Source organism: Sciurus vulgaris (assembly GCF_902686455.1).
Source record: "Sciurus vulgaris genome assembly, chromosome: 11".
Taxonomy (NCBI): Eukaryota; Metazoa; Chordata; class Mammalia; order Rodentia; family Sciuridae; genus Sciurus; species Sciurus vulgaris.
The window spans coordinates 117,724,372-117,868,550 of NC_136472.1; the positions used below are offsets into that span (position 1 = coordinate 117,724,372).

Sequence of the window (144,179 nt, forward strand, 5' to 3'; positions counted from 1 at the left end):
GCAGGATGACACTCCTCAACAATGCTGATATGAACTTTTATCTATGATTTGAGTGGTGGCTCCTAGTCTAGTCGTGTTCTGGTCTTTTCAATGAAGACCAGAGCGTGACTGGGCTGAAAATCACTACTTAAACCCCTGGACTTTTGGAGCAAACTGTCAGCAGCACCGTGACCAGAGGACTCCATGTTACTGTCTCTTGACTACCCCGACTGCTGTCCACACTATCACTGATTGCTGATCAATCCTTGTTACCAAGGTCAGATAACTGACCACCTCTCCCACAACGATGACTGCCATCCAGCCTCCGGCTTATCAGACACCCAAGGACATCCAAAGATATCCTAGAAGCTAAGAGAGGCTACAGCTGAGAAGAATCCCCTCGGTCTTGTCGACTAACTTCTTGGCTAAGAGACATCGCATTGAGTAAGTCCATGGGAATTGAACTCTAGGTGAACAAGGGAGTGACTCTTCAATGTATTTCTGACTTGCTATTATTAGGAATGTTGAGTATGCATTGCATGAATAAAATCCACTTGTTGGAACCAAACTTGATTCCTCTCTTGCTCACTGCTTCCGACAGGACTCAATAGTGTTTAGATGTCAGTTTTACTCAATTTGACCTGTAGAGCCATTAAAATACCAAATATAAGTCAGAGACTTTCCTTCTTTTAGAAATTGAGTTAACTCAATTTCTTTTCTTTTTTTTTATCTTTTTTTTTTTTTTTTAATTTTACCAGGATTGAACCCAGGGGTGTTTTTATTACTGAGCTACATCCTCAAACCTTTTTTATTTTGAGGCAGCATCTCATTAAGTTGCTGATACTAGCCTTGAATTTACAATCTTTCTGCCTCAGCCTTCCAAGTTGTTAGGATTATAGGCATGAGTCACCACACTCAGCAAGTTGATTTTTTTTTTGTATGAATGTGCATGCCAGGGATTGAACCCAGGGGCACTTAATCACTGAGCCACATCCGGGTCCTTTTTATTTTTTTATTTTGACACAGGGACTCACTAAGTTTCATAGAGCCTTGTTAAGTGGCCAAGGCTGGTTTTGAACTTGCAATTCTCCTGCCTCAGCCTCCCCAACTGCCAGGATTATATACACCACCATGCCTGGCTTTAATTTTTAAAATTTATGTAGAAGAGCAAAAGGTGGTGAACTGTTAAAATAATCATGAAAAAGAACAAAGTTAAGGGGTTCATACTACCTGATTTTAAGACTTGCTATAAAACTTACTAATTAACACTTACAAAGTGACTAATCAAACTTTGTTACCAAATCTGTTTCAGTTATCTATCACTGTATAGCAAACTATTCTAAAACAGTTGGGTAAAGCCAGTATTTGTAGCCACATTTTGCTCTTGAGACTGGGAGTTAACTGGCCAACTGAACAGTTCTCATTCTGGTCTCTCATGAAATGCTGTCAGCTGGTGGCTGGAACTGGACTCATCACTAAGGTTCTTAATTCATGTGTCTGGTGCCCAGGCTGGGACTCACTCATCAACTGGAGCTGGAACAGCTACTGTTCTGTAGGCATGTATCCCACAATGTGGTCTTTTCATATAGGGGTCTCAGGGGAACCAGACGCCCTTTGGGTTAGTCAAAGATTCCTAGGGTGAATATCCAGAGAACCATGTGAAAGGAATACTGCTTTCATAATCTGGACTTGAAAGTTCCCCAGAGTTATTTTCTCTACACATTCTCTCCATTAGAAGTTCATCCCCAAGCTCATATTCAAAGGAAGAGGAATTAGACTTTGTGCCTTGATAAGAGTAGTGTCAAAAGATTGCAGTGAAAATTCACACTGAGCCTAAAAATGGTATGGCACAAACCAGTAAGCATCTGGGAGGCTGATGGAAATGCCACCTGTGACTCTTCTTGAGCTTTTCTAAGGTTTCTAATGAGATTAATCAGCAATGGAAGGTGAGTGAGAAGACAAGAAAGCTGGTGGTGGGGAGGGACTCTTTCCATTTTATGCATAGCATAACATGTGCCTGTTCTCTTTCACTTGGTCCTTTGAAACATGCCGTTCTCACTGACGGTATGCCCTTCCTCTTTCCTCCGCCTTCCTCCTATACATTCTTCTGGATTGGCTTAGACATTAGCTTCTCTGGGAAACCCTTCTCATCCCAAGCCTAGCTGGGTCCAGGGCCCTTTTGTGGGTGCCATAGCTCTCTGTAACATGCCCTTCCTCAGTGTTCATTAGTGTCTCTTTGCTATCCATCCACTTGTTCATCCCTTTCTCCTTTCCTGGAGTTTAAGTTGCTTGAAGGCAAGAGGCAGTATTTTGTACTCCTTTGTGTCTGTAGCACCCTAGTGATGAATGACTAAGTAATTGGGTAGAGAGGGTGGAATATTCCTGAGCAATGACAGAACTCAAAGCTTCCACAAGGCAACTACAAGATGTCCCACTTTGTCCCAAGGTCTCCTGCATCACCTCCCTGCACAGGCTGACTAGAACTGGGAGAAGCTGGTGTGACAGAGTGATTAGCTAGTCCCTGAGTGTGAATAGCCACCACTGCAATCTGCTCTGCTGTGGCCTCCTCTCTAGTCTCCCCAAATCAGTCAACTCCTCTTCCCAGTTCCTCTCTGGGAGTAGATCGACCTGCTTCCCACTAAAACCTTAGACGCGATAATAGGAGGAAAAAAAAATAAAGGTCGAGAGTAGGACAATTGGTGGCAACGAGATGAACACAGATTAATGATGTGGACCTCGCCCTGGCCTCCCCAGCCTGGGCTGGGGAAGGTTCATGGTTGATACCCATTAAAGGACTTAATGAAATAATTATAATTCACACCCTAGAGCATCAAAGAATCAATACTGGGGAACTTTGAGCCACTCTGGGTGTGGTATCCCACTGGCTTCACAGTTCAGCACTGCAGGCAAAGCTGGTGGAAGCAAATGCAGTTGACACGGAAGTTGCATTAAAAGAGGGCAATAATAGATTAAAAGCTGCCGGGATCCTGGCGACTGGATGTCAATATCCTTTATTCCCTACCTTGCCCCAATTCTGCCCCCTCCGTGCACTATTAGCCCAAATCAATGGGCTGTCAATTGACATCACGAGCTACAGCATTAATGCGAGCTCACAAAGGAAGCCCAGCCCTATATTATCACTTCTCTCGCTTCCAAATTACCACATAATGCAGGCCACAGGCAGCTTGTGACATGTTAACACTATACACGATTTGTTGGGATTGGACTAAACATTTCATGGCTAAAGATTTCATCAGAGACTTGATGACAGAAATAAACTGTCATCCACGGGAAATCACTGGAAATAACAGAATTAAGCATTGTTTGGAAATCTGGAGGGACAATGAAGTGATGATGATGGATGGAAAGAATTGAGACCTACAGCTGGTGGCCTGCTGTGAGAGCAGCTTCAGGGAAAGGCGGCAATTAACAGGCCATTTTGTTGGGCCCACTAAAGAACAGGTATTCAAATTTTGTCTAGGAGTTGAATTATGCTCTCTCCCCACCTTAAGGAAAAAAAAAAAAAAAAAGTTGAAACCCTAAACCCAAGACCTCAGAGTGTGACCTTTATTTGGAAGTAGGGTCTTCACAGAGGTAATCAAGTTACATTGAAGTCATCAGGGTAGGCCCTTAATCCAATATGACTGGTGCACTTATAAAAGGGCAGATTGACAGAGAAGCTATGTGAACACACATGGTGAGAAGAGAGTGAGCCATGTGATTGGAGTGAGACCAGAAGCCAAGGACAGTTCAGTTCCTTCTCTAATACCTTGAGAAGCATGGTCCTGCCCTCATCTTAATTTCAGACTTCCATCTTCCAGAGCTGCAAGATAAAAAAATTTCTGTTGTTTTAAGCCATATGGTTTTTGCTTATTACAGCACCTTTAGGAAGCATCATTATTTAGAGCCAGGCACTGTGGTGCATCCTGTAACTTGTTATTGGGGAGCTGGGACAGGACCTCATTTGAGGTCAGCCTGGAAGCAATTTAATAGAAAATATAAAAGGATGGGAATGTAGTTCGGTGATAAAGTAGCCCAGTGTTTAATTCCCAGTACTGCCCCCCTCCAATATTTTTGTTACTAATGATAGTGGCTCCAATTTATTGAGCGTGTCTGATTCAGGCAAAATGAAATGCTCCACATACACTGGCTCATTTCATCCTCACAACAAACCAATAGTTGAGCATTTTAACCTCCTTTTCAGAGGCAAAGATACCAAACTTCAAAAACAATGTTTGCTTAAGGTCACACATCTTTTAAGTGGCAAACAGGTCTGTCTAGACAGAAATATGGGAAATAATCTTTAAACAAAAATACTTCTGATGAATATTTTCAAGTGGTTACTTACTTATAACTTGCTTTCTTTTCAGATCCCAGTGATTTTTTCAACCTTTGGGTGGGGAATCTATAGCCACATGGTTTGAGATTTCAGCATCTCAAATTGGAGATTAAAAACAAGAGCATAGCCACTTCAGTTCCTCACAAAGGAGGGATCTTGTCTTAAATGTCTATTGTTCCTTCTCATCCATCTTTCCAATTATCATAAACAGATACCTCTACCCCATCTCCCCAGTCCCTTGGGTGGGGTGGAGCCAACTTTGCAGTCAATTGCCCAACTCATGAATACGTTCTATTAGTTCCATACAATGAAGTTACTAAGAGGAATGAGTTTCTGATATGCATGACAACATGGGTGATCTTTGAAAACACACCAAAGTCAGTCACAAAAGACCACATGATTCTATTCATATGAAATGTCCAGAATGGACAGATCTTTCAAGGCAGAAAGTAGATTAATGATTGTCTAAGATTGGGGTGAGTGGTTTAGGGAGAAATGCAGATAATGGATATGGGAGTCTTGGTGTGACTAAATTGTTCTAAGGTGACTGTTGGACAATTCAGTTCTGTGAACAAACTAAAAATGTATGAGTAAACTGCACGTTAACTAACTGTATCTAAAAGTTGTTATATGAATTTTTAAAGAAGTAGTCCGAGGAGTGGAAGTTCAGGAGATAAGAGAAGCAACAGTGGGATCAGGAAAAGCCAGAACCTCTTCCCACTGAACTACCCTCAATACCCACAATGCTTCAAAGGCCTGTATTTTGTACCCATTCATCCTCACTGCCAAGTACCCAAGAAAACCTGTTATATCTCACCTCACTGCCAGCTGGGAATTCTTTGCATGGAACATGAATGTGGACCTTTTTTGTTGTTGTTTTGGTGGTGGTGCTAGGGATTGAACACAGGGCCTTGGGCTTACAAGCCAAGCACTCTACCAGCTGAGCTATATTCCCTGCCCAGCTGCATGTGGGTATTTGGAGCCAACTTCATTACTTCTTGTGCTTTTGGTTAGGAAATTTGTGAAATAGACTCTGACAAGGTTGCATCTTCCCCAGGTATCCTGGTTTTTATAATCAGTTGCTGCCATCTAGTGGACAGTGACTCCCTTACACCAATGTGAACACTCGCACAAGTTAAAATTCAAGTCTCACTAACTAATCACTCCATTCCACAATACAAAAGCCCACTTTATAATTTAGAGTCTGAATATTATAGGCGTTTGAGCAAAGAACTGCTTATAAGCACTCTCATCTTACTTCTCTACCTTAACTACACAAAGAGGATATTGCTCAGGCAAGAGAATCCATATTTGAGGTCAGCCTAGGCAATTTAGCAAGACCCTGCTTCAAAGGGCTGGGATTGTAGCTGTGGTCAAGTGCCCTTGGTTAAGCTGCACCTGCCCCCCACAAAGGCTAATAATTACTGAGAAAAACTTTGAGCTATAGTGGTTAACTTTATAACCAGTCTCTTAAAATCATAATCTTCCAGAAAACCAGAAGTTTTTGCCATCCTAGATTTATATACTTGCACCACCAGATCTAGTTTTCCTTCCAAGGTTGGGAAACATCAAAAGTGACATGTCAAGTCTAAATGGGAAGTGCCAATACTTCTAGTTACCTTCATCTTTGAGCTTTCCTCAAAACCCCTTCCCAAAGTCTTTTCCCATAGAAAACTATGGTTTGTTTCTATGTCACTATTATGCAGCATACTCTCTATCCCATTCATTGAGTTTCAATCTTACAACCCTAAATTTCTCAACTTTTAACAGCAAAATGTATCTGCAGATGTTAATAACTGAAGTACCCAGAAGGCCCCAGTGACCAGAATATGACCATTAAACACAAATTGCATGTATCAAAAATATAAATACTAAAAAAAAAACTGCACGTATCCTGGGGAACAGATGAGAAATCCTTACAAGACCTCCAAATGCTCTACCAGATCACCTGATGCCGGTCTATAAAAAACGGGTCGAGAGCTAGGGATAGAAGTTGGTTGACAGAGTGCTTGCCTAGCATGCACAAGGCCCTAGGTTAAATCCCCAGCACCAAAAAAAAAAACAAAAAAATGGTTGAAATGGACCAACTTCTGAATGCCTGAGCTATTTCTGTGCATTGGAGGTTACTAGAGTCAGTAACCCCAGTGACCAACTTGGGTAAGTCAACACTTTTAGAACAATGTTGAAAAAAACCTAACAAATGGCTGAGGGATTATACCATTCTTTTATGAAGGACCAAGATGGGAAGGAAACATTGTCCCAGGAAACATTCAGGCCCTAAAACTGTTACTTTATGAGATTCTTAACTTACAATGCTATAAATCCCTAATAAGCTCCCAAACCAAAATTAAATTTTCCATGAAGCTTAGCTATACAAACCAAGCTATACCTGTTGCAAGTGTCTGCGAAGTTATGCAGTCTTAAGCCTATGATCATGTATGTTACTGTAGTTGGGCTATCACAAACCAAGCTTAGCCCCATACAATAGCAACAACTGGGTTCAATCTCCCAGTATAACTATGCTGCAATTCTTTTGGGACTGAAGCAGTCACTAGGTGGCAATGTAGCACTAGAAAAAATCTAAACCACTTTACTTTTCCTTGCTCTACCTCTACGAAGGCACTGTGACATACACATGAATTCAGAACCTTTGGCTTTTGCTGTTTTGAAGTTTGAACTTCAGACTGATGTGGATGGATAACATGGCTAATAGACCCAGGTAGGTAATGTGCCCTACCCTCCTTGCTAAGTTTCTTCCACATGAACACTGTTTATTAGAGGTTTCTGCTCCTCTTGCCTGAAGCTCAGGTGCTAGCTAGGCTAGGGTCCAGATTGAAACTTCAATGGAGCTTTTTAAGATAAGCAATGAATTCAGTTATTGTTACCCAATGTCACAGGCAATTCTGCAAGGCTAGGCACTTCCTAGCCCTTATGACTCAGGTAGATGAATAAAAATTCCACCCATACAACACTGGTGTGACTTATGTGTCATCACTTGGGGGGGGGGGGGGAGAAAACTAAACACACTACTTGCAAGGCCTTACCAGCAGCTACTTGGAGACAACTATATGATGCCAATTTTAAATACAGTTTTATTTAAGACATTGCATTTTCCACTTACAATACAGTGTTTATAAAGTGCAATGTTATTTCCTTTCCCTGTGTACATGTTCCATATTCAAGTATTGAGAATGCCCAGTAATTTACTATAGCAGCAACCTTAAAACTGCCACAGAATTTGCTACAAATTTGGGCCCTTCCATTTTTTACTGTGGAACAATGCTACTTCTATTGTTGGGCTGGCTTAGTCAACCTCTTCAATGGTGGGCCCAGAGGAAGCACCACCAGAGGGAGGAGCTCCCCCACCAGGGAAGCCCCCAGGCATTCCTCCTGGCATGCCTCCTGCACTCTGGTACAGCTTGGTAATGATGGGATTGCAGACTTTCTCCAGCTCTTTCTGCTGATGTTCAAATTCTTCTTTCTCTGCGGTCTGAGGGGAGGAAAAAAATAATCACCAAGAGTTCTTCCAATAGTTTAGTTAACTAACACAACAATATACTCATGGAGCCTAGGGCTAGTCAGAATAAAACCCACCCAATACTAGGTCTTAACTATGAACTTAAGTCTTGGGTCACTCAGACATCCAAGGAAGGTAAACTGCCAACATGTAAAATTCTGGTGGAAACTGCGAATGTCTGGACCTTTCATCACTGTGACCATTACATTACACCAACCCAGTCTCTTCATTTCCTCCACTGATTAGCAGAAAAGTACCAACCTGATTCTTATCCAGCCAGTTGATGATTTCATTACATTTGTCAAGAATCTTCTGTTTGTCCTCATCATTAATCTTGCCTTGCAGCTTCTCATCTTCAACAGTTGCTTTCATGTTGAATGCATAGGACTCAAGTGAGTTCTTAGATGACACCTTATCCCTCTGCTTTTCGTCTTCAGCTTTGTACTTCTCAGCTTCCTGGACCATGCGCTCAATGTCTTCCTTGCTCAAACGACCTGTAAAGTTACATGATCTTGATCAGAGGTCCCTGTTACAGTCTACAACTTAAATTTTATGCTAGATGCCTACAGTGGGGACTTCAAATGGAACACAACCATTTGTATAGTCAAGACCAGACAGGAGAGGCTTATTCACCCAGACTAACCTTTGTCATTAGTGATGGTAATCTTGTTCTCTTTTCCTGTACTCTTGTCCACAGCAGAGACATTGAGGATGCCATTGGCATCAATATCAAAAGTGACTTCAATCTGAGGAACACCACGGGGTGCAGGAGGTATGCCTGTAAGTTCAAACTTGCCAAGCAGGTTGTTATCCTTGGTCATGGCACGCTCACCTTCATATACCTAGGGATAAAGAGTAACAAATTAGTCACTAATAAAAACTTAAGGTTTCTATGCTACGAAAGCTCAACTAGGAAAGACTTGTCGCTCAGACATCCAAGGAAGGAACTAGCCAACACAAAATTTCTGGTGGAAACTACGAATGGTTTTAGAATCCATCATCACAGCAGAAGACTTTCCCAGTTTTATGTAACTGCTCTAAGTGTAAAAAAAAGTGTACCTGAATGAGCACACCAGGCTGGTTGTCAGAGTAGGTTGTGAAGGTCTGTGTCTGCTTGGTAGGAATGGTGGTATTACGCTTGATGAGTACAGTCATGACTCCACCAGCAGTTTCAATACCAAGGGACAGAGGAGTGACATCCAAGAGCAGCAAATCTTGAACATTTTCAGATTTATCTCCAGATAAAATGGCTGCCTGGACAGCTAAATAAAAGAAAAGGTAAGAATTAAAAAAAAAAAAAAAAAAAACAAAACAAAAAACAAAGCAACTTGAATCACCTCACTAACCCATCTTATTCACTCAGACATCCAAGGAAGGAACTAGCCAACACAAAATTTCTGGTGGAAACTACGAATGGTTTTGGACTCCATCATCACAGCGAATCAGTTTGGGTCTCTAAAATGGTGCCTGTGGGTGAAAGTAGGGATTACCTGCACCGTAAGCAACAGCCTCATCAGGGTTGATGCTCTTATTCAGTTCTTTTCCATTGAAGAAGTCCTGCAGAAGCTTCTGAATCTTGGGGATACGAGTAGAACCACCCACCAGTACAATATCATGAATCTGTGACTTGTCTAGTTTGGCATCTCTAAGAGCTTTTTCCACAGGATCAAGGGTGCCACGGAACAGGTCAGCATTCAACTCTTCAAATCGAGCCCGGGTAATGGAGGTATAGAAGTCGATTCCTTCATAGAGAGAATCAATCTCAATACTGGCCTGAGTGCTGGAAGAGAGTGTACGCTTAGCTCTTTCACATGCAGTACGGAGACGTCGGACAGCTCTTTTGTTCTCACTGATGTCCTTCTTATGCTTGCGCTTGAACTCAGCGATAAAATGATTGACCATACGGTTGTCAAAGTCTTCTCCACCTAAGTGGGTGTCTCCAGCTGTGGATTTGACCTCAAAGATTCCATCCTCGATCGTGAGGATTGACACATCGAAAGTGCCACCTCCTAAATCAAAAATCAGCACGTTTCTTTCAGCTCCAACCTGCCATTAAAAAAATAAGCTTATATGTAAATTCCTCCTGACAGTCCACATTAACAAACCACCTTTACACTCAAATATACAAACCTTAAAAAAAAAAGATACAAACCTTTTTGTCTAAACCATAGGCAATAGCAGCGGCAGTTGGCTCATTGATTATCCTAAGCACATTGAGACCAGCAATGGTTCCGGCATCTTTGGTTGCCTGACGCTGAGAGTCATTGAAATATGCTGGCACTGTGACCACAGCATTGGTAACAGTCTAGTAATAAAGTAACAAAACCCAAATTAATGTAAAGTTACAGTACAGTTTATGTATTATTTTGACCCATAACCAAATTATTAAATCTAACATGCAAACTGAAGTTGGAAAGAAATCTTTCCCAGTTGACAGATGGTAAAAATTCCTGCTTAGCCAAAAATCTCACCTTCCCAAGGTAGGCCTCTGCAATTTCCTTCATTTTTGTCAGAACCATGGAAGACACCTCCTCCGGATAGAAACTTTTTGTCTCTCCCTTGTATTCTACTTGAACTTTGGGCCTGCCTGCATCATTCACCACCATAAAGGGCCAGTGCTTCATATCAGACTGGACAACTGCATCATCAAATCTACGTCCTATCAGACGTTTGGCATCTGTGGGAAAAACCACGCATTTTACAGCATTCCACATTCCAACAAAAACCCAGACCCAGACTAGGGGTGTACCTCTCAGAGTAGATCCTTAAGTGCAAAGGCCCAATTTCCAGCAACACACCAAAAAACCCATACTTTCTTGAATGCCAAATCTCAGCGGTAAATAGATCCACCTCCCATGTGAGAGGCAAAAATGCACCAGATTTACCCTAAAACTGAAGGATCACCTAACATCAAGTACACTGAATTCTAACTGAAGAAAAATATTTTCCTACTTCACAGGGCTCCGGGTCTCATTTAATAAACCCGAGTTCCTCAAAGGGCCTCCCTTCTTAAATTTGTCATTACATTTAAAATTAATGGCTTACCAAAAACTGTATTGGTGGGGTTCATTGCAACCTGATTTTTTGCAGCATCACCGATCAATCGTTCAGTGTCGGTGAAGGCGACATAGCTTGGGGTGGTTCGGTTCCCCTGATCATTGGCAATTATCTCCACTTTTCCATGTTGGAATACACCCACACAAGAGTAGGTGGTGCCAAGATCAATGCCGACTGCAGGTCCCTTAGACATGGTTCCTGGAAAGAAAATTAAACACGTGCTTTGAAAATCCAGTTAAGCATTTGAGCTATATAACCTCTTTAGACCCCCTAAGAATAGCTATGACAACTCAGATTATACTTAGCTCTGCTTTACCACGCGAGATCAGAGCAGTAATGCTGCAGAGTAGGTTGCTGTGCCAACCCTACCAAAGCCCGCCCTGCCTGAAGGAACCATCTGCCCCGAAGGTCTGCGACGTCGCTGAACACGTGGTCTCAGCCCCGAAAGGAAATCCGGCTGCCAAAATCCCCGACTCCTGGAGTTAGAATAGCCCTACTCTTCCCACTACCCTAAGAACCTCCATTCTGGGTGCTTGCCAAGGGCGGCTTAAAAAACGGAACAAGAGAAAAGCAAGGAGCCAAGGCCTAGACCTGGCTCCCGTTCCCGGCACCGACAGCGGATGCGGCGCCCCTCCCCCGCCACGCGGTCGTGTTTAGCCCCCGCGGCAAAAGGGGCGCCGCCCTGCTGCCCCCGCCCCGGGTTGGGGTGGCTCGACAGATTTACATCCGTTTCCCTAACCTGCTACCCGCGACTCAAGGATGCTGCCACCACTTCTGGAGAAAGAGCTGCCCCGCCCGATCGCTACTCGCCGCCCGCAAGCCCCAGGGAGCTGCCCTGGAGGGCCCTGGCAGCAAGCCTGCTCGGCCGGGGCTGCACGCTTCCCCGGTAACCCCCAAGGACTAACAGGGCAAAGGCCTTACCGTATGTGTAGGCCCGGAATCTACTTGCGAAGAAACCACGCAAACCTCAAAAGCTGCCACCGCGTTCAATGAGACCGGTTTCCGCCCGCCACCCTGTCTCTTATACCCTGTCTCAGAACCTTCCAGAAGGGGCCCGCCCCGACCGCTGCTCATCACAGTCGCCTCAGCCAATGAGGGCTTGGCTGCCTCTCTAAGCTCCAATGATGAACCCGTATTCGCTCCTCAGGCCTCGCCCCCACCCGCCCCCATCCCACCCCACCGCGCGATGACGCACCACCGCAGCGTTCTGGAACTTTCATGCTCGCCCCCGCTCTCCGAACGGCCCCGGGGAAAGGGAGGGTGGGGCCAAGAGAGCCCGCGCGCGGGAGTCTTCCGTCACTCCAGGCGGGGGAGGGGAACGTCCGCCGCGACGCATGCGCCCGCTACCAGCGCGGGAGGGAGGGGGCGGAAGGAGAAGGCGGAAGAGGGGCGGGGACACTTGGAACCAACCAATGGTGGCATAGCCAGCCTCGGTCTTCCCGCACGGAACAGGGTCAGGATGAACGCAGGGTCTGAAGGGAGGGGTCCGGGGTCGGGAGGCCGGGAAGAGAAGACGGAAGTGGAGCGAGGACAAAATGGCCGCGAAGGTTGTTGCTCCCCTCCCCCAACGAGTCCTCATTTCTCCTTCCCCATCCCCCACCGCGGTATTCTAGACGGTCTACTGGGCACCCGCACCCCGATTCCTTGCACCCACACTTCTAGCTGCCATGGCTTTGGGCTAGGGCGAATCCTGAGTGTCCGAGGCGGCCATTCGGCCTCAGGGCGCCTCTAGGGTAACTTGCTCAGGGACGCCTCCACTTGGGGTTAGGGCGCGCCGCCCGGCCTCCGCCGTATCTCGCCTCCGGTGCTGTTCCTCGGCACACCCAGGGCAGGATCCCGCGTCTGAGCGCGGAGCCCGGGCCCCTCCTCCCGCCAGAACACGTCGGGCTTCTGGGCTCAGGCCCTCCCCCACTGGCGCACGTTTCTCAGTTATTTATGAAATATTTTAAAGGTCGCGTATTTTTTCTTTGTAGGTGAGTTAGGCGTTAGCAATTCTAGGTTCCGGTAGCCCTGTGTCCTTGATTTAGATTTCCGGAGCTTTTTTATTTTCAGTAAGATGAGGTAATGTCTTCACTGCCTGGCTTTTATCAAAAATTAAACGACAGACCCCGCAGAGTCCTTGAAAACGTAACCGAGCCGCTGAACAATGCCTAGAATTTTAAGTTGTGCATGGAGGCCGGCATCGGGGCCTTCCCCTTCCAGGCTGCCTGAGTGCCTTGAGTGCTTTACATGTGTCCTTTCAGACAGGCAGGGCAGCTGGCATTTTTGTATCCTAGATAAATAAGCACAGATCAGTTACAGAATTTTTAAAGATTGTTCCGCAGAATTTTTAGTACTAAAAATTGGTCTGGAAGTTCTCCATACCAAGTGAGAAAGGCCATCTGAGGATTGAGGACATCTTGCCCTTGTCAAAGCCAGTAAAACCTAGGGACAGATTCAAACGTATGGAGGAAGAGCCTTCTCTTATTTGATTCTTCTTGTTTTTATCTTGACCATGGAGTCTGAGACTTAGCCTCACCCTACCTCCTCAGAAGTTAATTTTTTTTTTTTATAAAGCAGAGTGCTTTCTTTTGTTTTTAAGCATCAAAACGATTTTTGAGATATATTTTATTCATTATCATATTAGCAGAAAAATGAGACTCGGAAAATAACAGCTCAGAGATGTTATTTGTGGGGGAAAAAATCCTTCTGGTAAAGTCGAACCTGGGTGTTTTGTTGTTTATTTTGAGATGGCCTCATTGTGTAGCTTAGTCTCCTCTGGGCCCAAGTGAGCTGCCTCAGCCTATGGAATAGCTGGAACATAACAGGCTCTAAACCTAGCTTTTTTACTGCAGTGTAATTGCCCTTCTAGAAACATACTTGACTCCAGCTCCAGAAGGAAGATGTGTACTCTGGGCCATTCTTTTCAGTTTCTTTTGGTATCGCCACTTTTCTTACACTCGAGCCAGAAGTCTCAATTATGAACTATATCTATTAAAATTGTTGAACTAGTGGAAAATAGAAATGGGACCCAAATGCACTGGTTTGAGGGATCCCACCCAATACCAGTGTTTTTAAAAAACACGACAGGGCTGGGGGTATGCTTCAGCTTTAGAGTACTTGCCTTGCATTTGCAAGGACCAGGACTTGGACAAGATGATCTCTAGCACTGAAAAAAGCAGAACAAATAACCTGTTCCTAATCACTCAAAATTTGTTCTAGGACTTGACTATGTTCTTAGTAAATGGAATGATTAAAAGTTTATATTTCAAAAGCCCAGAATATGATGAGAGGCCTTTTTCACCCCTTCACAATGCACATGGTTTCAAATAGCATGGTTATTCAAGATCCAGAATTAAAGTTGGGTACGTGGGATTGCAGTGGTGGAGTTTGGAGTATAGGACTTGTGACTGTGGAATGGGATGATGAGTAACATTTTTTTTTTTATGTCTGTCACATTGCTAAACAATGTGGGTTGCATACATTACTTCATTTAATTTGCACCGCAAATCTTAAGAGGTGGCAGTTATAATCTCCATTTTGTAGATCAGGAGACTAAGGAGTTGGAAGGTTAAATGATTAAGCCAAGCCTCAAGGTCAGATTGTGGAAGCTGGAATTCAAACAGTCTGGCTATAGTGTCTGTCCTTTAAAATACCTCTGAAATACCAACCTTGGTAGAAAGGTGAAGTCCCATTAAAATGAAGGTTGGATTGTGTGACTTTTATAGTCTTATAATCCTTAATTGTATCAGACCATAGTTGGCTCCTGAAACTCCTTGTCAGTATTAAGTATGCATATTTGTTTTATTTCTTTTTTATGAGCAGTGTGGAATAGTAATCAGATCTGAATTTCAATTCAATCCATTTACTTGTGTAGAGGTAATTTCAGTCTATCTGCAAAACAGTGCTTTCAGAGTTATGAGGATTGAATGAAGTTATAACGTGAAATTTTTCTTATCCTTTGCCTGACAGTTCTCTCGCTTTTCCTCTGAAATTCTTAATTTTGTAAATATCAGAGAGACCAAAGTCTTTTATCAAATTCTCAAAGACAGCCTAGACCCATAAAATACTACAAATCTTTGCCCCAGTACCAAAACAAACAAACAAAAAAATAAAACAAGAACCTCTGCCTTGCCCAGTGCAGTGTTTCATGCTTGTAATCCCAGTGACTTGGGAAGCTGAAGCAGGAGGATCGCAAGTTAAAGGCCAGCCTCAGCAACTTAGCGAGACCCTACCTCAAAACATGAAAAGAGCTAGATTATATGGTTCAATGATAAAGTGTTCCTGGGTTCGATACCCAGTACCAAAAAACAAAACAAAAAAAACCCACAAACAAAAATTCCTCTCTTATGTCCCCTAATTTCCAAAACTAATCTGATAAGATTAGGAGAAATAGATTGACATGCTCAATTTATGTTATGGTTGTGGGTACAGATGGAATTGGGGATAGTTACTAGATGAGTCACCAACTTCTTCCCCAGTGTTCTTGAAGAGGAAGAAGGACCTAAAATGACCAGGCCACAGTAAGAAAGAACTAAGGCTTTAGAGGGTCATTGTTTTGCTGTGTCATTATTGGTAATCTTTGAAATAAAGGTATTGAAGAAACTTCATCAACTTTTTAGTACTGGAGATTAACCTGGGAGCAGTATACCACTGAGCTACATCTGCAGTCCATTTTATTTTTTTGATTTGAGTCAGGGTCCTGGTATATTATTGAGTCTGGCCTTGAACTTAAGATCCCACTGCCTCAGCAACCCAAATCGCTGGGATTATAGGTGTGTGTGTGCCACTGTTCCCGGCAACACTTTTAGATAGATTATTGAACTTGCCATAACTTCACTAACCAGTATGCAGATGTAAAGTTAATCAACCTAATGGTAGACTGACCTTTGCCTTTTTTTTCTTTCTAAAAGGCTTAATGTAATAATTAATCAGATAATTTCTATTAGAATTATGTAGTACCAGTGCTTTTAAATATCCACTTTTAAATATCATTTCACATAAAGGAATGATGAACCTTTTTGTTTGTTTGTTTTGGTATGGGGGATTCAATCCCAGGGTGCTTGACCACTTTATTTAAGACAGGGTCTCACTAAGTTGTTTAGGACCTCCCTAAAAGTTGTGAGACTTGTCTCAATCTTGCAATCCTCCTGCCTCAGTCTCCTGAGTTACTGGGATTACAGGTATACATCAATACACCACCATGCCTGGCAAGAATGAATTTAGATAGTAATCCTTGCTTCAAAACCTAGGATATTAAATATAATCCTTGTGCTAGGCCTGGTGGCACCTTCTTGTATTCCCCTGAGGCAGGAGGATCACAAGTTCAAGGCCAGCCTCTGGACTCAGCCAAGTCCTTTCTCAAAAAACCAAAAGACTGGGAATGTAGCTCAATGGTAGAGTACTTCTGGGTTTAATTCCCAATATTGCCAAAAAAACAAAAACCCTTCCTGGACCCAGTGACACGACTAAAAGATGCAGTGTGTGCCCAAAGAATTGAGTGTATTTGTAGCATTTCATCAAGGAAATTTGAAACCAGAATGACTAGAGCTGTTATTAATATTTTGACTTTCTGACTAGTCAGGTATAAATTACTGTTTTGGGAGCATGTAAGTAACCCTGATGTCATTTTCCATCATTTAGTCTTGTCTCCCTAACAAGATTATATGCCTTACAACACCTTCATGCCTTGTGTGGTGTTTTACTCATAGTAGAATCCTTGCCGTTGCTGTTATTGTTTTTTTGGTGGGGTAGTACTGAGGATTGCTGTACTACATTCCCAGACTATTTATTTATTTATTTATCTGTCTGAGATGGAGTCTCACTAAATTTCAGACTGTCCTTAAACTTGTGATCCTCCTGCCTCAGCCTCCTGAGTTGCTGGAATTACAGGCATGTGCCATAGTACCCAGCTGCTATTGCTATTTTATTACATGCTTATGTGCAGGGCAATATATAACCCTCACAACAACTATTTTAAGCAGGTCTTATTATTTCCATTTTTAAATAAAGGAATTGAGGCCCATATAGATAAAATAATGTTTCCTACCTAAACCTGAATTTTTCAAAATCAGATCTATTTTATTCCACAGTTTATACCTTTAACACGTAGGCTAGATTACTTTCTACTTCATTAATTTTTAAACCCCTTTTAAAACATCTTGTATAACCCCTGCACTGTGAAGAAGAGGAACTATATACATTATATTTTAGTTGTGCAGTTTATTTTTTTATTAATTGAAATCTTCAACAGAGCTGCTTATAAGAAGTAAAACTGAGTTTTCCTTTTTTACAACTTTTCCATCCAAGAATGGTGACAAAAATGAGACATGCAAAAACAAGAGGGCTGGAATGGAGATCAGTAGTAGAGTACTTGCCTAACATGAAAGGTCCTGGATTCAATCGCTGGCACAACAACAACAATAAAAGAAATGAAAAAAACAAGCAGGAACAGCTGGACATGGAATCCCCACTATTCAGGAGGCTAAGGCAGGAGGATCTCAAGTTAGCAAGAACCTGTCTCAAAATAAAAAATAAAAATTGCTGGGGATATAGCTCAGTGGTACAGCACCTCTGGGTTCAATCCTCAGTACTGGGAGAGAGGTGAGAAAAAAATCTGCCCTAAACAATTGTAAACACAATTGCTTTTAAGTGGGGGGGGTCCCATGGGCTGGGGATAAAGCTCCGTTGGTAGAGTGCTTGCCTTGCATGCACAAGGCTCTGGGTTCAAATATGGGGGTCCCTGTATTTAAACTCTAAATATTCAGTAAATTGACTTGTCTTTATTATCTTTGGAGAATCAACTCTACCTATTATTTTGTAGTCATAATGCAGCTTGTCTTTTTGCCTCTCAGGAGACCTGGCAAAATTCTTAACCTTGCTGTATTCAAGATACTGTGCTTAACATTAAACAAAGATTATTATGCACTATGTGATCTAAGACCATTATTACTTTTTCATATAAAAATCATAGACAATTATAAATAAAGTTGGAAATTTTGTCCTAATTTGCAGAAAACGACAATTTTATGAACAGTTTGAACTTACTGTGTGAATGAGCTATCTGTGTCCCATATACAGTGAAAAACATTAGGGCAAGAAAAAAAGCAAAGGGAAGAGAAAACCCATAGCTGAGAATAAAAGTTTGAGGATTTCAGGAATGAGAATGGTCATTAATCAGGATTTTGCAGTTCTGATGGAACATACTAACATAATGACTGGGTTTAAATCCTCTTCTCCTGACTTACCTCGCCAAGTCTTAGTTTTCTCATTTATAAGATGATAATACAAACATCTTCTCGTAGGGCTGAAGTGAGTTTGAAATTTGAGAAAAAATATATAATATACTTAGTACAGTGCCTGGCACATGATAATATCTTAGTACATAAGCAGGCATGGTAGTGCTCACCTGTAATCCCAGCAACTCAGGAAGCTGGGGCGGGAGGATCACAAGTTCAAGACCAGCCTCAACCATTTAGCAAGACCCTATCTAAAAATAAAAAGGGCTGAGGATGTAGCTCAGTGGTAAAGCACCCCTGGGTTCAATCTACAGTACCCCTCCATTTTTTTCAGTATGTGGTAATTACTATTATTCCTATTATTTTATTGATGAACCTCTGAGGTTTGTTTTCAGATTTTTGTGAACATCTTTGTATGTACTTCACTTTTCAGAAAATTTATTTGAATTTCTTAGTGTTGCTTCTCTGTTAATATGTTACCTTGGCACAAAACATTTGTTTAGCAGTGATGCAGTTTTGGTGCAGTGATGCACACCTGTAATCCTGGCAACTTGGGAGTCTGAGGGAGGAGGATTGTAAATTTGAGGCCAGCCTCAGTATTTTACAGAGAGACCCTGTCTCAAAAAAGGACTGGGAATATACAGTGGTAAAGCGCCTCTGAGTTTAATCCCCAATTTATAAAAATACTGTTTACTAAGTTTTGCTTGTTGATTTTTTTTTTTTTTTGGCAGTGCTGGGGATTGAACCCAGGGCCTTATGCTTGCGAGCCAAGCGCTCCACCAACTGAGCTATACCCCAGCCCAGTTGCTTGTTGATTTTGATAAAGTCCTGAAGGGCAGCAATTCTGGTATCTCTCGGTATCGTCTGCACTACTTATGCTTGGTGTCTTTTCTTGTGAGAAAAAGTACTTGATGTATTTGTGACCAAAATCAATAAATAATAGACCATATCCAGTCTGAGTTCTTCTGTTCTTCTCTTGGGAGCAAGCTGATAAACAAATTTCCAGTGCTGGTTATATGAGCTTCAGCCTTTCCTACAGTATCACCTTTACTTATTTATTTTTTAATTGCTGATACAGATGCAACTATAATAAATATTTTGTTTTATGATGCTCAGACATTCCCAATTACAAGGCAACTTAGAAGTTAAAATTGAAACAAACAGCTTAACACCAGAAAAGCAAAATTATATATGTCTTTTTGGAACAGTCATTCTGAAATGTTTTTATACAATGTAACAACAAAGACATCAACTTCATTATCTTACAAATTTAAGTTTGGTTTACATTTTTTATTGAAATAGTTATTCTCTAAACATCCGTATCATTCCATCTGCATTTTCTTTCTGCAAACATTTTTCTTCTACCATTTAGTTATTTTATCCTCTTTTTGTTTTCATATTTAAGAGTCAGGTTATTTGATTTGCAAAGTCAATGGAATATGGCTTGGAACCAGTAGTGGCTCTAACTTTGTCTCAAGCCTAGAGCCTATCTTATCTGAACCTAAATGCCTGACTCAAAGAGAAGTGCACTGTCATTGCTAAAACTTCAGCACCTTTTCTCTCAGATCTTTGATTCGCTAGAATCTCTCAACTCTTTGTATAATCTGTTTTGTGTATTCATTGTAGATTTCCATTGTGAATAAAGTTTTTAAAAAATGGATGTTCAGTGGTATTTTAGTTTTCTGATAACTACATATTTAAGTAATTTAAACCTTTTCATGCAAAGGGAATTGAAGCTTTAGGTTCAAAGGTAGTCAGTAATAAGAGCAAATTGCTAGTGATGACACAGCTGCAGCCTCCATAGTGTACTTGTTTGGCTCAGGTACTTAAGGAATGAGAATTCTCAGAATCACATAGTAAAAGAGATATGTTGCCAGGATACCACCCTTCCAGAAGAGGAAAAAAAAAAAAAAAAAAAAGGTAGTCAGAGTAAAGGGTTCTTTATATCTTACAATGAGATAAGAGTTAGTAGAAGAAGCATTCCAAATATGCCAGTTCTCTTAAACTTATAGCAGACATTCTTTATGTTTCTTTTTCAGAGTCATTTCTATCTTTTTTTTGAGGAAGACAAAACCCAGGTTAAAACTTTCTGCTTAGCATGTGTGAGACCCTAAATTAAATTCCCATCACTACCAAAAACAAAAACTTCACCTAAGGATCGACTCTTAGGTACTTTAGAAGGAAATGCATTTGTACTATTGGAGATCACTACATTCCTATTTTTATAGGAATGAAATACCAGAGAAGCCAGGTACAGTGGCCCACACCTATAATCCCAGCTATTGGGGAGGCTCAGGCAGGAACATCACAAGTTCAAGGCCAGCTGGGGCAACTTAGTGAAATCCTGTCTCAAAATAAAAATAATTTTAAAAAGGGAGTTGGGGATGTAGCTCAGTGGTAGATTGCCCCTGGATTCAATTTCTAATACTGCAAAAAATTAAAAATTAAAAAATAAATAAATAAAACTAGAGAAATGGGGCAAAACCCTAGATCATCTTGTCCTTAAGACGCATCTGACTCCTGTTTTAGAGCCAGTGCTTTTATCGCCATACTTGACATTACTTTTTCTTTCCTCTGGCCTGCTGCTCCAGCTCTGCCAATGGTGAGCAGTTGACATTTGTGTTAGGTTTCTCGAAGGTCTATTTCAGGATCAGTATTTTGGGACAGGTATCCTAGTAGTCAAAACTATTAAGAAGGCAATTTATTATATTGGAGGCTGCTGCTTTTTATTTCTCAGACACCTTTCTTCTTCCATGCACCAACTCTTTCAATGGCTTTCCTAGTGAATTTTTCTGCTAATTCTTTCCCAAATGCTGACAACTGAAATGTTAACAGGCACTAGTTATTCTCACCATCTTTTCCCTACATGTTAGTTCCCTTTCCTTCCAACACAGAGCTAGGCTTCCTTGGAAGCTGAAGCTGAGAATACTGAATTCCTCTCTGCTTCAGCCTCTCAGGAGGGAATGATTATGATGTACACTTGCAAAGTCATTAGGAAATGACAATCTGATCATTTTGATAATTAAGGCCTTAAATCATCAAAAGTCCCAGATCACATCCTTCTAAAATGAAAGAGGAAACTCCAAGTTTGTTGCAATACTAAACTTCCTTATATCACTCCCTGGCATATTAAGAGAAAACTGATCTAATCTCTCCCTCTAGACCAGTCAGTCTTGAAATTCTGGTTTCACATATTCTCCGAAGAAACTATTATAGCATGCATGTCAGGTGATCTTTCAACATCTTTAGATCTCATTTTCTCTAGAAGACTTTGCTAAGGACATTGTTAAATGAGATGCAGTGAATATTTGCTTCTTCCAGAGATACGCAGCAGGGTAGTCCTTAGAGTCATCTGATTTGAGGGGAAAACCCACAATTGCTCCCAGTATGTATTTCTGATATTTGTCAGCAATCCTCCGAACATCAAGATGGTAAGCTTTCCACAGGCCCTTTGTCACACATTTTGGACTCCTTTTTCAGTTCTTAGTTGAGGGTTCAGTGTGAAGAGGATGATTAGTAGTAGTAGATGAGGAGAAACTCAATCACTCTTTTCCATCTCCCACTACCTCTATTTCAACTCCTTCTGAAATTAATATCCAAACTTACGGCACATGAAGTCAAGTAGAACAGGAGAGACCTGTTTCCTTTTGGAGTTTCCTGGAAGCAGTTAGTATGGTCCATGGTGCAGATCAGTTTGATATAAGGCCGTGGGTTCTGTTTGACTATCTGAATAATCACAATAATCCAGTAGGTTTGCAGAAATGCATAGAAAATTCATGAACACCACCTCATTTCTTCTTGACAATGGCGAATTGAAGTACTGATACAAATTATACCAGGTGAGAGGTTTTAGGAGTGTTCACTTTTCCCCCAACCTTCTCACCACAGGTCCCGGTCAACCAATACAGATTTGCACTCCTGTTTCTCTCTGTCCCCCACTCTGGTCTAAAGGTCAGTAGGTGCCTTTTTGAAGATGATCAGCTTACATCCTTTTGCTCGTTTGGTGTTGTATAAGTAAAGTGCTCATCTGAATCTGTTCCATGTGATGTTCACTGTTACTTAAATGACCTCTTGTCTGATTTGAGTGGGCTGTGTGGCTGGTGACTGAACTCCAATGACTAGAAGAGTCCTAAGGTCCTGACTCCTAGGAAAGCGTGGGAGTCAAGTCCACTGTAATTCAGACAGTTTGGAAGGCTCTGCTCTGGCTGGGGATCATGCTGGGTGTGTCTTCTGCTTTGGTCAGGGTAGCATGATGAACTTTCTTTGGTTCAGAGCCTCTCACCTCTGGCCCTACTAGGCTGTATGCCTGGCTGGCCAGCCCAGGTTGGGGTGCTGCTTCAGTTGACAGCGTCCGCTGGCTGCGTGAGGCACTGTTTGCTGTGGATCTAGTGGAAGAAGAACCGGAGCGTGAGCTCCGAGAGCCTGAGGAAGAGGAACTAGGTTTCACAAGGCGAGCTTTGGGGGCTTCAGCATCTTCCCTGAAGAGAAAAAACAGCAAAGATAAACTTTAGTACTGGCATTGCTTCCACCATGGATATGTCCTAAGGTTTCCCCATAAGTTCCTCAAGTTTTAAACCTCAAATATCCCATCAGAAGACAGCCATTTAGGGAATGAAGCACTTCCTCATTTCTTAAGACTTAGTGCTTGGCAAAGGTTTGGTTTTTGGCCCAGAGATCCATCCTATTACACTGGGAGGATACATCTCATCATGAAAATGATTTATATAGCATTTGCTCTGATGTGGAGTTTGTGTATGTAAACCCTTTCATGGCCCATAGGTTGTACCCAGGCCTTTTCGTATGCCCTTTGTACACAGAAATGAATCAGAAGTAATGTAAAGTTGGACTTTCACATCTTTATTGAGGATAATTTCACAATAAAGTCCAGGTAAATCAGACCTGTCCTAGACTGCAACTTCCTTCCTACCAGAATAATCATTTTAACAAATTCACAGTTCAGAAGAAATAGGATATTTATGTTGATTAATTGCTATGGAATTGGCCCTAGAAACAAAGTGGTGGAAGTGGGGACTTGGGAGGCTTACCGAATTTCATTAGGTCTCTCTTCTTCCTCATATCTCTCTTTGTCTTTCCTTTTGATTAGCAGCCATACCAAGAGGAAAATCAGTAGGGCTCCAGCCACGATACCTGTCACTGCTCCTGCAACCATGCCGATGCTTTGTACATCTGTTTTCTCAGAAGCAGAAGCACAAGTGAAACCAAACATAAGCTAGGAAATACATGAACTAAAAGAAAGAAAGAAAGGGAAAAAAAGAGCCCTTGCTGGGTGCAGTGGCACACACCTGTCATTCTAACTATGCAGGAGGATTGCAAGTTTGAGGCCAGCTTGGTCAATTTAGCTAGACCCTGCCTCAACATAAATACAAAGGGCTGCAGATATAGTTCAGTGGTAGAGAACCCCTGGGTTCCACCCCTAGTACTGCAAAAACAAACAACAACAACAAAAAGCCCTGGACGTCGAGTGTGGTGGCACAAGCCTGTAATTCAGCAGCTTGGGAGGCTGAGCCAGCCTGAGCAATTCAGTGAGGCCCTAAATGACTCAGTCAGACCCTGTCTCTAAGTAAAATACAAAAAAGGGCTGAGGGATGTGGCTTAGTGGTTAAGGGCCCCTGGGCTCTATCCCTAGTACCAAAAACAACAACAAGAGCCCTGGTCAGAATGAATATTTCCAGGTCTTTATATCTTTCTTCTAGAGTAGTACCCCTATCATCCTCTTAAGTTACATGACTCTCCCTCTCGATACTTTTACAGTTGTAGATATTGAATCACAGACTTTACTAGCAAGTGGCCTAGATTTTATTGAATAAGTCTGTGTTGGTTCAGATGATAAAATGGGCTAGGATAGTTACTGTATTAGATTTGAATATTTCTCAACTTTAAAAGGAACATCATTTAGGCAATCCTCTGACTCTGCCAACTGTGCTTTCTCTAACTTCCCTCTTCTTGCAACAGTAAAATAAAAAAGAATATAGCTCACAACGTTGGACTCTGTGGGAATTACCAGTGGATCCTAGAAATTTAGAAATCAGGCGGGGTGCAGTGGTGCACGCCTGTAATCCCTGTGGCTTGGAAGGCTGAGACAAAGGAATCATGAGTTCAAAGCCAGCCTCAGCAATTTAGCAAGGCCCTAAGCAGTAAGAACTTGTCTCTATAAGTAAAATACAAAAAAATGTTGAGAATGTGGCTCAGTGGATAAGCACCCCTGGGTTTAATCCATGGTACCAAAAAAAAAATTTTAGAAATCAAAGTAAATGTGATTTGCATATTAGTAATTCACTCTTTCAACCATACACTAAATATTTATTAAGTGCCCACGAGGCAATTTTTTAAAAATATATATTTTTATTTGTAGATGGACACAATACTTTTATTTATTTATTTATTTATTTATTTATTTATTTATTTATTTATTTATTTATTTTATGTGGTGCTAAGGATTGAACCCAGTGCCTCACATGTACTGGGCAAGTGCTCTACCACTGAGCTACAACCGCAGTCACCCAGGCACAGTTTTAGGCATTTATTAAGTGTCAAACCAGACATAGTTTTAGGCATTTATGAAGATGGGAAAGAGTTTTGCTTTTTTTGAGTTTACATTCCAGATGGGGGAAAACATATAATAAGTACATAAAAGCAGTGTCAGACAATATACACATGTGTAAAAGTGGATGAGCGATTATTTAGAGAATAGAAGGACACCACTTGAGTTTGAGTGATTGGGACTCTGAAGAAGTAATATTTTGAGTTGAGATAAATATGACAGAAAAGGGCTGGGGATATAGCTCAGTTGATAGGGTGCTTGCCTAGCATGCACTAGGCCCTGGGTTGAATTACCAGCACCACCAAACAAACAAACAAACAAAAAAGGTAGGAAAGGCTGTCTCCTGAAGGTCTAGGACTAGAACATTCCAGGAAGAAGGAGTAGCAAGTATGATGAATGTGTCTGGGTTTGGGGTATAGTAAACAAGGGATAGTGTAGGAAGCTGAGGTCCAGAGATAGGATGGGACCAGCTCACACAGGGCTTTATAGGCCTTCAGAGCTGTGGATTTAGTAACATGATCCAAATTATATTTGAGAAAGCATACCATGGCTATTATAGGAAAAATGGATCATGGGGAAGAAAGAAGGGAAACAGTGACACAAATTAGCATGCTTATAATATGGCAGGCTGGAGATGATGGTGGGTTGAGTTACGGTGGGAGTCATGTACACAAAAGCAGGTAGATAAATATTGCCTTTATTTTATTTAATTTATTTATTTTTTTTGTGGTGCTGGGAATCGAACCCATGGCCTTATGCTTGCAAGGCAAGAACTTTACCGACTGAGCTATCTCCCCAGCCCTGCCTTTATTTTAGAAGTATAGTCATCAGAAAGTGCTGGTTATTCTTGTTCTATCTTTATTTCCTTTTTGTCCTATCTTTATAAGTTAAATGACTTCTTAATATAAAAATTGACTTTTTGAAAAAGTTGGACTTTAGATATCTTTTATTTAGCTTCTCAGAGGACTGGAATTTATTTTATCTGGGTGATATCAACTTAAGGAACGTTTCCCTGTTGCCACACCCCCAACACACATATAGTCTAGATGAATTTTCTGTTACTAGAAATTTAGGTTTCTTTCACATTGTCACAGTTTAAAATATATCATTATTTCCCATATGTATTTACACACTTATGGGATATCTCTAAGGAAGAAATTCACATAAGTATTGCTGGATATATAGAATGCACTTTTTTTTTAAATTTTTTTCTTTAGTTGTCAATGGACCTTTATTTTATTTATTTATATGTGGTGCTGAATCAAACCCAGTGCCTCACACATGCTAGGCAAACGCTTTACCACTGAGCCACAACTCCAGCCCCTAGAATGCACTTTTTGAAAAATATATATTTTTAGATGTTGATGGACCTTTATTTTATTCACTTACTTATATGTAGTGCTGAGAATCAAACCCAGTGCCTCACATATGCTAGGCAAGTGCTCTACCACTAAGCCACAACTCCAGCCCAACGCACTTTTCCATCTAAAGTAAAATAGATCATTAACTGTGGTACACTCTACAATGAAATACTATAAAATGATGAGAATTAGCATAGCTATGGAGCAACAACAATGATAGATCTCAAAAACGTGAGAAGCTGGACATAAATGGAATAATTCCATTTATTTAAACTTCAAAAACAGTAAAAGTATTCCTGCTAAAATACTTTTAGAATAAAGTATTAGTATAAGGATAAAGTTAGAAATCTGGATAATGGAGTGGTGCTAAGAGATTGTGATGGGTTCCTAATCATGATACTGGCTAAACAGGCATATTTACTTTTGAAAATCTCCCAAAATATACATTTAGGACTTATGTATTTGATATATTTTACTTTGCTCTATTTACTGTCTTAAAGTCCATAGATTAAACTAAATGGTGCTATTAGGTTATACTCTGATAAAAAATGTAGAAACTCCTATTTCTGCATAATCTTTCTTATAATTGGTACTACATTTTTTCACCTTTACCAATCCGTTGACTTAAAATAAAAAAGGGTAAGCTGGGCATGGTGTCACAGACCTGTAATCCCAGAAGCTGGGGAGGCTGAGACAGGATGATTGCAAGTTCCAGTTTGATAAGAATGAAACAACAGATAAGATTCATTTTTGGCACATGAGAAAACAGGTAAATATTCTTTTAAATTGGAGCAACTGAGGGCCTAAGGAAATTAATGAGACCCTGTCTCAAAAAATAAAAAGGGCTGGCAATGTAGTTCAGTGATAAAGTGCCCCTGGGTTCAATCCCAGGTCAAAAATAAATAATAAAATAATAAAATAAAAATTAAGTGTGGGGTTTTGGAGAGGTCCTCTAATTTTATCAACATAAAACACAATTCACAGTATTTCTTTTTTCTGTGAAGTGCCCTGATAAATCTGCAAAAAAAAAAAAAAAAAAATTTACCTGAAACTTGAAAATAGACACGATAAACATAGTGCTTGATAATGTACTTCTACGTAGAGAGGCAATTTGTAAACCTCTGTCCAGTAAAGATGGAAATAATTGCTGTTCCAAGTGACCCCAGAAATTAAAGCCTGTGATTTTTATAGAATATTAACCAGTCTGATGCCTAACACAGCAATCTTAACTTCTCTTTGTTAAATTGTCTTTATGTCTTCTTAAATACTCTTTGGACATTTTACTAGCTTCCTCATTAAGTAATGAAGTAAGTCTTTTTTCTGGGGGGGTAGGTACTGGGGTTTGAACCCAGAGGTGCTTTACTCAACCCTCTGAGCTCCATTCTCAGCCCTTTTTATTTTTTATTTTAAGACAGGTTTTCATTAAGTTGCTTAGGGCCTCACTAAGATGCTGAGGCTGGTCTTGAACTTATGATGCTCCTGCCTCAGCCTCCAGTACTGCTAGAAATACAGAAGTGCACCACTGAACCTAGCTGAAATAGTCTATTTTTCTTGTGCTGGGGATTGAACACAGGGACTCATGCATGCTAGACAGGTGCTCTACCATTCAGCTACATCCAAGCCTACGTGTCCTTAGAGGGCAGGTTAATTCACAAGTTGGCAAACATAGAGTCAGATACAATTGTTGAATGGTCCCTGCAATTGCCACATTTATTTTGGTAATTACCATATCCTTCTGGAAATAAAGACTTTCATCTTGACCCTAGTCTTACTCATTATTAAAATGTCCTACACTGAACCATAATGCAGAAATAAGACCAAAAAATAAAACAAAAACTCCCTTTGGATACTTACACTGTACGGTCACTCGCACTACACAGCTTTCCTTCCCAGCCTCATTGCCTGCTGTGCACTGGTAAAGCCCAGAAGAAGACATGGTGAGATTCTGCAGCAGAACTCTGCCAGGGTTGTTGTAGTCTATACAACAGAAAGAATGTCATTAGGCACCCCCCTAGTGACAGCATCTTTATTTCTTATTGACTAGGGCATCATTGACCTAAGATTCTTTAATACAGTTTGATAAGAATGAAACAATAGAAAAGGTTCATTTTTTTGGCACATGAGAAAATAGGTAAATATTCTTTTAAATTGTAGTATATCTGCAAAGTTACAGAAGATTGTGGATATATAAGGACTACTAAACAAGACAATTAGATATGGTGGATTTATGTAATGTTTTTTCCTTACTTCTTTTACCACTTTTATATGGCATTTGAAGAAAGATTTTCTGTCCTAGTTTATGGATTAAAAAATGGAAGTTCAAGAGGTTCCACAGTGTATTCAAGGTCATATAGCAAGCTGCTGACAAAGCAGATTTAGAATTCATGGCACAGTACTATCTTACTGATGCAGGAGATTGGTAGAAAGATGACTTACCAATTCTAGATTTGGGAGGCAAATGTTCATCTTCTCCCTCTTTCTCCCGGATTCGCTGCCAGTAATACACAATGGGCTTTGTGCCAGAGGATGACTCACATTGCAGAGTCAGGTCACTTCCTTCTGTCAGGTCTCCTTCCAACTCACACTTGGGCTTAGATGGTCTCACTGCCAAAAAAAAAAAAAAAAAAAAGTGCAATGATTCAAAGATTCTCTGAATACCACATTCAACGAATAAACTATGTCCAATTGAGTTGTTTCTTCAGCCATTCCTTATGGTTCACTTTTGAGTTGGGATTCAACTAGGCATGGTTTACATTAACCCTCTGAAGTCAACCCACCTTATCCACCCCCTGCCACACACACATACTTCGAGCTGCTACTAATGGTGTTGTAATTTTTAGGGGCTGCCTTAGAAACAACCACATCATTTCTCAAAGAAGAGAAATTGTTATTTATTGTAAATTTTAGGAAAGTTAAGTGTGATTTTATTGATACTGAAATAGAGATAGAAGATCATTAAATTGGAAGTAAATAAGTAGAACTTAGTAGATTTTGCTATCAAAAAGTTAAACTGGGTGCCATGGTAATCCCAGTAACTTGGGAGGCTGAGTCAAGAGGATTGTAAGTTCAAAGCCAGCCTCAGCAAATTGGTGAGACCCTGTCCCAAAATGAAAAATTAAAAAGGCCTGGGAATATAGGTCAGTAGTAAGATGTCCCTGGGTTCAATCCCTAGTATCAAAATAATAATAACAACAACAATAAATCTGAATTATCTCTGAGAGATTTATAATAATAATAATAATAACAACAATAAATTTGAATTATTTCTGAGAGATTTAAGACAAATATAAGGAAGCTGGACATGTAGCTCAGTGGTAGAGTGCCTGCAAGGCCCTGGGTTCAATCGCCACCACTACCAAAGTAAAATAAAATCCATATAAACACTAGAGGCTATTTTAATTTTGTAATGGGCTACCATAGAAAATGTGGCTAAAATACAGAACATAAATGCTTCTTTGCAGGAAACTGGACTAGGTGACCTCTAAATGTATAATAAAAAGTACTGAACACAAAGTTTTGTACCACCATGATGTATTTGCTTATCCTTCCCAGAGATCTTATTAGGATGTGGCATTTACCTTGGCATCTTGCCTTACCTAAGACTTTTAAGATGACGTGGCTCCACACATAACGCCCTGAATTCTTCACCTTGCAGGTATACCTGCCCTCATCACTGGGTTTTAGAGGCTCGATCTGCAGGGAGGCATCTCCTGCCAGGAAATTGGAAGCAAACGCCACTCGGCCCTTCTGTTCTTCAGTTAAGTTATTGTAGACATGACGACTGGAGTAAGTGATCACCTGTGGGACAGGCCAAAGCAGAGTCAAGCAGTGTGGCTTTCAGCCTTCCTCTCCTGCTGATGTCAAGCTGAAGAAAGGGAACATTCCCGATGATGGCCAAGCTTGGGGCTGATTCTAATGGTCCAAGAAAACTCAGTTCTGAATAACAGTACATTGCATCTTGTGTAGGCCTTTCTTCTTCCATGAATAATGTATCTGTAGCATTTAATTACAAGCTGGACATATGACTTACAAGGTACTAATTATTTCATGCTTAGAACCACTCCATTTTATGGGTTCAGATTTGTGTTACATACTGAGGTTCACACATCTAAGTCACAGAAAGAAGTGTACAGAACTATATACTCTCAGCATAGAATTTTTCTGGAAGGGTACACAACAAATGGTATCAATAGTTGACTCTGAGGAGAATTGAGGGGACAGAGAATTAGAACAAAGACTTCCCCTTGCCATGTAAACCTTTATCTGTGGTATTTTCTAACACTTGCATGTGATCTCTTCAAAGTAGACTACACTCTTTGTACTAAGAGCAACTTGGTGCCATCTAGTTTAGTTCTTACCACAGTTTTCCCAAGTAGTTATTTTTTTTTTTTTTACCAAATAGTTATTATTCCCGTTTCATAGACAGGTGGCTGAACCAGAATTTGAACACGGGTCTTTGAATGTCATCTTGTTCTTACATACTCCAGTTACCGCTCTCCTTCTTTCTTTTCCCTCTTGCATTTATTTAACTGCCCATTAACTAACTGTTCTTCCATAAGTTTAGAAATGGAGGAAAAAGAGTGAAACTGAAAAGGCAATCTATTTTATTCTTATAAAAGTTGAGAGTCTTGGTGAAGGGACTGGAGGTTAATGGTTATAATTCAAGTCTGATACGAAGGCCTTCATTGTTTGATTTTCTTTCCTTTTTTGACTTTAATGCAGTTTAGTAAGAACAGGTAGGAAAAAATATGTTTCTTCCTTTCATAAAATTCACATGAGCATCATGCCTTTACTTTCTCACTTAGGAGGAGCAAAGTTTTGATTTTTCCCACCAGGAAAAAAAAAAAAAAAATCTTGATTTTTTAGTAAATTGTTGTCTGCCTCTAGTTCTGTAACCATTCCCTGGGTTTTCTTAGTCTATCATTCCTGTTAGTCACAGAAACCATGCTAATTTAGTCCATCAAAGCCACATAACTTTAACTTTGTCCTCTCTGCCACTCAGCAATCCTATCCTTAAACTCATTTGACTTAACCGTCAGCAAACATGGAGATTCCTCCATGGGTCTGGAGGAAGTCACCCAGATGAGTAAAACCCTCTTCTTGTCTTCAAGTAATTTATAATCAAGCGGGCTTAACAAGGAGAGAGGTATAAACATAGAAAAAAGAAAAAACAAGAAATGATTTACTGGAAATAGTAGCAGGGAGAGTGGCCCTGAAAAATTGGTATTTGAATCAGGCTTTGGAAGACGAGCAGACTAAATAAGACAAGGGGCAGAAGGAGCTGGAGGGAGCATTCCAGATACATAGAATGGCACTAAAAAAAGACATACAAGCATATGGGAGCCTCCCGAGCACATTTCTGGCTGCAGCTGTCTAAATTGTTTCACTCTAAGCCTTTAACCCCTCCTCAATCATGTGATGCTCTGCAGTTCATCAGATGCTTTTCTGAAAAGATTTAAAGCCGTCCAATGAAGTGTCCATCCATTCTCTCTCCATTATTTCCAAACTCTTCAGGACCATCATCCATTTTGCCCTTAACCACCTGAGAAAAATGTTTTCTCCCTTCTCTGCATATCCTTTTTCCTCAGCAAATATTTACTGAGCTTGTGTGTCAGGCACTATGCCCAGCACTGAGAAAACAAACAGAAATGAGACATACATAGTTCCTACCCTGAAGAGCTCCCAATCCTGGGGGGAGAGGAAGGGTGGGGGAGAAGAGTGTAAAAATACTGAACAGTATAATTAATAATATACTTAAAACATTCTCTCAATATGTCCTCTCATTTCAGTATCACCACTATTGTGTCAATTCTCATATCCTTATCTCTACCCCAGCATATTTCTGAGCTCCAATTTCCTCTTCTTTGTCTTCGTCTTTGCCTTCCTCTTCTCCTACTTCATGAGGTCTTGCCCAGGCTGACCTCCAACCCTTGGCTCAGTCTCTGGAGTGGCTGGAATTACAGACCCACACCACCATCCCGGTCACAAACTCTATTTTCACATTTCTAGCTCCCTGGCTGCTGTGTATTTCTTTCCACTCCACTCTACCCTACATACTGCCGCCCAGTTAATCTTGTTACTGTAAAACACACATTAGCTCTCTTCTAGCTCAGAACCCTAACAGCTCCCCACCACGTCTGAATGATGACCAGACTCAGCTGAGCATCCTCAAAATGACCTCTGCATTTTGGTCCCAATCTCCTTTTATTCTACTTCACAGACCAGTGTGCAACAGACTACCTCATTTCCATTTCATCAACAGGAGTTGTGTTTTTGTGTGCTCACTGCATTTTTCCACTTAGATAAAAATCCTTTTTTTCCATCTCTCCACAAACCCTATTCAACTGAGTGTGGCAGCTCATGACTGTGATTCCAGCAACGCAGGAGGCTGAGGCAGAAGGATCACAAGTTTCTTGGCAATTTAGTGAAACCCTATCTCAAAAAATAAGAAGGACAGGGCTGGGATGTAGCTCAGGGGCAAAGCATCTACCTTGCATTCCCAAAGCCCTGGGTTCAACACCCAGTTCCAAAAGAGACAAAAGAAATACATAAATAAAAAGGACTGGAGGTGTATCTCGGTGGTAAAGTGCCCCTGGGTTCAAAGACCATTACTGAAAAAAAAACAAGAAACAAAACAAAACAAAACCCTCTTGGTTCTTTTTGTTTGTATTTCTCTTCATTTTTTAAGTTTTTATTAGAGCAGTTACAGTTATACATAGTAGCGGTGTTCATTTTAACAAAGTCATGCATACATGGAATTTTATTTACTCCATTCCACTCCACATTTTCCCTTTCCTTCCCTTGTCCCCCATTCATTCTTTTAAGTCCCAAACCAATGTTGACTTCTCATGACACCTTTCTTGATATGACACTCGGACTGAGAAGGGTCTTTTATCTTTGCTCTCACCTGTAACATTTTTTTCTTCTTTTTTTTTTGCAGTGCTGGGGATGGAACCCAGGGTCTCACACATGCTAGGCAAGCACTTTGCCACTGTGCTACGCCCCTCATCCATCATATTTCTCTGAGACCTTTTTTTGAACTGGGCCTTGAATCCAGGTCTTGTGCATCCAGTTTCTGCACCATTTTTGTTTGACAAGGAATTGTGGAGGACTTTTAAAACAACAAACAGGTTGCTGGATATATTTTTGATAATGCTTCTGGGTTATCCGATTTTATATACAGCTCTTGTTTTTGTCTTTGGTTAGAATGTTTTACAACTCTTCATTCAATAAGTACTTATTAAAAACATACACTTTGCTTGGCACTGTACTAGAGATGACAACAATACAAAAAAATGAGTAGTGTACGTGCTAAAGGACAACTTTTTTAAAAACAAGTAAAACCATGATTTTCGTATACACAGACAACAAACATATGTCAAAGATCTTACTAAACAGTGAGATGTTACAACCGGTTCAAATGAGAAATGGGACTAAAAGGGATTCATATTTTTTTTGGACAAAAATCATTTGCAAACAAAAAAAGTTTGTTTGTTTGTTTGGTAATGGGGATCGAACCCAGGGGCACTTAACCACTGAACCACCTTTCCAGCCCTTTTTAAAATTTTATTTGAAGAAAGGACCTTGCTAAGTTGCTTAGAGCCTCACTAAGTTGCTGAGGCTGGCTTTGAATTCCGGATCCTCTTGCCTCAGCCTCCTGAGTCACTGGGATTACAGGAGTATGCCACTATGCCTTGGTAAGCCTTTTGATTCTAAAAGGTGAATGCCCTGCCCCAAGTTGGATCTCAGAATTTGGATTATAACCCAAGATTTCTAGAGACGAGTCCCTTTCCTTTTTCCTGTCCCCTTGCCCCAAACATGCAGCTTTCCCTTCCCCCTTCTCTATAACTTGCAGCTCTTATTGAAAAGAATGCAGAAATTCAAGACGAAATAACTGTTTTGATGTTTTGTTTAAGGCTAAGTTTTTACTAAATGCATTTACTGTACTTTTCAGAATATTTCTTAGCATGAAATGACGTTCAGGAGGCACCAACCAAGCGTGTATGTGGAGTCGATTGCAATCTAGACCATCACCTTTGACCCCTATCCTCACATCTCCATGCCCTCACCTAGTTTTCAAACCTCATGTTTCTTGATTCTGAACAATGTCCTCTGGTGTGTCTTTGGCTTTGATCATTCAGTCTTCTGAAATTGTAACAGGGGTCCACTTCATGCTGTGAATATAGCCCTTGCTTCTCAGTCACTGGGGCTTATTTTAAAACTGACATTTCTTTTCCCCTTCCTCTTCTGCTTCTCCCCATACCTCACCACGGGCGAAGCAAGATTAACCTTCTTCTCATCCTAGGCAGAGTTATCTGTCCTTCAGCTCAAGGACCGCAGGAATGCAGGAATCCAGATTTTAGGACTGGCACCTGTGGTTCAAGAAATAGCTCTCTCTCTCAAGATTCCAAATGAATTTTGACTGCTGACAGGGCACAACTGGAGTGCAACCTTTGTAACCCCTCTTTAAAAGCCCACCGTTTCCCCTGACAGGTAAAATCACAGCCTCTGAGACGGGAGTTCATTGTGTGTTCTCCTTTATTAGCAAAGCAATAAAACTTCTTTTTCCTTTTTCTCAAATTCTTGTCCTTGTTATTGGATTGGCATTGAACAAGGACTGAATTTTCAGTATCGAAATGTCTCTATTTTTGCCTGAACAACACCTATACAATATTTTGTATGTGATCTCATGGGGTTCCCCAATTAGAATGGTGACTCTCTCCTTCAAGTGTCAGTGTATGGGACTAATCTTTACCACAGTGGTTAGCACATTCAAGTGGGCCTGGTTCTGTCTGCTTTTCTTCTTTCTCCCCCAAATTCTGTCCCAATATTTAATGAAGAAAAAGAGAGACAACATACAGGTAAGCATCTACCATTTTGGAAAACAGAAATTAAATTGTAAGATAATCATATAATTAATCATTATTTAATATGAGGATTTCACATATACTTCTGACATGGGTTGGGCCTCAGTTACAGCCTTGCAATTTTTGTTTGTTTTGTTTTCAACACACTTTGGATCCCAGATGCTTGTTTGCTTCTTGCTGTTCTCGATTTTATATATATTGTATTATGGGGGATTGAACCCAGGGGCACTTTACCATTGAGCTACAGTCCCAATCCTCTTTATTTTTTAACTTTGAGACAGGGTCTCCCAAAGAAGATCTCGCTAAATTGCTGAGGGTGACTTCAAACTTGCAGTCCTCCTGCCTCAGCCTTCAGAGTTGCTAGGATTACAGGTGTGTGCCACTGCACCTGGCTTTATTTTGTTTTTAAATTCTAAGAAAGATAGTGCTGAGACTAAGTTGTTCATTGCAGTGTGATGGAAAAGCAACATCAATTTAATTCTTTTGCAAGCAAGCAAAAAATAAATTAAATATATGAATTACAGCTGTTGTGGGGCTGTTTGTTTTATGACATTCCTGGAGGACAGGACAATTTGTTAGGCCTTGTATGGAACAGATGGATCAGCTGGACTTTCTGGCAGTTGCTCTGCTGTGCTGTGGCCTGTTTAGCAATTCTAAAACTGCTTTGAATGCAGATGAATGCAGGTCTCTCTCTGTTTTAGATTAGAATTTTTCTTGTTCAAAGCCAAAGGGAACAGGGAAAGAGTGAAGTATGCTAAGGTAGGTACGTAGATTGGAACATCTCTGTTCTAATTTCTCAATCTGAAAAATAGACAAGATTTCTATTGTGTGGTCTGTACTGACCTTGGGGGAGGTGGTCACTCTTATATTGGAAATTTAGTTGTGTTTCCATCCCTAGAACTAGTAAGAAAGCTCTGGAGTTCTAGTGGCCAAGATATCAAAGCTGCAATTCAAATGTTCCTGAAACTGCCTACCCACCCCCAGATGTTCCCTGCCTACTCTGAGCATCCTAGACAAAAGGGATGAAAACGTTTCTTTTCAGTTTGAAATGCAAAGCTAAACTTGGGATCTGCGTCATTGGTTAGGCCTACTTTAAGCATCACATGTATTCCAACCCTTCCTGTCTTTTCTTTCTCAGCCACCCTCACTCTATTCTCAACACCTTAGCAGTTATAAAGTTCTGGCAACTTCTTTACCCACTATTTATTATCCCCATCTTGGGATCCCAACTACCCATGACTTATGTGTAAGCTTTTATTGTATAGGATGAAATTTTTCAACTGATCTTGCTTTCAGTTGAGTTTCCTTTAAATTAGTATGTCAAACAGTGTCAGAGTAATCACCCTAAAATGCAGATATGTCCTTTATATTCTTAAAGTTCTTCAAGAACTCCATGACATTTTAGGAACAATGCTAAGTTCTCTGATATGTTAAACAAGATCTTCCATGTTCTGGCCTGCAGCCTCTGTGACCTCATACCTTACACTCCACCCATACTAGTTGCTTATGCTTTCCTAGAATTTTCCATCCTTTGTGTTTATGCTCTTGTGATTCCTTTAAGGTTTCATTACCTGCTATCAATCACTGTACAAAAATATTAAATGGGAAATTCCAGAAATAAGCAATTCATAAGTATTAAATTGTGTACCATTCTAAGATCTCTGCAGTCCTGTTCTGCCTTGCTTAGGATGTGAATTGTCCCTTTATCCAGCCTATCAACACTGTAGAGATTACCCACTTGTTAGTCACTTAGTAGCTATCTCTGATATCATACAGTTGTTGAGGTTTCTCAGTGCTTATATTCAAGTAGCCTTTATTTTACTTAATAATGACCCCAAAGCACAAGAGCAGCAATGCTAAAATTTGGATATGCAAAAAAGAAAACATAAAGTGCTTCCTTTAATTGAAAAGGTAAATGTTCTCAAGAAGGAAAAAAAAAATCACATGCTGAGATTACTAAAATCTTTGGTAAAAACACATTTTTTTATCTGTGAAATGGTGAAGATGGGAAAAGAAATTCATGCTAATTTTGCTGTAGCACCTCAAATTTCAAAACTTATGGCCACAGTGCTTAGTTAAGATGATAAAGGCATTAAGTTTGTGTCTGTATACATAGAATTCTGTGTATCTATGGTTTCAGCCATCCACTGGAGGTCTTGGAATGTATGTACTGCAGTTAAAGGGGGAAACTGTATTCATCTACAGACAATCCCCAATTTACACTGGTTTGATTTCATGATTTTTTGATAGCTTTAGTAGAAACTGTAGTTCAAAGTTTAAATTTTCATGCTTTGCTAGGCTATTGACATGTAGTATAATACTCCTGTGAGATGACAGGCAGCAGCAGCAAGCCATAGCTCTCAGTCAGCCACATGATCATGAGAGAAACAACTGAGACTCTACAGTGCATTATCTTACTAAGCAAGGACTCTGGTAGGTTAGCAGTATTAAGTGCATTTTTAACTTCCAATATCTTCAACTTACAATTGTGTGTATATAAGCCTATTATAAGTTAAGGAACATCTGTGGCACACTGTGACCGGAAGATTCATGTCATGATGATTGTCACTTAGTTTTGAAATTGACCCTTTATATATTTATATAAAGTGTATGTATTGGGGGAAATTCAATAGCTTTTTATTAAATTTGACTAAATTGATTTTATTTTTATTTTTAGTTTTTTAAAAAAATTATAGTTGTTGATGGACAGCATGCCTTTAAACAAAGGTGCCAAGGATCAAACCCAGTGCCTCACACATGCTAGGCAAGTGCTTTGCCACTGAGCTACAGCCCCAGCCCCTAAACTGATTTTTAATCTTTCTCAAGTTCCACTAATGCCAAACATTTTGCTTCACCGGGGTCTGTGCAGAATTAGTTCTGTCTAGAAAAATTTCCTACCTATATTCTACTTATTTTCCACATGACATATTTTGCTTTCAAATTATTTAAAAATAATATAGGTAGTGGTTAACAACCCAGACACTAATGTCAGAGCGCCCAATTTAAACATGCAAATAGGTGACCTTAGGCAATTTGCTCACTTTGTATTTGTGTTAGTATGTGTGTGTTCATGCGCACAAACATGATTCAGTTCCTTATTTGTTTTTGGTTTTTATTTTGTTCTTAGACTGGGGATTGAGCCCACTAAGATTTACCCAGTTCTTTTTTCTTTTATTTTGAGAGTTTTGCTAAATTGCTAAGTCTTGCTAAGTTGCTGAGGCTAACCTTGAACTTGTGATCCTTCTGCCTCAGCCTACCAATTTGTTGGGATTACAGGTATGTGTTCCTACCACCATCTCTGGCTCAGCTCCTTATTTGTAAAATGGGCCTGATAATCCTCGTCATGAGGATTAAATCAAAAAAGATAAAACATGCTAAACAGATTTGTATCTGGCATGTAGCTAATATCCCTCCTTCCTGCCCTCCTTTCTTTCATCCATTCTTCCATCCTCCCTCCCTTTGAAATAATAATAATTATTATTATTTGGTACTGGGAATTGAACCTAGAGGTACTTTACCACTGAGCTACATTCCCAGTCTTTTTTATTTTTTGAACACAGGGTCTTGCGAAGTTGGATATATAACCAAGCAAGTCTTTTTATTTTTTTATTTTGGCAAATGAAAAAAACCTAGGTGAAAGTTAGATGTGTAGAGTTGCTAAAGAGGAAACTATTCAGTGATTCTTGTTAAAGATGATAAGTCAGACTTCATTCAAGGGGAGGGGGAAATGGCAATAGGTATAGGGACCACTACAATGGGATCTTAGAATGGGGAGAAAGATTGGGCTCAACTCTGACTCCAAAATGGACAAGTGTGGTTTACCCAAGGGACAGGGTAGAGGTCAATGGATGGAAAAGTATTAAGAAGAAACATTAGGAATAAGGAAGTCTTTGACTCAACACTTAAAAGGATTATTGTTGAAGGCAGGCCAGGTGATAAGATGTTGAAGGTGGTCAGGCAACAAGGATGAGAAATTTTCACTGAACTGACTTGGCAGGATTCTTGCTCAAAATGGATTTTATAAGGACAGAAGAGGAAGTCCAAAATCAGGCCTAGTCAGGAACTTCACTCAAGTATGGTCAAAAGGGATTTACCAGGTTCTTGGATTTTTACTATAGGAACATGGTTCTTATTTACTTCATTCAGAACTGAGAATATCATGTCTAGGATTGACCAAGAAGTTGTTGGAATAAACATGTTCAGGTTAAGGTGACCTTGCTCTACAGAGTACAGATCATCTCAAGATGATGCATGATGAGAACAAAATGACAATCAGGATCAAAATAACAAGGTGAGGTAGACAGCTATTTAAGCATATTAAACTCCAGCAGTGGTCCTGAAATTAATTTTTAGTGAAAACCTTAGCTTCTCCTAGCATAAACCATAGTATGAAATGAGTAGTACAGATACAGAATAGGAAAGGAAAACTTCTATTTTTTACAAGGAAAATAAGCAAAGATCTGAAAAAAAGAAGAAAAGTCTAAAATCAGTTTCCCTAAATCAGCTTTTTAATGCTGTGACCAAAATACCCAACAAGGACACTTAGAGGAGGAAAAGTTTATTTTGGCTCACAGTTTCAGAGGTTCAGTCCATGGTGGGACAATTGCCTTGCTCTGGGCCTAAGATGAGGCAGAATATTATGGAGGAAGGGCATGGTGCAGGAAAGCCACTCAACTCATGGCATCCAGGAAGAAGAAAAAGAGGGAAAGTGTACATGGGAGGAGGGCACACCTCCAGTGACTCACTTCATCTAGCCATGCCCCGCCTGCCTACAGTTACCACCCAGTCAGTCCATTCAAACCAGTATAGGCTGATTAGGTTACGCTCTCACAAACTAAGCATTTCACCTCAGAACATTCCTGCATTAACACAAGAGCTTTTGGGGGACAACTTACATCCAAACCATAACACAGATTCTTTAAAATCACAAACTTCTAAACAAAATATACACTTTCAACAAAAACAATAACAACAAAAACTCAGAGTGCATGTAATCCCAATAGCTCAGTAGGCCGAGACAGGAGGATTGCGAGTTCAAATCTAGCCTCAGCAACCTAGGGAGGCCCTAAGAAACTCAGCAAGACCCTGTTTCTGAATAAAATATTTTAAAAGGGCTGGGGATGCGGCTCAGTGGTAAAGCACCCCTGGGTTCAATCCCTGGTACAAAAAAAAAAAAAAAAACACTAAACTAAAAAGTAACAGGTGAGATAGTAGTTATGGTAGAAACCTCAGTGAAGAAAATTGCTGTGACTGTGTTGGAGACAAGGCAGAAGAGTAACAGTGGTAGCTTACTTAGTTATCATTCTCTAATTACAGGCAGCCCAGTGGATCCTCCGAGCACTTTGGGAAACTCCACAGGTATGGGAAACCAGAGGTCCTTTATGGTCCTATCCAAACTGAGTACCAAAAACCCAGGGCCTGCTCCTTTATTTTCCAGCTCCAGAACCAATATCAGTTCTCTTGCTGGCCAGTTATATATGTGGGCATCATTTTCAAACATGTCCTGCATTGCATGTTATTTGTCATATTACATAATCTTTGGAGCCCATAAATCATGACCATGTGTGAAGCCGAGGCATAGACAGATGAAAGTGGTTCAAGAGGAGGAAGAGGAGCAGGCCTCCCAAGAGTTGTAGGCTTCGGGTTCTGCCCATTCAAGTAAGGGATCACGCTGGCACATCTTAGTTCCCTTCTTAGGCAAAGATGCTAATAGTGCAGATTCCCTCCCCAGGCAAATGCCAGATGACTAATAGTTTTGGCTTGCCCTAGGAACATATAAATCTCCTATGCTCACAACCCAAACACCCTTTCATCTATAAGTGAAATGAAAAAGTGATTCAAGCTCTTTCAGGCCCAGTGAAAAAGACATTGAGACTGAAGTAGGGGGACAAGGGAGAGAGCAGACTCTAGCTAGGTGTATACTTACCACTTTTTGGTTTCCTTCATTATCAGTGAGCAGCCATTCAATATCTAGCGTGTCTTTTTCTGGAAGCCCCAGTTGATGGTGGCAGGGCAAAGTGACCTTTTCCTCTGCCACTCTCTTGATCTCAGTGTGAGTTCCCAAGGTTCCAACATAGTAGGAAACTGGAAAAGGGAAATCTTTAATGAGTAATGCAGAAACTGGATGGCAATGCATGGGGAGCAAATATCACAACAAAGTAATTATTGGATATTCCTTTCTGCAAGGTGCAGGTCAAGGGTTTGAGAAAATCCTAGATGAGAAATACTGGATGTCCTGTTATCTCATACTGAATCCTCTTTTAATGGAATTCATCTATTTTTTTTTTTTTTTTTTTTTGGTGATGTTGGGGATCAAACCCAGAGTCTGACATAAGTTAGGCAAGTGCTTCTCTGCTGATATTATTTAACCTCCCTGAATTACATTCTTCTAGTGCTCGTCTCCCTTACGGAGGTTTTTTGGTTGGGTTTTTTGTTGTTTTGTTTGCAGTTCTGGGAATGGAACCTAGGGCCTCACACGTGCTAAGCAAGTACTCTGCCACTGAGCTACATTACCAGTTCTTTTATTTATTTATTTATTTTATTTTGTTTCCAGGTTTTTCTGAGGAATCTCCATACTCCTTTCCATAATGGTTGCACCAGTTTGCATCCCCACCAGCAATGCATGAGTGTACCTTTTCCCCCCATCCTCACCAGCGTTTATTGTTGCTTGTATTTTTGATAAATGCCATTCTGATTGGAATGAGATGAAATCTTAAAGTAGTTTTGATTTGCATTTCTCTAATTGCTAGAGAATATATTTGTTGATCAATTGTATATCTTCTTCTGTGAAGTGTCTGTTCAGTTCCTTAGCCCATTTACTGATTGGGTTATTTTTTTTTTTGGTGTTAAAATTTTTGAGTTCTTTATATATCCTAGAGATTAAAATCAGCATACTACAGTGATGCAGCCACATCAATGTTTATAGCAGCTCAACCTACAATAGCTACAATATAGAACCAACCTAGGTGCCCTTTAACAGATCAATGGATAAAGAAAATGTGGTATGTGTGTGTATATATACATATATATATGATGGAATATTACTCAACTTTAAAGAAGAATGAAATTAAGGTATTTGCTGGTAAATGGATGGAGTTAGAGAATATCATGCTAAGAAAAATAAGCCAAACCCAAAAAAACCAAAGGCGGAATGTTTTCTTCGATAGGCAGATGCTAATTTGAAATAGGGTGGAGGGATAGGAAAGAATAGAGTTACTTTATATTAGGTAGAGGGGAGCGAAGGGAAGGGAAGGGATATGGGAGTAGAAGGATAGTAGAGTGAAACAGACATTATTACCTTATGTACATATAGGATTGCATGACCGATATGATCCTACAACATGTATAATCAGAAAAATGAGAAATTACACTCCATTTATATGATCTATCAAAATGTATAAATGCATCCTACTGTCATATACAACAAATTAGAACAAATAAAACATTTTTTAAAAGACAACTAAACAAATATTGTAATCTAAAGGGAAATTATTCATGATCAAAGAACTATGCAAATTTAGAGAAGAAAAAAAATATAGGCATTTGACTATAGGATTTAAGAAAAACTTAGCTCTTTCAAGGGTTTTGTAAATATTAGAAATACTGTATGCAAGTCACCCAATGTGGTGTTTAGCACTTGGTGTCTCTAAATGCAAAGTAACTGATTATATTACTAAGAAGGCGATGCCAGGTGCCGTGGTGCATACCTCTGTAGGCTGAGACAGGAGGATCCCAAGTTCAAAACCAGCCTCAGAAATGGTGAGGCACTAAGCAACTCAGTGAGACCTCATCTCTAAATAAAATACAAAACCCTGAGTTCAACCCCTGATAACCCTACCCCACCAAAAAAAAAAAAAAAAAAAGAAGGTGGTATTTCATCAGGGCATGGTGGCCTATGTCTATAATCCTATCCTCAAGATACTCAAGAGGTAGGAGGATCACTTGAGCTCAGAAATTTGAGACTAGCCTGAGCAACATAGTGAGACACAGTCTCAAAAAACACAAAAAAGGCCCGGTGTGGTGGTGCACCTCTGTAATCCCAAGGGCTTGGGTGGCTGAGGCAAGAGGATTGCAAGTTCAAAGCCTGCCTCAGCAATTTAGCAAGGTCCCAAGCGACTTAGTGAAAACATGTCTCTAAATAAAATATACAAAAGGGCTGGGGATATGGCTCAGTGGTTAAGTGCCCCTGGGTTCAAGCCCTGGTACCAAAATAAATAAATACATAAGTAAATATATAAATAACACAGAAAGGTGGTATATTGACATGGGCGTTGGTAAATTAAATTCACCTAAATAAGAATAAAGCATAAGAAAAGGTGTTGAGATGCGGGGAGGGAAAATTATGGTAATAGAGGCAGATTGAGAAGGAGGATATCAGTAATGGTAATAAATAGTTTAGCTTGGCTGATGTGAAGAATAACTGTGAAAAGCAGTAACAAAAAACTGGAAAGGTGATGGGGCAGTTTATGTGATAAAAGGCCTTGCCTGCCACAATGGGCATAGGGACATAATTCCTGACTTTGCTTGAGGTAGACTTAGGAGCTGTATGTAAGAGCACACAGTGAAAGCGGAGATACTGAGACATGCTTTTGTGAAAAAGCTATTCATTGTTTTTTCAGTTGAGAGATAGGTGGTAAAGGTGGTAAAAAATAAAGGACAGATCTGAGAAGTAACGTGGACGTCAACACTATGGAACAGAGCAACTAGAGTTAAGAAGATGAAAAAAAAAGGATTTGAAAACATTGTTTTCAAGCTTGTGTGACTGGTAGGATTGCATTAGTAGTACTAGGAAAGCTAAGAGCACGATGCTGCGTTTATTTTGGGATGAAGTGGGGAGGGAAGACACTGAGTCTGGGTTTAAGTTCATTGCAATATCTAGGCAGAACTGTCCTTGAGGCCACCTGAGCACTTTCCCTGGCCATAGCCCCTCTCCCTGTACTGCAGAAACCCATGCAGTTTCTCTGAATAGGGCCCACCCTGTTACTTAGAGCAAGTTGCATCACCCAGGCTCCAACACCATGCTAGATTTCCAGGCCACTCCTTAGACTCTTACTAATGACAGCTTACGCTCTCAGACTGCTTTGTACTACAAGAATGCCTCCAGGAACAAAACAGCTTTTACAGAGAGTTCTGTTTCCCTTAGTGACATGTTGTTTTGTTTCTCCAACTTCTATTTTCCATTCTTTCTAGTATCATGTCATATGATTTCAAAATATGAGACAAATCTTTCTATCCATATAAAACTTCAAGTTACCCCATTTGGATCCTGGATTCTCTATTCATACAACATCATGTTGGCCAATAGGAAGTCAATTCCACTTTCCTCCCTCCCTCCCTCCCTCCCTCCCTCCCTCTCTCTCTCTCTCTCTCTCTCTCTCTCTCTCTCTCCCCCTCTCCTCTTTCATCTTTTTCCAGCAGTGGTTTCCTATAAGCAACCTAAGACTTGGCTATAGACTCAATGTTTATGTCCTCACCCAAATGCCTGTGTTGAACCTTAACCCCCAATTGATGGTATTTGAAGATGGGGCATTTGGGAGGTGATTAGGCTATGAGGGTGGAGACTTTTAGAATGCAATTATTGTCAATAGTAACAAAAATGGCATGGTATTGGCACCAAAATAGACAGGTAGATCAATGGCACAGAATAGAGGACACGGACACAAACCCAAATAAATACAATTTTCTCACACTAGACAAAGGTGCCAAAAATATGCAATGGAGAAAAGATAGCCCCTTCAATAAATGGTGCTGGGAAAACTGGAAATCCATATGCAACAGAATGAAACTAAACTCCTATCTCTCACCCTGCACAAAACTCAACTAAAAATGGATCAAGGACCTCGAAATCAGATCAGAGACCTTGCATCTTATAGAAGAAAAAGTAGGTCCAAATCTTCACCTGTTGGCTTAGGATCAGACTTTCTTAACAGAACTCCCATAGCACAAGAAATAAAAGCAAGAATCAATAACTGGGATAGATTCAAACTAAATAGCTTTCTCTCAGCAAAGGAAACTATCAGCAATGCGATGAGAGAGCCTACAGAGTGGGAGAATATTTTTGCCACTCATACTTCAGATAGAGCACTAATTTCCAGAATCTATAAAGAACTCAAAAAACTCTACACGAAGAATACAAATAACCCAATCAACAAATGGGCTAAGGATATGAACAGACACTTCACAGAAGATCTACAAGCAATCAACAAACATATGAAAAAATGTTCACCATCTTTAGTAATAAGGAAATGCAAATCAAAACTACACTAAGATTCCATCTCACCCCAATTAGAATGGCGATTATCAAGAACACAAGCAACAATAGGTGTTGGAGAGGATGTGGGGAAAAAGGTACACTCATACATTGCTGGTAGGGCTGTAAATTAGTGCAGCCACTCTGGAAAGCAGTGTGGAGATTCCTTAGAAAACTTGGAATGGACCCACCACTTGACCCTGCTATGCCACTCCTTGGCCTATACCCAAAGGACTTAAAATCAGCACCCTACAGAGATATAGCCACATCAATGTTCATAGCTGCTCAATTCACAATCGCCAGACTGTGGAACCAACCTAGATGTCCTTCAATTGATGAATGGATAAAGAAACTGTGGTATATATACAATGGAATATTACTCAGCTATAAAGAATAATAAAATTATGGCATTTGCAGGCAAATGGATGAAATTGAAGAATATCATGCTAAGTGAGATAAGCCAATCTCAAAAATCCAAAAGAGGAATGATCTCACTGATAAGCGGATGATGGCACATAATGGGGGGTGGGAGGGGGCAAGAATGGAGGAAAGAGGGACTGTATAGAAGGAAAAGAGGGGTGGGAGGGGTGGGGTGAAGGAAAAAATAATAGAATGAATCAAACCTCATTACCCTGTGTAAATGTATGACTACGCAAATGGTATGCTGTTACTCCATGTACAAACAGAAACAACATGTATCTCATTTGTTTACAATAAAAAATTTAAAAAAAAAAAAAAGAAAACCCAGAGAGTTTCATGGGCCCTTTCACCATGTGAGGACACAGAAACAAGATGGCAGTCTATGAGTGAGAAAGCCTTCATCAGACATTATGTTTACCAGCACCTTGATTTGTGTGTGTGTGTGTGTGTGTGTGTGTGTGTGTGTGGTGCCGGGGATCAAATGCAGAGCCTTGCACATTCTAGGCAATAACTCTATGTATGAGTTATATCCTAGTCCCCTAGTACCTTGGTCTTAGATGACCAAGAACTGCGAGAAATAAATTTCTGTTATTTATAAATTACCCATCACTGGTACTTGGTTATAGCAACCGGAACTAAGAGACTCCAAATTCATCTTCTCTCCTCTTTTCTATTTATCTCTTTTATTACCTGGCTAAGTAAGGCTCTGGCATTGTTCACTTAAATCTGCAGCATTAAAGACTAATTAACTGATGTAACAAAACACTGGATCAATTAAAAATTTATTCCTACAGGTCAAATGCTTCAATTAATTCTTCAGTTGAATAGTTTTTCCCTATCCTGTGGGTCAAAATCCCAGAGAAGGAAACGGGGTGTGGGGGGGTAAGTATTGTACATACTACCTATTGACCAACGATTGGTTATTTGGAAATAATTGGTGACTATTCCACCCAAATTTTGCTGCCTATTTTGCAAAGAATAGTTCAGCCTTATTTCTACTATTCTATTTGATTCAGGGGCTGCCTATAATAACACTCAGCCTCTCCTTGGTTTCCAACTTTCTCAGATTAGGCAGAATGATCCCAACTTTAGTTTTGAGTCACCTTTTATCATGCATATCCCAAACATTGAGTTCTGTTGGAGCAAATGTAAAGCAAAATGCAGGACTATAAGTGGAATTTGGTATGTTGGCCTCATATTTGGATGATTTTATGTAGCGCAATTGATATGGAAATAATATGTTCAATTTCCTTTTACTGCCTATATCAGAACAATTTTCCTATCAACTAATAGGATATTTTCACTTTGAGTTTTATCCTATAGGTTTGAACACACTGCAGGTATTCAATAAATATTTGTTGAATTGATTTGAATCTAACCCACACAACTGTTTTACCAACAAGCAAACTAAGACACAGGGTTAAAGAGTTAGTCCCAGGTCCTAAAAACCCATTAAAAGCAGAAATAATCCACAGAATAACACATCCTCCTCCAGTCCCCATAAAGAAGCTACAGGGCAGCTGAGAAATGTGACAGTTTGCATTATACTAAGGTAAGCTTGTAAGAAGGAGCCCCTACTTCTACCTCTACCAAACACAACAATGCTCAAATGAAATCACTGCTGTATACCCTGGGCAAAGTAGAGAACCTAGTGCCAATTTAGTGCATACAGTAGGTACTTACTATACACTGAATAAGAAAATGCAAAAAATCAGCTATGAAACTTGCTGAGTTGGGCCACTAGAGGGAATCAAAGGCTCATATTTGGTTGATGTCCCCAAAGAACTGGAACATAGTGGTGGGTGGTGTGCTTTGACAGAGTGCCAGGTTCTATTTATACCATATCCAGAATTAAATACAGCAATGGCTCTTCAGTGAATACAAATGATTTTATCAAAGCAGGCACCTCAACCAGAGCTTGTGAATCTCTAGTTCTTCCTGAACCTCAGCTCTCTAGACACTTAAGATGCCACCAGGATCTCTGCAGATTTCTATGATCCTTCTATAGTCTTTTTCAAAATCCACAGGTATCCTGTTCATAGCCTAAATAAACAGGGGCCTGGCCTCCGTGTTTAACTCTCCAGGGCTTAGCCGCATTCAAGGAAATGCTTGGCATGTGTCTGCCATCTAGTGGGTGAGAGGGAAGGGACAGTCTGACCACCAGTAATGAGCCTAGGATTCCTTGGGCACTGCAAAAGTCATCTTTGTTTAAAAAGACCTTAGAGATAATCAATTTAACTTGCCAGGAAATTCTTGCCCAGATGATTGAAATGTCAAGTTGCACAGCTAGTTAGTGGCAGACTGGCAAGTAAAGGAAGTGTCTTCACTGGGCATCTGGGAGTTTTGTTGTAATTTTGTTTTTGTTTACGGCAGGAAGAGGGCAGTGTCGAGGATTGCCTCCAGGTGTACCTGCAAAATGCCTTCTCAGAAGCTGCAGGCTTTCCCTCAGTGGGACTTTTGCATGCAACTAGGGCACTTACCAAGAAACTTGGGAGAATTATCTTCTCTGAGCCTTAGTGTTTTCATCTGCAAAATGGGAATTCAGCAAGCCACTGAGGTAAAAGCACCTAGCACAGAAATAGCACATAGGAGGCTCCCCACAAAATGAGCTCCCTCTCCTGCTCATACCTGCTAAAAAAAGGGACTTTTTCTCAGATGATCATTGCTTACATTCAGTTAAGATTAGTTTAAGGTTTTACTCTTGGAAAGTTTAGAGTGTAACATTTAATTAAAGATTCTCTTGAGCCTTCAAGACCTCCTTCAAAGAGATGAGGCAGGGGTACTTTTTGGTAGAAACTAAGATACTGCCTTTAAAGAATCTATTTCTCTCTTATTTCCCTAACAGAGAATTCTTCCACTTCTCCAATACTTACTGGATGCTGAGAGGGCACGACATACCCTAATTCTTCATGTTTTTTCTCCCCAAAGAAGGGCTCCTACAATATTGCCATCAGCAGTACAGGCACCGCACCCACCCCCACCCGCCGGGGCCTGGCTCCATTCAGGAGAAGCCACAGTGCTTAGTGCAGAGTTTGGGAATGGGTGAGTTCATTTTTTAGATTTGAGTTGTTGTTTACTAGGCTGTGTGGACCAAGTAGCAAAATTAGTGACCATGGTGGGTTCCCCGATGGCAGATGTAGGAGCTGTTCCAAACACCCAATGTCACATACAGCAGAGCATCCTCTAACAGCAATTAAAGTGTGAAAATCTCTCCTTCCACTCAGTGGTAATTCTATTTTCAATGGACCTGGTAGAGTTCACTTTCCTGAATAGGAAGAGAGTTTCCTGTGTTTTGCTTTATACAGAATACTCGAGAAAGTCCCAGGAGAATAAAACTCATCAAACACATTACCCAGAAAAATAAAAGGGACCTTGGAAGTTTTCTCATTGACCTCTCTCATTTTATAGATCAAGAGACTGAGAAAGCCAGGCTCTTCACCTATCAGGTGTAAATGGTGAATACAAAGATGATAACAGTTTCTCTTCCTTCCTCAAACTCTTGGAAAGCTTGTTAATGATACTTTACAATTAATTTATTGTTAAATCAAGGCATTAATTTAAAACGAAGGCCACGCAACTGAGGCCACATGGTCAATGGGAGGCACTGTGGAGATAAACACCACCTCCAAAGTTTGATTCCATTTTCTTTCCCATGCCAAAGGTCTTTGTCTTTACGTTGAAATTACAGGTTCAAAACAGATCATTTTTATTAAATGTCGATGCACAGAGCTAGGTAGCAGAGCTAATCTTATTGGAAACACTTGAAATATATAATTATCTTGCTAGCTGTAATTGTGAGCCAAAGAACAAATTTATGGAGACGAATGTTAAAAGTTATAGCTAAACACAAGTATATGGAAGGAGCAACCTGGGGGATGTGGAGACTACAAGAATTTTATTGACTGCTAGTTGATGCGGCTGCTGAAGGTGCTGATCCGGTCTGGAGCTGCATTCATGGAGGGCTGATGTTCTAAATATGGGAAGTAACAGCCCCATTGTACTTCATAAAAGATATGCTAGCATATCCACAGCACGTGTTCAGTTCTAGAGGCTAAAAACTGTAAGAGACATTAACAAAGTTGGCATTCAGATCGTTACCAGGAAATGGTGAAGTATGAAAAACATGTCATAATAGGATTGTTGACTTAATTATAGGTGAATTAATTAGGAGGGTGGAAGACTAAAGGTCAATGTGGTAGCTGCTTTGTAAAATTTAAAAGGTTATAAAACAAGTAAAAAGCTTATTGAGTTTTGTTCCTTAGGATAGAATTGGACCCAGATGGCATAACAGATTCAACCATAAAATGATAAACTGGGAGATCTCCAACACTTCTTTTCAGTTCTGAAATTATGTGATTTTCTTACAAAAGACTTATGCTATTTTGGCCCAATGTGTTTTTGTTGTTGTTCTGGTTGGTTTTGTTTGTTTGATTGTTTTTCAGTGCTGGGGGGTCAAACCTAGGGCCTTGCACATGCGAGGCAAGTCATCTACTTCCCGAGCTGCTGCATTTCCAGTCTGGGATTACTATGTTGATAGACGCGGTAACAGTCCTGCTTGAGGGGAGAATGAGCTGTTATCCAGTGAGTCATTCGTGTAGGGGTACATCAAGGAAGAGGATACTTATATATGGATGTTGAATGAATACTCAAAATGTTTTCTCACTGCGAAATATTTATTGAGTTCCTGGTATATTCAAAGGTACTGTTGTAGTTGAATGTGGTGCAATGCAGGAAATACAAATGTAAATTATTATCTTTCAACATGTTTTGTCAGTGTCTTTGAGCTTTTACACAATGTATACAAAGGGTCCTTTCATTGTTCACATGACTTTCAAGGATTGTTGAAGGGCTCCTTGAAAGAACTAAAAGAAACTAGCCCAGGCAACTGTAGCATTTCTTTCCTGTGCATATTTTAATCCACAAGAGGGCAGAATGTACTCAGGGAGGATTAACCAATGCCTCACCATGCGATCCATAACAAGGATTATAATTGACAAAGAATTGTACACCTTTGTGGATTTAAGTTCAATAATCATTTTGCTGCCACTTACCATTATATATGAAGTTTCCAGCTATCTGCAGTTCATTTTCAAGGACCCATGGAAAAAATGGAAATCTTAGGAAATATTATCAGGTGTTTGGGAGGAACCTTATCCAGGAAATAGAAACATACACTACTTTAATAACTTTTAATGACTTAGGGTCACTGTTTTACCCCTTTTCAGCTGAAACAGATATTTTCTTTGTCTAAGATCAAAAACCTTAAAAAGTTATTTGAACAAAAATTAATTGTCGAATTTGTTATGAAAAATAAACAATTACTCAGATGGTGTGAAGTATTATCTCTAGGCAGATGATAAGAACAGGCAAAAAGGGAAGGGACAAAATTCTGTCCCAGATAGTTGAGAAACTAAGGAATTAGTAAAAGAACTGTTAAGGTCCTTTAAATATTAAAGTTTGGTCTTTATTGTAGGCCAGTATTTTATCCTGAATTATAAAATTCTGGACTGTTCTCACTATATGTAATCTAGAATCTCAAACTGGGGTAGTCTCTCAGAAAGTAATCTAGGTCACTGTCTCGTCTTCTGGTCAACTTTCTATTAAAACTAGTCTGCTGGAACATACCAAGTTGTTCATGTTCTCTTATCTTCATTGTGAATCCGAAATCACAGCAAAACTGTTCCAAGATCTTGACAGGCCTGTTAGTATCCAATTTTTTGTTACTTTGTATCATAATATATTCAAGGATACTGATTTCCCCAACATTTCCTTTAACCTAACACCTTTTTTCCAGTGCTTCCGACATTGATATCCAGAGGGGAGTATCCAGGAGTGCACATGGGTTCAACAAGCACAAGTGGCTCTCCTGTTACCATATGAGGTGCTACTGGGAATACAAAGATGAATGACATTGTCTTTTGTCTATGAAGAGGCCATGGTCTAATAAAGAGACAAAACAAGCACCCACCAAACCCAGTGCAAGATCAAAGATCAAAGATCAAAGAGTTCTCTGGGAATCAAGGAGGAAGATCACTAGGGTGATCAGAATGGCTCCATAGAAGAGGAAATACTGAGTCTAGGGCCTGAAGAACAGGTTGGAATTTTAGCAGCTATAAGTGATAGCTGATGACATTTCACAGACTATGAATGACATTTTGTCTGCTGAGCAAGCCAGTGGCCAAGCTGACCTCATTGCAGGCTGATTGGAAAATCACTGTGGTCCCTTCATCCTGAGAAGTTCTCAAAGTCTGGTGGTGGGAAAGAGAAAGGTCAATCATATCAGACAGTCAGTATGTAAACTTTGCCACCGTCTTATAGGCTGGGGGTTCACTCTCTGGGCACAAGGCTTTATCCTGATTTTTCCAGTAATAATTTTCAGGGGAAGGATGCCTTTCTACAAAGGCAGACCTTTAAAAAAGTAAAGCAACCTTGGAATTCTTCCCTGAGCAGTATGCTTATATATGTTCCATGCAGGTATTCCTGCTTACGTATGCAGGAACACACACATAACACCCTGTACAGAGACCTCTGTATGCATGCCAGTGCTGTGCACAGATCAGAAAGAATGTGTACCTTTGATTCTGAGGCTTCAGAGAACTAGATCTACCCTAACCTATTTCATTGACATATCTATTTATAGCCTTGGTCTCATTCCAAATGCTAAGGCACTTTCTAAATCTAAATCTTTCATTACTTTTGCCAGAGATTTGAACGGAAGAGAAAATTTAAAAATAGACTTACTACTGAGGGGGCAATAGTCAATTTTTAGTGATCCATGACAATGACAAATTTAGACTATGTTGATAACTGAAATCCATTGATAATGTCTTTATCCTCTCCTTTCTACCTATCACAGCTAATAACAAAGGGAAGATGACTGGTTTGACATTTGTCTCTTCTGCCTTTTCAGTCACTCTTTTTAGGGAGGGATGGAAGAGGCATGAAAAAAATAAAAAGAATCAAGGGCACTGTTTTTTCTACTCATAGGAAAATCACCTCCAGCTGGATCAAAATGACAGTACCAATTTGATACATTCCTTTCCAGTTGTATAACAGCACAAACAGCACCACTACTATTGCTGATTTTGACGCTATTATTTTAGGATTCTAATTGGGAAAGTCAACTTTGTTTCCATTTAATAATTTCAGAGATGGACACATATACACATATATAATTTTATTTCACCAGAACAACCCTATGAGGCAGAATTTTGCCTTCTTATATACAGCAAAACCTAAGACTCAGAGAGGCTAAGTAATCTGGTAATATCTAAGAGCAAATACTTGATAGAACCAAAATTTCAATACTTAACAGGGTGACTTGAGACCTGTGCTCTACATAGTATGTAAACTATAACGTTATTCATGTCACTCTGGTAATATATTTTCCTGGAATATATCATGGGGAAATTTTTACAAAAGTTCTGCCATCCTGATCTCGGGAGGAAAAACCCAAAATTATCTTCAAAGCTTATAGCAGGTAAAATGTGAAAGACAGTAATTCCCCATACAGCATTAGTGTTCAACATTAAAGAATGTGCTAGTATTTCTCCAAGAGACTAAAGTTACTAGCTTATGATCATTTGGAAGAAATGTTCAGAATATATTCTTACTAATATGGTTCATGAAAAGCTGACCAAATGTATCATACCATTAATTTAACAAGTCTTCTAAAATGCCCTGAAAATCACTAGTGTATTAAATTCCTAAAGACTACAGTAAGCTTTAATATACTTCTTACATCAAATGTGTGAGCAGAACTATAATCAGACTTAACTCATACCTCACAAGGAAAATCTCAGAGCTCCTTTTCTCCCAGAGACAGATAATGTTGATTAAAATCTGGACCTTGATCTGTATGCCCCTTAATGACAGCATGCAGATAAATGGGCTAAACCAGACTTCGGCTTCTCAAATGAAGGTGGCAAAAATAGATTCAGCATTGCAATTTGGCTCCCTATTTCCAGTACATATATTCCTGCAGAAAATGTCAAGTCTTAGCAAGGGAGGATTTGTAATGTCAAGTAATTTCCTCTAACTTTACTTTCTTCCTGTCACTCACCCACACCCAATGACTCAAATGGTTGCTTCATGCTCATTTGTTCATCCATTCACTCATGTATTTATTCAAATGATCTAACTATGAGTCTTAGATTTGTCTTTCCAGGGGATCGTCTTCCAGATGATCTTTGCATTTCCATGAAAGCAGCAAACCAGTTCTGGCTGATCTCCCTTTCCACAGCCCCAGCATACTTGATGCTTATTGTAGAGGGGTATGGGAGACAAGACATCACCAAAGAACTTTATTATTTAATATGAGTGGTTCTTCAATCTAGTAAATTTTAGCATCCCTTTAACAAGTTTTAAAAATTAAAAAAAAATAATGTAATAAAACATATGGTAAACATTCAAGCAGAACGAAATGCTATACGGTGAAAAGTAAATCTCTTCTGACCCTCAGTTGCCCTCCTGCAGGTAACAGTTGCTACAATTTCATGTATTTTCCAAGTCTCACACTGGATTCGTGATTTGGCTGGATATGGAATATTAGGTTGGATATAATTTTCATTCAACTTCCAGAAGGTGTTGGAATTTTAGCTTCCAGGATTCCTATTGGGAAGTTTGATGCTATTTTTAATTCCAATCTTTAATAATTTGACCTTCTTTATTTCCCCCCAAAGTTTTTAGGATGTTATGTTCACCTCTGAATTTATCAATTTTTACTATGTTGGGTTTCGGTGTTGGTTTTTTTTTGTTGGTGGTGGTGGTGGTTTTTTGGCCACTGTGTTGTGGCCAAATCAGTTACCTGTTTTCCACCTGCTTTCCATCTTAATTGTGAAACCATTTAATCGGAAGATTCATTTCATTTTAGTGTCAGGAAATGTTATTGTACTGTTTAAAAATAATTTCTACCATTTTATCTTCTTCTTTATGCACCTATCTCTCAGATGTTGAACCTCTGGCTTGATCCTCTAATTTTCTTGTCTTTTCTCTTATGTTGTTGGATTGAATACTTGAATTGTTCCAAGGTTTTTCTCAAGAGATCTCTTAGAAGACAGTTGTCAAAATCGGTGATTCCAAAACCAGATACATTCCTTTCTGGTTGGATAACCTCTGGCAAGTTCTTTATGTTATGTTTGAGTTTACTGTATAAAATGGGGGCATTAACTGTACTCAACTCATGGGCATTAAGTAAGATTAAGGTAGATTATGAGAAGTAAGTTAGTTTTAAAGCATGCCTGATACATAATATTTTCAATTAATATTGTTATCATTGTCGTTGCTATTATCTGTTGCTCTTAGATGACATCCTATTCTTCAAGGATATGTCCTCCCTTATGTCTCTCAGGTATTAATCATGGGTTGCTTGACTATCTCTGCTTCTATTTGTTTCTCTCTTACTTTACTCGAATGTTAGTAGAGAGATTCTGTAAAGCTGTTTGGTGATGTCAGAAATGAACAGGGCTTGTTGCACGGCGGGGGGCGGTGCTTCTCGGTAGACCTTTTCATTGTGTAAATGTCAATGTAGGTAGGTTTTTCTTTGAAGCTTTTGCTTTTGCTTCCCAGACAATCACCTGTCTGTCAGCGGGAGGGGGTATTGACTGTCAACATTCTCTGAGCTGGTGGGTGATGGAGTCAGGGGAGTCATATCCAGGAGACAAACCGATCAGCCTCAAAGAGGTCACAGATACTGACTTTGTTTACAAACTGGCCATTCTCCTTGCTCTTTGCTGTGTCTGATACCTCTGAATCTTTGTTTCCCTAAACTCCCCTTCTCTGGGAATGACGAATCAATCAGGACCTCTTGCGGAGGGTACAGGGGAAATTTAGGTATCTGATTTCTTTTTGCAAAACAGATTTTTACCTCATCCTGCAGCTCCAAGCCCCATGCCTCAGTTTAACCTTTTGCTTTACCAATGTAGTTTCCAGGCCTTGAGCCCTTTAATGAAATGATTTGTTGCCATTAGTGCTGATGTTTTGTCCACTGTGTTGTGGCAAATCAGTTACCTCTTTTCTACCTGCTCTCATCTGCCAAACATTTGTCATTTCTCTTCTACTTTTATTTCCTCCCCCATTATCTTGTCCTTGTAGATTTACATCATCTTACTCCTTTACTTTCATCTTAATGGGAGTTGGGAGGAAACAGAACAATGCCTTTGTTCAATCCACCATGTCACCTATATCTTCAGTAAGTGATTTGGGGGAGCAGGTACCGCCTTACATATGGTAGACATTTCCTCCTTTCCATTTTTCAGAAAAACTAAGAACTTGGTCATATCCATGGCTTTTTATTGTCTCACTTCCCACATTCAACATAGTCATCTTTGCAGGTTTCTGTCCCTCGATGACCATACTGTTTGTGACAGTGTTGTTGAGCCCTGTGCCAAAGAGGACAGTCCTTAGGGAAACAAAACAGCTTGTTCTTGTGCTCAGGAAGCTTGTGTTGGACACAGGGTGGTCACAGCCTGCTGGAAAGCATTTCTGTCACAACACCCTCTGCTCAGCATGAGAAGAGGCTTCTGTCTCCCATTAGGTTCTCCCTTCTGCATAGGACCTCACAGGAGAGGAAGGTACAAGAGAAACATGAAAGCAAGTCTCATCAGAAATGAGAAAACTGCCAGTCATTTTGCTAATTTTGACCTACAAAATCCAAAGAGAAAATGTGTGGGGATTTTTAAAAACATCTTATTTGTCCTTTCTTTTTCTCTTTCTTCTTTTCCCTCCCTCTGCCTCCCCTTTCCTTTCTTCCTTAACCTCCTTCCATCCTTTCTTTCTGTTCACCAGTCATGTTGTATTTAAGCTATTTTGGGTTCAAATCTGGAAAATGAATCAAAGTTTTCAGAACGCATTAAAGAAGTACAGAGATCCTCGGAATGAGGCCATGGTTCTCCATGTAAACGAAGCCCTGTTCTGCCCAGCGAAACTCTCTTCCACTTTAATCTCTTTTGCTGCGTTTGCAGCTTGGAAACCCTTCTAGAGACTGAGGCCTCCCTAGGAAAAATATTTGTTTAAATCTTTCATTTTCTCTTTGGCCCTTAAAAGCCACTATGGTTTTTAGTCCTGGAATCAGCTGTTCTAGGCATATCATATTGGCTTCCAGCTGTGGCCTTTCTGGGGCCATGAACTCTGCAGAACTGTAGCAGAGATCTGGTAATTCTTATGCATGAGAAATTTTTGGTGAGCCCTGTGAGGAGGTGCAGAGGAAATGACCTTGACCTTGATCACTAGTTCCTGTGTCAACCTGTGAACAACCAACTCGACCATGTTTTATCTTCCAACATTTTACAGAGATTCTGTGGAAGGTATAAGAGTAGGATTAACATGAGATTCCTGCTTTCTGTTCGCATGGTACATCCAATATACTTATAAGACATAGGAAAGAATTAATGAATACACTAAGCACAAAATTATACTACTTCTAAGGCCCTGGGTACTTAGTAAAGATGGCAATCAATATGAATGGTGTATAGTAGTGAAGGAAATAAGATTTCCAGTGTGAAAGATCATGGCATTTTAGAGGGTTGGATGGGTGACAGGTGAAGGGAAACTTTGTAAAGGCAGAGAGGTAGGAATGAGTCCTGGATGTTTGGTTGGGAACAAGCTGTCAGTCAGGACTGGATTACAGGGGATAACCAAAAAAAAGAAGAAGAAAGGAGGAGAGAGCAATTCATTTAAGGGGAGACTTAGGAGAGGGAATTTTCTAGATAAATATTATGAGAATTGGCCCTTTCAAGAGCAGCTCTAATTTTTTTCTTTGTTTAGCAATAAAGTCTTTACTTTTATCTATAACTTTCCATGTGAATAGTTTACCATCCTTTTTTTTGTTTTGTTTTGTTTTGTTGTGTACTGGGGATTGAAAATAGGGGTGCTTTACCACTGAGCTATATTTACAGTTCTTTTTATTTTTTATTTTGAGACAGGATTTTACTAAGTTGCTTAGGGCCTTGATAAATTGCCAAGGCCGGTCTCAAACTTGAAATCCTCCTGCCTCAGCCTGCAAAGTTGAGATTATAGGAATGCACCTCTGCACCCAGCTGGTTTACCATTCTTTGAGATTAATCCTGAGGCAACTAGAGATCTATTTCTGCCCTGTCACCATGGCAATTCCTCTTAAATCTCCAGGTGGGCTATGATGTCACAGGTGGGTGAATTGAAATATAAAGGATAGGGATATATTTCACTCAGTATGAAGGCTTGTCGGTTGCTCTCCTAGGTTGTATTTCTGTAATAATCTAACAGCCATCTGTTCATATCACTTTTTAGAGTATCTGGTCATATCATTTCATGCTCATTATTCCTTTATTTAATAAACACTTATTGAGCACCTGCTATGTGTAAGGCACCATTTAAGGTATTAGGAATATAGCAGTGAACAAAATGGATATTCTTCTTATTTTTCCTCCTTATAAAGTTCTGCTCATATCTGTGGAGGTCTCGGACAGTATGATAGGGATACCTAGGTCATACAGTAATTATGTAATCAATATTTTCTTGAAGTGTCATTTTATTGAATTAGTAAGTAATCAAAATCCATGCTCTGGCTGGGATTACACACCTGTAATCCCAGCAGTTCAGGAAGATGAGGGAGGAGGATAACAATTTCAAAGCTAGCCTCAACAATTTACTGAGGCCCTAAGCAACTTAGTGAGACCCTATCTCAAAATAAAATATTAAAAGAGCTGGGTTGTGGATCAGTGGTTAAGTGCCCTGGATTCAATCCCTGATACAAAACAAACAAACAAAAACAAAAAACAAAAACCCATGCCCTGTATTTAAAAATACAGAGAGTACAATATAAAATTCACATTCATTTTTAAACAAAAGCAAGAGTTTAAAGAAATGCCATGCTTATGTCCCAGATCCCCAGAGGTGCCCATGCACATGCTTCTGCCTTTAGGAGCATTTTGATGAAGGAGTTTGCAAAGCTGTGCCCATCTCCAGTGGCCTCACCGCTCCTACTGGATCAAGAGGAAACTCCTTTTCTGACATGCAAGTCCTTCCGGACTTACATTTCCCAGCACTCAATCTACTTGCTTCCTACTCTCTTCAGCAAGAGGGACACATCCCAAGCATACCAGTCTTTAACCATACATTGAGCACTTTCTGGCAAATGGGCTGGAGGGAGTTTAACAAAGACACACTCTTGTCCACAACCCACAATGTGTTACCTTGGGGAATTCTTTCAAGGAGCCAGCTTAAATATGTGGTTTTGCCAGAACAGCATGAATTTCTTTTATCCATTTTCCCATAATACTCTGTAGACACTTCTATAATTGTATGTTTTGCTATGCCTATATGTTTTCTCATTTTTATTCCTGCTGGATATTAAACTCCAAAAGCAGGGACATTTTTCATATGCACTTTTGTATTTATACAATGCTTGTCACCAAATAGTCTCTCAATGACAGTAAGCTGAACTGATTAATTTTTCAGAGGGACAAGCAAATCCTCTGGAGAGCTCATCTGAAAATGCTAATTATTTCATTAATCTATCCACACATTAATTAAATATTTACCAGCATCCATTCTTGAGGCAGGTTTATGAAGGTAACAAGGAAAACAGAACTAGTCTCTTTTATAATGAAACTTATAATTGTTTCTTGCAGGAATAAAAGAAAATAATTATAAGCACTTAATTATGTCAAATTAAATATAATGAAATAATCAGATATATAAATGTGATAAAAGCTATAAAGGAAATTATAGAAAACTATGAACATGCAATTCCATCTTTAAGTATACTTTGATTTCTTAATCTCCCACACAATTATACTGATTAGATTATGGTAGAGTTCTTCCTTTTTAAACTTTTCCTTAACTTATTTAAGCCTTTTTTTTCTTTTGAGGTGCTGAGAATTGATCCTAAGACATGGCACTTACTAGACAAGTGCTCTACCACTGAGCTACACGGCCCCAGCCTTTTCAAACCCCTTTTGAACTGCATCTTTAGACTGTTCCACCTCTGGAGATAAGTGCTTCTTTTCCATGTTGGTAAATAAGCTTTATCCTGTAGGAAGAAGGAGAACTAACAGATAGGTAGGTAGTCTCTTCTAAATTTAGACACCAGAGCTAAACCTTCTGGGAGTAGAGAATTAAGAACAATTCTACATGAACTCTTTCAGAACATAGAGAAGGAAGGAGACCTTCCTAATACATTTTATCTGTATTACTCTGATCCCCACAACCAGATAAAGATATCAAACACACACAAAATAAAATCAGACCAATCTCCCTCATGAACCTTCAACAAAAGCAAATCAAGCAATAGATACAAAGAATAATGCATCAGACCGAATGGGTTTTATTCTCAGAATACAAGGTTGATTTAGCATCAAAAAAATCAGTCATTGTAATTCCTTACACTTATAGGATAAAGGAGAAAAGCAATATCTTTTCATCAGAATGAGAAAAAGAATTTAACAAGTTCAATATCCATTCATAATCTTTAAAAACAAACAAACAAACAAACAAACAAAAAAACAAACAAACAAACAAAAAAAAAACCTCTCTGATTCAGGAAGAAAGGGAACTTTTAAAAACCAAAAGTCTACAAGCTGGGTCTGTGGTTGTGGCTCAGTGGTAGAGCACTCACTTAGAATGCATGAGGCACTGGTTTCAATCCTAAACACCACATAAAAATAAAATAAAGCTATTGTGTCCACCTACAACTAATTAATATACATCTATAAAAGTCTACAAGCTAAAAAGTGAAAAATATTTAAAAAATTAATCATTGTCAAATGTCAAGCAACTAATTTGACCTCTTTTTCAAATTAAATCTGAAAACATACAAAGATAGGAAAAATCTTGTGGAACTTCTATGCTAATAGCTAACTTATTGAGCACTTGCCAAGAGCTCTATGAATATTATTTAATCCTTACAAAACCACATAAAATAGATGTGATTTTATACTCATTTTACAGATGATAAACATGTCAAATAAATTGCCTAATTAAATATAGCTAGGAAAAGTCATAGCCCATATTTGAATGCAAGGTCTCTTTTGGAGCTTGTATCCCTAAACATTGTTCATTACTACTCTCATCAACTACTTTATCTTGTAAATTAGGTGGTTGTCAAGTCATATTAATGCAGATTAATGGCAAAGTTGGGACTGGAAGCAGGCCTTTTGACTCTCTCAGTACTGTTTATTTGTTTCTTTGTTTTCAGACACTGGGTTACTTTCCCATCTCATCCACTACCCCTTCCTTTTCACCAAGCTCCAAGCCAGAAATTCTTAAGAAATAAATATAACTTAGAGGGCCAAGGATTGCATTTCACCTCCTGCTCTGTTTAGCTTTAAAAACCACTAAGCCACAGAGAAGACTCTGCCCACACTCAGAAAAGAGCATGTTAAAGCTGGATTAAGGAAACTCTGCCTTCATAGAACTGTAGATGGCGAGAAAGAGTAAAAGCATTAAAGGGAAAAGGAGACATAGAAAATTAGAATTGGGTTCAGGGAACATGGTGTGGTGTTCATCTAAGAAATTTGAAACTCTTGGGTCTATACGGGGGAATGTGAGGACTCTAAGTGCTCTGGGGCAGGCTCAAACTGGTCCTTTTGGTGGACAGAGATCAGTTCCCATCATCCTCACTCATAGCCGCCAGTGTCTCTTGGCTTTCCAGACATATGCTGGGCAGTGGCCCCCTGGACATCAAGACTCAGGAGCTTTGCCCTGCTCTCTGGCAGGGTTTGGTAAAATCAAAAAGGAAGAAAAAGTATTTACTATCTGAACGGTATAAATGAAGAAAGACAGTATTTGGTTGATGGTGTTTAAAAGCAAGTCAGGGCTGGGGATATAGCTCAGTTGGTAGAGTGCTTGCCTCGCATGCACAAGGCCCTGGGTTCAATCCCCAGCACCAATAAATAAATAAATAAACAAAAATTAAAAAATAAAAGCAAGTCAGGAGGCAGAAGAGAAACTTTATCACCCTGTCCTTCTATGTAAGTTCATGTCCCCTAAGTGATGTCCTGACACAGATGGGAAGAAGCCCACCTTCCCTGGAAGGTGCCACTGTGAGCTATATCATTACTGTGTTCTGCACAAGGCAGGCTATGTGGACTGAGCAGTTGAAATGTGTGGGGAAGAAGTAGTTTAGGAATCAGAAAATAGTTTACCACTAACATCCTGGTGAAAGGTGCTTCTAGGCACCATCACGATATAGGAGTATGCAATATTCACTGTACATATATGTATGTATGTAAAGTGAATAAATACTTTACATACATACATACATAAATAATGTGATGAGATCTTTTATTTCATTCTCCAAATGGATTTTCAAAATAATATAAATCATTCCAAAACAGAATTTAGGTAATCTATTTACTTCTCCCAAAGTATTTCGACTGGTTAGTTTTACATCTTTGTTCTTCCTCAAATATAAAGGATACAGAAACTTTTCCTGTCAGTTCCATTAAGAAATATTTCCTAGTAGCCACAGAGGCTGGAAAAAAATATGGAAAAGAATATTTTGAGTCTTGCAGGAAATTTTTAACCTTTCTTAGTTTAATTTTAGTACTTAAGATTAGAAGCAAAACAAAGAAATGGGCAATAATAAAAAAATAAGGATGTCCACACTAACATTTTCAAACTCTTAAATACTAGGTTTTAAAAACAGCATGGGGAATGGTTTCCTGAGTGGGCTTGGGTCAGACTGGAATACTGACTGCCATTTACTCTGTTGACCTTAAGTAAGATCCTTAATTTACTTAAACTTAGTTTTATCATGTGTCAATTGAACATAATAGATCTTTTCACATCACTGTTGTAAGAATTATATATAACACTTATTTAAAGCATGCAGCACATATTTGTATGAAATAGATACTTTTTGACTTATAATGGGGTAAAGTCCTGATAAAGTCATTGTATGAGGTGAAAATATAAATCATAAATGTACACTTTATGAAGGGTTATGGTAAATAATATTCCTACGAGACAGGTCCCCAAGAAAAATGGAGGGACAATGTAGCCTCTCACAATGCACCCCTTCCTGATAACAATTGACCCTAAAGGAAAGGGGCAGACACTGACCTTGCCCTTCCCTCATGACAAATTAGTCCTAAATGAAAGTACAGCAAGTAACAATGGGCAAGATTTGAGTACTCATCCCTGGGGGTCTGGTTTTAATCTGTACAACTAGCCCCTGATGGTCAAAACCGCATGGTCAAAACTGCACGTGCTCAGTTTCCAATGATTACATCATCCTCATTGTACTTTGTAAAACCAAAATACCCCCTGTAACTGACAGTCATTTTCACATCTGGAAAATGTGCCCCAATGGTGCCTGAGACTGCAAATGAATAAAGGCTTCTCTGAATCAGTTGAGGTCTGCTTCCCATCCTTTTGTGCTTATATTTAGCCTACTAAATATGAGGATCCCTGCTCCAGTGCAGCATCATGAGAGAATATGGTACCCCATATTGCCTGCGTGGAAAAAGATAAGAATTCAACATTCAAAGAAGGGTTTCTATTGAATATATGTTGATTTCACAGCATCATACAGTGGAAAAATCCTAAGTAGAACCGTTCACTTTAAGTCAGGGACTATTTGTATATCTTACCTGTTTTATTTTTTTTAAAAAATTTAATTGTAGATGGACACAATATCTTTATTATATTTATTTACTTTTATGTGGTGCTAAGGATTGAACCAGTGCCTCACATATGGTAGGCAAGTGCTCTGCCACTGAGCTACAACCCCAGCCCCTTATCTGTTTTAATAAGAAGTGGGAAGGAAAAAAGAAAGTGGAAACAAAGTAAAACAATAGTGGAAAGAAAGTAATCATTTTGGGGAAGTGGAGGGACATGTACCTAAGAAACCTTTAAGGAAGAAGCAGAACCCAATGCAAGTGCTGAGAGAGAACCTATGTTAACACAGATAGTACTGTTTTTGAGCATACAGCAGAAAGATGATTTCTATCTTCCTTCAGGTTGATTCTGGCCCGAAGAGGGCACACAGCCTGGGAGTGGACAGCAGCCTTCTTAAGGGACTCGGCAAAGGAGTGATTGCTTTAGGGAATTGTCAAATAGGGAGATCTGTTTGGAAGATCCACAGGCAGATGGCTATTATCTGAATAACAGTTTCCCTAGTGTTTCCTATTTCTCTGAGCCCTGAGGTCACAATTGCCCGCTGAGGAATCCTAGCATTGCTGGGATGACCTGGAAATAGGTTCAGGGAAAGCTGAGAAGTTTCCAGTGACTTCAATATACAACCAACAGGATCTATTGACTGGGAATGAGACTGAAAAAAAGACAGGGACAGATCAGGACAAGTTTGCACAGTAACAAAGACTCGCTCCTTGACCTAACTCTGGTCAGACTCCTCTGAGACCTCCTTTTGTTGAGGCCCAGTCTTGAGCTCTGTCTTTGGTCTTTCTAACTCCGGTTTTAGCAAGAATCCTACTGAGTCAGTTTAGTGAAACTCCCTGCAACCCCCCTCCCCTATCCCAATCTTGGTCTGAACACCCTCACTATCTTATCATGCTGTTGTACTTTCATCAAAAATCCTATTAGGTCAGTTTAGCAAAGAATTGCCCTTCTCAGTAATTCTCCATTCACTAATCCCAGCCCCCCACCCTATTCCATGGCTATAAATCTCCACTCTTCCTTTTTGTATTTGAAATTGAGCCTAATCTCTCTCCCATGTTATAAAACTCCAATGTAGTAATCACAGGTGGACTTCAGGACATGCTACCCCAAAACATGACACCTTGACACACTAATTATTTTAGGCTGAAAGAATTTGAGGAGCAGCAGGTACAAGAAGGCCTGAATTTCTCCTAAAAGCAGGTCATAAGACCTCTGGTGAGAGGTGCCTACATCCCCATCTCTGAAGACTGAGGGACACTGAGAGACAGTTCAATAAACAGGCTGCTGCTGGGCATGGTGGCACACCTCTGTAATCCCGGTGACTTAGGAGGCTGAGCAGGAGAATCCAAAGTTTAAGGTCAACTTCAGAAACTTAGTAAGACCCTCAGCAACTTAGTGGGATCCTGTCTTAAAATAAAATAAATAAACAAATAAATAAAAAGGGCTGGGACTATATAGTTCAGTAGTACTGCACTTGTCTACCACATGTGAGGTCTGGGTTCAATTTCCAGTACTGCAAAAATAAATAAGTAAACAGGCTGCTAAATTTTCCCCAGCTTATTACCCTTTCCCCACAACTTTTCACTCTCATCAAACCTAGTCAAGAAAGACTCAGGTTTAACCATTTCTTTGAGTCTTCATTTCTTTATGAAGTCTCCTATGTCATATAAAACTTAATATGAAACAAATTCATATAATTTTCTTTTGTTAATTCTGTCTTTTGTTACGTAGTCCTAGCTGAGAACCTGGAAAGGTAGAAGGGAAAGTTCCCCCCTCCCCCTTCCCTTGAACAAAGCCTTCCTTACCACCTTTAGTAAGTATTGTTAATAAAATTTTCTTTAGTAATAGCATACCGAGGGGATTAGATCATTCTTGGTGCACAGGCCAAGGGGAGCCAATGGGGTTTTTAAGCAGAGGTATTTCATGTTCAAATCTGTATGCTAGCATGTGAGCTCTGAGCTCTGCTTGTGTGACAAATGTCTGCAAGGGGTTTCATGGAGACCAGCTGCAATAAATCCAAGGGCAGCAATGAACAATTTAACTGTTTTTGATCCTGTGAAATTTTCCTTTTTCCTTATTCACCAAGAGAACAACAAAACATGGTCAAATATCTTTGCAATGTTTGTGCAAATGTATTCAAAAGGAAATTCTGTAAAAATGGCAAGCCTGATTTATAAAGCCTACACACTACGTATCTATATGGTCAAGGTTAAGGATGAACAGTTAATACGAAAGAGGGAGCTGTGAAAAACAAAATCTTGAATCCGGGGATGTCTATCAGATATTTCAGGGATGCAGGCTATGTCCTGGGTTGTCTGAAGTAAGATTGCCTACAGGTTGTATTTCCAGTGTAACATTTCATGCCTGGAACCTACACTATTGCTTTTAAGAAACACTTTCTAAAATGCAGGCCCAAAGTATAACTATAGTAACTGACCATAAAATGGAATCTGACGTATGGGCTGGGTAACAACGGCGTTTGGTTCTAGATCGACAGACCGCCAGCATAGGCTGGCAGGTTTTGTCTTCCTTCCAAATTGGGTAAGGAAATCTCACCTGTCCAGTTCCTTGAGCCCCCACCTAACTTTCCATTCAACCCTTCTCTTATAGAAAACCGAATTAACTTTTCACAGTGGAATGCTGCATTTTCCTTGTTCACAAAGTGGTATGGAATTCAGGGGAACCCCATTCAGAAGGAGGACGGGGGAGATTCCAACGTGAAAGAGGAAAAAAGGCTGGTGGAGCCGGCAGCGTCCCAGAGGGGAGATGGCCATCTCCTAAGGATAAATAATTTCACCAGAGGTCCTGCTCCGCCATCTGCTCGCTGTTTACTTTGGACAGAGCTGGCCAAGAGGTCTCAGGGTTACCCTCTCCCAAGAGATCACAGCAGCTCCAGCAGCCCCCGCTCCCCAGAGCCTGCCGCCTGTCCCTCGGCCGCCCTGCGATTTCCGGAATTTTACAGAAAGGGGAAGGCTGAGCAGAAATCCCCGGCGGGCGGCCGAAGGCGGCCACCCGGGCCGGCCCGGCTCCTCTCAGACAAAGCAGTCAGATGGGCGCCCCGGAGCTGCCGGGCTTCTGCGCCGGGCGGAAGGCGCCGGGCGCGGTGATTGAAACCACATGTGTCGGAGGTTTCTGGGAGCAGCGACCCTGACACCGGGGACGGGTTGCTGCTGCTGCTGCTGCTGCTGCTGCTGCTTTTTATGTTTCATTTATTCCCTGAGTTTCCAAAGGCAGACCCTCTAAGAGCTCTAGACCACATATCCGGGCAGAAAGAGCAGCAGGTTTTGTTTTGTTTTAATTTAACGAAAAGGCATTTCCCCCACAAAAAACAACAGCAAATGATTAAAATCCCTAAGGCTCTGGACCTCAGCTTCCAAGTGTTGTCTGGGCGGCACCAGGAAACCTTTATTGGATTTCTCAGTGGGAAATATCCCGCTTCCCCGAGGGGAAGACAGTAAGAAAGAGTGGGTTTTACTTAGCTGTGAAACAAATTTCTGAAATTACCCCAGCACCGTCAAACAACAACAACGAAAAAAGAAAAAGGAAAAAAATTCAATCATCAAACTAGTATAAATATATCTTCACTTTTTTTTCTAATATAAGACTTTAAAAAGTTATAGGACTAGTAGGCAAATACGTTTTCATTATTTTTAAAAAGAGAATTCTTCAAGGCCTTCCTTAACCTAGTCCCTTTGAGCTAAGTTTGCTTTCAGCAAGTAATTACTGTTACTGAGTTTATGAATATCTTTGTAGGTCTTTGCCTGTGTAATTACGAGTGGGCACATAGAAAAATATAAAACTTGGGAGGGATGGGGGAAGGGAAAAAATAACAGAATGAATCAAACAACATTGCCCTATGTAAATTTATGATTTTTAATTAAAAAAAATGGGAAAAATACTTCTCTCTTAAAAAAAAAAGAAAAATATAAAACTTATTTTACATTTATTATTTTACATTTACCTAAGATGGGATTTATTTGTGAATATTATTTGCAATGTATTGTACTTTAGTAGGTTTACAATTTTCTTCCTGTATTAAAATAAAGAGATCTACTTTCAATTCTGCAATGGGTCATATCCCCACCCTTTACATTTTTTATTTTGAGACAGGTCTTGCCAAGTTGCTTAGGGCCTCATTGAGTTGCTGAGGCTGACTCTGAACCTGCCATCCTCCTGGCTTGGCTTCCTGAGCTGCTGGGATTACAGGCATGTGCCACCACACCCAAAAGGATTTATAGTTTAAAAAGATAAGATTAAGGGATTAACTATGGAAGCAGAAATTTTGGACTCTGGGATAAATCTAGCAACACTCTCTTCAACCCCTACCACCCCACATCTTGTATTGCCTGGAGCTAAGAATGATTTTGTGTTTTATCATTAGTTGGTGGAGAGAACCCTTCCTGTAGTTCTTCCTCCAGGTTAGAGTGTGGGGTGGAGTTGTGGCCTGATGTTTCCATTAGTCTTCCATCTGCTTGCTTTTTACAACTGCCCCCTTCCTCTAACCTTTGCTAAAAAGGTTGCTTCTCCATCTCCAGGCCAGGTTCCTCAACCTCAGTACTACTGGTGTTTTGGTTCAGATCAGTCTTTGCTGGAGGCTGTTCTGTGTATAGAGGACATCTAGCAGCAGCCCTGGCCTCCATCCATCATATGCTAGTTGTACCTACTCCACAATTCCTCCTTCCTCCTCAGGTTGTGACATCGAAAATGACTTAGCATTGCCAAATGTTTCCTGGGGAACAAAATTGCACCCATTTGAGAAACCATTACTCTAAATTTAGGTCTTTTTCTAAGCCTAGCTCAAGTCATCTGTGAATTGCTGAGGCATTTACCATATAATTTTTCACTTAAACTTATACACTTATTACTTAATTAATTTTAATAATATTTATGAGGTAGCTTATATAGTCTTGTATGCATCATTTGCAGTGTGCATATCTTTTTCCCCAAAGCATAGTGAATGCATTTTGGAGATAGGGACTAGGTTTTATAAAGCCTTTGCTTTGGCATGAATGCAGGCCTTCAATAGTACTTATTCACTCCAATTATCTCCTCTTGTGGGCCCAGCAAATGCACTATTGTCTTTGTTAGTTCCAGAAAGACCAAATTAAGTTTATCTATGTGAAGTTCTTCAGGTTTGGTCCTATGTGTTGGATAGGATAGAGGAGGCCATGAAAGATCCAACTGTTGGGGCACTTCTCTTAGGGATATTAAGAGATACTTAGGGATACTGTGGTCTTAGAAGTTGTTGAAATGTGAACCTAAGACCAGAGAGTATCTCTGTAGGGCAGTTTCCATAGTGCCTGGCAGAGTGGGTGGAGAATCTATCCCAAGTGGATTTGATTGCTGAGTTCCATGGTAAAAGGCCTGAGAGAAGGGGAAATGGGGAGTGATGGGATATCTGGTATGAAATCATGTAGAAACAGTTGCGAATCAGGTTCTTGGCTGAATAGAATTTCTTAGAATAGGCAGTCAACTACTGTAGATGAGCCCACGATTTATTTTCTCCAAGCCTTCTGTCTGGTATCTCTGTATAGGTCCAGGGAGAAACATCAATAATCCAGTGGGCATTTTCCCAACGAGCTACATTCCCTGTCCTTTTTATTTTGAGACTCCAGCTAAATTGCTAAGGCTGGCCTTGAACTTGTGATTCCCCTGCCTCAGCCTTCGAATCACTGGAATTATAGGCATGTACTACCACACACAGCTTACAATAGAGGTTCCAACAACCTCAGGGTTCCAGGTGATATTGTTTCTAGCTCCCACTCACAACTTTTTAGCAACCTAAGGTTAGGGTCCTTGTCTCCTTGTCACTATGTGGCACAGAATCAGAACATATGGACCTTAGTCCTGACTTTTCCCTCTACAAACTGAGTAACTATTGCCAATCATTCTCCCCAATCCTCACTGCCCACTTTGGTTAAACAGGAATAACAGATACCATTCTACCCCATCCCTCCGAGGGTATGGTATTAGTCCCCATTCTACAGTCCGATTGTCTACAGGGTCCCTGGACAAACCTCTCCCAGCTCCTTACACTCACAGGTTCTAGAACTGCATTAGCCACCAAGCCACACATGGCACTTGAGCACTTGAAATGTGTCCATCTGGAATTGATAATCTTTTTTGCTTTCTTTGTGGTACTGGGAATGGAACCCAGGGACCCCCACACTACTAGGCAAGTGCTCTATCACTGAGCCACAAGCCAGCTGGAATTGGGATGCACTATAAGCATCAAATGCACTCTGGATTTGGAGATTTAGTATAATTAAGAGTATAAGATGGGGCTGGGGTTGGAGCTCAGTGATAAGAGTGCTTGCCTAGCATATGTGAGGCACTGGGTTTGATTCTTGGCACCACAGATAAATAAATGAATAAAATAAAATTTAAAAAGAGTATATCTTGTTATTAATTTTTATATTAATTATAAGTTGAAATAATATTTTGCATATTTACAATTAAAATTAAATTAAACTGGGTACGGTGATACAAGCTTGTAATCCCAGCAGCTCGGGAGACTAAGGCAGGAAGATCTCAAGTTCAAAGCCAGCCTCAGCAACTTAGTGAGGCCCTGTCTCTAAAAAATATATATAAAGGGCTGAGGATGTGACTCAGTGGTAAGTTTCCTGGGTTCAATCCCCAGTACCAAAAAAAAAAAAAAAAAAAAGAAAAAGAAAGAAAGAAAAAAGAAATTAAATGTGGACTTGCATTCTATTTCTCTCTATATATTTTCTATCAGACCATATCGTTCTAGGGTGATGTGAAAGGGCTAGTATTGTGTTCTGATTTATTTTCCTGACATCGGACTATGACTGGCTGCTCGGGTATCCCTGCCTAAGGTAGTGCTGAGTAGGTCACCAGAAACTGAAGTAAGAGGATACCCCTCCACTTTCATGTGCACTCTGAGTGGGTTTGGCTCTGCTATTGGTTTTAATGCCTAGAGTGAGCCGTGTTCTTCATCATGTAATACAGAATGACATCACACTGCTAGTGTCAGTGAGCCAATGAAACATGCTAGGAAATCAACACCTACTGCATTACCCAGTCTGTCATTTTGCATGTCCTTCTTCCTGCTCTTCAGCTCATACCTGTGCCTTCCCTGAAGGTGAAGATTCATGACAGCAACAAACGTGGTCTGTGCCAGGTGCAGATAGCTCCCGGCTGCTCATTAAGGGAATGAGGGTCTGCGAGCAGGACAGGGCTACAGACAAATTGCTCATGAGAGTTTTGGGGGCAAAACTCCCAGCATTACTTCCTCTTAGTTCTAAAAGAGAGGCTTAAAATTCTGTTTTAAGGCTAGCCATTCATAAAGGTTCAAAGTTTTTTTTTTTTTTTTTCTTGTTAAAATCCAGATATCCTTTGGAGAAGTCATAGGTTTGATTATGATCTTTCATTTGTTGGAGGGAAGTATAGTCTGGAGGTTAAAAGCAAGAGCAATGGAGTTAGACTGCCTAGAATTGAAATCGAGCCCCGCTACTTAATAGCTGACATCGAGCATGTAACTTAGTTTGTGTCTTACTTTCCTCATCTGTAAGATGCAGACAAGAAGAGCTTGAACTTTTGTATTGCACTGTATTGTAGTGTGGTAAGAACACATAACTTGAGATGCCCCTCTTAACATATGTTTAAGGATATAGTATGATACTGTTGACCACAGATACAACATTTGGCATAGCTGAAACTTTATTACTGGTTGGTTGGCAACTTCCCATTTCCCCAGCTCCCGAATTCTTGGCAACCACCATTCTGTTCTCTGCTTCTGAGTTTGATTATTTTAGACACTCCATGTAAGAGGAATCACAGTATTTGTCTTTATGACTGGTTTGTTTCACTTAGCATCATGTCCACAGGTTCATCCATTTTGTCACATATGGTAGAATTTTCTTCCTTTTTAAGGCTCAATAATATTCCATTTAAAAAATAGAAGAAGCACATGTCCTACGAGTATAGTTGTGAGGATTAATTGAGACTATCCATGCACAGTGCTCAGTGCTTGGCACGTGTATGCACTCAGAAAATTTTGGCTTTTCCTTTTTCCTTGCAGTTTTCGGAAAACCGAGATGAATCAGACACAACGCTGCTCTCAGGTCACATTCTTGGAAAGAAGTTTGATGTGTAGTCTCACCTACAAGTAGAAGAAGCTCCCCACTTCAGCTCTATGACATGTCCACATCCTTAAAATTCTGCCTTAGCTTGCATGAGACCCATTTCCCTAGGATGTTCACCTTCCTGCTTCCTCCTTGGTTCTTGAAGTGTATGTCCTGTGAATATTGCTTCCAGTTTCATCTCTCCTCCACACTTTTCCTTAGTGTTCTTGTCACCTCCAGAGCCTCCATTCACAGATGCTGAAAACTTCTAAACCCAGCCCCCTACCCAGACCTCTCTGCCCAGGGCCAGAGTATCCAGTTGAAGTAGCTCTCTTGTATATCCCACAGGCACCTGAAAGTCAGTGCTCTGCTGAGTGACTGCCTTTAGGTAAACTAATTCCTTATCTGATTGAATAGGACCACCATTTCTTAGCTGGCTGAACCAGATCAGGGAGTCATGCTTGAGATCTCTCTCTTCCTTTATTTTTCATTCGGTCAGCCCTGTTCCTGTAGATTCTGCCTTCTGAAAGCCCTTAACTTTGATCCTTCTTCAACCCTGCTTTGATCCTTGCCTCACACCTGCTAGGCAAGCTCTCTACCACTGAGCCACAACCCCAGCCCTGCTTACTGCAGACTCAGAAGTGCATTGAGCTACCTCCAAAATGGAGTCCTTGCCTTTGGTTTTATATTTTTCCATCTAATTTGTTCGTTACCTGTTTCCTAAAATGTCATTTTTTTTCCAGGTCCAACTTCAAATTGGTGTGGTAAAATGACCCTTAGAAATCTGACTTTGGTTAATCCTCTGAACTCGTTTCGGATAACTGTTCCACCCCATGCTCTGTTCTAGCTACACTGCACACAATTATACCATAGTTCATCTCCCTAAATCACCCTTTTACCTGGATGTGACTCATGATCTATCTCCCACTGGTCCCTTAGGACTCAGGGGCACATCCTCCAAGGAGCCTGTACTCACTGTCCCTGCGTGGTTCCAGTCCAGCACTCTGTATTATGATGTCTGTCCCCTTGACTGACTGTGCCTGTGGGGTCCTTACCTATCCTTCCTCATCACATCTTTAGTGCCTTGTGCAATGTTGAACACATGGTAGTTGCTCAGGAAACAGTTGAAGAAATCACTGGAGGCAATGTACCCTGACTTATAAGGAAACAGTTTTTTTTTTTTTTTTTTTTTTTTTAATGTGGTGCTGGGGATCAGACCCAATGCCTCACACATGCTAGGCAAGCTCTCTACCACTGAGCCACAACCCCAGCCCAGGAAACTGAATTTTGTAGTGGTTAAGTACACTGATTCTGGAGCCAGACTGTGAAATACAAATTTTGGTATTGCAATTTACCTAACGGCAAGTTACTTAATATCCTCAGATACAGAAAAGGAGTAATAATAGTACTCAACCTCATGAGTGAGTGATAAGAATTAATATCCATAGGATTGATGGCACGTTGCCTGGCTTTTAAGTGCTACATGGTGTAGCTGTTATGTCTAAGGTTTCAGACCTTCTGAGCAGTTTCCAAGATGGCATTTAGTCATGGTGTCTGACCTCAAAGCTTGTGCTGTTTCTACTACACCATTGTGTAGGTCAGCTTTTCATCACTATAATAAGTACCTGAGATAATCAACTTATAAGGAGAAGTTCATTTTGTCTCTCAGTTTTGGAGGTTTCAGTCTTTAGTCAGTTGGTCCCATGCTTTGGGGCCTGTGGTAAAGAAGCACATCATGGCAGGAGCTTGTGGTAAGACAAAACCAACTCACCTCATGGCCAGAAAGAAAGAGAGACAAAGCAGAAGGGCCTGGGGCTACTGTTCCCTTCAAGTACATGCTCCCAGTGGCCAGGGGGACCTTCTGACAGGCCTCACCTCTTAAAGGTTTCACAACCTCCCAACAGCACCACTCTGAGGAATTTTTACACACAGGCCTTTTGGGGGCATTACAGATTCAAACTATTGCAGTCATGCTGCCACAGATTTGTGTGAACTCTGCACAAGGCATTCGGATGGAATGTGAACAGAAAAGGAAAGAGCACCAGTGGTCTATAATTCTGCCCATTTAAAGTTTAGCATGCTAGAATTTGCCTGCATGTGCAAGAGAATTGACTCCATGAATAAGAACTGCCTAAATTTACATGTTCACAAAACAAGTTGGTTCCTGCTCTAGTTTCCATTAGCCCCATAAGAGTGACAGATCATCTCTTGACTAACTTAGCAGATAGTAAGGTTATATTATGCTTAGGATTGTTTTCTTGGACAGTGGGCATCTTGATCATTAGACTGCCAACCTTCTAAGAGATAAACAGATTCTGTTTTGAAGAACTCCAAGTCTGAATGCCAAATCCACCTCACTTCTGCCCGAATCACTTAGAAGCCCCATCTCTACTTCCCTAACGTTTATAGTGGAATGAGAAGCAAGTGGGTGCATGGCTAAGATTCAGGTCATTACAAAACGTGTGAATGTGTGAGAGAGAGAGAGAGAGAGATAGAGAGAGAGAGAGAGCAAGATCTCTGCTTTGCCAACTTACTTCCTCTGTTGTATTCCATACAAGCTGTAATCTAGGGCATGCCTGATGTTTGGCTTCCTCTGGAAACTCAGCTCCTTGTTAGGAGAGTGCATTTCTAGCCACTTTTGCCCATGACTGTACCCTCATAGAGCATTCATTCACTGCTTCACAAGGAAAGACTATATTCTACTTCCTAAGCAGTGAATCCATGTTTCTAAGCAAGAGGAGGTAGACTGGGAAGGGGCAAGAAGTGGGTGAGATACCCAGGGTCTTAAATTTTCAGGAATCAGTTGTCTAAATTATCTCGAGGAGATGGTGTAAAGTATGTGACGCTACGTGTGACTCAGAAAAGCCCAGTGAGCCGCGATAAGGATGGGGTGCTCAGCACCTGGACATCTCCTCACTTCTGCTGCAAGTCTGAGAGTGGGATTGGCTCTTTCAGAAAGAGCATTAGGTAAAGTCAGCTCTACTCAGGAGGACATTTCACTCCCCATGGAATGAGTATATTCCAAGGGCTGTCTGTTCCCCATCTTTGTAGTTTTCTCGATACTTAATTAAAACAACCTGATTTGGGAGTCTAAGGAAATAAAATAATGTCAGAATGGACAAAGTGCAGTGACACATGCCTGTAATCCCAGCCACTCAGGAGGCTGAGACAAGAGGATCACAACAAGTTCAAGGCCAGCCCTGGGTTCAGTCTCTAGTACCACTCCCCCATACCCACCACCACACAGAAAGTGAGGTTATGTGATCCAGGCCATTTGAACTTTTTGATCGGTCATTAAGAGGAGAACCAAGTCAGCCTGGTATTTTTGGGTCTTCTCATCTAGTCTCACCATCTTTCTTATACTGCAGATTTGTTCTTTCAATAGATATTTTTGGGGTCTCTGCCACATGCCAGGCAGGACTGCCACATAGGGGTGATAGCAGAAAGGAGGATAGGACCACCTCTTGAAGGTTGATGAGAAAGGACCTCTGGTACATGGAGGGGGCAAGACCCTGCAGAGGCCATGGAGAAGATGCCTAGAAACATCTTCTGTGAACATCATCTATTATTTCAGATCGTCTTTGTCAGTTTGCCAGCAATTCTGTACTATGTATCCATATGAAGGGGCCTCTGTCTGCAGTGACCTGATGGACAAGGTGACTTGAAGTTTCTTGATCTTATGAAGATCTTTAAAAGAGGTCAAGAAGATTGCAAGTGAAAGTGCACTGGGGACACCTGCAATGCCATTGACACTTGTCCTTAAGGACCTTAGTCCCTGTTAAGGTCAGCTCTTTTCCTCTTCTATGTTGGTTTCCCTTCCTGCTCACTTTCATTTGTTTTCAAAAGATGTTTTTTGGGCTTCTAATGACTGAAGCATTTTACTAGGTATAAGGTAAAGAAATACAAATAAAACGGTGTCGGCTTCTCCATTGAGGATATACTCTAGTGGGAGAGATGGATATAGGAATCCATATTTACAGTGTCATATACTGAGTGCCTGTAAGAGGCATATAGAAATGTAGCTGCACCTACTTTCTTCCTGTTCTTACTTAACCAAAGTCAGGGAAGAATCTTATCAGTTAATTCACACTGAGATATAGAAGTCTGATGACAAACAAATATGTTACCCTTCCCAGGGACATTATTGCTTATTTTATAGCTTATTTCACTTCATTCATTCTTTCTTCCTTTTCTTTTTTTTTTTTTTTTCCATTCTGGGGATTGAACCCAGGGGTGTTTTATAACTGAGCAACATTCCCAGGCCTATTTATTTATTAATTTTAATTTTAAAACGGGTGTCACTAAGCTGCTCAGGCTGGCCTTGAATTTGTGACCCTCCTGACTCTGCTTCCAGAGTAGCTAGGATTACAGGCACGAGCCATGGCACCTGCAGCGTCTTCGTGTTTAGCACGTTTATTAATCAAAGTCAACACCTTTTTCTTCTTCTTCCTCCTCCGCCTCCTCTTCTTCTTCTTCTCTTAGATTCAAAGCCAACATCTTTTGTCTGTTGAAATTTTTCTAGTTCTAGCACCACTCCCCAAATTCAGGCTTTTATCGCTTCATTCCTATTCTCGTGTCAAATAGCCTCCCGCTTCTTCCCTTTCTGGAGCATTCTTTGTAAGCCCGTCGGATTACTTTGCCTCTGGTACAGTCCTAATTATAGCCCTTAAACCTGCTGGTCAAGCATTTCAATCTTGCCACCTCAATTTCCTATAATAACCATCAGAGAGCAGTTAAGATGATGCTCTAAGGGCTGATTGAATATTCATAGTGATGAAAATGAGATAATGTCTCTGAGGAATCTTAATAATTGCAAGGGGCTATACATACACATTACTCTTGTTTTGTTGCAGCACCCTGCATAGAAGAGAAAGTCTCTGCACCCACTTTTGGTTCAGCTCATTTACTCAAGCTCCTCTCGTTTCCACTCCCACAAAATGAATGTGCCAATCTTACAAGTTTGGTCTATTCAACGTTCTTTGAATGTGTCTTCTTAGAACCATATCTGAACATTGTCCACACTGGTCTGTTCACCTAGAATGTTCTCTCCATCCCCACTCTCATCCCTCCTTCTACTCTCATCCAAATCTTACTCACCTTTTTAGCTAACTCGGTTCTCACAACTTTGGTAAAGTTTTCTTCAAACCACACTGGCTTGCTTTTGGCAATCTTCCCATCTCCTGTTCCCTCCCATAGGACCACATGCAAATCATATAGCACGGCAGACTTATTGCTAGATTTACCTAATTTTTCACATTTATGGGGATTATTTCCTCCTCTAAACTGGATGTTCCTTGCTGTAGGCTGAATCGCCCCCCACCCCAGAGTTCATATGTGAAATTTTAATCTCTAGGATCTCAGAATGTAACCATATTTAGAGATAAGGTCTTTAAAAAGCAAATTAAATTAAAACGAGGTCATTAGGGTGGGCCTAATCCAATGACTGGTACCTTTTCAAGAATAGATTGGGACACAAAAAGGTACAGAGGGAAGAGCATATGAAGACCTAGGGAAAGAGTCAAATACAAGTCAAGGAGAGGCCTCAGAAGAAACAAAGTCTACCACTTTGATCTCAGGCTTCTAGCTTCCAGAATTGTGAGGAAATAAATTTGTGTTGTTTAAATCATTCAGTCTGCAGTACTTCGATATGGCTGCCTAAGAAAACCAACCCCTACCCCACCTACTCCAAGGGCAAGTACTTTTTATTTGCTTCAAAGCTCAAATTAAGAAAACATTTGCACTGGGTACAGTGGTGCATGCATATAATCCCAGAGGTTTAGAAGGCTGAGGCCAGAGGATTCAAAGCCAGCCTCAGCAAGTTAGCAAGGCCCTAAGCAACTTAGTGAGACCCTGTCTCCAAATAAAAAAATAAAAAAGGGCTGTGGATATGGCTCAGTGGTTAGGTACCCTTGGGTTCAGTCCCTGGTGCGAAAAAAAAAAAAAAAAAAGAAAACATTTGCACCAGGTGAGGTGACATATGCCTATAATCCCAGGAACTCAGGAGGTTGAGTCAAGGGGATCACAAGTTCAAGGCCAGCCTCAGCAATTTAAAAAGGCCCTAAGCAACCTAGTGAGACCCTGTCTCAAAATTAAAAGTAAAAAGGGCTGTGGATATGGCTCAGTGGTAAAGCATCCCTGGGTTCAATCCCCAGTACCAAAAAGAAAGAAAGAAAATATTCTTTAAAGTTCTTTGTCATTTTTCTCCTTTTGCCTCCATATTTCCCTCTGTCTCTTTTCATGTCGTATGTCATGCATGTCCCAGTCATACTCAGCAGTGCCTGAGAAGGGCCCTGGAACACAGGTTGTGTAAGTAGAAATGCCTGATGGGGAAGCACGTTGGGAAAAGCGGTTCAGCCAAGGGACTGATGACGCAGGCTGCCCTCGAAGGAAGCCCTCTGAAAAGGTTCATTCTTTTTCTAAAGATTTTCTCTAGGAACCAACATTTCTTGCCATGAAACACATCTGGTGGAGAGAGGTCAGAGCAGTGACATTAAGTGTAATTGACATTAAAACATCTCTCTGGACAGCCGTTGATGGAGCTCCCGAGGTTTCCGGGTATGCGTGGCAGTGAGCCCTGACATTCAAGCTCACCAGTCGTCTGGAACACTGAATGCTTCTCCCCTCTTGGGGCGCAGTTGCCCTCCAGGGTTTGAGCAAATAAGAGATTCAGATGTTCTCTCTCCATGGGGGAAGGCTCAAATGAAAACATAGCTGATCTTCTCTCTGAACTTGCTATTCTTTCCTGTCAGCTCCTGTCCTTTGAGTCCTACTCACCATGATCACATCTGTCCCCGGAGATAATCTCTTGCTTACAATTTTAGCCCAAGTGGGGAAAATACAGAATCCTCTTTCCTTGTGCCCTTTAGTAAAGCTGGGGCAGGTTAGAGAACTAAAAAAAAAAAAAAAAAAAAAAAAAAACTTTACTATGAACTGGTTTGTGGGGAAGCTCACAAGCCACACACATGTAAAGAGCTCGAAGTATTAGTTTTTAAACAAATGGTTTCCTGAACTTGCTCACTGGCACCAATTCTTTCCACCTCTGGGCTGCAGAGATTTCCCTTTAATTCTTGGGCTTCTGTTCCTTTGGTTCCTTTCCGTTCCCTTTCAGAAATGGCAATGAGATTAGACACCTACCATAATGCTGACCTTCTGGATAAGAAATGAACCTATGGCCACCCCAGGAGGCTATGGACCCCCTCATCTTTCTCAGCTGTTCTCTGTGACAAGACAGAGGCTATGCTAAATGTGCCCTCTTCTCCCTCCTCCGTGTCAGTAGGCTCCAGGATTATTTCCTTGCACTCCATTCTGACTTTACTTTCCTTCAGCAATGAGAAGCTTGTTTCTCTTTGTGATTGGAGTGCGGGCCAGCAAACCTGGAGACACAAACCTTGCCCCTCTCCTACACTCTAGTAGGGGTATTGGCTGGTGGAAGAGCCCTGAATGGAAATGGCCTGTTCGGTAGGTTTGGAGGTCTTGCCCATTTGTGCAAGCCAGAAGGTGGATATTTGATCCTGGAGATTTACAAGGTTAGATCAGAAGGAATCTTACATATCTTATCATGTCAGATATATGAACCATGGCAAGGCACATCATGTCAAGTAAAAATGGTGACCACTTAGAATGAGGGGATTGTCACTGGCTTGAAATCAGATGATGTAGGATTGAGCCTTAGCTCTATCATTAATCTGAGTGGCTCTGGACAAATCCCTCTCTTCTTTCCGAGTCTCTCTGATAATACATTATTTTTCATTAAAATTATTATAACTCCCAGTGGAAGAACCCATGATCACTCACTGATCACAATTTCCAGTGGGTGATCATACTGTGGTGAATATAATGGGAACTGAATTATGTTGTTGCTGTAATCTGGTAGTCAAAAGTATTTCAAAATACAGGGCTCATTGGGAGGTAAACAATAGAAAGAGCCGTGGTGGTTAAAAAACTGAGGGTTGGGCTGGAGCTGTAGCTCAGCAGTAGGGACTTGCCTAGCATTTGTGAGGGTCTGGGTTTGATCCTCAGTACTGAAAAAAGGGGAGGTACTATGAGACTAGATGATGGATTAATGATACAGAAGTCCTTTTTAAATTTTTTTATTTTTATTTTATTTTATTTTTGTCAGAAGTCCTTCTAACTCTGACATTCTACAATTCTTGTCTTGTATTATCATTGCACATGGAAGGTACGTGAAGCCTGAACAAGTACTGCAGCAAGAATAGCAAGATGGTAAGGGGTTACGAAAGTTGGAGGGAGGAAGATTATTCACCTGATGACCACTATTTGTGACATGGCAAATCCATTCTCTCATTTAGCATTTACAGCCAATCATAAAGAAGGTATTATTAGCCTACTGAGGGAAAAAGCAAACTCAGAGAGGTTTAGTTTTGCATAGTTTATAAGTGAAACAGCTAGAATTTTATTCCACTTCCAGGTCCACTGATTTTCAAAACATGTTCTTCTGATACCACAATGTTTTTTTTTTTAATCTAGAGATGTGATAATCAGCTTCCCAGATGGCCCCCAGTAACCCCTGCCTCCTGGTATTCATGTCCTTATATAGTCCCTTCCTACATAGAAAAAAACTAACCTTTGTAATTGATGGGGTTTTGCAGAAATAATGGTGTGTGACTTCAGAAACTGGGTCACACAACACATTGTGGCTTCTACCTTCTCTCTTGGATTGCTCCCTCTGGGGGAAGCCAGGCACCATGGCATGAGGAAAATAGAACAGCCCAAGGAGAGTCCCACATGTCTCCTGACAAAACCAGTGCAATGTAAATATTCCATCTTGGAAGTAGCAATGGACTGAGTGTTTGCATGTACCCACTCCCAAATTTGTTGAAGCCCTAGCCTCTAGTGTGACTATATTTGGAGATAGGACCTCTAAAGAAGTAATTGAAAGCAAAAAAAAAAAAAAAAAAAAAAAAGAGAGAGAAGTAATTAAGGTTAAACAAAGTCATAAAGATGGGTCCCTGATCCAATAGCAGTAATGTCTTTATAAGAAAAAGTCACCATGCTAGGCATGTTGGTGCACTCCTATAATCCCAGCAATTCAGGAGGCTGAGGCAAGAGGATTTCAAGTTCAAGGCCAGCCTCAGCAATTTAGGGAGACCCTAAACAGCTTAGTCTCAAAATGAAAAGGACTGGGGGTGTAGCTCAATGGTAAAGCACCACCTGATTCAATCCTTAGTACCAAAACACAGAACAAAAAAGAAGAGACACCAGGGAACTCTCTCTGTGTTTACACACGAAAGGAAGTCCATATGAGAACACAATGTGAAGGTAGCCTTCTGCAAGTTAGGAAGACAGCCCTCACCAGATAGCAAATTTGCTAGCATCTTGATCATGACCTTCTACCCTTTAGAACTGTGAGAAAATTAATATCTGTTGTTTAATCCACCCAGCCTGTTAGTATTTTCTTAAGGCAACTCAAGCAGATTAATATAGAAGCAGTTCCTTCAGACCCTACCAAGCTTTCAGATGACCATACCCTCACCTTAACTACAAACTCAGGAATGATCCTGGGCCAGAACCACTCAGCTAAGCTGCTTCTGAATTCCTAATCCACAGAAACTGAGAGATAATACATGTCTGTTATTTTAAGCCACTGTGTGTGTGTGGCAGGTGGTTATGCAGCCACCATGCCTGGCTATATTATTTTTTAAAGAATTCTGCTGAATGACTGAGACTTGTGACCAAAAAAACGTTTCACACCTTAAGCAGCAGAAACACTGAGGGATACAGAGCTTATATACCTGAGACCATTTTATCGGCTGGCTCTGTATTCCAAAACAAAATTCGGCAGAACTTGAAGAAGGGACTGCCATAGTGCAACGCTGGCAGAGTGGAATGTTCTCAGCAGCCTTAGGACACCAGGTCATACTTTAAGCAATCCTAGCTCAGGAGAATCCTAGAATGGCAAAGCTTGACTGTCTTAGACATCACCAGGACAAAATCTTCATATTATGAATAAAGGAGAAATGAAGGTCCAGAGTTGTCACTTGCTCACATGTTCATGGTGTTTAAATGATGGAGCACAGCCTGGGACTCTGTTCTTTACACCTGAAGTGCAAATTTTTCTATTACTCTCCAGGAGTGGAGGAGAGTGGAAAGTAATTTCTTCTAAGTGAGACGCTGGAACTGACTCAGTACTGCTCTGTTGCCTTCTCTGCAGCCATTTCTTTACTAAATGAATTATTTCCTGCTTCTTCCTCCCTAGTCTTTTCTGCACAAAACCCCCAGATTTGGCCTCCCAGGCTTTCACCCAAGAAGTACATTACTTGGCTCAAATTCTGAGGGCCAGTCAGCCTTTGTCAGGGAAGGAGGAGGTGTGAGGGAAAGTGACCCAGACTACAGGGTTAGACTGGGGCTCCCACATGGACCTCTGCCCTGCTCTGGGATCTTAAGCAAGTCATGTATTTCTTTTCAGCCTCTAAGTGCCCTTCCAATTATAGCCTGATGTCTCATCAATCAGAGAAAGCAATCCCTTTTAATGAGTTAGTGAGCTAACTCTCAGCATGCCTAGATAATATAATGCTGAAATCTTGATAAAATGTGTCTCTCCTAAAGAAGACTATTTAAGAGCAAGCACCATGGTGGAGAATTCAGGCACTGTGAAAAATTCGAATGTTGGTTTCCATTGCTGAACAATCAGACTCGGGGACTTCAGGCATAGAACTGCTGTGGCTTGATGGCTTTGCAGCCCTGGGTGGGCCCTTTCACCTACTGAGGCCTCATTGCCAACCTCTTTAAAAGAGCACTGTTAGCTGAGCGTTGTAACACATGCTTGTAGTCCCAGCAAGGCTTGGGAGGCTAGGGTTGGAGGATCACAAGTTGAGGACGATCTTGGCAATTTAGCAAAAGCCTGTCTCGAACTTAAAAAGTAAAAAAGAACTGGGACTGCAGCTAAGTGTTAAAGTACCCCTGGATTTAATCCCTGGTTAAAAAAAAAAAAAAAATGTAATCCCATTTTCTCAGGAGGCTGAGCCAGAAGGATCACAAGTTCAAGACCAGCCTCAGCAAACTTAGCAAGACTCCATCTCAAATGAAAAATAAAAAGAGCTGGGAATGAGGCTCAGTGGTAGAAAGCTCCTGGGTTCAATCCCTAGTATAAGAAAGAAAGAAAAGAAAGAGAAAGAGAGAGAGAAAGAGAGAGAGAGAGAGAGAAATACAAAGCTGCTCCCTCGCCCTTTCCATTGCATCACAACCTAGCTTGTCAGTCTGAAAGCTGCTCTCCCCACCCTTTCTGGTGCAGCCATTTTCCCCGCCTCCCAACTACTGTCAGTCTGTGAATATCCTAGCTCGCTATTGGTTCATCAGTCAGCTTGCAAGTATCCTTCTCTGTTATTGGTCCCCTGTTAGCCTGGTGGGATTCTTAAAGATAGCTTCACCGCCATCTTTTCTCTCTTGCTTTTCTCTCCCACTGACTCACTTTCTTTCTCCTCCTCGCTTTCCACTCTCTCTAGCATGTGCCCTTTCTCTTTCCTTTCTCTTTTCCTCTCATTTTCTCTCTTACCCTGTAGGGAGACACTCTCTTTGCTTAATAAACTCCCTTATGTGATTTTCCGTGTCTGGCATGGTTTTCATGGGTTTACTTACAGAGAGAGAGAGAGAAAGGAAGGAAGAAAGAAAGAAAAAATGCTTCTCATTGTTTTCTCATAGCTATTGGGTATATTGTTTAGTTTTAAAATAAATCACAAAGCCAGTAAAGGACCTGAATATTTACAACACTTAAAATCAGGATTAGTTCAACTACTGGCCTCCTGTTTTTCTGGTTCAACTACTATCCTCCTGTTTTTCTGGATTAAGCATAGTGTGTGAGCCAGCTTTCTGTCACTGTAGCAAAATACCCAAGAAACAACTTAAAGAAGGAAAGATTTATTTTGGTTCATAGTTTCAGAGGTTTTAGTCCATAGTCACTTGGCCCCATTGCTATGGGCTTGTGGCAAGGCAGAGCAAAGTTGCTCACCTCCTGGTGGCTGGGAACGAGAAGGTGGGTGGGAAGAAAGAGAGAGAGGAAGAGGTCAAGGACCAGATATAGTCCCCAAAGGCACCCCCTAATTTCCTACAACTAGGCTCTACCTCCTACAATTTCTATGACCCCCTAATAATGCCATCAAGTCATGGACTCATTAATGGATTAATCCATTAGTGAGGTTAGAACCCTCCTGGTCCAATCATTTCTCAAAAGCCTCTCTTCTGAACATTGAAGAATTGGAGATCGAGTCCTCAACACATGAGATTTTGGGGGACATTTCAAGTCTGAATCATAACACACAGAGATCTAGAACTAGAACTAGACATATCTAGTTTCAAAATCTGCTTTATGCTTCTAATTGTTGAACTGGAGCTAGTAATTTCATCCCTCATAATCCAGGTTAACTTCATTTACAAAGTGTAGCACTACATCATGCAAAAGGTGGAGGTTATTAGGATTTTTAAAAGATCATGAATAAAGGGTTTCACAGTGTGTGGCACATAGGAAAGGTTCAGTGTGTAATAGCTATGACTACTGCTATTTTGCATCTGATAGGTTGAGCCCCCTTTGTGGCTGGGTATCGTTCAAGACCCTGGGGATACACATGAGAAAGACAGAGGTTCCCTCAGGAAGTTCATTACATAGTTGCTATGCAGGCTTGGTTCTAAATTTTGGAAAATATGTGGAAGGCCCAAGATCTGTCAAAGTATTAAAAAAATGAATATGACTAAATCTGAATATGTGCATGTTATTAAAAATATTATTAAAACAGTGTTTGAAAGGTTCATCAAAAACCCAGTATCTCCGGGGCACTATTAACAGTTGCTTTCTATAAGAAGGTAAACATCAGCCGGTGGGACTTTCAGAATGTGCTCACGCCAGATCAAACATGAGAGCCCATAGGTCACTATGAAGATGGGGCTGTGCTGTGTGGAAAGGCTATGGGAGGAGCCCACACATCACATTAAGGAGGAGGAAAAACAGAGAGGCAATGGGTGAGAAAGGTAAGTGATGTCTCCTCACGCCTCTGTGGGCCCTGTGCTGCAGGCAGTTAACTTCTAAGCAGGCGTGGGAAGCGTCTGAGTGTGCGTCACATCTGGATGAGAAGGGAGAAGGTGTTGCTTGTTGGAGGGAGTCAACTGAGTGCTGAAAATTGGTGTGCTGTCAGTTCTAATTTACATTGACTTTTCCCTCCTGCGTCAATCGTGAGATAAGCATCTCACACTTAACAAAGGAGGAGATGGGAAACCAGCAATTGCGAGGCAGTAAGGTAAGCGCTAGGATGGGGCAAGGCGCCCAGGTGTGCCTGAGGCCACACAGGAAGGAGGGGCAGCTTTCAGAGGACAGTTGGGATACCTTGAGTCTGCAAGGATGAAAAGGTGCCTTTCATAATTCTCTGTGAACAGTCTATTAATAATTGTAGCTTTAAATTTTTTCAACGTCTAGCTCAAAAGAGAAGATGAGGAACCCATCGATCTTTTTTACATTTACTGTGTTCATTATTAAGACCTCCTGACTGATGATGATTTTATTTTTGTAACAAGTTCCTAAATGCCCAGGGAACCATAAAATAGACCCTGCTGGTAAGAATTTATTTCAATAAGCCAACTATACCCTCATGAATTTAATGTTTTTCCTAAGAAGGTAAGTAACTACTGACATTTTCAGAAGGAGAGTTCTTAGAAGCAAGTTTTGCTAAGTGTCTTTGCTGTTCTTTTTAATGACTTCCCAAAGGCTGGCTCACATGAACACTGACTGTTTATTTCAAAGGAAAATCAGAAAGCGCAGCAGATATGCAATTTGAGAAGCTCAGGAGCAGGGAATGAATTATGCAGAATTATTTGGGATGGTTTATGTTAGAGATTACTCTTTGATTTACTGGTTTCCCAAGATGCATAGATTGGCTTGATCCTGCTTCACTTCTTTTCCTTTTGAAGCCTCCTATTTATTGACTGAAACAGGCACTCAAGATTTCCTTGGCATCCCTTTGCCAGCAACACTGCCAAGGGGGGCAGGAAAAGCAGTTTCTAGATCAGAGTATGTACTAGGTGCCCACTCAGTGCCCAGCCCTGGGCTCTGCCAGGTGGCATTTATAAGAGCAACACTCCAAGACTTGGTCTCTAACTGCAAGTTACTCGTAATATACCTGGGGAGGTAGAACTAAGATGGATAGAGCAAATAATTTAGCCTGTTAAATGTTCACCAAGTCCTTATCTTGTGCTAAACTAATCATGCTAAGTCCACTTGTGAAAAATACTGATTTTTTCCTCTTTTTTGTATCAGGAATTGAACACAAGGACACTTAATCACTGAGCACATCCCCAGCCTTTTTAAAAAATATTTTATAAACTATAAAAGTTGCTTAGTGCCTCACTAAGTTTCTAAGACTGGCTTTGATCTTAGAATCCTCCTGCCTCAGCCTCCCCAGTCATTGGGATTACAGGCATGTGCCACCGTGCCCAGCTGATTTTTTTTTTTTTTTCTTTAAATACAGAATGGCTAAGTCTTATCCCTTTAGAGCAGCAAAAGTAGTTTTAGGGGCTGGGTTATAGCTTTGTGGTAGAGTGCTTACCTAGTATATGCTGGGTCCTTGGTTCAATTCCCAGCACCACAAAATAAAATAAGTTGCATACAAAAGCAGTTTTCATAGCAGCATCACCATCACAGAACTCATCACACTTGCAAATTCTTGGCCCAAGACTCTTTAGAAGTAGTTTCCAGCAACCTGTGTCTTAACAAGTCCTCCAGGTACTATAATACATGCATGTTCAAATTTGAGAAACACCTGATTCAGCAAGCCTGGTGTGCAATGTGGAGGTTTAAGCTCCTAGATATTTGCAAAGCTGCTCAGAGTATAGAGATGTAGAGCTAGGGTTGGGGATCACGGTGTTGGCAACTTTAGTGATCCATGGATGCAGAGAACATGGCCTTGACATGAAAGAGCTCACAGTTTAGTGGACAATATTAGGCCAAATGCCACTGAGTGCTGCAGAACAGCTCCATTCAGGGGGAAGCTCCCCCCCAACCCCCCCAGAATTGAGCAGAATTCCAAAGAGATGCAAAAAGACCTTGCAAAGTGACAGATACATTAAAGGGCCAGAGGCAGTAAGAAGTGGGAAGAACAGACAGCAACCTGCTTCTTGCTCAGCCCTGAGGAAGGCATCTATTTAGGCATTTAACAAACATTTCCTGTCTACTCTTGTAGCTGATTATTTATGATTTACTGCTCACCAATTACCAAAAAGGACTTGAGATAGTTCAGAATGTTAAAACACATCCAAAACAGGAACATAAATAATGCAAATAGAACGCAGACCCATTAAAAGGAACAGGAGAGTAGATCTTTCAGGCACCTGAGATGAATTAATTGAGGGCTTGCTGGCACTGAGAGGGACGCTATGGGGTTTACTGGGAGAGAGGAAGGAGCTTATGTTCCACAAGGGAAAATAAAATAAATAGTCATATTTAGGCAAACCAGTGGTATTTTCAGGGCAAGTAAAATCACTTCCAGTTGTGGAAGTGGGTACCTGTGCCTTGAAAGAGGGAGAGAGTTTAGGTGCTGAAGGTAGAGGAGATTAGGGTCACAGTTGGAAGCAGGAAAGTGGAAGAGTATCCACAAAGTGCCCAAAGCAAAGAGACAATGGAGATAAAGAACAGGATAAGTCAATGAGAACTAAAAAGTCTCACTGAAGTAGATGCTAAATTTTAGAGAGTTTCATCTTCAGTTGGAGAAATGTGTGTTCAGTTTACTAGTCAGGAGTGCTGAAGGTGTTTTAGCAGGTGAGTAACATAGGGAAAGTTATATTTTAGTGAGAGTCATTTAGCAGACACATGGAGGATGGAGTGGAAAGAGAGGGTGTAGGTAGGGAGACGACTTAGGATGTTGAGTGTGGTCTAAATCCTAGGGAAGGAAGCATTGACTGCTTTGGAGAAGGCAGAAGCAAGAGAAAGAAGACTGCTGAAAGCAATAGTTGGAAGTTATACAGCCTACAGCTATTCAAAGTACACTTGATTTTTGAGCAGGGTCTTGTTAAGTTGCTTAGGGTCTCACTAAGTTGCTGAGGCTGGTTTTGAACTTGTGATCCTCCTGCTTCAGTCTCCCCAGCCACTGGGATTATAGGCATGTGCCACCGTGCCCGTCTGATTTTACTTTTTAATGAATGAAAAATCAGTTGAGGGACAGTAGCTATCTGAATAGCCCATAAAACATTAGGATGCTCTGACACATTACATGCATCTGCCTCTTATGGGAAGAGACAAGCTTATCCATCTTCCTTTTCCAAGTACTAAACCCAGTGTCTGGCATACATCAAGTGCTCAATAAATTTGGATGAATAAATGAAGTTGTAGCTTGTACCAAAAGGTTCTTAAAAAGTGATAATGAACTAAAGTTCATAAAAGTGACCTCAGAATTCTTGGAATTGAAACTAAGAAAGACTGTTGTAACATAATCAAGTACATTTTCATTTGGCCAAGGAAAAAAGGATGTCATAACAGGAGGGTCATGATCTCTACAGAGTTCTACAAAAAGGAACTATAAAACTGTGGTTTTGACAGTATCATTCCATGCTCTGCATAGGACAATCTGTTCTGATAATAACAGATTCCTCTTCAGACTAGACAGCTTCTCCAGTTTTTTTCAGCCTGACAGAGGGCCCCTCACAGCCACCATGGCAACCTCTAGCCTCCCAAGGACACCACATCTCCCAGGAGAGAGTGTTCTGAGCAAGTAATTAACCCTGGTATGAACAGGCTGCTACAAAGAGCTTGACCACAGAAAGAAGTTTGAATCCCAGGCTCTATCATGCGCTAAGACTGAAAGCTTGAGCAATTTAATTGATCTCTTGGAGCTTCAGTTTCTTTATCTGTAGAATAAGAATGAAACTAACCTCTCAGAATTATGAACATTTAAAAAATAAAATAGTATGTACGAAGCCCCTAACCTAGTATCTGATACCTGGAATGCCTGATTAGCGTTCCTTGTCCATCCCAATCCCTGACCGTCCCCCGCCCCCAGATGTCCCTCTCATGATTAACAAAGGCATTACAATAATAATAGAAAAATAATCCTGCCTCTGGCAGGTGCGCACAGGTCCACGGTGTCCATGGCGACCATCTTACAGTACTAATTCCCTGCAGCCTCAGCAGCCTCCTTTCCTCTTTTCAGAAAAGTGTCATTATTTGCACTTTTCTGATTTGGTAGAAATCCACCCAGCTAGATTTGAGGACAGCGCTCTTTTTATCCAACTGTACCTGCAAGGACTGCAGAGACCTTTTCCAAACCTCCTTCTTAGTCTTCCATCATTCTAGGGACTAAAGAGAGCATAGGGTCTTCTTAGGACCTAGATCACATGGGGCCCTCTCTCCAGGCAAGTACATAGAAATTAAGGTGATGCAAAGGGCAAACTTGCCATGGGTTAAAGATCAAATTAGACTGTTGAGACTGTCCAGCTGTCTTTTCCTTTCTCAAGTTCTGTTAAAGGTTTGCTACTTCCAATATGCTTAAAAGGGTCTTGAATTAAATTTCAAGGGACAATAAAAGAAAAATTTAAGGGGCATAAGGACTGAATTCCCTACCACAAAGCTATATAGATTTGTCCCATATCAAGATTCCTCTAAAAGTCAGGTGCAAAGTTGAGTGCCTATAGTCCCAGTTATTCCAGAGACTGAGAGGGTAAAATCACAAGTTCAAGACCAGCCTGGGCAACATAGCGAGGCCTCATCTCAAATCAAAAGAAAAGACGTGATCCACTCCTTCCACCTTCCAACCTTCCTTCCACAACTGGCTTGTTCTTACCTTGAAGGCCTGAAGGGGGAGCAGTTGAGGAGTTCTGGGAAATTGGTGGTTGGATGTAGGAAGATTTCCTAGTACTTAATGGCCTGCCCGCCCACGTCCAGGTGCCTCTTCTCCAGCTCCCTCTCTTTTGCCCAACCCCAGGGCTACGCTCTCTTCAGAGGGATTGACTATAAATGGTCATTGGGGGAGGCAGCCGGAATGCCAAGAGCTAGGAGCCTGACAGAGCTTGTGCATCAGCCTGACAGCTTCAATAGCCCAGAGTCTGCAAGGAATCCCAAACAACCCTGTTTCTTCCTCCCCAACCACAAGCTGCCTGCCTGCCTCCCTAGCTTTGTTTAAACAAGATGAGAGCAGGCTGTGTTTGGATTCAAAGGCCAGTGACCTTTCCCCAGTGCCGGAGAACAGGTTAGCAAGACAGCCTGTCCTGAAAGTGAACTGCTTTCTTTCTTTTAGGTCTTTCCGATTTTCAGAATCTGGGGATCGTAGGATTTTTCTTCTTCCCAGGAGTCTGCTGTGGAAGGTGGGACCCGTCCATGGCTAAAGTGGATTGCTTGGGTCCGAGTTTAGGGATCATTACAGAGGGCATCACACTAGGTATCTGGGGAAATGGTCATATAGTGTTTGGCATAGCACTTGGCACATAGTAAATACTTATTAAGTGACAGCTATTACTATCAATAATTTTATAGACCATTTTATGAAGAAGTATTATCGTTTGTTTTGGGTTCCTGAGAAAATACTTAGAGAAGTTCAAAAACACATTGGAGGTTTCATAGTTCTCAAGTTAAAGAGATGGAATGTGATGCAGGGCCTATTTGATTTTAGACATGATGCTACAGCCTCCATTCTGTACTACCTCTTACCGTAGTGACAAGGAGATGACCATGGATTACAGTCACAGTTCTGAATAGCCACTTCTTTCTTCTGGGCTTGCAGTATAAGTTGAAGTTAATGACCTCTATGGATCCTTTCAGTCTAACCTGTTGTGACTTCAAGTTGAAGACCTCTAGGGAAGCTAGTTGTGAATCTGCTTCCATCCCTGTGCAGGAGTTGAGGCAAAGCAGAGAGGATCCCTGAGTTCCAGCAGAAGCAAAGGAAGAGAGTGTGGTTTCTCTTACCAGGCCCAGGGAAGGGGGACATACAGATTACCTAGCATGAAAGATGTTTCCAAAAATTGAAACCCCCTTCTTAAACTGACTGAGGGATGTCAACCTGTCCAAGGTCAGGGAAGGAAGTAGGACTGGAGAAATCTTTTCCTCTGCATCCATGCAGGATCACGAAATAAGAAAGCATAGTCAGATAACCCCTGGTCTTCAGAGACCCTTGAATATGAAGGACCACCATAAATAAGAGAGGAACAGAACAGAGCTTTGGTCCCCACAAAGATCGAGTGTCTATTTTTGTACTCCAAAAATGAGCTGTCAGGACCCTGCTGGGGAGTATCCTCACAACACTGGGGTCCCCCAGTGTCTGAAGATCCAGGAGGAAGTGCAAAGAGAGAGATTTGCTTTGGCTGTGAGGGCCTCCAGGACTCTCAGGGGAACCCACAGACCTCATATATATTTATGTGAATTTAGGATGCTAATGAATGTTGTGGAGCCAAGAGCCCTGCTGGGTTTCGTGAGCAGTTGGTCCTATCTTAACACAGTCTTCTTTGTCTGCAAGGCTTTAGGTTCAAATTGCAGATCTGGGCTTGGAAGTGCAGCTGACATGGAAACCTGCCCAGGCCTCCAGCAGAATCACAGTGGGCTTCAGGAGGAAGCACAGATTCCAGCCTGCTTCCTCAGACAGTACACGAAGCCTTGGCCTGGCTGAGGTCATTTGGTCCATTTTCCAGTGTCCAATAGGCAGTGTCCAGCCTCTATTAAATGAGGAGGTTTTTACCCCATTCTTAAAGAATCCATTCACCAACCCCAGTGACAGCAATCTATTCAAGATCCTCCTTTTGGTTAGGAAATCTGTTTTGTAACGCATGAAGCCTACATTTTCTTGCTGCTCTGGGGCCTGAAGTTTAGCTCAGTCATCTCACAAAGAGTATCTGCTTCAAATTTCTACTCCATGCTGCCTCCTCCGTCCCAGCCCAATGAACAAATTCAGTCTGTTCATCATTAGGCAATGTCTTTGGGCCAGGCACCGGGAAGAGCAAGATGAATGAAACAGACTTCATCCTCATAATCATATGGCTTTATGTGGGAGACATTCAAATCTATTCATTGTAACAAAAGATGGTATTTGCTAAAATGGAACCATGAGTCCAAGTCTTTAGGAAGCACAGAAAATAGCAATTGGCTCTACTTGTGAATGATGGGTGAGATTTCTCAGAAGGGCTCACCTCCAAGCTTGGACTTAAAGGTCAAGGAAGCATTTTCCAGGTAAGAAAAGAAGGGGAAAATATTCTAAATAGATAGCAGAACATGCATGAAGACCAGACTTGAAAGGGTCTCGACCATGTGGGGAACAGCAGGTCATACTAAGGAGCTGGAACCCTTCCTCCCAGTCTGCAGGCAGCAGGTAGGCACAGTCTGCAGCGAGCCCTGATGCCAAACTGGTTGCTGAGCCAGAAGAGCAGGCTGGCCTGGGAGTGGTGGCCTGGAAGGCCCTGGGAAGCTCTGGCACTAATTCAAGCAAAAGAAAGAGCCACTGAAGAACAAGGGGCACTTAGATGTTTAGCAATTTTTTTTTTTTTTAAGGTGAAGGCGGTAAATTTATTATTATTTTTTAATTTGTGGCAATTGAACCCAAGGCCTCCTGCATACTAGTCAAGTGTTCAAACACTGAGCTACATCCTCAAACATGTTTAGCAAATTTTAAGTAACATTTAAAAATAGATGTCATATGTATTTAGTATATAAAACATGAATAATAAGGCAAAAATAATGAAGACAATAACACCTTTAATCACTCTTCACATTTTGCGAAAATTTTCCTTCTAGTCTTTTTTTCCATGCATTTATACATTGACACAGTATAGATTTTACTATATATACACAGTTCTGTAATTTCCTTTTGTGTGTGTGTGTGTGTGTGTGTGTGTGTGTGTGTGTGCATGTGGTGTTGGATGTTGAACCCAAGGCTGTGGGCATGCTAGGCAAGTGCTTTACCACTGAGCAACATCCCTAGTCCTACTTCTGTAATATTTTTACTATTCAACATTATATCATAAGCATTTATCCAAAAGTCATAAAATTTCTTTGTCATCAACTTTAATAAAGCATTCAATTCAATGGTGTGGGTTCAAGAATCCTAAATCACTTAGTCACTTTCCTATTTTGGGACATTTAACTCGTGCCAGTATTACTGCGGCAATAAATGTTTTTGCACATAAACTTTTGGACATTATAGATTTGGCTATTGTTTTTCAGTGCGGGGGACTGAATTCAGGGCCTTGCACATCCTAAGCAAGTACTCCATCACTGAGCTGCACCCCAGCCTTATGAACATTGCATTTGATTATGTACTTAGCATTGATTTCTTTAACAATGGATTCATTAGGCCAAGACCGTGCACGATTTTTAAATTGCTGGAGCAGACTTTTAAACTGTTTTTTAAAAATATCTGTGCTGTCTGCCCCATTAGTAATGTATTAGTGTTCCCGGAGGGACATTCTGTAAGAGCTGTGGTATCTTTCTGTTCACCATTGTGCATATTGCCTCTGCAGAAGTTGTCATACCTTGCACCCTTGGACACGGAACTGGAGCTTTACTCTCCTTTTTCACTTCCTCAAAGTCAGCACCTCTTCTTCCAGACTTCTTCAGAATAATTACCAGTAAGGACTGATATGACTTGCTTTATTGTCTTAGAAAGAACTAATTTCTGGACAGGATGGTAGGATCATCCCAGAGTGATCTGTGTGTTGTCTGTTGGGAACAAGGCAGTGCCAGCTGTATTGCTGGTATTAGAGTTCAGGCAACTGTCCATGACATAGAAATGCTCCCCTTTGGCTGGAGCCACCACATAGTCCAGCTTTCCTGAGAGAGTCCCTGGTGCTGGTCTGTTATTCCTGAGGTATTCTCATGCTAGGCAGACCCCAATGCTGCTTCTCTTGGTAAAGCACAGTCTTACCTGAGCACATTCACAGACACATGAAGATGTGGGCTGACATTCCTTTTTGTACATGCCAGAAGAAAGTCTGTGCATAATAATCACCAGGGAATGACCGCTTCGTTCCTGGCTCCTTACAAAACATGTTAATGGGCATGATCTCATCTGGAGAGATGGTGTGATTAATGAAAAGAGCACGGGCTTGGCTACTTTGTGAATTTTGGATGAATTTTCAGCCTGTTAGAGCCTAACCTTCCTCCTCTTAAGATGGGAGTTAGTATTATAGTTTTGCAGATCTAGAAACTGAGGCTCAGGGATGAGGAACTTGCTTAAGGTCACATAGCGATACCTAATGGTGCTATCAATGGCTCCCCACTTCCCCACCACATTTTTTAAATTCTGGGCTTAGGCACCTAGTTTCTTAAGCTTTCCACATGATGTAGGGGCCAGGACCTTTCTCTTTACAGCATGTTCTTCCTCACTCACTGGAATGCTCTCCCTACTACAACATGCTATCTCATAGTTCCTTCCAGTTCTAGTTCTTTAGGAATAGAAAGTAGCTTAAACTTTTTTTGTAGCATACTATGCAGAGTAGGAAATTCCAAATGTCTTCTTCTTTCCTAGTCAAGGAAGCAAGATGGTTAACAGGAAGGGATGACATGAATAAGAATAGTCTGGACTAAACCACATTCTATCCTGAATCTGGCTCATTTTCTATTTTACACTACAGCACCATCTCCTGCAATATATTTCACATCCCTGACATTGGGTCTCCTTGAACTGTTTTGGTAAGCACTGAAAAATAATAACAGTCTCCCACTTGCTGCTTCCTGCCTCCCCCGGAAGATGTGTTGGGTCCCTGGGGAGGCTTTTTTGTGATGGATGATCTTGCTGGTTCATCCATCTTCCAGAGAAGGTCCTTCTGTGTAGAGGCAACAATGTAAGGTCCTTTTTCTCTTTAAGACCCTTTGAGTATCCTTTAATCCAGAAATTGGACAGTATTTAGGATTTTTTTAAATGATTGTTTGAGGGTTATTTAATTTCTACCTTTTTGCTCAACACATTTTTTCCCCTGACTTAAACCATCTGGTTTGCACTCATTGTAAAACATGATAGTTGGATGTTACACTTTTGAAAGTACAAGCAGCGAAACAGGGAGAAAGGGCTCTATTGCAAAAGTGACAGCTTTTCCTTCACTCCACATACCTCAGAAATATAGTTGGAAGCATTTCAGTTTCAGTTGGATTGAGATTTATTTGGAGCACTGTATTTCTTAACCAGGGCTGAAAGCTTATGAGTTTCAGTGTCCACTGGAAATGGAGACTGATGGGTCCCACATATCAAGGCAAACTATGAAGGGGGATGTCTGTCATCTGGATCCAGAATAAGCAAGGAAGAGCTTACTCTGAAGGAGCATATCCCAGTCTGCATCAGGTGGGAAATTCAAGGTTCATACAAGTTTTGACTTCTACAACTATGAGTTAAGCAATCTCATCTAGTGATTCCCTAGCACTAGGTATAAACTGTGGTGTTGGCCCACAGTGAAGGAAAAATACAGACAATGCAATGTGTATGTGTCCAAAATGAGTTAATATTAGTAAAATACTTAGAACATACAGTATCTAGTTGGTACTCAGTAAATGTTATAAACAGAGCTGTCTGGATACTGTGGTCAACTGTCTTTTTGTTATTGTTGAAATGTCATTTCTTTACAGGAATAAATTTTTAAAATATTTTTTAATTGGAGATGTACACACTACTTTTTATTCATTTATTTTGATGTGGTGCTGAGGATCGAACCCAGTACCTCTCATGTGCCAGGCAGGTGCTCTACCACTGAGTTATAACCCCAGCCCAGGAATAATTTTTTCTTGATGGTACTAGGGATTGAACATAGGGCCTCACATATCTAGGTAAGTGCTCTACCACTGAGCTACATCCTCAGCCCTTTTTTAAAAATGTTCTATTTTGAGACAGTCTGACTAAGTTGCCGAGGCTGGTCTCAAATTTGTGATCCTCCTGTCTCAGCCTCCTGAGTAGCTGAGATTACAGGTGTATACCACCATGCTTGCTCTTTTTAGGAATGATTTTAACAGCAGGATAGTGGTTTGTATTTTTGTTTCAGTCTATGGTCAGGAATGGTTTAAAAGTGGGTCCCTGATTTTATGCCCAAATTTGCTTTTGGAATTTTATTGATTCCTGAAATCTAAAAATCTGAGAAACGTTAATCTAGGCACATCTATACTTCAAATCAAATTTTGTCTGATTCCTCAATAGTTTCATTTTTGAGTGACCTAAGGACTCTTACCCATTTGGGCCTTTCACATGTGTTCACAAGGACTGGGTTGTGTGTGGAAGGGGGCGATAGACTGGTGGTTCCCAGGATCTGCTGCCCTGTGGGCTTCCTTCCAAGGTTGAGACAGCACAGAGATTCACCTGTGAGCCCCCAGCTCATCTTGCTCAGAACTCTGTCCCCCACTTTGAATTCCAGTCTCTCCTGGCTCACTAGCACCTGCTGGGACTATTGGAGGTGGAAGCTCTCGCCCCTCCCAGATGGAGCCTCAACAGTAGCAGCCAAGCCTGTCAAGCCAAGCCTCACCTTTGCAGAGTTAACTGTGTGTGTAGAGAAGCAGTGTAAGTGTCTCTCTGGCTCTGTCACACATGAGAATCATCATGGCATGTGTCATCTAATTCATATGTGGTAAATGTTGTGAGAGACACTGGGGTAATACTGTGCTCAGCTCAGTCCTTCGCTGAGGTTTAGGACAAGTGGGTCATTCATTCATTTGTTCAGAAAGTAACTATTGCATACTGTTAAATGCTGCAGAGGCTGCCAAGAACAGTCAGATCAGGATCATGCCTTCAGAGAACTTATGGTGCAGAAAGAAAAAGAAGCCATGTGTGTGAATAATTACATTTGAAATGTTGGCATAATGGAAAGTCTATGGGAGTTTAGAGTAGTCAGAGATAATTTTGAAAGAGAGGAGAGAGGGGGCTCTTAAGATAAAGATAGCATTTTAGGCCATATGGCTGTCTTAGAGCAATCCTCTGTCTTTGAATTCAGGGCCATTTCCTCCAAATCTTCACTGTTCTAAGGTAGTTTTGCCTCCTTTGCTAGAATGCGTGTCTGGGCACGGGGATGAGAACAAGGGGGCAGATGGGGAGGTGAGAAGTGGACATTGGCCCTGTCTCCCTGTCTCGTAGATATCTTCTAGGAGACTCCTAGATGAAACAGGAAAAGAGAGGAACCTGAGTTAGAGGACCAAGACTGTGGGTTCCATTTTTCTTAATTTTCACCCACAAGAACTTGACAGTAAATTTGTCTTGAATTCAGGGGGTTCATGGAAATCCAGAGAAGTCAACCAGGGCTGGAAGTGTGACCTTTGGCGTCAAGATGAAAATAAATCAGAAAGTACACAGCAGCAAGGAAGTCTAGACACAAAGAAGGGCTGATAGGTTCTATAGGATCTGGGCCATAGCTGACCCTCAGCATAAACTCCACAAAGGATCAGGGATGGGCCTTCATCAGCCTTCTTGGGTCCTTCTCCTGGACCCTCCATGAAGATTTGAACAAGATTAGAACCTCAAAACTTCATTAGATCCCAGCGGCTCGGGAAGCTGAGGCAGGAGGATTGCGAGTTCAAAACCGGCCTCAGCAAAAGTGAAGCACTAAGCGACTCAGTAAGACCCTGTCTCTAAATACAATACAAAATAGGGCTGGGGATGTGGCTCAGTGGCTGAGTGCCCCTGAGATCAATCCTCAGTACCTGCCCCCCCCCCAAAAAAAAAAAAAACCACTTCATTAGTAGGGAAGCCATGCTTTTCAGATTTATGATATCTCTTTAAAATATCTTGACTGTACTGATGGTTTCATGGGTGTATACATATACCAAAACTTAACAAATTGCATGCTTTAAAAGTGTGAAGTTTATCATGTCAGTTAGAGCTCACAATAGTTGTTTTTCAAAAAGCCCTCCACAGAGCAATGCCCTCAATAACTCAGGGCTATGCCACACACAGATCAGGCTTCTGTGAGGTACCCTGGTTGGTGCGAAGTCATTCTGCAGGGAAGGCCAAACTTGTCAACATGATGAAGATGGTTCAAGTGGGAGAACATCCGAGTTTGCATCCTCTCTCACTTGGATTCCCACTTTCTTCATCCCATACCTTCACCCTGGCACTTTTTTCATTTCCACAGTCCCTGAGACTCAGTCATTTGCTAATTAGGTGCTAGTGGACAAATTACTTCTCCAAGTTTCAGTAGTTTGCTCCCTCCATAAAATGGAGTTATTTTAGGGTCTTCGTGGAGATTAATTTAGCTTACATATTGGGTGCCTGGCACGTAACATGACCTCGATTAATGATAGTACCATGATTGCGTTAACTGGGGAGAAAAGCAAAAGGAAACAGGAGCGTTTCACTTGTAAAAGAGAAGAGCCGGATGGGAGGCAATATACGAAGTCTTTTCCAGCTATTTAAACGGCTTTTGGGTAGAAGGAGCTATGGATGGGCTATTGGCTTTGTGGGTGGGCTATGATGCAGTAGAAAGGATGTTGTCCCTCAAGCTTCCTGGCCCTGTGTCTTTAGGCAAGTCACTTAAGCCCCTCGGAGCCTCATTTTTCATATTTGTAAAGTGGGGGCTGGCACTGTGTACTTTAGGGTGTGGTTGTATTACATGAGGTTATGTGTATATGACAATGTCTAGCACAGAACCCCTCGCTGATAAATGTTTTAAAAACATCCCTTTGTAAACATGCAAGGTAATTAAGGCATTACTAATCCTCATGTCCTCAGCCGGTGGCAGTTTCGATGAAGGGAGACTGCCCCTCAGAGTAGAAATTCATTCCTCAGTTTTATTCCACCATAAAGAAAAATGAAGTTATGTCATTTGCAGAAAAAAAACAGATGGAACTAGAGAGCATTATGTTAAGTAAAATAAGTCAAACTTAGAAGGTCAAGGGTCATATGTTTTCTTTCTTACTCCGAAGCTAGAGAAGAAAAAGAAAAAGCGAGGGCAGATCTCAAAAAAAATCGAAGGGAGATCAGTAGAGGAAAGGGCCCAAGTCAGGGGCAGGGGGAAGTGCTGGGGAGTAATAACAGCCAAATTATATTGTTATATTATATACTGTGTGCATGGAAGAATATGTAACAACAAACCCTATCAGTATGTACAACTATGATGCACCAATAACAAAATGAGGGGGGGAAAAGAAAGTCATTCCCCACACTGAAAGCTGTCTCAGGAAAGGGCTTTTTCTCAGTGCTGACTTTCTATTGTTTTCACAAATGGAGGGTGGATAATCATCTTCCTGGAAGGGATTTCTGTTGGGTGGATGGGACAGATCCATTTGTAAAAGTGTTCATCATTTAATCTTCTGTGTCAGAAAGAATAGGGAAGACTGGGGAAAGAGGAAGCTGCCCAAACAAGGGGACCCTCATGATAGCAAATGCTGTAATGCCAAGCCTACAGCAGTCCCAGGCCTTGGCACCCAATAAGGCTGTAGCACCACTAAACATCGCCATGATGGGGACCAAGCTTCCAGCACTAAGGACAAACCACATCCAAACCATAGCACTTCCCCATGGCTTCCCAACACTGCCTGAGGCGGTGCCCCAATCAGCCTGTACACTATGAATGTGTGCTATTTCCAGAAAGAAACTGAACAACTATTTCACAATAAGCCTCCCTCCCACAAGCCCTTTCCCCACCTCTGCCTATGCCCCAGGCTCTCTGTGGCTCCACAGTCCACCCACTCGCCTATCCCCTGATGCAATGCCCTCAAATGACTTTGCTTTCACCTCCTAGTATACATATTCTACATGTTCTCTTTCTTTCTTTCTCTCTCTCTCTCTCTCTTTTTTTTTCCCCTGGTGAGGGTGGGGTGGGAGGAGTCCTGAGGATTGAACCCAGAGGCAATTTACTACTGAGTCACATCTCTGGCCCTTTTTATTTTGAGACAGGGTCTCACTAAGTTGGTTAGGGCCTCACTAAATTGCTGAAGCTGACCTTGAATTTGTGATCTTCCTGCCTCAGCCTCTGGAGTTGCTGGGATTACAGGGGTGTGCCACCACACCCAACCAGGTACCTATATTCTTGCTCCACTGTTGGCTAAAGAATCTTCCAATTTATTAATCATCTTTTCCCAAAAGTCTCATTTCCATTATTTTCTGACATCATTCACTATTTTCTTTGTCCTCTGTCAATCTCCTCCCCGACAAGATTGTTAATGAACAAGGTCCTGGGACATGTATGGCTCCATCTTCACTCACAAGACCAAACACAACGAGTTCCTCCCTAACTGAAATTCTTACCCTCTTATAAGACCCACCTACAACTAAGCCCTTTGAAATCTGGGGGGGAAACATGCATTGAAGAAATTGTTGTAAAACCAGACCTTCATCTGAGACATTTTATGAGTAAAGTGACAGCTTGATTTCAGGGAGGGATTAATATTACCCCAGAAACCAGTTTGGTCTGAAACAGCTCTAACTGAATGGATGAACACATTCACCTCCAGGCCTGCCTGTCATTCTCTCCCCTGGGCTGCCCTTCTTTCTAGCTCCCTACTGGGCACGTGACTTGGAATAGAGAGAGCTGACAAATATGGGTTATGCTTCTTTTAGTTCAAGGCCACACTACAATCCCAGAAACACAAATACCTTTCCCACCTTGCTTTGTGCCTTTTATTTTAACATGTGATAGTCAGGTTTAAGAGAAAAAAAATTAACAGAAGATAATGCACTGAACCCATTTAAAATAATTGAACAACTGCTTTCACCCAAATTTCCTGAGATGAGTCAGGTCTAGAGAAGTCAATGAAGCATCTGAGGATTATACCAGCCCCTTCCTCACGGGGAGCACTTATTGGGTTACTTCTGTTCATATCCAAGACAGGCAACCGCCATGGGGAAGAACAGGCAGGGTGTCCTTGATAGCTTGTTTGCAAAACCAAGTTAGATTGTTTGATGGGGAACTGGGCAGCAAAAGGTTTGAAACATCTCTTTGATAAGCTGATTACTCTGTGAGTAGCTACTGAGAGTCTGCTCTTTGTCAAGTAGCCTCCTATTATATGCATTACCCTTTCTGCTTTTATTTCACATCTCTGAGTGCTGAGCCCCCCAAGAGCATAACTTGTTACTGTCCTGGCACACGCTGTGGCTTATCTGCTATCACTGTGACATCCTAGCTGGTTCCCAATCAAGGGGCATAGCCCAGGAACCAGAAAATTGCAACACCTTCTAAAGAAGGTCATTCTTCTAAGGAGATGGGCATCTGGAATACTAAACAGAAGATGGTGGACAGAAGTGCTTAACCACTGTTCACTCATGTTTACACAACACTGAATCACCTACCACCCTTACCCTCTATTATGGTTTTGATATGAAGTGTCCCCCAAAAGTGCCTCTGTTATTGCAGGAATATTCAGAGATGAAATGATTGGATAGCAAGATGTAACCTAATCAGTCCAGTTTGAATGGACTGACTGGGTAGAAACTGGTGGGTCCTGGCTGGAAGAGGTATGTCACTAGGGGCGTGCCCTGGAAGGATGCATCTCCCTCCCAATCGCCCTCCTCCCCCTCCCAACCCCGACTCTTCCTCCCTTTCCTTTGTTTCTTGAATACCACAAGGGGAGCAGCTTTTCTCACTTTGGGCCCAGAGCAATGGACTCGGCCATCTGTAGACTGAGCCCTCTATAACTCTGATTGCCAAATAAACTTTCCCTCCTCTAAGTTGTTCTTATCTTGTATTTTGGTCACAGTGATGAAAAAGTTAACTAATTCAGTTGAATAGGAGACCCTAATCCCTTTCCACCATTTACAGACCTAAGTCTTTTGTAGCATGCACTGCACCACAGTTACAGCAAATTCTGTTTCAGTTTAGTTCATTCAGGTGTGAACTTCCAATTCCCTAACTCTTTTTAAGGTGCCCTAATTCCTGCTCTAGAGCGTCTCAAATACTATGTGTGTGTGTGTGTGTGTGTGTGTTTGTACTTGTGTTTTTAAATAACTTCATGAGGATCCTGCTCTGAAGGCAGATTCTGGGCAAAGTCTGAGATTGTGCATTTCTTTAAAGATCCCTGATAAAAACGGAGGCTGGCCTGAAGATCACACTTGGAGTGGCGAGATAATACCAGGGTGACTTACCAGATGATGTTCTCAAGACTGTCCAGGTTTCAGCCTTGAAGATCCTGTATTTCCCACCCTCAGAAACCCCATTCCTGGGCAAATTGGGATAGATGCTCCCTGCACCTATTAAAGCTCCGGCCTTCCCAGTGTAGGTCACTGCCATGTCTGCTGGCACTTGTCTGTCAGAGGAAGCTCCCTGAACATCCACTTAATCGGCTGGGGTGCAGAGAAAAACACCAGAAGAGGGGAACCAGCACAGAAGCCCTGCTGATAGCTATGGGATGCAGAATCTACTCACAACAGGGTTCACGGTCATTTACAGCAAGGGGGCAAAAGATGATTTGGAAGCCAGAGACCTAGCTTCTACTTTTGATTGGACTACTTGGCTGTGGTACACCAGAACAATTGCTTAACCTCTCTGAACCTTACCGCAAAACAAGCTGACAATATCTGCCTCACGACACTGTCACGTTTGTAAGCACTAAACTTAGAGATCATATTTTTTAAGTCCCATCTCAACTTTCTGAGATCATTGGCTGACTTGTGTTTTTTCTGCTTACTCTGCCTCAGTTAGTGATGAACAAGGTGAACCCATCAAAGCAGAAGAGAAGGAGGAAAAGAGAGGAAGAGTGCCTTAAGCTCCATGCCTCAGAGAAGGGCCCCCTGAATTGACTCAGGGCCCACACGTGATTATGTAGCCATTCACCCCAGAGGACCACACCTGGCTCATAAAGGCCTCCTCACTCTCGACCTGCTATTCCCCTGGGCCCAAAGCAGGAGTCAGTCTGCATTGCTGGGTTGGCCTGTCCACCAACAAGGCTAAAGTTCAGGATAATGTTGGAAAGAAGCCACATGACCTGAAAATTATTAAGTGGAAATAAGTCACCGAAGTCTAAAAGGGCCAAACTGCTACAGGCTCCCTGTGACCAGATGTCTGGCAGAGTTTCACGATGTCTCACCACCTCCTAGGACTTGCTCCTGTGGTCCCTAATGTTGACTTGGAGCCAGTCCTCTCCAGGGAGCTTAGGAGGGGGCTGGCCTTGTTGGGGTGTGGCCTTGAACACTCCTCTGCCTGCAAACATCCCTGCCACCTCTGTTCTCTGCCTCCAATACCATGTCCTCTTTTGAGTCTTTTTGATGACAGTAAATTCCTCACTAAAGACACTCCAGGGAGGAGCAACATACTGACTTTTATAAACTTACATGCTCCATTCATTAACATGTTCATTTGTTCCCTCGTTTGTTCATTTTTCAAGTACCTAAAACTGGGCTTGATATTCCCTGCTGCAGTCCCAGGAGAAGATAGAGAACCCCAAATGGCACTGCAATGTCACCTAAGCTATTCAAAAGGTGTTAACCAGCTGGGTGTGGTGGCACTCGCCTGTAATCTCAGCTGCTCAGGAGGCTGAGGTAGGAGGATGGCAAACTAAAAGCTAGCCTCAGCCATTTAGCAAGGTCTTGCCTCAAAATAAAAAGGGCTGGGGATGTGGCTCAGTGATTAAGCACCTCTTGGTTAAATCTCCAGTATCCCCCCAAAAAAGAAAAGGGTGAACAAGAAGCTCTGGGGGTACACAGCTCTCTGCCTGGAGAGTCAGAGAAGCCAGGAATGCAGAGGTGGCGATATTGAGCTTTTGAATCCCTGGTCTTAAAGAATGGAAGAAAGGGCCCAGGGGAATGGCAGGTCAAGAGTGAGGAGGTCTTTGTGAGCCAGGCGCGGGACCCGGGGCAAAGCACCACTGTCACGTCTTCTAGGAGTAGATCTCCTGCAGAGGTTTGGGGGTGCATCAGGAAAAGGAAAGAGGCAGCACCTGGAGGGTTATCTTTATAGAGTTCTCTCTCCTGTCTCATCTAGGGTTAGCTTGAGAGCAGGCCATTTGGGATCTGGAGAAGGAAGAAGCAGGAGGCAGCTCAGGCTACCATGGAAGCATATGGGGGACAGTCACCTGGATTCCTCAAGGCCTGGGAAGCCGCAGGGCTCTAGGAAGAGGGTGCAAAAGGCAGTTGAGCAGAAAGGGGGCTGTGGAGAGGTGGCCTTATTCCCAGATCAAGGAGGGCAGGGAGACAGGGCAGTACCTGCTACACTTAGTTACAGGCTATAGTGGTGGTGGGGGATGAAACTTCCCCAGAGGGAAGTGGATGGGGACAAAATCTCAGCTAAAAACCCAGACTTCACCTGCCTGGCCCAACAATGCATTTGGAGCAAGAATTCTAGGCCTGCAGGAATCTGGGACACCAGTTCAGCCCTTTCTCAACAGGAGAAAAATCACACTTTGTTGCTCAGGTGAGCAGAAAAGAACAAATTTTTCTTCTCACCTTGAAGTTTGCCTTTCCTCCTGAATTTAAAAAGGAAATATAATTCAACACATCTTGAATTTGGGTGTTGAGCTCTTTGGAGTCTAATTATGGTCAGGACATGAGTGTTTGAGATCATAGGAATGTATGGCTTCTCGGAAGGTGTCCCTGAGTGGTCTGTGTATCAGTGAGTCATGTGCCATGTAAAGAAGATTCAGTCGACAATAGATCAAATACATGATGGCAGGCCTCTGAGATTAGATCCAGTGACACCATAGCCACCTTGGTTGTGTAAGTACACTATGATTTTGTATAGGGACAGAATCAGCTGGGGATGATTTCTCAGAATAGATCCCATTATGTTTTAAATCTGAATGTCCCCCAAAACTTGTGTGCTGAAGGCTTGGTCTCCAATGCAGCAATATTCAGAGGTGGGGCTTTGGGGAAGCGAGTGGATCATGAGGTCTCTGACATCATTAATGGAATAATTCGTTAATACCTGAATAGAGTACTAGGAGGAGGTGGAAAAGGAGGCAGGTAGAGCCTCCTTAGAGGAAGGAGCACCCTGGAAGGGTTTGTCTTCTCCCCTTCCTCTCCCTTTCGCTCCCTCTGCTTCTTGGTATCCATGAGCTAAGCAGTTTTTCTCCACCACACCCTTCTACCCTGAGTTCTGCCTCACCTCAGGCCCAAAGCATTGGAGTGGCTGACCATGGACTAAGACCTCTGAAACTGTGGGCCAAACTCTTTCCTCTTCCAAGTTATTTGTGTCAGGTGTTTTGGTCATGGTGACAAAAAACTGACACATATCCCTATCATTAAGCAACATGTAACTGTGTCTGTTACCCTTGCTGCCTCTTCATTTCTGACTTCCCAGCTCCATGCTGGTGCAGAAAGTAAACTGAGCTAAATCTACCATTTTGTTATACCAAGCTGTGCAACCCCAAACAGAATACCTAACCTCAGTTTTTTGACCTGTCAAGTAGAAATGATACCAACCTCATAGATCATTCATTGTAAGGACTCAGAAATCACTGGAACGAAAATCCCTAACATTATGCCTAGTATACAGTAGTTGCTTAATAAAACTATCTGATATTGAAAGCAGAAATGAAGTAAACAGTTATTTGCCCAGGCTGGGGCAATTCATGTTGGCACAGGCATTAGAGAACACATGTTAGACAAGGCAGAGCTTGGGAGAAGACTTACACACTGTCATGTTGCTTTGGCAACCTGCAGGCAGCACGCTAAGCTTAGGAAGGGCATCTCTTGCCCAGGGCTAAACAACACAAAAGTTACTCTCCTGGAGCAGTTGCAGACAGATGGGGCACAGATGGGGTCTATGAGTCCCTTGGGATCCTGGAGTAAGGCAATATTACCCAAAGGACACTAGGGACTTGTCTGCAGGGTAGAGGAGCAGCCATGGCCAGAGCACTAAGTCTGGCCTTGATGACCCAGAAGTCAGCTGACTTCCAGCAGGTTCCACAAACACCCATGGGCTGAAGCTCCCCCAGCAAAGACAGTCATGATAACAATAGACATTCACTGTTCATTATGTACCAAGTAGGGGGCTGAAACTCTTTATATGGATTACTTCATTTAATTTTTACACACACACACACACACACACACGTTATGACATTGTTACTGTTGTTACTGTCAAGAAAAATGAGGTTAGGGAGGTGAAATAATCTGCTCAAGGTCATGCAATTATGCAGCGCCCCAGACAGGCTTCAAACCAGGGTCTGGGGACTCCAGGGGCCAGCTCTCACAGCAGTTGCTCCATGGCTGGTCCACATGGGAAGCTTTATGCTCCATCCCCCTGCTCTTCCCTTGAAGAGTGATTGGAAATAATTGGAACTGTCATTGGAAGTAATGAGAAGTGACAGAGGTTGGGTTAGAAGGCTTATTGCTTCAAGTCTGAACGATCCCCACAAACTCAGGCCTAAATTTAAACAATGAAGTCACAATGCAATTTTCCTCTCAGGGATTGGATCCCCGCCCCCAACACCATCCAGAAAAGAAATACAAATGTAAGGGGCTGAGTCTCTTCTCCTGACAACGGATTTCTTTGGGAAGAGAAAATTCCTTCTTGACTTGATCCTATTCACTTTCCACCTGGAGGCATACCATATAAGCCCGGGGTGAACAGACTGCCATTATTAAGAGCTTCAGATTCACTGATATAATTCTCTCTTTTTCTTTTTAACATTCCATGAGGGAAAGGGCAATAGTGGTAGCTATGTAGCTGGCAGCTTGTGATGAAGAATGACACCATAATTTTGAAGAGGCAAGGTCTTGGGGAGATTCAATCCTTCCAAGGAAGTACCTGGCCAAATGCCAAGGACACACACTGATTAATGGGTCCTTTTCAATGTTGATGGGGTGATCCATCACCCCCCACTCCTGCTTATTTAGCACCAACCTCACTCACATGCAAGTGCTGTGAGGGATACGAAAAGATCAGACATACCCTGAAGACCACAGGAGAAGAAATACTGGATCTTCACAGATGGTGTGCAATTAAGTTGCTTCCTCCTTCAACTCCTGGAAATCTTGGTGCTTTCCTACATGATCTCTCTGTCCTCTCTGTAATTTCATGTTTATGACTGTCTCCTGACTGGGTAAGTTCTTAGGTGGTGGGAATTGTTATTGGAGTCTCAGAGTCTAGCTTAGAGCTTGAAGCCTGTGAGGTTCATGCCCTATGTATTTTTTTTTCCCCTTTGGTACTGGGGATTGAACCCAGGAGCACTTTACCACTGAGACACATACACGGCCCTTTTCATTCTTTATTTTGAGAGAGGGTCTCGCTCAGTTGCTTAGGGCCTCGCTCAATTACTAAGGCTGGTCTTAAACTTGGTGAGCCTCCTCCCTCAGCCTCTGGAGTCAATGGGACTATAGGTGTGAGCCACCATGCCCGGCCCTTCTGTAATTATCTTGTGAGGGAGTGTGTGTGAATGAAGTAAGAAATGGCAGGACACAGATGTGAGTGCTACATAGGGAGCAGGCCTGGGCCTGTAATCCAGGCAACAGCGAGGCTGAAGCAGGAGGATCACAAGTTTGAGACTAGTCTGGGCAACTTAGTGAGACCCTGCCTCAAAATAAAAAATAAAAATAGGGACTGGGGCTGCAGCTCAGTGGTAGTGTTCCCCTGGCTTTAGTTCCCAGGACCACACCACAAAAAACAAAGAACATAAAGGAAGATCAATGAATTCTCTGAAAAAGAATGATCTCAGGAAAGGCTGCTATACAATACCAGGTCAGTTTAGCTCGGTTTTTCCTGCTCTGCTGCCCCTCTTCCCTCCTTTTCTGGCCCCTGTCCTTGCTTCCCCTCCCCTTCCCTCTGGTCTTCCTCTTCTTTCTACTCCTGCTTTCTGACCCAGCCTTCAAGACCTCCTCTGCTGCCTCTCTTTAGAAAAACCTCCAATATTCCACACTGATTGGGGAGCTATTCTGAAGATAATGCTCATTTTCTTCGCTTAGTATGGGCCCAAAGGAAACAGCTTTCTTCCCTGCCTTCTCTTGAAACAATGCAGTTTTCAGTCTTATCACCGCCAGACTTTGGCTGAGATTGCACACACAGCCATCCAACCGACTGCCACTCTCAAAATCAAGGTCTGATGTCAGCATTCTTCCCCACTTGGTTCTGCAGGGTGCCAAAGGAAATATACTTTTATTTTCCCAGGATCCAGACAGTTAGGAGACTTGGATAACTAGAACTTTTGGGGTGGGGGAGAAGGCGAGGAAGGGCAGTAGAACCTACATTCTTTCTTTAGGAAACACAGAAGTCAGAACTGCTGCAAACAGGAATTTTACTAGAAAAAGCAACATACAAGCACGTCATACCCATCCCTAAGTCTTCACCATCCACAGCCTCTAGGTCACGGCTAAAAAGGGAGACTCCTGCATCAGACCGCAGAGCAGGACACTCTACACAGTAAGCTCAAGAACTGCAAGAACCCTCTGACTACGTCGAAGGAACTAGTAATCCATGCACGATATGCGCAGTATCTCATTAATCCAAACAAACCACTATGAACCATGTGAATGAACCTGGGAAGAGGGTGGGTGATAATAAATGTGCCAACAGGATTTTCCACTTTGGGATATATGGTTTGGCACCCTGTTGTTGAGGCCTCTGTGACAGCCTGACACTATTTTCTTGGTCATACAGCCATGATTTCAGAACAATGGTGTATCTCCTGGTAAGTGGAAGGCACATGGACTTTGGAATCCAAAGTACTGGGTTGGTGTCCCAGCTCACCTGTTTACTAACAGCGTTTTCTTAAGCTCATTTTACGTCTCTGAGCCTCATTTTATTTATTTGTAATGTGCAGTAATAATGACATTTATTCTCACAGAACAATTCGAGGAAGAGATCAGTTATGCTAATATACTTCAGAAACCATTACAAATGTTAGAAAATTAACTATATCATCAAAATACTCCTGCTCTATATACTCTCATGATATAAGAGTGAGCTAATAATAAATAATATGCAACTCATATTTCAAACCCCAAGCATAGATTCAAATCCATGCAAGGAATCCATTAAGCTATACATTTAATGGGTACACAGTATTATATGTAAATGATGCCTTAAAATAGAAGAAAAAGGGCTTGCAAACTATTTCACACAATACTCTTTACACTGATGTCTCTCCTGGGTGTCCACTCTTGGGGTTTTGTAGGTAACAGCCTAGGATGAGGTCCTTTTTGTATTTCAATTACTGAACTTCCTGGGCAGGAAGATCTCGTCATCACCCTGACCTTGAGTGATGTTCCCTGTGTAGATGCAGGATGGAGGTCATGACTGTTTTCTTTGTATTAGTTCATCAGTTCTTCCGGGTTTCTAATCATATGCCAAGTATTGCTATGAGCGGACAGTGCCTGAAAAAAAAATCAAGCATGGGTACCCAGATGTTCCTGATCACGACCACATCTTGACCAGCTGGCACAGTCCCAGAATTCAAAACCTCACAGGATGGTAGTGAACAAGGAAACTGAGAGCTAACCTTAGGCTAAGATCCTCATGGGACACAGGAAGAAACTGAGGGTGGTAGGACTTGTCCAGGATAACCATGCAAAATTATAAAGGTCAAGGTCACTGATTTTCAGTCCCACTCCTGTGTGCACACATCAGCATCTTTGGAACTTAGGGTATTCATTCCTTTTTCCTGAATACATCAGACATTAAACATGACACTGCAGAAAGTTTCCAGGATTTCCAGTTATGATAGTTAAATTGAAATGTTACGACATCTGCCCTATTTTTCAAGCAATTTCTCAATACAAAAACCATGCCAATTATTCAGCATTTAGCTCATTTAACTAAAGCACTGGAAGAACGATTGTGATCTTGAAGTTTAACTACATGAGCAGAAAAAGGAGAGATATTTTTCTGTTTTGAGAACATGTGACAGGAACCCATCACAGAAACAGGGTTCCAGGCCTGGTCTTTCTTTAAGCTAGCTGTGTAACCTTAGCCAAGTCTCTCTAAACTGGGTTCCTTCTTTATCATTAAAAAATTAAAAAAAAAAAAAAAAAAAAAAAAGATTAGCTTGGGTTCCAAGAAAGGATATCAGGATATCAGAAGGTTAATGATCCCTTAGAAATTGGCAAAATCTGATGTATGTGAATCTTCCATAAGAAGTGGTTTTGTGGTTTATCAGATTCTCAGAGGGGACTGGGATTCAAAATTTTATAAACTATTGATTTAGATATTCTCATAGTTTTTTCCCCAATTCTGAAAATCTGTGGCTCTAACTTTAAAAAATGTCTGTCTAGTTCATCATCATTAAGTACATTCATGAAATCCACTCATATGTACACTACCCAACTGAGCACAAGACAAAAATAGGATGAGACAAGATATGAGCCTACTGGGAATATATATATCATTATTATGACCATCATCATCAATGTGGAAAGTTGAGGGAAGGACATGGAATCCTACCATGACCTGTCCCAGTGGGCTGTGCATTCAAGTCTTCCTTGAGCTCATTTTCTGGGAAGCCAAACTCTTTCCACATCCTCTCAGAATGAAGTATGTGCATTCAATATTAAAAGCAATGGGGACTACCAAGTGTTTATAGAAGAAGGGAGAAAGATCATAGAATTAAAGAAATTTTGAAGTCCAGTTCCATGTATGTACCCCAACCCCATTTTACAGACAAGGGAGTTGGAACAAGAGCCCACAGAGCTCACCAGATTCCCAAGTCCAAGTCATGTGCATTCCACCAGCTACTTCACAAGGTAGCAGTGTGCAGGATGGAGGAGAGACGTCAGGTAGGACACAAATGTAGCAGGTATTATGAAGTCCAGGAAAGTTAAGGTGGAATAATGAGGACCCTAATGGGGAGTGGGGTGGGGTGGTAGTCTGAAGAGGCTGGGCTCCCCCTTCTCCCTATTCTACAGGGCTCAGAGCACTACTTGTTCATTCACAACAGAAGCAGGGTATTTGACTTTACTTATTGGCTGGTCCAGACGTTGAGGAATCAACTGGCCCATCCTTAATGAGACCCTGGATTCTTTCAGCCTTCTTAATTCCTCTGCTGTATTCTGCATTTTCTAGGAAAAGAAAAGTCTGAAATCAAGCCAGCCATAATCAGAAGCAGCCCCAGAGCTGCCCCTTTAAAGGCCCAGAGATGATTTTAAGATTCAGGCAACTCTGTGGATTTTCTTTTTTGGCTTTGCTAAGGAGTCCCCAAGCACACCATGGTTCAAAAGAACTTTGCAAACGGGCTAATCCAGTCAGCAGAACTGCTTCCTCTGTGGGCTCCTGATTCCTGCAGGGATGTCAACTGGAGAGGGGTTCTGTCACTGTTACTCCCCTCTTAATGCCTGTCTCTTTCTTGAACAGTTTAATCAACTTGGAGCCTGGATGTCATGAGTTCGAATATGCCTGATCAAGTCCTACATGTGGCAAAAGCTTAATAGTACATGTGAACAATGAAAATACAGTTATGCAGAATTCTAAGTCAGAAGTCCTCTTTTCTTTTATACCTAGACCTTAGTTTGTAAAATTTTATAAAGGTAGACCCAAGCGCTGGGGATATAGCTTGGTGGTATAGTACTTGAACAAGGTCCTGATCAGTGCAAAATTCACTCTTCTCTATTTCTCTCTGTCTGTCTGTCTGTCTGTCTGTCTCTCTCTCTCTCTCACTCACACACACACACACACACACAAAGACAGACCCAAGAGAGAACTCAGAGAGGTAACTTTAATGATGAAGGCAGGGAATCAACCCAATAGATTATTTTTCTCACCAGAGGAATGATTAAACATAGTAGACACTCAACAAAGAAGGGCTAGTGAATCATGACAACTTTGGACCCATGTCTTGCTCAGATCCTTGTTTCTCCTAAACTGAGGCTAAATATCACCAGCCTTCACAACTAGGCACACCAATAGATGGCAACTGACCTTACGAGCGAATCACTTTTCACTTTCACCATAAACTGTACTCGACTGACCTGCAAATCTCATCTCTGCTAATTATGAGCTCATGGCCTTGAGTAAGTGATCTAACCTCTTTACACCTTGATTTCTTCATCTGTAAAACGAGATTAATCACAAAGGGTAGCCATAGAGTTGGTGTAAAGAATAAAGGAGTTAACAAAATACTACATGTGAAGCGCTCAGTATAATAAGGACTTAATGGGTACTAGTTGTTTTTAATAAAAGAACTCTGATGGTTGAGCCTCCTGAACATCTGGTATTGAGAACTCAGTGGTGGAGGAGATAAAGGTTCCATCCAGCTGTGCCAGATGTGCAAAGGGGCATATGCTGCAATACTTGGCCAAAGGCATTTCCCGTTCTATTTGAGTAATAGTTTAGGTTAGTCCACCTCTTCTGTTCCTCTAGCTTGGGTTACCAGTCTGAGTGTGGCCTACAGTTGGTTTGTAAAGTTCCAAAGAAACAGAGTTCTGGCCACCTATCCCAAGGTGGCTCTTAAGTGCCCCTTCACTTTTGTTTGCTGTTTCTTCTAGACATCAGCTTCCCTCCATGGCCTGCTGTTGTAGGTTGTCAGGGCTACAAGAGCTGTAGGAACCATCTCATTTTGTTTCAGAGCTAAGGAAATGAATCCCTGAATCATGAGTAAGTTGGCAGAGGTCATTTGCTAGTCAGTTCAAATTGGGGACTAGTTCTGCTAATTCCTCCCTCAATGTTGTTCTGGTCAGGACCATCAGTCATCCTCCACAACACCAGGTAGGCTCTTTGATTTTCTGAGCTCCTGGTAAATTTGGGTCCTTTCTCCAGGTGGAGTGCATGCTTGCTTTTCTGGTACACTGAATTTCCTTCAGTCCTCTCTGCTGCCTCCCTTGCCCTGACCACTCACATAGTCTCATTCCCCTTCTCTCACCTCATGCTGCTCATATCCCTGCTATGTCCTGTCCTGTAAACCTGCTCCTCCCTCTTCAGCCCAGGTATGTCAGCCCTACTTTAGGGCATCTGAGGCCACGGGAACCCTCGCGGGTGACACCCCAAAGGGACACCCAGAAGGGCTCTTTTCTGCTCCAGAGCCTGTTTTATGAAAAAGTGGTGCCCGTTGTTTTCCCACCCGTTTTAAGTCTTCGTCCCCTTCCCTTCGTTCGGTCCCCGCTGTCCTGTTCTGCTTCCCTATCTTCCCCTTTTCCCTTTTCCTTCCTTTACGCGACGCCTTCAGCACTTGCACCTTCTCGTGGTCCTTGCACTCTTTCCCCTTTTCCCTCTCTCTTTTCCTGCCCTGTCTCTTCCCCTCTCCCTTCCTCTTACCCTTCAACACATCTGTTTCTAATCTGAGCGCTCAGAGGCGCCTGTTTGAAACAAAAAAGCTCCCCCCCCCCCCCCCAGGAACCTGGCACAAAAATTCCTGGATGAACCTTCCCTCCCCCAATTCTCCTGAAACCAAACACCGCCCTAAGAAGGACCCCCCACATCAAACGGTTCACGGCCAGACTGACCAAGAAATCCCCCCCCAACCCCCAGCCAGCTCGAGGGCCCAGATGTGTGAGACATTTTCGATGGCCGACTGGGCGGTCCTCCGCTGCCAGATGCGCTCCTGCGTGGCGGGTAGGCAGGGACCCAGTGGTCCGCGTATTCAGGGCTGCGGGAACCACCGTGCCGAAAGCGAGTCTTCCCGGACGCCGGGCTGCGTTTCCCGGGGCCATCCAAACTCCCGCCCTCCCCGAGGCACTCACCTAGCAAGAGGAGCGGGAGGAGGGACATCCCGATTCTCGGACGCGGGCACTTCCCCGCTCAGCCGCTGCCTGGCTGCTGGGCGGCGGGGCGCAGCCGACAGACCTTTGGCTAGCTGGGCGCGGCGCTTCGGGGTGCGCGCGGGGGGCCGCAGCCATGTGCGGGCGCGGGAGTCCTCCCCGCGCCTCGTGCCCCCGCGCCCCTCTCCCGGGTCCCGGCGCCTTGCGCTCCGGGGCACGGTGGAGCTTCCAGCGCTCACCCCACCAGCTCGCGCTCGGACCCGAGCCGGGACTAGGATCGAGGGGAGAGAAAGCGAATCGGAAAGGCACTACAGCTTCAAGGAACACTTTTCCCTGTTTGGAAAGAAAAACGAGTGGAGAAAAAGAGAGAGAGAAAAAAATTGAGCTGGAACCACATGGTTGCCTCCTACCGCAGCCCCTCCCTCCCTGGCTCCCTCCCTCCCTTCCTCCCTCCCTCCTTTTCTCTCCGCGTTTGGGGTTAGCTGTGGGGGCTGCTCGGTGGCGGAGAAGCGAGTTGGCCCGGCGGGGTTCTACCTCGGGGCCAGGAGGGAAGGCCGCGAGGGGACTGGGGTCGGTCCGGAGGCGGTTTGGTTGCTGGAGGCGCTGGGTGTAGGATTGATTCCGTGTAGGAGAGAATCAGTAACACTTCGGCCAAGAGCCGAAGGGTGAGGCCTTGTTAATTCAATTTTCTGTGTGTCTCCCTCTTGCATCTCTTCTTCTGTCTCACACACCACTTTTTTGCTTCCATTTCTCATCCAACTCAAGTTATTTCTCTTCTCTCTTATTTACATTCTTCTTACCTCTCCTTCCTGTCTCCTTCCTCCTCCTTTCTCTCCCTTCCTGTCAGGTTTGGGCTGTAGGAAGCTTCCAGACCGATCACTTAGACAGTAGAGCACGGATGTGGGTCGTTAAGGCTTAACTGCCTGTTTTGGCAGCTCGCAGCCACACTTTGCCTGGCTTTCCCTTGATCTTTTGCTTTTGCTCATCCTCTCTTGCCGTCAGTGTTCGCGCTCAGATCTGGGCAGAGCTAAGCTAGCCAGAGTCCCAGGGAAGTGGGGATCTGGAGCTTGATAGGATGGGGTCCGTCGTGAAACACAAGAACGAACCACACTGCACAAGGCCCTGGGCAAAATAGGCACCACCCCTTTTTAGGAAAAAGAAGAAATAGAAGTCCCTCGGAGCTAAGGCGTGCACTCCCCGGGCACCGGCGACCCTGCGGAGGAGGCTCGATGGGCGCGGAGAGTCGCCTCCTTCCCTTGTGCGTGGCCTTTGGGGTTCGGTGGTTTAGGACCCGGTTGCTCAGTGGCAGCGGAAAGGGGACCTGCAGAGAAAAGGGCTGAAAGCGGCACTCAGGTCTCACTGCTTGGAGCTTGGGCGGTGAAACCTGTACCCAGACTTCCAGAAACCACCGACCTCCGCTCTCTGGCTCCAGTCTCGGTGTCCCTGGAAGGGTAGCTGGGGATGCAATCGCTCACCTGCACTCACCGAAACCTAAACGGGGAACTGGGGCCACAGCCTGAGAAACCGGGCAGCTACAAGAGAGATTTCCTCACCAGGGCTAGTGGCCTACTAGGTCACACCTTTGTCCCGATTTTTTTTTTTTTTTTTTTTTCCATCTCTCTGCCCAAGGCCTTTGATCATAACTGGCTCAGTCTTTACATTTGTAATGGAAACCAGTTCCATTTCAAAGAGTAGGAAAGCAGAGGCCCGGATACTCAGAAATGTTGGCAAAAGTACGGTCTGTTCTTGGGGGTCTGAGATCCTTTATAGAGTTGCTTTAGTACAATTGCATTTATTCACGCAACTGTAACTATTTCTTACGCGTTCCTTCAGTGCCTATGCTGTTTTAGGTGTGGAGGACACAAGGTGGCTATAACTTGGTAATTAGTTGGCATTTTTAAAAAATTGGGATACCAACTATGGACCAGAATTTATATTAATTGTTTTATTTAAATCTTATGACAGTGCTAACAGGCATTTTGAATTACATTTTAGTTGAGAAAATGATAACTTGAGCTAAACATTTTGCTGTGGATCACAAAATATTAAAATCTCTCTATTACAATATTTGCATTCTAATTTAATATTTTGAAATACTATATTTTATATTATGAAGTATTTAAAAGGTTTCTTTGACTCTGAAATAATTTCATTTTTAATTTTATACTTCTTTTATAATGGGGAAAACAAATGTATTCACAACTATAATCCCAATATGAATGTGTTGGGAAAAAAGTACATTATAAAGACCAAGCTAAGAAACTACATAGAGAAAATAATTTTTGATAAGTTTGTTTTTTAATTTGTTAAAAATTTTTGACCAAATTTTAGACTTACCAAAAAGTCGTAAAAATAGTACAAAATTTCTTATTTACTCTTTACCCAGATTCTTCCCCTTTATTTCTTCCTAGGGGAGGTGCATTTGAATGTTTGTAAAGCCCCACCTCTACTCCACCTTCGCTGGTGGCCTTTCTCAGGACCTGGTTACTCTAGGCTGTTTATTGCTTGAGGGCTGGTTTGTATGTGAAGACCGAAGTGTGTGGGTGTAAGCAGATGTGCATTTAAATCCAGTCCTCAAGCCCAAAGTACCAAGATGCCTTCAGTTCAAGGTCATTAGCCATCAACACAGGAAATGATTTGATCAGGCTGAGACTGGGTCATAAGCACTGTTTTCTCAGGTCCAAGTCTTGTAACCAGTAGGTATTTAGTACATCATCTTGCGGGAGGGCTTTTGGGCTCCAGGATATTACTATCCTTCAATCCAAAGCCTCTTTTCTGTGCCATCCTTGCAAACTGAGAGTGCTTCTGGTGTAGCCTGTTACTTAGCAACCCATTGCCTATCTGTACTGGGGCCAACACAGATTGGGCTGGGTGCTGTGGGGAACCCAAAGATTAGGTGGTAGTCTTAACTCTTAATGGACCTCCCAGTGCAGTAGGAGAGAAAAGACCAACATGTGAAATGTTTCAACATTAGTGTCAGAAAGTTATGTAGTCGTGTGTCAGAATAATGATCTTGACAATGAAGCAATAGAAGTTCTGTAGCAGGAGAGCACACCATAGGCTGGTGTGGTTGAAGAAAACAAAGCCTAAGGCAGGTTTGGGAAGGAAAAGCATTTCATTGGATGAGAGGATCTGGGTGAACCCTGGGTGGGGCATTCCTGGACAAAGACATGGAGTTAAGTATAGCTTTGGTGTATTCAGGTGCTATTGAATGAAATGATATACATGAAATGAAATTGAAAATTGGATCAAAATACCCAAGGCAAGCCAAGATTGTGAAGGATTCGTAGTGCAATATAAGGGAGTCTGGAACTTGTTCTGCATCTTCTCATCAAAAAGAAATTAACAAAAAATACCTTGATGAGATCCACAGGTTGTGTGAATTGGCAACTTTAACCCAGAGGTGACACAAGGGTTGGTTAACAGTGGAGAGCTTTAGCACTTCTTTCATACCCATCCACCTTTCTACCCCCATGCTTTAATATGGACAAAGGACATTGTCTCAGTATTTAGCAAAGTGTGTTAGGTAGCTAGTAACGAAGGGCAACAGAAAACCACAGGAAGCCTTATTGGCAAATAAGCACCAGGAAACGGGGGGGGGGGGGGGGGGGGCTTGGTACATTAAAACCTCCCCTACCCATAATGATTCCCTTAAGAAAAGCTACTGACCGCAGGAGGATCCAAGTTCAAGGCCAGCCTCGGTAATTTAGTGAAGCCCTGAGCAACTTAGCAAGATCCAGTCTCAAAATAAAAAATAAAAAGGGCTGGAGAGATGGCTCAGTGGTAAAGCACCACCCCCTTCAATCCCCAGTACAAAAATAAATAAATAAATAAATAAATAAATAAATAAATAAAAGCTATTGTTTCAAGATCATGTCACACCCTCCCAGGTGACCTCGACCCTCCCTTATCACCAAACTATCACAACTCCCAATGATCCTAGCAACTCAAACATCAAGACCCTCACAAAGAAAGCTTGATGGGGACCATTCAAAAGGTCAGAAACCAAGTAAGGGGGCAGGAAATTGAGGGGAAAATGGGGGGACTAATTTCCTTGAAAACTCCAACTCTGTGAGCAGCAGTGCACCATGCTCTCTTGGAAGTAGACCATGCTGTTCCTATGTTGTGGTCAAAAGTCAAAGGCAGACCCAGGCAGGACTCTCTAGAAACTTCTCTAGGACCCCCCCCCCCCCCCAATAAGACTGGAGGGCAGGAGGAATGCTCTGTCTTCTCTCTGAGAAGACCCACTCTTAGAGACCTTGAGAGTGTCCTCTTTTCCCTTTTCCTATCTTTTCTAATAAACTCATTCCTGTTACTCTGAGAGAGATGTCATTAATCTTCCTGGCACAATTGCTGCCTCAGTTTTGTGGCAGGCCTCTGCCCTGTAACAACAGCTTCAAGGCTTCTCCCCTGTGGGGTGCCAAAGAGTGCTACCCTAAATCTCCCCTCTGTGGGGATTCTGGAGCCACCGCAGGGAGAGCGTGATGCATTGGAAGGGAATCCTGAAGCAGAGGGACTGGTTAGAATCTGTTGCATTAGAAGGGCAGATGACAGAAGGGTAGCAAAAACAAAAACTAGAAAGCTTTGGGAAGAAAGATTGGACAGGGTTAAGAATTCAACAGTGACTGTGGGTAGGAGAGGGACTGGCCAATAACAGAGACACCCAAGATGAGTGTAAGCGAGCTAATATATTGTACCCTATGATTAATAGCAACCATTTGATTACTTCCTGCAAGTAAGCCTCACCATATCATATTACAATGAGGAAAATTAGGTTCAGAGAATTAAATAAATCACATCCCATTCCATGGTTAGTAAATGATTAAGGTAGGATATAGAGTAAGAAGATTCAAACCTCTTATGACTCACTGTCTTTTGAGTGACTGCTGACAAACTAGGGAAATATGGTAAGTTAACTTGTCAGGGCCAAAAAGACAAATTACTCAATTACTCTGAGAGATGGTAACTTTGAGGGAATGATAAACCATCATCCATCTATCCATCTATCCATTCATCTTTCTTTCAGTTAGTAATTCAGGGCTGGATCTGTAGCTTAGTGGTAAAGAGCATGGCTAGCATGAGGCCCTGGGGTTCAAACCCTAGCATAAAACAAAACAAAACCAGTTGGGCATATGCCTGTAACCTGTAATCTCAGGGATTACTTGGGAGACTGAAGAAGGAAGATTGCAAGTTTGAGTTCAGCCTAGACAATTTAGGGAGATGTGGTCTCAAATAAATAAATAAATGGGCTGCGGATGTAGCTAAGTGGTAGAGAGCTTGCCCAGCATATGTATGTGATGCCCTGGGTCCAATCCCCAGTACTACAGAAACAACACTATACAAAACAAAACAAAAACCCAGCAAATCTTTGTTAAGTATCTACTATTTTCTAGAAAATTAATGGTGATCAAAGAAAAATTGCTCTTGCCCTCCTCAAGTGTATGGTGAATTAAGGGAGATGGATACAAACCAGCAATCAAATATGGAGTGAAAAAGTTCAGAGTGTTACTAGGATCAAAGCAGGACCCTGTGCCTAGATGTCAAGGAAGACTGCCTGGGAGAAAAGACTTGTCAACTAAGGAGGGAGCACAGTAGGAAGTTGGACGCCTCTACTATTCTCCCATCTCACAGGGCGCCTGGGAACTCTATGTTAGGTTGGAATTTGGGCGACTGTAGGAGGGAGAGCGGAGCAACTGAGACAAAGGGCAGCGCGCCAAATAGTGATCAATCAAATGGACAAGAAAACTCCACTGACCCTTAACTCCACCTGCTGACCCTTGACTCCACCTGTCACTCAGCAGGACCCCCACCCATTCCGGCCAATAAAGACCCTGGGCAGCCAGGGCCACGCGCAATTTTCTCCCGCTCCCTACCCTGATCTATACCCCCGGGAGCTGGGAATTTCGCCCGAGAGCCAACTTCCAATAAAGCTTGCTTCCGCCACTCTCTGTCCGATTTTATTCGGCCGCTAGCCGCGCCCCGGGCTTACACTATGGACACATCTTTAACCACTTTGAGGTGTTCACCTATGTCCCATTCTCACAGATGATGTTACAAGCTCATGAGGACATACATTTAAGAAGAGGCAGCTGCCGATGACAGAAAATGTTCTGGGCTAGAAGGGGAAAAGTCTGGATTCTTGGAGTCTATGAATAGGTCTCTTGGCCTCACCGAGGCTTCTTTTCCTCTTTGCCTAACACTGTTAGGAGGAAGAAATGAATTTATAATGAAGGCGCCTGCTGCAGTGTCTAACACATACTAGACTTGGTAAATATTTGTTCCAACTAAAACTAAAGTGAAGTTCATAGGATTCCATTCCCTGCAGTAAAAAGAGCCAATTTTCTGTCTCATTTCCTTTTTCTATTAAAACAAGGTTATCTTTATATATTCTTTCCTGTCCTGCAAGGATACTTCTCAACTTGGCTTTTCAATGTGTTGTTTCTTTTTATGGCTAGATAGTAAGAGGCTCCAGCTGGCTTTCAGGGTCTTGCCTGGTCAGCTTTTATTGAGACTGTGTCTGAGGGCCCGGGTGCTAATGCAGAATAAAGATTGAGTGTTCTCCTCATGATGGTAGAGATAGCAGTTGAGAGTGACCAGGCCCTGTTCTATAAATGCATCATGTGGGGACAGTCCCCATCTCTGACTATTGTGGTCAGCAGTAAAGGCAGGGACTTTGAACACTGGTGTCTCCTGTAGGATATCTGTTGGTTAAGAAAAGATCTTAGTACTCTTCTGCCTGCAGCACCCAAGATGCAAAGTTCCCTCCATCTCATGGGTTTTAAAGGAAGTCATGGGAATTCAGAAGCCAAGATGAACAACAGAGAAGTTTCCTATAGTTGAGGAACCTTAGGATTTACAGCAGGACTCTGCTCCACATTCTACCTTTTCCCCTAAGATAATCTGGTCTGGTCTTCCCACCTCCTCCCACATCTTACTTTTAATTCTTATAGAGTAACATCTTCAGAAAGACAGGATGATTTTGAATTCTAGCTACTTTCCTGACAGCCTAACTTGAGCATGTTTCTTAACCTCTCAGCCCACATGATTGCATCTATAAGATTTCTTACATGTTTATTAAGAAGACTGCAGGAGACTATGTAAAGAAAGCTCCTGGCATAGGGCACATTGGTGTTCAGCAAGTTCACTCTCTCTTGCCCCTTAACTAAAGGGACAGTGTATACCATGACCCCAGAATATGGTACAACTGGATCTGCAGAGGGTCCTTTCTTCTCTTCAAGAAGCAGAAGATAGTCTCTCCTGCCTTTAGATCAGGAATAAAGTCTGGTAGTCTAGTGACTTTTTGTTGTTGTTGTTGTTACTGAGGATTGAACCCAGGGGCACTTAACCACTGAGCCACATCCCCAGCCATTTTTAAAATATTTTATTTAGAGACAGGGTCTTGCTGAGTTGCTTTGAGACTTGCTAAGTTGCTGAGGCTGACTTTGAACTTGTGTGCCTCCTGCCTCAGCCTCCCAAACCCTTGGGATTACAGAAGTGCACCATTGTGCCTGGCCTGGCAAAGTCTAGTGACTTTCTAAGAAACACACAATGAAAGGAGTGAAAAGTATTCCTGTCTTTCCTCTCCTCATATCTTTCCCCATCTCTGAGTTGAGATTAAGAGCAGAAAAAGGTTTTCCTTTGGTTAGTGATACTCAAAATTACCCATAAGACAAGTTGGCATAAGGGTGCCAAGTGCAGCAGGAAAAAGATTAAGCAGAAAATTTCACAGGCATCAGATCTAACTTCCTTATTTTCCTGAAAATGTCCCAGCTCAGCCAGCAACAGCAACACAATCAGTGCCACACAGCTAGCTGGCGGCATGGAAGCTCTAAAACACTAGTCCCATTCCTAGTTTAGCACTCTTGCCAGTGTCTCCCACTGACCTGCGGTGGCCATTGCTGGGTGATTTCTTCCCAAAGGGAAAGACCATCAGGCAAGTGACCAGAACCATGCCTGGCTTCACTCTGCAGTTGATCAGTGACAGGTGACTTTTCCAAGAATCCTACCTCAAGTCTCCCTCTGTTGCCATGTAAGCACCTGGCAGAGAACAGAAACAACCAAATCATAAAACAAAAATAGTTCTATCTTCTGGCTGGGGAAGGGCAACTTGCTGTCCCCCGTGGGCACAGTTCTCATGTACTATTCATGCATTCAGGCCTAAAAGATACACCCCACCTGGAAGTTGGCCTTCACCCCACCTCTGTGCAGTTGCTGGCTCCACCATCAAGCTAGATGGGCCTTTAGAGTTTCTTTGAATCCTTCTTTCTTATTTTGTAGACAAGAGACCCAGCCAGGGGACACGCTATTTCAGGGTCACTCTCCAGTTAGAGGCAGAGCCAATAAAAGCAGACTGCCAAGCAACTGGCCCCTTTCTCTTTCTAGAGTGTGGAAAATTATCACACAGAATGGTTCTGCTGCTTCCTAAAAGGTCAGGAATGAGAACAGGAAACTCCATGGTGACTGGTGGCAGAAACAGGTATGTAGGGTCAGGGAAGAGCTGGGACTTTTTCTAGTAGGGAATGAAGCCTGGTTGAAGCCATGGAACAAAACTGAGGACAAACCAGAATATGCAAAGCCTAAACCTGCCACTGGTGTCCTTCCTGTGGGGAATTCATGTAGTTTGTGACTGAGATGCTACAGGCTGTCAGCAGCTGTTCGCAGCTGCTCATTGACAAGATGGATGGCCAAGCTCGGAAGACATGTGACCCACTGCACACAGACATGTGACACAAACTCAGACCATTGTCTTGCAGTCTGTTAGTGTTCCCTGACAGTACTGTCCTCAGGAGGTGAAGGGAGATATATGACCTGAAACCAGAGTATAGGAGTGGAGAGTGTGAGCAGAACATGGGATGTGAGGTCAGGAAGTCAGGATGGAGCCCTGGGGCACTGTCACCAACTGAGTCTGCCTCAATAAATGATGGACCTGAGTACCTCAGTTACTTATCTGAAGAAAATAGGGATGCCAGTGCCTTGTCAACTCTTCATATTCCTCCTGAATATGAGATAAATGAAATTAGGAATATCATTTGTAGGAATGGGCAGAACCTAATTGAAGTCGATCTTTCTTTTCCCCCATTTTGCTCAGTTGCAAAATGAGAATCAATGAGTCTAAATTTGCGTGGCGTGGACCCATGACAGGGACAGCAGGGCACATAGGGGAAACTGAACCCAGAACTCAGGTTGGGCCTCTCCCCCGACTTCCCAGAGGATGTGACCAATACAAAGAGAGGGCAGATAGACGCAGCTCACTGGCTCACCCAATCCCATTCCTAGCACCCATTTTTGCCCACATCCACCTAAGAGGCTAAAAAGAGAAATGTTCACTTTCTCAGTCTCCCTTGCCTCCAAGCAAGGTCATGTGACTGAGGTCTAGCCAATGAGTTAGGCACTTTTTTTTTTTTTTTTTTTTTGCTAGAGAATTTTTAGTAAACACCAGTAGAACTGGAGTTTGCTTCCATGGAGCATCCAATTTATGGTAGGTAGGGAGGTATATAATATTCTCTTAGATATCTAAGATACAGCACAGCTGTGGGTCTAAGAAAGGCACAGTGCAATGATATGGAAAGTGGTATCGAGTTCTGTCTTGTGGGTCATCCGGGACTGCTTTCTGGAGGGGGTCTTTGAGGTGGGTAGGTCTTCCTGAGGTTGAGAGATTCAGACATGGTTCCTAATCCCAAGCTCAGCAGTCCTGACCATTCCCATTATTCCAAGCCACATTATGGGAATTCAAATGTTCTTGCTAGGTGGTGCATCTGTAACTCTGGAGATGATCACATATAATTATATCTTGTACTCACAGAGTACTTTCTTCTGAGGTCCTTTAAAGATCCAATCTAACTCATTCCTCTGAAGTGTGCAAAGGTGGACAAAGTAAAGAAGGAAGCTCACACACAGGAAGTAACTTCGAAGACTCCAAAGCTGTTTGGGAAGAGCACCTGCCAATCCCCTAGACCATCCTCTTAGCAACTCTCCAGCTTCATCTTCACCCACATAGATTCCCAGCATCACCTGTGTTGTGTACACACAGGCCCTCCAGCTATGGAGGGAGGCATCTTTATCTAATAAGCATCTGTATAATGAACTCGACTCATACTGAGGACATGAAACTCCTATGGAAATAATCTATACTTTGATTTCATTATCCCTAAGAGCAAGTCATGGATTTGCTCAAGTTTTAAGTGCTTTCCCTGGTGACTTCTGAAGATTTCTGTTGGGCTTAGGGCTGGCATGTGAACTGGAAGCTAAGCGGATTTCATTAGGACCATTCTCTAATCTCTCCAAATATGCCAACCTGGACCACCATGTATTTAAAATTCATCCATCCATACCTCCATTAGGATGGCAAAAAATTAAAAACACACACAGAGAAGATAACAGGTGTTAATGAAATTGAGACATTTATGCAGATCCATTTTTTTTATAACAGAATTACTCACAATGGCCTAAAGATAAAAGCAAGTGTCCATCAACTGACAAATTGGTAAACAAAATGTGGTATAGTCATACAAAGCACCATTATTCAGTTTTAAAAAGGAAAGGAATTCTGACACATGCTACAACATGAATGAAACTTACTAAGGGACATAAACCAGTTTTAAAGGACAAATACTGTGTGATTCCACTTATATGAAATACATAGAGTGATCAAATTCAAAACATAGTAAAACTGGTGGCTTCCAGAATGGGTCTAGATTTTCAGTTTGGGAAGATGAGAAAATTGTGGCGTTGATGGTGATGTTGGTTGCACATGTGAACCTACTTAATACCACTGAACCATACACTTAAAAATGGTTAGTAGATTTTTATTTTTGTGTATTTTATCACAATGAAGAGAAGTCATTCCTCTTCATTATCACAGTCTTATAAATAAAAACCCTGCTCCTAAGGTGTCCAGATCAGATGTAGTCTGTTTTGTATTTTTTTATCATCATGGTGGAATTAAAGAAAGCAAGACCTTGAGTCAGAAAGCCCAGGTTCAAGTCCCAGTTCTGCTGCTCATTAGCTATGGATCTTGTTCTTACAGAACCTAATTTTCCTTGTCATTGGCTGAAGATCATATCTACTCTGACCACTTCATCAGGCAGTAGGAAAGATCCAACTAGATAATTTATGTGAATGTTCCTAGCAAACCACAGAACATTAAATGGGTATAAAAGATTTTTCGAGATGAGGAGTCTCTCTCTTGGACCTATGGTAATATTTTCCAACTTTTCCTGCCAAAAAATTCCTTGTATCACACCTACATTACATCAAATGCAGTTTTAGTTCGCTTACAAGTAACCTTTCCACTGGGATGTTTCCAGAGCCCAGGTTCCGAGATCCTTCCATCTGGCAGGTATCAAAGTGGACAGCAGGAACCCTCAGCAAACAATTTGGAACCACAGACTTTTGGGGCCAAGGACAGAATTCTTCTCCAGGTCCAGTTTGGTTTGCAAATTCCTGGCTGCCATAGCAACCTCAAAAGCAAAGGAGGACTGTTCAGTGTCCTCTTTGACTGCAGCCTGGCCTTGGAATGTGCTTGGGTTGGCGCTGGATGAAGAGTGTTCACTGGTAACCATGCTGTGCCTCTCCCTCTGCATCCAGAGATGGGCGAGGCAGGAGTTGGCCAGGCTCATGCCCTCTGGCTGCAGGGCTTCCTGTGCCCCTGGTCACTCAGCTTCTTGCCTGCTGTTTTGTCTCCCAGTGGCTCTGCCAGATTATCAGTGGGGAGGGAATTTCCAGAAGAGGTCACTAGGAGATGGAATTAACTATTTAGTGAAAGCAAATGTCTGCTCCCCTTGTTAGATGTGTTAAGATGGCTTGGAGAGGAGGCAACTGTCGTGTTTCCATGGTAACCTCGAACATCCCCATTCAGTCATCATCTGGGCTCTCCTGACCTATTCAAACCCTTGAAATCAGGGCAGTTTATCTCCAGAGCTTGGGTGAGAGACCTAGAAATAAGAAAGACCTAAAAAGTATTCATTGGTTTCATAATTTAAAAAGAAATTTTGTGAAATTGTCAAGTACATTGACAAAGATGTATTACTTCAATCATAGATACATTGATGATTGCAAGAATTTTATGTTTGTTTTTTTTTTTTTTTGTACACAGGGATTGAACCCAGAGACACTTAACCACTGAACCACATCCCTACCCCCCCTTTTTTTTTTGTATTTTATTTAGAGACAGGGTCTCACTGAGTTGCTAGGGCCTTGCTAAGTTGCCGAGGCTATCTTTGAACTCGCCATCGCCTGCCTTAGTCTTCTGAATCACTGGGAAGGATATTTACATATTTAAAAATGATTTATAGACATGTTTTTCCTCATGGCAAGAATTCCTGATTGTATGCCATGATTGCCAAGAAATTATTCTTAGATCAAATTTCAAAATTAAAATTATAAAAATTGTAATATTTTTCAGTAAAGGGTATATTTTAATATGCTTAATTTGATGTGGTGTGGGGCCTCAAAAGGTTTATGAAGGCCTCAAAAGTCCCTGCTTATAGCCTGTTAGTGTATTTGTTATTTCTTCTCCTCCTTCCTTTTCTTCTTTCCCTTTCTTTTTCCTTCTTTCCTCCATTTCTCTCTTTCTTTTCCTTCCTTTTTCATTCCCTCCCTCTCTGCCTTCCCCGATCACTCTGTCTCTCTCTTCTTCTTCCCCCCCCTTCCTTCCCTCTCCTCATTTCCTCTCTGTCTCCTTCTCTTCCTGTGCCCCCGGCCTGGCCTTCCTTCTCCCTTCCTCTCTTTCCACTGAGGGGCACAGTTTCATTGCTGTCTGACACTGGAGCAGCATGAAGTCATGAGGAACCCCAGTGAACTCAGGTGGCTTATGTTCCTCTCAAGGACACTGGGCTCACTGCTGTCCATTTGGACCTCAGTTTCCTTCTTCACTTGTAAAACTAGGCAATAACAACTACTTTTGAGAGTTCTTGTGAAAATTAGTTTGATTACTAAAGTGTATTGTCAAATGCTGGTTATTATTATTTTCACTGTTAGTAGTAGTAACTACCCACACTTCACTAGTCACCACACAAACATCTATGTCCTTTATTCACTGAGACACTCCTCTTCTAAGGTAGGCAGGTGTCACATATATAATTCCAGTTATTTTCTTTTCTTTCTTTTTTTTTTTTTTTTTTTGGGTGGGTGCGGGGGATCGAACCCAGGGCCTCGTGCATTACAAGGCAAGCACTCTACCGACTGAGCTATCTCCCCAGCCCCCAGTTATTTTCTAGTACTGCTTTTACCCGTGGGTGATATTCAGAATTACTGTGGAGGTGACAGTTGGTTCTGGAGACCTCTTCCAGCTTCATGCAAGGGATCCAGGGGCAGCTGGGGGCAGCTGGGGACCAAGGGCAGTAGCTACTTGAACTAACTAGCCATAATGGAAACATTTGAATATTTAATAATGAATACGTCTGTGCCAGGTGAACCACCTGCATACCAGCCTTCCTCACTCCAATATCATCTATTGTCAATTGATTCATTTACTCAGCCTGCCAACACTGAATAGTTTTTGAGCAGCTTCTTTGTTCAAAGCATTATGCTAGACATAGTGGAGAATGTACGGAAGAATAAAGAAGCTTTCCCTAAAAAAAATTTATGGTGTAGTAAGTGGACTGTGGCAGATAATCAAATAACCTCAGTAAGAAGAGTATAGAACAAATATCATAAGAAAAAGTACATTTGTCTTCGGGGTCAGGAGCATGGAGTCACATGACTGGCGTCAGCATGGAAGTCCTCACGGAGAAGGTGACTTAGGAATTGTGTCACCAGATGAGTAAAATTTCAATATGTCCTGTAATCCCAGAGACTTGAGCAGCTGAGACAGGAGGATCACAAGTTCAAGACCAGCTAGAGCAACTTAGCAAGACCCTGTCTCAAAATAAAAAAGAAAAGGGCTGGAGGTATATATCTCAGTGGTAGAACAACCATGGGTTTTATGTCCCTCCTCCTCCACAATTAATATTTAAGTAATAATGGGATGGAAGTCTAGATGCAAGGAATAGCAAGGGCAGAGACTCAGAAGTCAGGAATGCAAGTGATTTTGAAGACTGTGAGTGGTCTTGTCTTTTGGGGAGCATAAGAAATGTGTGGGTGGATGTAAGCCCAATAGGGTGGATTTGAGCCAAATCATTGAAACTTAAAATGTGTGGGCTGTATCCAGTAGGCAAAGGCAAAGAAAGCTATGAAAGTTTCTTCACCTGGGGAGCCTCATTGTGTCTAGGAAGAATTTACATCTAAAGGGAGAGGGTAGGATCAAAGATGGGGTAAGAAAGGGAGGATGGGAGAAACCAAAGATGCAACTTTCAACTTTAAGGCTCTCATTGTTCCAGGTGAGAGGCAAAGAGGGCTGAGCCAGGACAGAGCCGCGGCCCTGGAGGGATGACATCAGGGTAAATTTTTAATAAGAAAGTAGATTCGTGGATTAATTGGAGAGGAACTTGGGGCATGGGAGGAATAGAGAGAAGTTCTTATAACTTTGGTCTCAACCCAGGATGATAAGAACTATGGTTCAAAAACCAGAATGAAATATAGAAGCTAGAAGAGGAAACTGGTTGGGGGAAGAGGACCCAGTGGATTTATGTGGCATGTGAGAAACCTACAGGAGACCCTGATAGAGACTGCACCAGTATTATAGCTTGAGTTGGATGATTAGCTACCTACTTCAGGAAAGGACAACCAGGTAGGGGCTGTTGTAATCAAGAACAGAGTTGCCCACTGGGACAAGACTGCTAAGAAACAGAAAATTAATGAGCCAGCAGGACTGTTAAGGGAAACTGCCATTTCCAGGCACCAAAAGGGCAGAGTAAGGCCATACAGGAGGCCAAATCAAATTTCTAGAGCCAAAACATTCTTCCAGGTCAGACTGCTGCCTGGCAACTTGGTACTGAGTTGGAGCCTGGATAGGAATTCCCATGCCAGCCAATGTGATGGAGCCCCAAGGGGAATCTTCAGAATGATGTATTCCTCCCCCATCCCAGGCCTCGTTCATTATGTCTGGGTAGGACCCGGGTATTTGTATTTTTCAAGCTTTCCATCAATTCTACTTCTCAGCCATTAGTCTAGGGGGGACTAGTGAGAGTACCTGCTCAGAACTGGTCCTGGTGGCTGGCTGCAGAGCTGAGCCTGTGGGTGAGAACCTAGTTTTCTTCTTTTTCTTATTTTGGAGTGGGGGAAAAGAGAGCAATGTAAAAAGCTGATCCCCAGACAAAGATTTGGGTAGAGAGGTGAAGGCGGGAACTCTGCCATGAAGTTTCCCACAGACAGCTGCTGATGAAGCTCTGGATGGAAGACAGCAGGCAGTGGAAGAGGAAGCTGGGCATGCACTCTGCAACCATCGCCCATTCAGGAACTACGCTCCTGGCTCTTGCCTCCTATCTCCTGATTTAAAGAGAACATGAACTGCTTGAAGACAAAATTCTTTCCTTCCTTCCTTCCTTCCTTCCTTCCTTCCTTCCTTCCTTCCTTCCTTCCTTCCTTCCTTCCTTCCTTCCTTCCTTCCTTCCTTTTATTTTTTCTTTCTCTCTCTGCCTCCCCACTCCACTCCCCTCGCCCCCTGGGGATTGAACCTAGGAGAGCTCTACCACTGAGCTATATCCTCAACCCTTTTTATTTTGGGACAGGTTCTTTCTAAATTGCTCAGGCTAACCTTCAGTTTGCCTCAGCCTCCTGATTAGCTGGGATTACCAATGCATCTGGTCAAAGGCAGGATTTTTATTTTTTAAACATTGGAAATTTTCAAACCTAAACCCAAAGTAGAAAGAATCGTGCAGTGAACCCCCATGTCCCCATCACCCCACTTCCACCATTAGCCACACCAGGCTGACCTGTATCTCTTTCATTTGGCCCAGCATCTCCTCCCTAACCACCACCAATCTGAAGCAAATGAGGAAAATCATCCTTGCCCTCTGACCTCCTGTTTCACAATCCAGCCACCCCACTAGGCTGGTAATAAAAACAAGTTCTGAGGAGGGGAAAAAGGATCAAGGGAGACTCATCAACTTCCCTCTAATTCCTCTTTTGAACACAAAGAGGCAGTCAAGAATTTGGATTCTTCAAATTGTCACCAAGTCTCTGAGCAACATATGCAGCCTCTTACCCAGGGCAATGCTTGAGGACCTCTTCCTGGATCAGCTAGAAGCAGAAGGGCTGCACTCTGGGCTTAACTAGAAAGCTTTTCTGCATTCAGCAGCCTGCTGCTGATCATAAACAAACGATAGTTCTGCTCCAAGGGGGCTGCAGCTCTGGGGAGCGAGAGGACATGTGTAAGCGTGCGAGGGGTGCGGGCGGTTTGTAGAGTATTGCCCATGCTGGAGACCTTGGGCCTGGGTGGTCTCCAAGCCACAGATTTTGGAGACTGGTCTTTGACTCCCAAGTCCCTCTTCTCAAAGAAATCTCTGTTCTGAGGCTACAGCTCACCCTCCCCTGCCCCACCCCCTTCTACCACTCCACCTTCATACCCAATTACAGAGCAGAAAAATGAGAGGGGCAAAAGAATTTCATCAAAACGCAAGCAGTCATAAATCTCTCTAAGCCAGTTAGTCTCTGATGGTTAAGAAGGGGTCAGACTGCAGGCACATGGTGGATGTACGTGCAGAAAATGCTGCAGGGAAAGCTGGGAATAACCGTGGTGGCAGAGTGGGATTTCCATACAGCACATTTCCTTTTTTGGTCCCCATCCAAGGAGTCCTGGTTCCTGAAGTGCCAAGAGGGCCTCATCAAGTGTAGAATCTTCCAGTGGTGCTGGGGATCGAACCCAGGGCCTTGTGCTTGCAACAAGGCCTTGTGCTCTACCAACTGAGCTATCTCCCCTAGAAGCTTCTATGTAGCCTTTATCATCAAGACGTCAGGAGCAATATTATAGAAAAGTGCTAGCATAGTGCTTTGAGGCTGGAATGCTTAACCTCTTGGTTTGCAGGAACCACAGGAGAGTATGGAATGTTTCGAAGGATTTTGACTTTACCAAAGATTTTTTTTTTTTTCTTTCGAGGGAGGAATTATTGTTTTGTCCGTGATATCATGGGATATAAATTTTTCATGAATTTATGAAGACAGATACAAGAATATAAAGAGGTGTCCCATAGGTAGTAACCTATTTTTCTTGTCATTTGGGATTTGGGGAGAAAAGTTGACAGATGCTATGTGATGTTTCCTGGGGTAGGTGAGTTCTTAGGATTTTGCAGTCTCCACTCACCTGGCTTGTCAGCACTCATCTCCTGACAGCTTGCAAGGATGGCAGTTTTGTGGTCTCCTGGGATGGACTTACCCCATCCCTTTCTCTGAGCCTTTGTCCAAACTGTCACTTAGGTGTGGGACAACTTCCTACCTCCTGACAGCAGAGTTACCTCTCTATTTCTTCTTACAATGGAATTCAAGGTCATTTCCCCCAGGAAGCTCCAAGTTAAGAGAACTGCCTCTCAGAAGAGAATCTGAAAGAAGAACCAGGCTGGCATGCCTAAACTACATTCCAATACTAAATATTTGCACGATTTTGTATGGGACTTAGGGTATAAAACTGTCAAACACATGTTTTATTTTGCAATCATCACAATCCTATGAAGTATAGAGGGCGAGGATTATTTGTAATTCTCATCTAACAGGCTGTTGGAGCCTTACAGAGGTTAGGTAACTTGCTCCACAAGACTAGGAATGGTTCTTTGACTTTGTAAAGCATTTTTTCAAAACTTGGACATAAAGCGGGAGGGTAACTGCGTGTCCTTTTAGTGTCCTACTCAAGCACTTTTTAAAAAGTCTCCTAAAGATCATTTACTTTAGCCAAGTTTGATGGCTCACACCTGTAATCCCAGAAATACAGGAGGTTGAGGCAGGAGGATCACAAGTTTCAGTCCAGCTTCAGTAATTTGGCAAGGCCCTAAACAGACCCTGTCTCAAAAAAAAAAAAAAAAAAAAAATTAGTTTGCTGGTAAAGTCTGCTTCCCAGCCACTTAATCTGTGTAGTCTTCCAGAACCCTGAGTTTAGGTGCACCCTCCTCTAATTTCATTGGCTGTTCTTGTCTTGAAATTCTGTATTTCTGAACAAGGGCTCCTGAATTTTTATTCACACTGAGCCCAGCAAATTATGTAGCCAGTTGTGTCTCTAGGAGAATATATGTATATTCTAGGAGAATATAAATGGGATATTTATTGGACTTTGTTATTTACAAGTAAGGACTGAGACTCTGAAATTACATGTTAACTTGTAGATATGGGTCTGAGAGAGATGCAAATGATTCCTACCCATCAGAAAAGATATTCCGGGCTTTTATTGTCCTGTGGAAACTTTAACTAGATTTGTTTCTAACAAACTTATTGTGATGTGCTTTTCTCTACAGACTGTATAATTTCCACTTCCTCAATGGCTCTTTGAATCAGTTTTCCCATCTTATAGATCTCCCCCATCAGTAATTACATTGCATAAAATCTTTGACAAATATTAGTTAAATTTTATAAGAGAATCATGTTTTTAGCTTTTTTGGAAATTGTGCTTTGACAACTCCACATGCCAAGCCTTTTTTCACCAGATCATGTCACTGAAGTCACACTTTGCTCCTTAATTGGCTGATAAAGAGCACCTGCTGGGTTCTGTTTGTGCATTGATGTTTATGCATTTTAGGTACAACTTTCAATTTTGTGTGTCCTGTCACTCTTTATATTCTGTAAATTCTTTAAAAATTATATTCAATATTTTTAAAAATAGATACTACAACCCCGTTGTTCAAGTTCAACATTTTTACCTCCCTCCACTGTCCCAGACCTGCAGTTTTCCTAACTTCTAATTTTATATTCTCTCTATATATCTTCAAATATGTTTATTTTGGGGGTCTGTTTTTTTTCCACAAATGGTAGAGTATCCTATACTCGGTCCTGGAATTTTTTTTCTTTCTTTTATTCTTTTTTTGTAGTACCAGATTGAACCCAGGGGCTCCTACGTGCTAGGCAGACACTGAGCTACCTCCTCAGTTAAAAAAATTTTTTTTTTGGTACTAGGGATTGAATCAGGGGTGCTCAACCACTGAGCCACATCCCCACTCCCTTTTTATTTTTTCATTTTGAGACAGATCTCAGTAAGCTGCTTACAGCCTCACTAAATTCCTAAGGCTGGCCTGGAACTTGTAATCCTCCTGCCTCAGCCTCCCTAATAACTAGAATTACAAATACATGCCATTGCACCTGGTTGCTTTTTTCATTTAATTAAATATCCTGGCAAAAAGATATTGATAGTGCATAAAGAGCTTCCTCATTGTTGTTCATATGCTGTTCCACTGGATAAATTAGCCATAATTTAATAATTCTCTTATCAGTAGATATTTAGGTTGTTTTCAATAGTTTGATATAACAAAAAATGAAACATTGAATAATTATGTGCCTTTATCATTTTGTAACTTCGTGTAGGATAAATTCCCAGGAGTGAAATTTTATGGTCAAATGGCATGCACACTTAAAATTTTTGGTTTTAAAGAAATTACTTTCTGCAATGTACAAATTTATTCCCATTCCCACCAGTTATGTATGAGAGTCCCTTGCCTACATGGCAATGGAGTCTGTTGTGACTTTTTTTTTTTTTAACTTTGAGAGGGGAAGTAGTATCTCATGGTTTACTTTATTGTAAGTTTTTGATAATGAGATGAAGCTTTTTTTCATAGATCTGAGAATGATTGCTTTTGTTTTTGAGAACTGCCTGTTCATAGCCTCTGCCAAATTTTCTGTTGGCTAGTTAGTCTGTAATATAAGTTACAAATGCTGCTTTTCCCTAGTTTGTCTTGAGATCCTCCTGTTTCAGCCTCCCGAGCCGCTGGGATTACAGGCACATGTCATTGTACCCAGCCCTTTTTCTCCTTTATTTTGAGACAAAGTCTTGCTAAGTTGCCCAAGCTTGCTTCAAAATTGCAATCCTCCTGTCTCAGCTTCTTGAATTGCTGGGATTACAGGCATGGGCCACCTGTGCTTCGATCTGCTATTCACTGCAAGAATACTGCATGATTTCTGTTTCTGTGGTTTTGGATACCAATAACTGGTAAGGTTAGTATTTGGATATAATAACTGGTAAGGTTAGTATTTTTACCATACTTCTTTTAAAACATTTCTAGGATATTTCTGCATGTCTATTTTCAATGTCAACTCTAAAATCAGCTTGACAAGTTAAAAAAAAGCCTCAAAGTTGGTATTTCCTTGAGAGAACATTAAATTTATAGATATGTGGGAAGAACTAACTTTTTTTTTTTTTGGTACTGGGGATCGAACCCAGAACCTTGTGCTTACAAGGCAAGCACTCTACTGACTGAGGTATCTCCCCAACCTGAGAACTAACTTCTTAATAATTCTGTCTGGCTACCAAAGAACATGGTAACCTTTCCATTTAGTCATGTTTTCCATTTAATTTCAGCACTCTAATGTTTTATTTATTTTACATAATTCTTAAGTTTATTTTACATAATTCTTAAGTTTATTAAGTTTGCTTTGAGAATCAGGGTCTCCCTATGTTTTCTGGGCTGACCTTGAACTCTTGGGCTTAAGTGATCCTCTTGCTTCAGCCTCCAGAGTAGCTGGGACGACAGACGGGCGTGTGCCACCAGGCTGGCTGCTAGGTATTTTTTTTTAAATTGTTATAAATAGGTGTTTTCTTTTATCATACTGCTGTTGTTTAAACATGTGAAAGTTCTTGAGTGTATGAGCCAGCTGACTCCATTTCCTAGGCCTATAAACACCTCACTCACACCAAGCACCTGAGTGACCTTCCTGTGCTCTCCTGGGCCTGGGGCTTCTTTAGGTTTACTGACCTGTGATGCTGGGTCAGAAACAGAGGGGGCTGATTTCAATTATCTTCCTAAGATAAAGAGCAGATGATTTGTCATTTTTGGTGCAACGATTCATTCTTAGTAACTTCTTTGAATGTTGGCTTTTCATGCCAGGGATAGGACTTCTAAATGACCTGCTAGCACTGGCTTTGTCAGGTGGCTTAGCAAGGATGAGTTTTTCTTTTTCTTTTTCTTTTTTTTTTTTTTTTTTGACTTAAAAATCTGAAAGAATTCTCTGGGAGATGACCAGGCAAGGAAGTCTATCTTCACCTAACCAGGGATCCAGCCTGTGTGTAATCAAAGAGGAGACTACAGATTACAAGGGAAAAGAGTCACTGAGCAACATTACAGAAGCACTGCAGAAGTTTAACAGCAAGGACCTTTGCATAGGTACAGAAGGTCTGTCTGATGTTGGATGGACTCCTTTAAAAAATAATATTAATGGGCTGGGGATATAGCTCAGTTGGTAGAGTGCTTGCATGCTCTGGGTTCAATCCCCAGCACCTCCAAAGAAAAAACAAAAACAAAACAAAAAAAAATTAGTGATCTGGCAGGAGATATAGCTCAGTTGGTAAAGTGCTTGGGTTCAATCCCCAGTACCACAAAAAAAAAAAAAAAAAAAAAAAAAAAAATTAGTGATTATTCTGTTAAGTTTCCAGAAAAAAAACTTAATGTTACTTTTAGAATCTCAATTTAGCATCATCAGAATTTGACTGGAATTCCAAAGAGTTAAAAGAAATCCTGGCGTTTGACCTAAATGCCCTGGGATGCCTTCTCTCTGGCAGTGTTTAACACCCCGAAATGAAAATACACAGCCTCCTTGGAATTGTTAGAAGAGGGCCCAGCAGTTTTTCACGCATCTTTTGCCAACAAGATAACACTTTAATTAGGTCCTCTGACTTTTTCTCGCCCTGGAGAAAAGGCAGGATTACGTGTCAGAGCTTTGGGGTCTCAGTTACTCCTGCTTCTTTGCCAGGTATTAGTATTCGTATGAGAATACCCAAGAGTGACTTGACTTCCTATACTTTTTTTCAATGCTGCTTGAGAAATTGGGACTCAGGGACTGAGGATGTAGCTTAGAGATAAAGTGCTTGCCTCACAAGCATGAGGCTCTGGGTTTGATCCCTAGACTGTTAAAAAAGAAAATGGGGGCTCGGATTGCAGCATTGAGGACTAAAGTTAGATGATACTTTCAGAGCCTTTGCCCAGCACTTTCTCTCACTTATATTCTTTATTAAATGTCTAGCTAAGAAATAAAGTCTAAGTTTAAAAGTTCAATAACTTTTATATCTGTGACCTGATTTTTTTTTTTTTTTTTTTTTAGCATCAGGGATTGAGTTCAGGGGCCCCTAACCACTGAGCCACATCCCCAGTCCTTTTTATATTTTATTTAGAGACAGGGTCTCACTAAATTGCTTAGGGCCTCACTAAGTTGCTGAAACTGGCTTTGAACTTGCCATCCTCCTGCCTTAGCCTCCTGAGCTGCTGGGATTACAGGTTTGTGCCACCGTGCCCCACTCTCTTCATGGTTTCTTGAGGCATAGTGCTGTGACAGACAACAGCAAGCCAAGGTGGGTACCTGTTTTCATCAGCTGCCAAGAAACACATGTACTGGGCCTGCCTGGGTCACTCACCTATAGGATCAATGGCATCACCATTCAGTCCTCCAACCGGAGGTTTCTAGCTAGCTTCTCTCTCTCTTCCTCCCTCTCTTTTCTTCCCTTCCTTCCTTCCTTCCTTTCTGGGTTTATGTGCCTCCATGCTCTGAAACATCCAAGTCATGCCTTATTCTTTTTGACCCAAATCTTAGAGTATGAAGTAAGAAGGAAGAAAGCCAGCTGGAGCAGCTGTCAGCTCAGCAGAGAGTCACTGACCTTCAATGCATGGACCCTGAAGACACACTCTCCCATGGCTTTCTTGGCTGCTCCACTGGATCATGCCTGGTTTGACCCATTTCCTCCTGCCCCAGACCTGCTGCTCTCTAACCTCCATCCTCCACTCTGTACTCTCTACCCTCCATGCTCCACCTCTGTCCTCCTGGCTCTGTCTTCCAGCCAACCCTACTATGTCTGGATGGGTAGGCCTTGACCCCTTACACCCTGACTCACTAAAGCAGTTTAGGGTGCCCTGAGATACATGTGGGAGTCCACAGTGCTGGGTGCTGGATTCTGGGGGGGACAAAGATTAAGAAGACATATCCTGGCCCTGAGGGACTCTCAGAAGCTCACCCTCAGTTCCTTTGTTTGTAAGAGTGAATTCAACTGGGGGCTCCTATCTTTGAAGGAAGTTTACCAAGAATTCAAAGAAAACCCAGAGGAGAGGAGGGAAATGTTACAGAGCAGAGACTTGCCACAAAGCTGAAGCAGCTGTGGAGGTCCTTTCCTGTTCTTTACGATCACACCAGAAGGACTTCAGACGTTTTGCTAAGATTAGCAGTCATGAGTTTATTGAAGGGAAAGGTAAAGGGAAAATGGGGCACTCAAAGGAAAGAGTAAGTCTTTTCAGAGAGAAGAAAAATGATGTCCCTCCTATTCTCTAGTTTCATTGGGGAGTTCCAGGGAAGTTTCCAGAATCCCACCCAAGTTCACCTCTTGACTTTTGACTTACAACTTACAGCAAGATGACACCAGACTTTCAAGCCCTCACTGCACATGACAACTGTAAGTCACTTTGACCCACGTAGACCCACTCTAATTGAATCTATTCTTACAGGTTTTCTGGCTAGGAGGAATTATTCTCTTCTCCTTAAGTTCTGGGATCTGGTCTGCATAAGGGTCACAAAAGTCTCCCCCTCCAGGATAACTTGTGTGCTTATGGGCCTGCATTTCTCCTGCAGATAACAGGTCGTTTGCAGAGGAATGTAGCATCCTATTGGCTTCAACCAGGCAGGACTGCAGGTAAATTGCCTTTTTTTTTTTTTTTTTTTGCGGTGCTGGGGATCAAACCCAGGGCCTTGTGCTTGCAAGGCTATCTCCCCAGCCCGGTAAATTGCTTTTTAAAAGACAGCTTTTGGGGATCCAGAGAGTGTGACCTGAGGATAACATACAGCAGAGGAGCTGCGTGGGCCTCCTCAATGGTGTGGTGCTTACAGAGTTTTAGTTTTTAAGAAAATTGAGTCCCCCTGTTTTTGCCCTCACTTCCTGCCCCCTGAATCAGTTTGTTATGCTTTGAATAGCCCTTGGCAAGCTTTCTTTTTGAGGGTCTTGATGTTTTGGTTTTCACTGACCTTTTCTTGCTCACTCATTCATGACTGACTAGTTACCTAACAATGTGATCAATAGCTGAAAAAGTGACCTCTGTAGTCAAACCATAGCCACACAGTGCTAAGGGAGCTGACCACTTCTTTTCCTGCCTCTCTGGTCACAGAAGTGTTCTCATTCATTTTCATAATTCCACACAGGTGTTCTTGAAGCAAACTTGGGTATTGTGCTATGCTGAAAGGAGCCCAGGACAAGGAGAATGGAGCCTTGACTTCTAATCCAAGTCATTAGGTGGTCATGGGGCCTCAGGCAAATGCCTCATCTGTCCTTATGGCAGTGGTTTCTTTGGGAAATTGTACTTTCTACCTCATTAGGATAATGAAAAAAAATTACCATTTATCTATATGTATGTGTATAGATTTTGACATATATAAATACATACAGAGAATTATATTTACATATGTTTAAATTTTTTACAATAGCATTTATTGAGTACCCTATATATTAAGTACTGATACCTAAGTAAGTCTTTCACAAAATATTCTTGAAAGGTGGGTAATAGCAAACTTCCCTCCCCCTCTACCCCATCCCCACATGCCATATCATAGATGAGGAAACCGAGGCTTAGAAATGCAAGGAAACTTGCTAGGCTCATAGAGGATGTTTAGTTTAGTAGCTGGCACTGTGCCTGTAGCAACATGCCCTTGGCAATGATGATTTCAATGGTGGCAATGCTTCCCTATCTGGAGACTTCTTTTCTCTGTCCCTGTCTGGAATCCTGCTTCCAATTGCAATATCAGAGATAAAGTTCCCAGACATCTTGACTCTGCATACTGTTCAGACTACTTTGGGCTTCATTCCTGTTTTGTGATGGGGTTGAGTGATGGGAAGGACTTGGTGGTAGAAGGAGAACCTGGGAAGCAGTCTCCTTCAAGGTGCTATGGGAGCTCCTAGTAATTCATTAATTAATGGACTCCTAGAATACATCACAATATATCGATGCAAAAGACTAATTTTTTTTTGTAGTACTGGGGATTGAACCCGGGGCTTCACTTATGCAGTTGCTCAACCACTGAGCTACACTGCCAAAAGGTATTCTTAAATATGATTATGATGTGGGTGACATTTCTAGATGTAAAAAATCTGCTACAAAGAAAAAGTACCTGGTGCTACAAAGAAGTGACTGGTGCTAGCAAATGCATGGTATCCAATAGTATGGGGTCAAAAAAAGGTCCTGGAAACCTTGGTACAGAGACAGCACTGATTAGCTATGCAAATTAGGGGAATTCTTCTATGGCTTGACATCCCCAGCCTGGGCCTCTTTTGGATTGCTTCATCACCCAATACATTTCCATCTCTGCTCCTTACCTTGCTCTTTCCCTATTCCATGTCCCAGCAAAATGAACTTTGTTCTGTTCCAAGTACATGCCCCAGGCTTTCCTATTTTTCTGCTGCTTTTGCTCAAATTCTTTGCTCCATCTGGAATGTCCTTCTGTCTCTCTCTCTCTCCTTTCTCTCTCTCTTTTTTGGCCAAATTTCTCAATATGACTGATCCTCACGGCCTTGTGTAAAGTCCTTTTTCCCCATGAAGTCCTCCCTAATTTTTCCAGCTGGAAGTGTTCATGGGACATTCTTTCTTTTTAGTGGAATATTCCTTATTTCTCTTTGTAGACACATGCTTTCTGAAGGCTAAGTTCATGTATGTTTCAGCTTTTCTCCCTCGTCCATAACAGAGGATTTCATCTGGAAGAGCCATCACTTCATAATTCAATGAATGAATGAATATTCAGATCTTGAATGGAGGACTGAATTGTGTATTGTTTTAAGTCAAAGACATACCAGAAGAATTAATTTTGTTCATTTAAAAGCACATACTAGGGGCTGGGGAGATAGCTCAGTTGCTAGAGTGCTTGCCTTGCAAGCACAAGGCCCTGGATTCGATCCCCAGCACCCAAATAAATAAATAAATAAATAAAAATAAAATAAAATAAAAGCACATACTAGACTCAAGGTCATCTGCCAAGATTTATGACACAAAAGTTTCTTAGAATTTGTGGTCCCTAACAAACAAATATGAATAATAAAGAAGAGTATACAGTCTCCAGGAGAAAAGCATTAAGCCAACATAAAGAAAAAAAAAAAAAGAAAAAGGAAGAAAAAACACATTCAATGTGATGGATGAAGGAGGGAAGGTAATTATGATAGAAACTGCAATTAGGAAAAAGAGATCCAAGGTCTGACAAAGAAGAGTGCATTGAACTGGATGTTTGTGTTACCCCAGATTCATATGTTGAAATCCTTACCTTCAAGGTGAGGCCGTTGAGAGGTGATTAGGTCATGAGGGTGCAGCCCTGGTGAATGGATTAGTGGTGTTATAAAAGGCACCCCAGAGAACTTGCTAGAGACCCTTTCCTACCATGTGAGGATGCAATGAAAAGACAGCCATCTGTAACTGAAGAAATAAATTCCTGTTGTTTATAAGCCACCCATACTATAGTACTTTGTGATAGCAGCCTGAACTGACTAAGACAAAAAGAGAAGATACTATGTATGTATATTCATCAGCTTTTTTTTTTTTTGTAACTTTATTTTATTTAGTTTTCTATGTGGTGCTGAGTATTGAACCCAGTGCCTCATGCATGCTAGACAAGCGCTCCACCACTGAGCCACAATCTCAGCTTTTTGTTACCAACCACAATACCTGACAATAAAAACTTAAAGGAGAAAAAATTTATTTTGGGCTTGTGGTTTCAGAGATCTCAGTTCATGGTTGGCTGACTCCATGGTTGCTTTGGGTCTGAGGTGAGGAAGAACATCATGAGTGAGGGATGTGGCAGGTGAAAGTTGCTCAGCTCATGGCAGCCAGGAAGCAGAGCGGATATGGGGGAGACAGGGAAGATAAACTCTTCCAGGCACACCCCAGTGACCTACCTCCTCCAGTTACACCCCACCTGCCTGCAGTTACCACCTAGAAATACATTCAAATTATTAATCCATCAAACGGATTAGTACATTGATTAGGTGGTAGCTCTCCATATAAACACTTCACCTCTCTCCCTGCCTTGCCACAAAAACTTTTTTGGGGACACCTCATATCCAAACCATAATAGAATGACTAAAGAAAAAATGGTTTTTGAATACTAAGAACCTTCAAGCCAGAGCTTATATGGAGCATATTAACTTTCTAAGATCTTTTTTTTTAAAAAAGATGACACAAAAGTTTCTTAGAATTTGTGGTCCCTAACAAACAAATATGAATAATAAGAAGAGTATACAGTATTTATTTATTTTTATTTTTTACAGACTGCATTTTGATTCATTGTACACAAATGGAATACATCATTTCATTTCTATGATTGTACATGATGTAGATTCATAGCATTCGTGTGATTGTACATGTTAAGATTTTTAACATAACAGTGTATTTCACTAAACATCTACTCAGTCTACAAACATCTATTAAGAAAGAACAAGCATCTACTTAGAAAGATGGGATTGTGAAGGTTCAAATGACATATTTCCAGTCCTTAAGGAGCTCAGAGTCTAGTAGAGAGCTTGTGACAAACATTGAACAGAAGTTTGTTTGGGATTCTCTGGGATGAGAGAAGAAGACTCTTGATGGGAAGGGAGGATTCACAGAAGACATGTTCTTTGATCAAGGCCCGAGAAACAGTGAGGTGTGAAATTTTGAGAAAAAACTTCAGATTCTAGAGGCAGTGGCAAGTAGACTATTTGCACTAGATTCTGATTCCACCATTAATTCTGTGTAATTCGGACAGGTTACAAAACCTCAATCTGCCCCTCTGTTAAATGGGATAATTAATCATTTACAGAGTTATTTTGAAGATTAAATGAGTAAATCTCCAGCCTCTAGTTAGGATCTGCCTCATCCTACCCCAGACTGGCTCTTCATTCAAGATTCAAGCAAACGAGTCTCCTGGATCAATCAGGAGTTGATTTCATTGGTTTGTTGTTCAACCTTGTGGTCCCAGAAGTTAACATCATATGGAAGGATTGGATGATTAAGCAGATTAACTTTTCTCTAAAGCGTTTTAAAGTTGAGCTAAATGATTTTGCAGGCTGCTAATCACAGATTCCCAAATTGGCATTTATATAAAATTATAGTTTATAGATATATAAAACAGCCCAAGCCTGAAATGAGTACACTTATTTCCCAATATGTTATGGGATGAGAGGTGGAGGGTCTGTATCCAGTTGTGGGGATGCTGAATTTGTTAGGTTGGTTCTTGGGTGGTGCGGGGGCGGGAAGCTGAGGGACTCCTGTGGGTGTTCCACCTCTGTGGTGTTGGTTATTGGAGAGTGCATGATGGTTGGCTGTATATTTTCCTTTGTAGAGCTCACTGGCAGTCTATTGCAATGTTTTCTGGATGTTTATTATAGCCTTGGCTCTGGGTTAAGTAAGCAGTGGACCTTAAAACCAGAGAGAATGTACGTACAGCTCTAATTTCTGCCTTCAGCAGAACATTGCTTTGATGTAGTCTTTACGATGGCAACGATGTAAAATTACGACTGCATAAACAGTAGGGTTGAAAGCCCTTAGAGGCTTAGAGATTATTAAAGTTGGTTTTTAAGGGGGAGGAGCTGTCTTTTCATTTAGTGGTAGTCTCCTGTTGCAAATGAAAATTTTATTTTTCATGGCGAGGGTGGAAGAATGAAAATAGAACAGGAAGATCAGAAAAGGAGAGAGAAATGAGCAGAAAAGATAAAGAAGGAGGGAGATGGGAAAGATGGCAGGGAGTGCACAAAGACTGGAAGGAAAGGGTGGATTAAAAAAAAAAAAGGAGATAAAGATAGAAGAAAGAAAGATGTTTGCAAAGTGGAATTGTTCAGCTGGGCATGGTGGCACACGTTGTAATCCGAGTAGTTCAGGAGGTTGAGGCAGGAGGATCACAAGTTCAAAGCCAGCCTTAGCAACTTAGTGAGGCCCCAAACAACTTGGTGAGATCCTGTCTCAAAATAAAAAATAAAAAGGGCTGGGGATGTGGCTCAGTGATTAAGCATCCCTGGGTTCAATCTCTGGTACCAAAAACAAACAAATAAACAAACAAACCGCCCCCCACCAAATAAAACAACAACAAAGAGTTGATCTTAAGTGCGGCTCCGAAATAACATCTCCATTGAAAAATTTTCCTCATTCATTTAGAAAACCATCCTGAGTCTATAATGGAACCCAGATCATCTGCCTGCCACTTGAAAACACTGGTGACTTGAGGACAGTTTTCCGAGACAAGGAAAAAGATTTACTTGGAAGTCAGCAAACCAAAGACGAGGGGGGCTATCATCAACAAAGGCCACCTTCACTGAGCCTGGGTCTTCATCTCCCTTAATCCCTAGGTAAGGGGCTAGGAAAGGACTGATGTTTGGAGACTTCTAGGCACCACTCTGGTGTCTGGGACAAGATGTTGTAAAGTCTGGTGGTTGGTAATCTGTTGATCACATTGTCGCTAGAAATCTTGAAAATACCTTAGTTATACTTACCTTGCCTTTCAGAGCTATACAGGCATATATATATTTGAAATCTGTATTTATTTCAAAGTAAAAATTGTCAGATTGATTTTTTTTTTCTGCTCCTAAAAGCAGTAATTGTCATTTAAAAGTTCAGATGATACATTAGGTAAATCAAAGAAAAAAGTAAAAATGAGGGAAAACCTGAATAAGCCTCTAGTATCACTTGCTTTTACTTTTTAAAAAAATTTTGGGGGGCTGGGAATATAGCTCACTTGGCCTCGCAAGCACAAGGCCCTGGGTTCAAATCCCCAGTACCAAAAAAAAATTTTTTTGTGGTCTTGGGGATTGGACCCAGTACCTCATGAATGCTAGGAAAGCACTCTACCACTGAGTTACATCCCCAGCCCTTCACTTGCTTTAATAACCAATTTCAGAGGTCACAAAGTTAAGCAGCGTGCTCCCAGTAGCTTTGCTATAGATAACACCTCTCATATGTGGGTCATGATGGTAACATGGTAACGGTTGCCTAAGTGGGTTCCCACCTCCCCCCAGGGCTGGGGATCAATCTCAGGGCTTCATGCATGCTGAGCTAACACTCTACCACTATGCTACATCCCCTGCCCGTCTAAGTTGTTTTTAGGAACATGGAGGTAGTTCAAACTGGTTAAACCCACCAACCTTTCCCTTGGTTCTAAAAAATGTCCAATGGGTGACATCAGAGTCATGCTAATGCCTACATTTTCTTTTCCTTCCTTCCTTCCTTCCTTCCTTCCTTCCTTCCTTCCTTCCTTCCTTCCTTCCTTCCTTCCTTCCTTCCTTCCTTCCTTCCTTCCTTTCTTTCTCTTTTTCCTTTTTCTCTTTCTCTGGTACTGGGGGTTGAACCCAGGGATGCTCTACCACTGAACTACATCTCTAGTCCTTTTTATTTCATTTTGAGACAGGACCTTATTAAGTTGTCCAGGCTGGCCTTGAACTTACAATCCCCCTGCCTCAACTTCCTGAGTCACTGGGATTAAATACACCATGATATTTGGCTATTAATAGAGTCATTTTCTTTTTTTTAAATTTATTTTTATTGTAAACAAATGGGATACATGATGTTTCTGTTTGTACATGAAGTAACAGCATACCATTTACTTAATCATACATTCATATAGGGTAATGAGGTTTGATTCATTCTGTTATTTTTTCCTTCCCCTGACCCCTCCCACCCTCTTTCCCTCTATACAGTCCCTCCTTCCTCCATTATTGCCTCCCTCCCACCCCCCATTATGTGTCCTCATCCACTTATCAGCAAGATCATTCATCTTTCGGATTTTTGAGATTGGCTTATCTTACTTAGCATGATATTCTCCAATTTCATCCATTTGCCAGCAAATGCCATAATTTTATTATTCTTTATAGCTGAGTAATATTCCATTGTGTGTGTGTGTGTGTGTGTGTGTGTGTGTATATATATATATTTACCACAGTTTCTTTATCCATTCATCAATTGAAGGGCATCTAGGTTAGTTCCACAGTCTGGCTATTGTGAATTGAGCAGCTATGAACATTGATGTGGCTGTATCTCTGTAGTATGCTGATTTTAAGTCCTTTGGGTACAGGCCAAGGAGTGGGATAGCTGGGTCAAATGGTGGGTCCATTCCAAGTTTTTTAAGGAATCTCCACACTGCTTTCCAGAGTGGCTGCACTAATTTGCAGCCCCACCAGCAATGTATGAGTGTACCTTTCCCCCCACATCCTCGCCAACACCTATTGTTGCTTGTGTTCTTGACAATTGCCATTCTAATTGGGGTGAGATGGAATCTTAGTGTAATTTTGATTTGCATTTCTCTTATTACTAAAGATGGTGAACATTTTTTCATATGTTTGTTGATTGCTTGTAGATCTTCTGTGAAGCGTCTGTTCATATCCTTAGCCTATTTATTGATTGGGTTATTTGTATTCTTCGTGTAGAGTTTTTTGAGTTCTTTATAGATTCTGGAAATTAGTGCTCTATCCGAAGTATGAGTGGCAAAGATATTCTCACAGTCTGTAGGCTCTCTCTTTGC

The 144,179-nt window shown here is 41.6% G+C and overlaps 2 protein-coding genes across 2 annotated transcripts; both read right to left on the reverse strand.

Moving 5' to 3' along the window:
- Nucleotides 1-7,387: 7,387 nt before the first annotated feature.
- Nucleotides 7,388-11,854, reverse strand: HSPA8 (heat shock protein family A (Hsp70) member 8). The gene is made up of 9 exons (XM_079105778.1): nucleotides 11,814-11,854; nucleotides 10,881-11,090; nucleotides 10,307-10,512; nucleotides 9,988-10,140; nucleotides 9,326-9,881; nucleotides 8,895-9,097; nucleotides 8,479-8,677; nucleotides 8,097-8,329; nucleotides 7,388-7,808 (listed from the first exon to the last, which is right to left on the reverse strand). Exons 2-9 carry the CDS (start codon nucleotides 11,083-11,085, stop codon nucleotides 7,623-7,625), a joined length of 1,941 nt encoding a protein of 646 aa, XP_078961904.1. The 5' UTR covers nucleotides 11,086-11,090; nucleotides 11,814-11,854; the 3' UTR covers nucleotides 7,388-7,622.
- A 7,435-nt stretch (nucleotides 11,855-19,289) lies between these two features.
- On the reverse strand, nucleotides 19,290-113,271 carry CLMP (CXADR like cell adhesion molecule). The gene is made up of 8 exons (XM_079104517.1): nucleotides 113,214-113,271; nucleotides 112,662-113,012; nucleotides 40,826-40,983; nucleotides 29,629-29,830; nucleotides 28,469-28,636; nucleotides 27,887-28,009; nucleotides 23,155-23,296; nucleotides 19,290-22,587 (listed from the first exon to the last, which is right to left on the reverse strand). The coding sequence occupies exons 2-8, from the start codon at nucleotides 112,687-112,689 to the stop codon at nucleotides 22,287-22,289; spliced, it is 1,122 nt and encodes a 373-aa protein (XP_078960643.1). The 5' UTR covers nucleotides 112,690-113,012; nucleotides 113,214-113,271; the 3' UTR covers nucleotides 19,290-22,286.
- Between the last annotated feature and the right edge of the window lie 30,908 nt (nucleotides 113,272-144,179).

Excerpts from the sequence above, each read along its gene's own strand:
- HSPA8 (XM_079105778.1), bottom strand. The coding sequence starts at position 11,085 with ATGTCTAAGGGACCTGCAGTCGGCATTGATCTTGGCACCACCTACTCT. Across the intron at positions 9,882-9,987 it reads CCTATGGTTTAGACAAAAAG|GTTGGAGCTGAAAGAAACGT; the intron begins GTTTGTATCTTT and ends TTTTAATGGCAG. Across the intron at positions 7,809-8,096 it reads ACTGGCTGGATAAGAATCAG|ACCGCAGAGAAAGAAGAATT; the intron begins GTTGGTACTTTT and ends TCCTCCCCTCAG.
- CLMP (XM_079104517.1), bottom strand. The coding sequence starts at position 112,689 with ATGTCCCTCCTCCCGCTCCTCTTGCTAG. Across the intron at positions 28,637-29,628 it reads CGTCATCTTAAAAGTCTTAG|TGAGACCATCTAAGCCCAAG; the intron begins GTAAGGCAAGAT and ends TTTTTTTGGCAG. Across the intron at positions 28,010-28,468 it reads GCCTCCCAAATCTAGAATTG|ACTACAACAACCCTGGCAGA; the intron begins GTAAGTCATCTT and ends TCTGTTGTATAG.